At 39.7% G+C, this 123279-nt stretch overlaps 3 protein-coding genes across 4 annotated transcripts; all 3 read left to right on the top strand.

Annotated features, from left to right (window-relative positions):
- The first annotated feature begins 5203 nt into the window (after positions 1-5203).
- Positions 5204-86733, top strand: RAB27A (RAB27A, member RAS oncogene family). 2 transcript variants are annotated; one of them, XM_046010021.1, is made up of 8 exons: positions 5204-5377; positions 22732-22851; positions 40100-40213; positions 57268-57442; positions 66400-66485; positions 68896-68999; positions 72895-73018; positions 84576-86733. In XM_046010021.1, exons 4-8 carry the CDS (start codon positions 57290-57292, stop codon positions 84772-84774), a joined length of 666 nt encoding a protein of 221 aa, XP_045865977.1. In that variant the 5' UTR covers positions 5204-5377; positions 22732-22851; positions 40100-40213; positions 57268-57289; the 3' UTR covers positions 84775-86733. The 2 variants fall into 2 exon arrangements, with proteins under 2 accessions (XP_045865977.1, XP_045865976.1); XM_046010020.1 differs by lacking the exon at positions 40100-40213 and having other exon boundaries at positions 5221-5377.
- Positions 86734-88660: 1927 nt separating this feature from the next.
- Positions 88661-89516, top strand: LOC123944476 (ubiquitin-conjugating enzyme E2 L3-like). Its single transcript, XM_046009602.1, has one exon. The coding sequence runs from the start codon at positions 88723-88725 to the stop codon at positions 89230-89232; it is 510 nt and encodes a 169-aa protein (XP_045865558.1). The 5' UTR covers positions 88661-88722; the 3' UTR covers positions 89233-89516.
- Positions 89517-100417: 10901 nt separating this feature from the next.
- On the top strand, positions 100418-117886 carry RSL24D1 (ribosomal L24 domain containing 1). Its single transcript, XM_046010011.1, has 6 exons — positions 100418-100571; positions 104781-104894; positions 107295-107367; positions 111810-111873; positions 113772-113857; positions 116698-117886. Exons 1-6 carry the CDS (start codon positions 100491-100493, stop codon positions 116769-116771), a joined length of 492 nt encoding a protein of 163 aa, XP_045865967.1. The 5' UTR covers positions 100418-100490; the 3' UTR covers positions 116772-117886.
- The last annotated feature ends 5393 nt before the right edge of the window (positions 117887-123279 follow it).

Genomic DNA, 123279 nt, shown 5'->3' with positions numbered 1-123279 from the left:
AACTCTAAGATCAGGAGAGCAGATAATGGGAGTAAAAAAAGTGAGAGGGGAAGCCAAGAAAATGATAGATTTTTAAGTGGGCCACTAGACTTGATCCAATGGGACTTGCTAAAGTGACTTTCAAAAGTTTTTTTTTTTTTTAAACTACTGTGAAGTAATTGCATACTTGGAGAAAAGGTGCAAAAACAGTACAAAAGTTTTATGTAAAAGTCCACAAATGTTAACATTTTACTACATTTGCTTTAGTCTCTCTCCATGATGTATATTTACACATGAATATACCACATTATTGTTTTTCTAAACCCTCTGAGAGTAAGTTGCCCACATGATGCCCTTTTACTACTAAATATTTCAGTGTGTAATTCCTGAAAACTCCGTGTCTTTCATAATTACAATATAATGATCAAGATCAGGAAGTTAAAATTGATACAATTTTTTTTAAAAGATTTTATTTATTTATTTGAGAGAGAATGAGTGAGAGCATGAGAGGGGAGAAGGGCAGAGGGAGAAGCAGACTCCTCAAGGAGCTGGGAGCCCGATGCGGGACTCGATCCCGGAAGTCTGGGATCATGACCTGAGCCGAAGGCAGTTGCTCAGCCAACTGAGCCACCCAGGTGCCCAAAATTGATACAATATTATCTAATCTCAGATTTTATCCAAATTTTACTAAGTCTTACTGATGTCCTTTAGATCAATAGACAATTTTTTTTTTCTGGTCTGGGAACTAATCCAAGATCACACTGGACTTGCTGGATCATATGGTCATTCTGTTTAACATTTTGAAGAACCGCTAAACTGCTTTCCAAAGTGACTACGTCGTTTTACATTTCCACAGCAATGTATAGGGTTTCAATTTCTCCATATCCTCACATAACACTTGTAATTCTTCTTTTCTTTTTGAAAAAAGTTATGGCTAGCTTAATAGATGTGAAAGTAATTATGGTTTTGATTTGCATTTCCCCAATGACTGATGACATTGAACATCTTTTTGTGTGCTTATTGACCATTTTTATATTTTTTTTGGAGAAATATCTATTCGAGTCCTTTGCCCTCTTTTTAATCGAGTTGTCTTTTTTATTGTAAGAACTCTATTATATTCTGATACTATATTCTTATCAGATATATAATTTGCAAATATTTTCTCCCATTCTGTGGGATGTTGTGTTTTCACTCTCTTGTGTCCTTTGATAAAATACTAAAATTTTGATAAAGTCTAATTAATCTATTCATTTCTTTTACCTTTGGTATCCTCTGTAAGAAACCATTGCCAAATTCAAGGTAGTGAAGATTTGTGCCTGTTGTCTTCTATAGGTCTTACAGTTTTAGCTGTTGCAATTTAGGTCTTTGATCTATTTTTGGTAAATTTTTATATATGGTGTGAAATAAGGGTCCAGCTTTATTCTTTTGCATGTGAATAACCAGTTTTATTGAAGAGATTTTTCTTGCCTCATTGAATACTCTGGGCATTCTTGTTGAAAATCAATTGACCACAGATTTATGAGTTCTTTTCTGGACTCTCATGTCAATTCTTTGCAAATACATGCTTATTCTTATGTCAATACCACACTGTTTTGATTACTGCATCTTGTATTAACTTTTGAAATCAGAAAGTGTGTCCATCAATGTTCTGGGTTTTTTTTTTTTTTTTTCCCCCAAGATTGTTTTGGCTATTTCAGGTGCTTTGGAATTTCACATGAATTTTGGGATCAACTCTTCCAACCCTGCAAAAAATCTCGATAAAGTTAATTTTGATAAGGATTGTGTTGAATATGTAGATTGCATTGGGACATATTGCTATCTTTATAATATTAGGTAAAGATGAACATGGACTGTCTTTTCATTTATTAAGTCTTTCATTTCTTTTCGTTTCTTTCAGTAGTGTTTTGTAGTTTCTAGTGTATAAACCCTGCACCTCCTTGGTTAAATAGAGTCCTAAGTCATTCTTTTTGATGCTATTTCAAGTAGGGGTTTATCCTTAATTTCCTTTTCAGATTTTTACTGCCAATGTGTAGAAATACAACTGATCCTGTATCTTGATCTTTGCTTATTTATTAGCTCTAATAGTTTTTTTTTGTAGATATTTTAGATATAATCATGTGCCTGTTGCTTTTATTCTAGAAGGGTATTGAGAAATCAAATTCTGCATGCTAATGCATTCATAACTACTGTGATATAGTTGCTTTTAGGATCTCTTAGCAGACATTGCTGGAAATTACATGCTTATCAATATATAATTCTATTCCTATCTAGTTTACATTTAAAAAATCATGAGTTCTTACTTATATTTCCAATTTCCACCCTATTAAGTGATACTGGAGTAGGACTGTGAATGTTTCAAGCAACAGCCTGCAGTGTCAGAAAAGACCCAGATAGGAAGCAAGGTTATACTGTGACCAGTTCTGTGAATAGAGTAAGAAGTGGTGTAGAGAGGATTTTGAATTGGTATACAAGATATATTCAATACATTTAGTTTCTGTCATAACTTTTTCTCTTTGTTTTCTTCCTACTTCTCTGGGCACTCTTTTCTCAGACTTCATTAACTGAGTGATCCTCTGGGTTTGTACCAAGCCCCCCTCTTTGCCCTCTTAGTACATTTTCTAGGCTAGCTCATTGACTTTCATGTCTTTGAGTACTCCCTTGGGCAATAGTTTCTGTCCTTGTGTTCTGTGCTTAAGATCAGCCTGTTCAGTTGCATACTGAACAGTTTTACTTGTATGTTCTCCCAGTGCTGATATGTCAAAGTTAAAATGTCTAAACTTGTTCATTGTGGTCTATTTCACCGTGTTGCAACAGGACCCTCTTCCTTTTGCTCAAGGGTTTCCAGTTGCCCAAATCAGAAACAGGCATTTTCATGGATTTCTCCGTCTCCCTCACCACCTACAATCATGTCTTGATTTACTTTCCTAAATATCTCAAATCTGTTTATTCATCTTCATCCTCATGGTCGAGGTCTTAAACCAGATTATTGTTATTCCTTACTTGGATTTCAGCACACTAATTGGTCTCTGAAACCCATTCTTAACCTTAATAGCCATTTAGAAAATGAGTTCTAAGTTCTAGTCCTGGCTGTGCCACTTTCAGCTGTATGATCTTGGTCAGTTGCTTCATTGCTTTCAGGCTCAGTTTCCTTATCTGTAATACAAAGACAGGAATAGTACTTATTTCAGAGGGCACTTGTGAGAGGTATATGAGGGGATATAGCAAATTTCTTAGCATATTGGCTGATTCATAGTAAGTGGTCAATAAATTATAATCATTCCAGAATTCTTCAAAATCCAGCCTCTGCCTTTCCTCCAGTCTCTTCCCTGATTGCTTCCTTCTACTCAGTTTTTCAGCTTTTCTGAACTAACATAGGATAGTGTCTTTTAGCTCCAAGTCTCTTCTCTGCTCTCTTAGAATTCTCTTCTCCCTCATCTTCTACCTTGTTCGTCCTTCTTAGTTTATACATCACTTTCTCTGGGAAGTCTTGATTTGGTGTCGCTTATTTGTGTTCCAATAACATTCTTACTTCCCTTATTGATGATCTTATGTCACCACATTGAAATTAACTGCTTACTTGCTGGTCTGTCAAGCTCCTGAGGGTAGGGACCAATTTATCTTGTTCACTATTCCATCCCTAGTACCTAATTTGGACTCATTCAGTGAATGAAAGGGTAATGAATGGGCCACGTTACCCTTGTCTGTTTTTTGATCTGCTTGGTTAGCTTGTGGTTACAGTCCCCTTCAGGAGTGGGGAACATTGAGGGGGAAGTCTCTCGTATCATATCAGCCATTAACAGTTGCTGCATTGTTCGCCCCCCACTATTAGCTGATCAGTAAATCCCAGGACTGTTCCTTTACACATGAACCTGGGGCTACTTTTCCTGCCAGCCTCCACCAACAACAGTCTGATGGCTGGGGAACATCCTTGACACTATCACTGTGCTGAAATCTGTTATCTCTGAGATTACTCTGTTATATTTCCCTATAAATATTAGATTGGATGCCTGTTTAATATTTCACAATTTCATAACTTTATGCTATAGCGATTTTGTAAACTGGACACATATTTGAGAAGCTAATTGTATTGTAGCATAAACTGTGAGTAGCTGCAAACTCGAAGTATGATGGGTTTGGGGGCGTGGGCCTGGGACCGCTGGAAATTGTGGTGGAAGTAGACGGTAAGAGAAGCCAGATTAGGGTTTTCAATCATTTTTTGCTCTTCTTAGATGTAGAATTATTTGGTTCAGACGTGCTTTGGCTGGGAGCCCACAGAAGCAAGGCCAAAGGCCAATGTCCATACCTCGAGGTCACTGGAAGAGAAATTTGTCTGGCTCTGAGTGGTAACCTGGTGACCTGAACCGCCTTCACAGCTGCAGCTCCAAGCGGACGCATCCATACCTTTCAGCGCCGAGAGAAGGAAGCCGCTGGGGGGCAGCAAAGGCTCGCAGATGTCTCCTCACAGCTGCTTTTTTTTTTTTTTTTTTTAAATCTCGCTGCATTTTTGCCTTCTCTCTCTTTTTTAAACGAATTGCTGTCTTTTAGAAATTTGGAGTAATTCTCTAAACCGAACTACCCTGTATGAGCAGAGACCGCGTTTGTTATTTCCTCTCAGAAATACATTTTTCCTGCCAGGATTTTACTTTTCCTCCCTCCTGTCATTTCCAAGAATCCCAGACCTGGAAGGCCAGGCCCAGGCGCATCCGAGTGAGGAAGGAGCTGGCGAGGAGGGCTGGACAGTGGCAGAGCCGGACGTTGGGCGCGGATTCGGGCCCTAGGGAGCCGGACCAGGGAGGACCTGCAGCAGGAAGGAGCGTACTGGGCCCCAGGAGCCCTGGGTGGGGCCGGCTTTGCAGCTGCTCAGCACCCCTGGCTCCTACGGCGGAGGCAGTGATCTGACGCCCTGGAAAATACCTATAGAACATGGCCTTTGGGGGAGGAGATTTGGTCAGAGTCCCCAAACCACACCGGGCAGGTCACGGATCCTGGAGAAGTTTGGAAATGTTACGTTGTATCTCCACACGAAAACAACTCTCTAAGGTTTCACACTTTCCAGGAAAGGCCCATGGAGACCTGATAATAGGCCAAAGGAAGCGTGCGGGAGCCTTTTCGTGGCTCACGAGAGGACCCGCGGCAGGTGCGGCGGGACCCGGAGCTGCGAGCGAGGAGGCGTCCGCAAGGCGCCCTCGCGGAGTCGGGCGGGGTGCTCCCTGAGGTGACAGGAGGAAGCGGGAGGTGGAGGGTAGAGAGGAGGTCCCGCCCCCACCTCGCTCTCCTTTACGGGAAGTGATGTGGGGCCAGACGGAAAATACCCGCCAAGGACCCAAAAAGGGCCGGCAACCCGTGGACGCGGCGCGCGCGCAAGCACAGCGGCGCGGGGGCAGCGAGCTCCAGCCAGGTGAGCCCCGCGACTGCGGGGGGTGTGGGAGGGCGGCCGGAGCCCCGGCGGCCTGTGGGGTCCGCTCCAGCCCGGACAGCCCAGCACGGTAGCGGGCGACTGGCAGGGCTGGCCTTGGGGCGAGCAGGGGAGGCGGCGAGTCCTCGCCCAGCTTCTGCGCGTGTGAGCCCGCCCGAAAAGTTGCTCTGCCCCCCGAGGCCCTCAGCGCAGACCCACGGAGGACAACCGCCGGGGGTGGGGGGCGGCATGGACGGGGTGCCGGTTAGCAGTTCCAGGTTTGGGACTGGGCTGAGGTCCCCTCCGCCGGGCATCTAGGCACTTGGGTCCCCGTCGGGGAGGGCGGTGGGGGAAGGAAACTTAGCTGGCGGCAGAGGAGGAAGGTCCCAGACCTCCTGCACAGGCCCGTAGTTCTTTCCTCCCTCCTGTGGTTCTCAGTTTAATTACTTAACGTCTTTACATCCTTGTTGATAAGGGTCTGGACGGCAAACTGGCTGGGTGAGCGAGGGATCTCCCTTACCCTGTCAGGCAGGCAGGAAACCCAACCGGCAGCTGGCCCCTGATCTCCACTGGTGGTAGGGCTGATGTGGAGACAGGTTTGGTAACTATTGCCAAATCCTTGTTCTGTTTCAGTAGATCCCCAAGTAGGCCAAGTCAGGCCTCAGGAGAAGGATATCTTGTGAGCCCTTGATTTTATCTTCCCAGCTTTTGACTTCTGCTGGCCACCTAGGCCACATGGCCACAGGGTCCTCTTCCTTACCTCCGTGGGGTAACAGCTGTTTTTTCCTACTCCATGGATTTTCGCTTTATGGCTGGTTCTTCACTCAGATGTTGGGAGGGGAAGTAGTGTTAACGTCCTGAAAGTTTTCTGTAATTATTGCTTTTTAAATTTATTGGTGGTCCATTGTTCCTATCCCCCCCCCCTTTTTTTGCCTTTTAAAAAACTTGCTTTAGGGGCAAAATAATCTTGGAAAATAGGGTTCTACAGATGGTTAGAGATTAAGAAAGGTTCATTTGACTAAAGATAATTTTTTCTTGTATTTTATGTTGGTTTTCATTTCTGCTTTCTTCTTTCTTTCTTTTTAAATCATGAATTTATTTTATTTTCATGCCTGAAGCCAACTCATTTAGCTATCTCAGCCTTTCTTCTTTCTTTACTTCCTTCTCTCTCCCTTGCTCCCTCCCTCTCCCTTTCTTTCTTCCTCCCTCCCTCCCTCCCTCTTCCTCCTCCCTCTTCCTTTCTTCCCTTCTTACCCCTTTCTTTCCTTTTTCTTTCTCCCTCCCTCCTTCTTTCTTCCTCCCTTCTCTCCCCTCCCCTCCCCTCCCCTCCCTTCTTCCTTCCTTCGGTCCTCTTAATTCTACTTCATTGATCTATTTGTCTATCCTTATGCTAGTATCATACTGTCTTTATTATTGTAGTTATGTAGTACGTTTTGAGAGTGGGAAGTGTGAGTCCTCCCATTTTGCTCTTCTTTTTTTGAAATTGTTCTGGCTATTCTGGGTCTCTTGAATTTTCATATGAAATTTAAGATCAATTTCCTAATTTCTGTTGCTTTGGTTTTAGAACAGGTGTAAGGGTTTTGAAGTAAGCAATAATCTCTAGGAACAAGACTCTTGATTTCCCTCTTCCAAGTCTGCTCTTCACTTAGTCTTTTCCATCTCAGTTCATAACAATTTTACTCTTCTAGATGCTCAGACTAAACACTATGGAGTGACCCTTGATTCTTTTCTCTTATTCCCACATCTAATTCTTCAGTGAATCTCCTTGGTTCTACTTTGAAAATACATGTATAGGATAAAAACCATCTCTGACCATTTCCACTGCTTCTCCCAAGATCTTGTCATTTCCGTCACTGCAGAAATTACTGCAAAATCTCCCAGCAGGGCCATCGTGCCTCTACCCTCACTAGTCTACAGTGTGTTGTCAACATAGCAGCCAGAGGTCATTATGCAACTCACCCCTCTGTTCACAACTCTCCGATAGCTTTTTTTTTTTTTTTTAAGATTTTATTTATTTATATGACAGGCAGAGATCACAAGTAGACAGAGAGGCAGGCAGAGAGAGGAGGGGGAAGCAGGCTACCTGCTGGAGCAGAGAGCCCGATGTGAGGCTCGATCCCAGGACCCTGGGATCATGACCCGAGCTGAAGGCAGAGGCCTTAACACACTGAGCCACCCAGGCATCCTCCGATAGCTTTTTATCTTAGAAGAAAAACAAAGTCCTCATCGTGGCCAACAGGCCCCTTACATGGTCTGTGGCTTTGTCTTCCATCATTCTCCCCTTGCCTCCTCCACTTCACCCACTCCTTAGGACCTTTGCATTTGTTCCTTCCTCTGCCTGGAATGCTTTTCCTTCAAATGTCTGCATGGGTTTCTCACTCATTTCATCCAAGTCAAAAGTCATTTCTTTAGGGAGGCTTACTTGAACCATCCCATCTAAAACAGCATCCCTCACCCCACCCATAATTTTTTGCCCCCTAACTTTGCCTTATTTTTCTTCTGAGTGTCTATAGCAATAATTGTCATTACATACACACACACACACACACACACACACACTGTCTCTCTCTCTCTCACACATACATAGTCTCTCTCTCCCTCTCACACACATGCACAACTATTGTCTCCCACTGGTAGAATAGGCTTCATGAAGGTCAGGAATTTATCTTTATGTACACTGTGGTGTACATAGCACCTAGAATGGTTGCTGGCATGTAGTAAACTCTAAAAAATGTGTGTGGAAAGAATGAAAAGGGAACGAGAGACTGAGAAACGAGGATCACTCTATTGTTCCTTCCTCTGTTCCTTCACACTTCACCTAAGAGAAACAATGTCCATAGTTACACTAACATCTCCCATGTCTGTCCTGTTCTATCCTTTAGTCCCCCATGACAATGGTTTAAGCCTGCATGGAAAGGGAAAGGCTTTGGGTTCTTCCCACAGTGGCAGTGGGGAACCCTCCTCTCTGTAGCCTGGGCAGACTGTGTGGGGGCATTTGGCTCTTCCCTCCAGTGATACCCTTCTTGTGTGTCAGAAAGAAAATAGAAATTCATTTCTTGATGAATATTTTACACTACAGTGAATTAATCTTTCTCTGGCTTCTAACTGAAATTGCAACTCCTGACACACATTTTGGCATTTAATTACATAACTTCTTTAGACCGTCAACTGTTTATATATATGTTGTCTTATATGTCTTATGGCTGGATCGTAATATCCTGGAGGCAGAGTATGACTTTGGCTCACTTTTTAAGGCTTATACTGCAAGGTGTCTTGGATAAAAGGAATGTTCAATAAACTTTTGCTAAGTATACCAATAAGTTAATGAATTAACCTGGATTTATTTATATCATTGGAAACTTCTAGTCCATACATTTAATTTTTCTTAGCCAACAGCTATAAATATCTTGTTTTAGTCTACCTTATTCTGCTGCTTCTGACAGAGCAGTATTGACTACAGTTGAATAGGATTTCCTGCTGCCCTTTCTCAGCAAGAATTGAATTAATCAGCCTAGAGCATATGGTAATTAATCTTGCAAGTTATTTAAAAATTGAATATGCCTTCCATTATTATTTAAACTTATCTTGGGATGTGCTCTATTTGTATCTTCACTGAAAAATATGGAAAAGGATTATTTATACATATATAGGGGATATATACAAATATATATTTTCTCTAATGAATTATATGTTTAACCCTCCCTGAAAAAGAAAACAGAGCTTGCATATTTAAAGTCTGAGCCCCTAACTAACTAGATGGGGGAAATCCTTTTGCAATGTAAATGTTCATCAAATTATCATGAAGTATACTTTCAACACCTGCAGGGTTTTTTGTCAGTTTTACCTCAATAAAGCTAAAATTAAGAAAAAATAGTGTGAGCCCCAAGGAAGCAAGATTGTGTTGCCATTATCAAAACAAGATTGCCTTCCGAAGAGAGTAATTTTTCCCTTTCACGGCTTTTGCTTTTTTATGCCTTGTGCAGTTTTTACTAGAACCACATTTATTCCCCTGCTTCTTGGTCAGGAAGTTTAAGTTTACAATCTGGTTTCCCTTAAGCTGATTACTTGGGAGCAGACGTGAGCCCTGAGTTGGAGGAAGAGATAAAGGTTTTGTAATTAACTTTATGTCCAGAGGGTGAGATGCAGAGCAGGGAGCATTGAGCTCCACTTGCCTCCTGTCTGGTCCTGCCGCAAAGAAGGCACACCACATTCTCTGTTCTGTATGAGTGAGGTCTACTAACACTCACATTTTATTTACTGTTAACTCAAATTTGATGCCTCACTTAAGAGGAAAGTTGAGAGTTATTTTTCCATTGTTTATTTGTTTATGGCCTCTGTATATGTTACTCTTGAGAAGACCTTCCATTTAGTGCCCCAGCCCCTTTAGAACTACCCGCGTGTTTGGAATCAGAGTTTTGATTCTTAAAATCGAACTTTTAATTTGGGGTTGGAGGTAGGGTGCTAGATTTAGCAAGTGAAAAAAAATCTGCATTTTGGATAAACAATGAATAACTTCTTAGTATAAGTGTGTTCCATAAATACTTGTACTAAGGAACTCTTTGTTGTGTTTATGAAATGCAAATGTAACTGGTTATCTTGTATTTAATCTGTCAACTCTAGTCTGATAAACCGTTTATGAGTAGGAAATGAATTGATCATGATAATGTCCAAAGAGTGAGTGACCTATGGTTTATTTTGGTGACCATACATGTGTCTATCTTAAGGACAGAGAGGGGGGCACCTTGCTGGCTCAGTTGGTGGAGCATACGACCAGTGACCTGGGGTTATGGGTTTGAGCCCCACATTGGTTGCAGAGATTACTTTAAAAAAAAAATCTTTAAGGACAGAGAAGACTTATAAGCTCAAAGAGTATAAAAAAATGGAAGGAAGTGGAGGATTTAGTTTTATTTTAGTTATTTGTAGTTATTTGTAGTTAGGAAACTCATATCCACAGACTTTAAGTTATGTTGTAGGATCACAGAGTTAGTGGAAGAGCCAGGACTGGAACTCTAGGCACAGTGGTTGGTCTGTTGCATAATATCTTCCTATAAGATATATCTATATCTATATCTATATATCTTTTCATGTTGACCCTTAATCACTCTTTTTTTTTTAAATTCCAGTATAGTTAACATACAGTGTTATATTAGTTTCAGGTATAGGATATAGTGATTCAGCAATTCCCACCCTAAATCACTTCTGTTGTCGCCATCCTATGATCACTCCCTTATCACACAGTCCTTCCAGTCCCCAGATCCAGTAGCAGGCAAAGCCACTCTCATGAGACACCCTTGACTTTTCTTAGAGAGCCACATGACTGTCAAAACCACCATTTGGTTGTATTCCCGTGACGATGCCAGAAAGCCCGTTATTCAATGTGTTTTTATTTCTTTTGAGGTCTTGTTAACAATTTTGTCCCCTTTAAGTTTTGATGCTTTGATTATAGTTGACTTACTGAGAGTAATTTTACAACAACGAAGTATTATCTTATTGACAGCCTGCTTGCTTTGTGGCCTAGTCCTGTGAAACTCCTCACTGCGTTGCTTTGTGGTACATCAAATATGGAAGATCTATGGGAAGGATAAATAAATTACATAGATACAGGTGACTTGCCCTGTAGAGATGTGTTCTTATAAAACACTGAGTTATTTTATTATTATCTTAAAATTATTTATATTTATTTAAGAAAGCAACCTTGAGGGGCGCCTGGGTGGCTCAGTGGGTTGAGCCGCTGCCTTCGGCTCAGGTCGTGATCTCGGGGTCCTGGGATCGAGTCCCACATTAGGCTCTCTACTCGGCGGGGAGCCTGCTTCTCCCTCTCTCTCTGCCTGCCTCTTTTGTGATTTCTCTCTGTCAAATAAATAAATAAAATCTTTAAAAAAAAAAAAAAGAAAGCAACCTTGAAAATGAACATGCTTCCTCTGTCACTAGAATACTGTATTTCAGAGCCACTAATTTGTTTTCTCATAGATTCGTTGATTAATTCATGTAAAGCCTTACCAGCTGCCAGGTCAAAGCATAATAATAAAATTGGTTGCCAAGAGACTGAAAAATCTGTTCATTCTTATTAACCGCAGTTCATGTATCCTACCCTGATCCCACCACATGGGTGGCTGGTCAAGTCTGGTTACTTATCTCCTATGTGTTTGTACTGTTAAAAGCAAAGACAGAGTGTCAGTCAACTAACTAAAGTTTATGATAAGGTGCTTTTATTTTTGTTATACCAACCTTAAGATGGGGAGGAATAAGACATATAGAAATAGGTCATGAACTAAATGTTTGAGATACCTAAGAATTTTAAAATATAATCTATGGTGGTGGCCAGGATTTCTTTGTTTCTTACAAGGTGTGATTGATTTTCATAATGAATCTCACCACTACAAGGGCGTGACCCTAAGAATGAGTAAAAAGGTCTAGCAGTCCTTGAAAAGAGAAGGTATTATTCTTGTTTGATACTGGAGACCAGATGTGGCCAAAGAAGCTGCTTGGCTATTCCTGACTGGGCTTCCGTTGTCAGGGACAAGGTCAAGTGTCCATTGCCCTGTTCTGCTTCGGCACAGAAAGCCATGAAGTGGGTTGTGACGCTTCCTCAGGGTGTGACTCACCCCTAGAGCTCCTGCTTGAATGTGGGGGAGCCAATGTAGCTGGGACTTAGTAGGCTGGGTGTTAATCTCTAATACTGCTAATAATTAACTATGTGATATTGCACCAGTGGTTCTCAGGTAGGGCTGATTTTGACCCTCTCCTCCCATGGGGACATTTGGCAATATCTGGAGACAGTTTTGGTTGTCAAAACTGAAGAGTTACTACTAGCATTTAGTGGATAGAGACACAGGACGGCCCCTCATGACAAACGATTACCCTATCCAAAAGATGAATGGTGCCAAAGCTGAAAAACGCCACATTGGACAAATCAGTGAATCTCCCTGGCCTAACATTTTTCTCAGTTACCCATTCTCTCTGTCCTGTGAAGTTCCCTAAGACTGACTCTACCACTGTTGTCTTTTCCACCTCTCACTTACCCTGATTCTAAGTTATTAAATGTAGAATAGAGTCTGGGTGTCGACACTGATGGGCAGTAGGGACTGTGAACCCCTGCCCTCAGTAATCCCATGGAGGAGATCCTTGTAGGGGTGCCAGGGGGACCATCTGAGAGGAGTGGACGCTGTGATGACAGTGTCCACAGGAGGTATGCCATGTGATGCAGCATAACTGGAAGCTTGCCAGAAACCCAAAGAGAGCACTGTGACTGAAGGCTTGGTCTCCAAATTCCTCAGAGCCCTGTGCTCTCCACACCTATGCATGAGGAGCTTTCAGCTGACCAGGACTGTCAACTCCCCAGGTTTCCAGCCAGCTTCCATACCCTTGTGCCAGGGGTACCTTGGACATCAGAGTTCCCCAAGGAAATATTAAGATGGACAGTTTCTGGGGCACCTGGGTGGCTCAGAGGGTTAAGCCTCTGCCTTCAGCTCGGGTCATGATGCTGGGATGGAGCCCCGCATCGGGCTTTCTGCTCAGTGGGGAGCCTGCTTCCCCCTCTCTCTCTGCCTGCCTCTCTGCGTACTTGTGATTTCTCTCTCTCTCTGTCAAATAAATTAAAAAAATATTTTTTTAAAAAGATGGACAGTTTCCTCACGAACACCTGATTTTCTGTTTAACTAGAGCCTCTCTGAAAGATTTAAAAGTCAATAACAAAAACTCCCTACGCTAGGTCATCAGCCCGTTTTGCCACCCAGGGAAGGAAACCTCATTTGCTGTGCTTAGAGCGTCGTGTAATTCAAGTGATGGTAGGGCCTAGAAGCCAGGTGGCTTAGCCTTTGCTCTACCTCAGAGGTTCAGAGCTGTGCTCCAGATCACATGGTTAATTGATGACAGAGAAGGTTCTAGAAGACAGGTCTGTCTGCTGGTTCTCCACTGTGTTCTTTCCATGTCCCTATGCTCCTATTTCTTTTTTTTTTTTCAAGATTTTATTTATTTATTTGACAGGTAGAGATCGCAAGTAGGCAGAGAGGCAGGCAGAGAGAGAGGAGGAAGCAGGCTCCCTGCTGAGCAGAGAGCCCGATGTGGGGCTCGATCCCAGGACCCTGACTGAGATCATGACCCGAGCCGAAGGCAGAGGCTTTAACCCACTGAGCCACCCAGGCGCCCTTGCTCCTATTTCTTGATTGTAACCAGGTATAACACGGGCAGGACAAAATTGTGTTGTTTTGTTGTTTAACTTTCAGATGGAACTTTAACAAACCATATCTCTTCCTTGACCCTTCTGAAATATCACAGGAAGTGAAACAAGTATGTTATGATTTTAACCTAAATTAAAGCCATCCAGAAATAACTGGGCGCTTGCTTTGGTGACGTGCCAGGTGCCAGTGAAAGGCCACCATCATTTCTTCCCTATATCGCTGCTTTTCTCGTCCCATTCTTGCCCCCTCCCCTGGCCCCTGCTACAGCCCATTCCTCACACAAAACCAGTGATCTTCAAACAACGTAAATCAGATCACATCCTTCTTCTGCGTTAAATTCCTCTGCCATTTCCCACTGCAGTTGGGATAAGATTCAGATGTTCTGACCTTGCTCTGTAGGGGTCTCCGTGATCTGGGCTCTGCTGGCCTCTGTGACCTCAGCTCATCCCTGTGCCTCCATCTCCAGGCTCATCTCCTTTCTTTCTGTCTCTTTGAGGTGCCAAGCTCTTTCCTTCCTCAGAGCCTTTGCACTTGCCCTTGCTGGCCCCTTAGCATCATTCAGATTTAATTTCAAATATCACCTCTTCAAAGAGGCAGGTGATGACTTTCACCCTGATGACTATGTTAAAAGTAGGCTCTGGACATTCACTATCCTGTTATTGGGTTGTTGTCTTCACCTTACTTACTACTGTTAGAAATTATTTTATCCTTATGTTCACTTATTTATTGGTTCTCTCTTCCTGCTAAAATGTTCTCTCCACAGGGCAGGAACTTTCTCTGTTTTGTGAAGTGCTACGTGTTTAACCCCCAGAATCATACCTGGCACATGACAGATGATAATGAACGAATGACAGGAGCACCTGGGTGGCTTAGTGGGTTAAGCGTCTGCCTTCGGCTCAGGTCATGATTCCAGGGTCCTGGGATGGAGCCCCTGTCAGGCTCCCTGCTCAGCAGGGAGTCGGCTTTTCCCTCTGCCCCTCACCCTGCACCTGCTCTCTCTCATGCTTTCTCTCTCTCTCTCTTTAAAAAAATGAATGAATGAATGACAGAGTAAGTAAATGAGCAGTTGGTGATAGAGAAGATTGCTTCACAGATTCAGTGCTATGTAATTCCTGTTTTCTCTTACATGTTGGACCTTATTTTTTAAACTAAAACCAGAATGCTAGTTTACCGACCGATGAGAAGTGGAACTGTTAGCAGTTTTTCCTTTGAGGACTAATGTACTTGCTTCCTGCAGTAAAACTCCACAGGGAACACATATAAAAGAAGACAGCGACTTGGCAAGCACAGACTCAGGGCACAGGGACTTAGAAATCAAAAAGTCCGAGAGGGGCGCCTGGGTGGCTCAGTGGGTTAAAGCCTCTGCCTTCAGCTCAGGTCATGATCCCAGAGTCCTGGGATCGAGCCCCACATCGGGCTCTCTGCTCTGCAGGGAGCCTGCTTCCTCCTCTCTCTCTGCCTGCCTCTCTGCCTAGTTGTGATTTCTCTCTGTCAAATAAATAAAAAATATTAAAAAAAAAAAAAAAAAAAGTCCGAGAGCCGCAGTGCTGGAAGAGGCCCGGAAGATCACTGTGGTAATGCTTCCTCGCAACTGGCTGCCTGTGGAAATCACACGGGGAGACTTAGTGAAACACACCCACACTCGCTCCTTTGCAGATTCTAATTTGTTAGTTTGCAGCCACGCCTGGGGAATCCACGTTTTCTCTGAAATGCTGCCAAAACAACGGATGGTGCACAACCAGGTTTGGAAACCAGTGACTGAGCCCACCCGTGTTTCCAGATAAGTCAACTGAGGCTCAGAGATTAAGTGCCTCCCTCACTCAGGCTCTCACACAGGGTGAGCAGAGAGATGGCACTCAACTCTCCCAGCCCTCTCTCTGCACGGTTCACAGAACGTGACCACAAAGATTCTCAAGAGCAGAGGCAGCACTGCCTCGGAAATTGCTGGTTTATTACTTTTTTTTCTTTGTTTACATAAAACTAACCAGTCTCCTGTCAAACAGGAAATGCATACAGCCTAGTTTTTCTTTTTTATGACAAAGTGTCAGATCAATTAGATTTAGATTCTGGGGCTGCAGGATGACAATCAAGAGGGTGGTTCTGGGGCCAACACCATCAGCACCACCTGGAACTTGTTAGAAATGCAGATTCTTACCCAGAAGTACTGAATCTGAAACTCTGAAGGTAGGGCCCACAGTCTGTATTTTATTTTATTTTATAGATTTTATTTATTTACTTATTTGACAGAGAGGGAGAGAGAGCATGAGCGAGCACAGCAGGGGGAGCGGTTCAGGGAGAAGGAGAAGCAGGCTCCCTGAGCAAGGAGCCTGATGCGGGGCTTGATCCCAAGACCTTGGAATCATGACCTGAGCTGAAGGCAGATGCTTAACTGACTGTGCCACCTAGGCACCCCTACACAGTCTGTATTTTAAAGCCATCCAGAAGATTCTGATGCACACTCAAGTTTGAGAACCACTGTCCATGGGTACATTTTGCAATTCAACCATTGGTTAAAGCTGCTGGCCTCGGCCTTTTAGTCTGTGACTCATTAACATCAAGGCCTCAAGTTAAGCTGGGCATCTGCTTTCTTCGATGGCATTTATTCAAAACAGGGCCTCTAGTTATCTGTCTTCATTAGAATGCCATGCAAAGGGAAGGAGGGGGAGGGAATTAATACTTACTGAGCACCTGCTATGTGTGAGGAGCCCTATGTGAGGCTATTAGTTCTCTCATTTAATTCTCGCCACCATCCTGCTAGGTGGGTGTTAGTATCCGTATTTTACAGATTTGGGATAGGGAGGCTGGTAGAGGTTAAACATGGTTTTCTATACGGGTCCTTTGACATTTTGCTATCTGTTGTCTCCCTACAATAGCTGCTCTCAACCCTTCTTATGGATAACCGGGAATCCCCTGGGAAGCTTGTTATGCATGCGGATTCCCTAGCCTCTGTTCAGAGATCCTAATTCCGAAGCCTGGTTGGAACCCAGGACTCTGGATTCTGCTGCTAGTGGGCATCCGGCCATACTTTGAGAAATCCTATCCTAGCTCCACCCCCGGTGGTTAGAGCAGGTGCCCCTCAAGGTTTTGAGGAGGGCCTGTGGTTCTCCAGTGTTTCGTGTGTTCGTGGGCCTTGGGCACTGGGTGGGGATGTTGGTAGAACAAATATGAACCTAGGAGGAGGAAACTTGGGGGTGTGTATAAAGTAGTCTCATATTTCTGCTCTCTGCTGCCTCTTAGAGGGTTCCTAGGCCATGTTTTGGCTTTGAGTAACTTGATCCTTTCTGCTGTCTATCCCAAATTGTGCAACTTTTCTTAGAGCAACTTCACCCTTGTGTTGGTGGGATGCACAGTTGTGAGCACTTTCCTCCAGGCTGTAATTAATATCTATCGAATTCTGAGTTGCTTCGGCTTTTGAAGTCAGAAATGGGGTTTCATCTGTTTGATGATAACATACGTACTTATTTTTTAGGGATAGAATTGACATATTTTAATGAATGAGTTGTCAGTCCGTTAGGAGACTATATGATTTGGTTCCACTATGAAGGAAAAAAGTAAGATGCAAATTAAAAAAGAATGCTCTTATTCTGCCTGATGTCCTTCCATGTGAGGTGGCATGCTGATTGGTCCATAGGTTTGGAAGCAGCTACTGACATACGTACCTTAGGTCTCCCATCGTATAAAAAAGATGCATGTGTCAGAAGATGGCGAGAACCTCCCAGGCCTTTGCCCAGTGGAGGAGTCAGCAATGTGGAAATATTAAATAACATTAATATGTCTTAGTCCCTGAAATAAAATTGTGTAGGGCAAGGGCAGAAGGAAATCCACAAAAGCACATATTTCAGTCTCCTGAGATCCTCTGCATATAAGGCAAATTATTTTTGCCAGGAAGAAAATAACCAAGTTACAGCGTAAGTATCTAAGAGTAATTTCTGTAGCCACTGCTATTAGAGTTGACAATAACAGTGAGTAACCAGTATAATGGCTCGAGGTACAACCTGAGCGCTTACTGCGTCAGAAGTCTGCACCCGTTCTCTCATTTCATCCTCAATAGACTTTCAGCGGAGATACCATCCATCACTTCACAAATGATGAGAGAAGCTCAGGAGGATTAGGTGATTTTCTCAGGGCTGGGACTGAGGTTTCCAGGGATGCAAGACTGTCAGTGCTAGGGGTACCTGGGGGGCTCGGTTGGTTAGGCGTCTGCCTTGGGCTCAGGTGATGATCCCGGAGTCCCTGGACTGAGCTGCACTTCGGGCTTGCTGCTCAGTGGGGTCTGCTTCTCCCCCTACCCTCCCTCTCAGCTTGTGCTCCGTCTCTGTCTTTCTCTCTCTGAAATAAACACATAAAATATTAAAAAAAAAAAAAAAAGACTGCCAGTGCTAAAATTAGGACAGTCCTGCGTAAACTGGGGTGGTTATTTGCCCTGAGTTGGTCACCCAACCCACCAACCCACAGCTGATAGTTCGGAAGTAAGCCCAGAGGGTGCTGAGTAGTCAGATGGTTCATATATGGAAACTTGCTGATCTGCCTCAAAGAGACTTTCAGAATATTCCTTGACACCCCCTTTCCTCCATTTTACATGCAGTTCTTTTTTTTTTTTCAAGATTTTTATTTATTTATTTGACAGAGAGAAATCACAAGTAGGCAGAGCAGCAGGCAAGCAGGCAGAGAGAGAGGAGGAAGCAGGCTTCCTGCTGAGCAGAGAGCCCAAGGAGGGGGGGGGTCCGATCCCAGGACTGTGAGATCATGACCTGAGCCAAAGGCAGAGGCTTAACCCACTGAGCCACTCAGGCGCCCCTTACATGCAGTTCTAAAAAGCTTGGTTATTTGGTTTCCAGGTGCTTTGTCAATTAGAAACTGAACATTGGAAAGGGAAGTGGTTATTGTAGAAGGGCGCACTGATTACCATGGTTAGGAACATCTGGCTGAAGGTGGGAGCAAGGAGAATGAAGTATAAACGAGTAAAAAATGGAATGATTACAGTGGTCAGGAGACGTTTATCACAGTGGCAAATATACCTTAATAAAAATAGCTGTTACTGAACACTATGTGCTGGACAATATTTTAAGCACTTATAGAAATCACATAATTCAGTTCTTCTAAAATAATCCCATTATCCCTGTTTCCCAGGTGAGGAAACTGGTGGACAGAGAGGTTAACTAACTTGCTGAAGATCACACAGCCAGTGAGTAGTAAAGCTGAGATTCAAAGTTTCCAGAGCCCAGATCCTCAACATCTGATTCACTGTAGGTCCTGGATACTGATTAGGTAGCACAAGTTAGTGATGTTTATTTTAATGTCCCGAATCATCTAAGAAAAGAAAATTAAAGCATGGACATTATATTTTACAGTAGTTCCCCCTTATCCATGGGGAATATGTTCCAAAGTCCCCAGTGGATGCCTGAAACCGTGGTTGGTGCTCAATCCTATATCTACTATGTTTTTTCCTATACATACATACCTATGATAAAGTTTAATTTCTAAATTAGATACAGTAAGAGATTAACAATAACTAATAATAGAACAAATGTAACAATATACTAAATGAAGTTATGTGAATGTGGTGTCTCTCTCTCTCTCAAAATATCTTACTGTGCTGTCCTCATCCTTCTTCTTGTGATGATGTGAGATGATAAAATAACTATGTGATGAGTTGAAGAGGCATGATGACCTAGGCTTTGTGATGTAGCCTTAGGCAACTATTGGCCATCTGATGAATCGTCAGGGATCCTGCGCTTCTCGATGGCTACTGACCCCAGGTCTCTGAAGCCCCTGAAACCAAAACCATGGATGGGGTGGGGGATGTACTACTGTATTTTGTAGGAACTAATTTTTGAAAAAAAATTATCAAGTTATACATGGACATAGTGTGATAAAAAGCCATTAGTCCCCTCCCCCAGCTCATTTCCTGCTCTGCAGAGACTGCTTTCAAGTCTTGTAATTAGGTGATTCTTGCTGGTAGTTATATCTCTTGTCTCTAAACGACATACTGGATATTTCTATGGTCAATTTTCAGTTTGAAGCATTTAAATGCCTATGCCCAGACACTTTACCAAGGAAGAAGAGCATTTTAATTCATTTCCTCCACATCTGCCTCTACCACACGTGTGTGCCATTTCTGGCCCCTACTCTCAAGTTCTGTCATAGTTTTAGTTAGAGCAGTACGTCCTGGGCTTGTTTTTTCTTTGCGTCTTCCCTCCGGGGCTGGGCGGATTCTCCAGAGAGCATTTGAACCACCTGCCTGTGGAGAATGCCTGTGTTCTGGAGGTTCCAGAGTATGTGGGGGGGGGGGGGAGGGGTACGGAGGTATTTCAGTATTTAGAGGATTGAGATCTAAGCATACCTCCAGTATTTTTAGCCTTGACTTTACCCTCCCCTCACCTCCAGCAATGTTTGGGGCTCTGAATGCCCGAGGCTTTCTGTAGATTGTGTGATAAGTTGCTTTTTGGCTTTCCCTAGTGGCAGGTAAAGAGTCATCTTTCTCGGGTCTGCTCCTTACTTACCTCTTGTCCATTTACTTTCTAACTTCCACATTTTGTTGCTGTTGTTTTCACTCATTCTCTTTGTCCTTGTGAGTTCATTCTAAAAGAAAACAAACAAACAAACAACAAAACACCTCTTTTTACTGTTATGTTATAGTGAGGTTTGGGGAGGTAGCCGAGCTAAGGTGTGTGTTTGGTACGCCATCTTTATCCTAAAGTTGGAAAGACATTTTCGAAAACTTTCAGTGTGGCGAGGTCAAAAAAAGTTTGTGTTGCTAGGTGGCTCAGTGGGTTAAAGCCTCTGCCTTCAGCTGAGGTCATGATCTCAGGGTCCTGGGCTTGATCCCCGCATTGGGCTCTCTGCTCGGCAGGGAGCCTGTTTCCCCCTCTCTCTCTGCCTGCCTCTCTGCTTACTTGTGATCTCCCTCTCTGTAAAAAAAAAAAAAAAAAAAAAAAAAGTTTGTGTTGCTCTAATGGGAAGGTCACTAGCTCTATGAGAAATGGAAGTTTTACTTCTACGTGTTACACAAAATGTAGTTCTAGGACTAGGACCACCCATCCTACCTGGGCATCACCTGGGCCCCACCCAAACTGATTGAATCAGAATTAGCATTTTATCAAAATCCCTAGGAGCATTCTAAACATGCTGAAGATTGAGAAGTGCTAATATGAAGTACTTTACTCAACTTCTACTGTAATTAGGATAAGCTAATTTTAATGCATTTTAATCTGGGACTTAAAAATTTTGGTATATTCACTTACTAAATTCTCCAAATTCTAGAGGTTGCTGTGAATAATATAGAGGAGTATGTAAGTTTTCATGAATATGCATCCACTCTCCCTTTACAAACCATGCCTGTCCATCTGAGTCAACATCAGATGTGAACCCAAAATTCCATGTCATTTGCCATGAGAGATTTCAGACTGGTTCTATTCAGCTTTTTTTTTTTTTTCCAACGATTTTATTTATTTATTTGACAGAGAGAGATCACAAGTAGGCAGAGAGAGACAGAGAGGAGGAAGCAGGCTCCCTGCCGAGCAGAGACCCCCAGTGCGGGGCTCGATCCCAGGACCCGAGCCGAAGGCAGAGGCTTAACCCACTGAGCCATCCAGGTGCCCCTCTAGTCAGGCTTTTTAAGCTCCCCATAGTTCTTGAGGCTGGTGATAGGGTTTTATAGATTGGGTAGGTTGAGTTTTCAGTCACACATCAAGCTGCCAAAGTTAGAGGGTGTCTACCCCTAAAGGCAAAGGATAGATTAATTAGTTTAAGGCCAGCCTCTGTCCCAGTGACAGGTGTATGCTCAGTAAAGATATAATTCCTGTCTTCAAAATATTCACCAACCAGCATAACTTGGATGTCACCATGTAGGGTTGACCAGCTCTAGGGAAGGGTAAGCACAGAGAAGGGGCATCTAACTTAGCATTACTGGCAGAAGGAGCCAAAGGGCTACATGATTTGATGAGCCTAGCTTGGTGCATTTAGAGCAGCAGCTGTCTGTTTAGTGTTTATTAGAATCACTTGGTGGGCTTGTTAAACCAGAGTCCCTGTCGCCATCCTGACAATTCTGACTCAGTGCACGTGGGGTGGGCCCAAGAATGTGCATCTCTAACCACATCCCGGGTAATGCTGATGATACTGATTTCACATTTTGAAAACCACTGGTTTTAGAGAATTATAAAGAGTTCTTGTGGCTGGAGTCCAGGGGTAGGGAATGGTGGGTGATACTGAAGGCAGAAGTCTGAGGAGTAGGGATTTCATTAGGGAGCTTGTGGGAAGGTCAGGTTTTCCAGCGGAGAGTGGTGGACACCATTTGCAGTTTGGAAAGATCATTTTGGGTGTGGTGTGGAGGATGGATCAGTAGCAGGGCTAGGTTAGAGGCCAGGAAACTAAGTAAGTGGATGATCATAGACATCCAGATGAGAAATAATAAAAGCTTGGAGTACAGGTGGGAGAAGGAAAGATCCCTAGAACTTGGTGGCCAGTTGCAAGTGGGAGGGGAGAGGGGGAGGAGTCACAGTGGACCATCAGCTCTCTGGCTGGCTGGGTGTTGGGATTGTGTTACTCAAAACCAGGAAGAGAGGGGGTCTGAAGCAGGGTCTGGAAAGAAGAGCAAAGGAGGTAAGTCAAGGGCAGGACATGTTGAATTTGAAATGCCAGCAACAAATCTGGGTGGACCTCCCAGTGAAGAGTTTTCTTTCTGGGTCTGGAGGCCAGGAGAGGCCTGGTAAGTCATCAAGCGCCGTCCCTTCGGCCACTTTGATTTGATCTCTTGTATTGTTTGATTGAATCAGGCATTGCATTTGTGAAGAAACACTACTGGTATAACATTTCAGGACCTGAAGAATGCAATACTTTTAAAGATCCTTTCTCAAGAAAAAAATATTCTACTCTTTTGATTGGGGGAAAAGAAAGAGTTGGAGTACCAGTCTTCTAACATCAGAAGAGGTTAATACAGCTCCCTTTGGTCTGAAAGGCCAGTGGAATTGGGTTTTAGTAAGCTTGAAAGGAGCAAAATCACTTGACTGGTCTTCAGGCCATATGACGAACAGCTGAGACTAATTAGCTGGATTGTGGGTTTTTACAGAGATGCCTGATTTTGAAAGTTGTTGGAGTGACTGCTTTTCAAAAGACTCTTTTGAAAAACTTTTATAAGTAGGCAATTCTGACTTTAACATTTCTCTTTGTATTACATAGAAAAAAGTAACCTTCTTGAAGAGGACATGTGATTGGACGTTGTCTAATTATCGAAGTGTTGGGAGCAACGTTTCTAAAGTTTTAGAAAAACTACCACCGACTTATACTCCCTCCTTCAAGGTATGGTTTTGTGTTTAAAAATGTATACATACATGGTTTTTTGGAGAGGTTTCAAATTCTGCCATGCCAGTTTTCATGTACTTAGAATATGTGCAATTTACCATAAAATACCACTGCCTGTGTTAACTTCGTTTTTCTTTTTAAACCAAAGACTCTGAAACACCTGCTGCATTTCTGGGGGTATAGTTTGAAAATGGCGTTTTCAAATACCATCGAGTACATGTGAATACTGACTGCATTTTTCCTTTCTCTTCTTAACTGTAATAAACTAACATAGGTTTTTATTCTCAGATAATGTTTTCTTTTCTTAACTATAATAAACTAACATAGGTTTTTATTCTCAGATAATATGTTTTCTTTTTTTAGCTGTAATAAAGTAACATAGGTTTTTATTCTCAGATAATATGTTTTCTTATTTAAATGCAATTAGCCAGTTTACAGTACATCATTAGTTTCCGGTAATATGTTGAATAAGAGAGCTGATGAAGGAATGAAATTGCTCCAAGAGTCTTGTTCATCCTCTGAGGATTTCACAAGAATTCCAGCTTATTGGGATTTTGTTTTTAATATTGTTAACAGCTTTAATGGAGAAAAGCTTTATCTAAGTATGTGTTTTACCATAAGGTGTATTTCTTCTATGAATTAAATTTGCCCCCAAAGCATTGTTAATTTTGTTAGGTTTGGGCGTAGTATGGTGGTTATGTAAGGAAAGGTCAGTATATTTTATAGGTGCTTAGTGACAGGACGCAGGAGTGAAGGACCTGGGGGTGGGGTCTCATGAGGTCTCATGTTCATGACACAGTTCTCTCTCCTTCCGGATCTGTGCGGGCTTGCCAGGACAGCCCTGCAAAGTGCTACAAACTGGGCAGAAGGGTGTTGTCAGGATCGGTTCCTTCTGAGGACGGTGAGGAAGAATCCGTTCCAAGCCCCTCTCCTTGGCTTCCGGATGGCCGAGTCTCCCTGTATCTCATCTTCTCGTCTTCCCTCTCTGAGTGTCCTTATATGAAGAAGGAGTTTGGATGCAGACACGCAGGTTATACAGCTGATTAGTGTCAGCGTCCAGGCAAGTTCCGACTTCCGCTCCGGGGTGCTGACCAGTTTTTGGTTTTGTTTTCTTTGCTGTGAGTCCAGGCTTTTCTCCTAAGAGTGAATCCAGAGCCCTGATGATCAGAAATAACTATGGGAAAAAACCTTAATTAAAAGTCGACTTTGTCTGTCTAGATTCTTGAATTATAAATTAAAAAAAATTTTTTTTTAAAGAAAATGTGTTGTGGCAGGAGTGTTTATTCATGAGGGCATCGTATCCAGGTTGGAGTTCATACATTCCAAAGGAGTTTATCCCCATCTTGATTGCTTTCTGTGTCTCTTAAGACTTTCCCCTTGTCCTTTCCAGACTCAGTGTTCAGTGACCTAGCAGTCATTAGAAAACAACAACATGATTTTTTTCTTTTTAGTTGCTGCTGCTGCTGCCCACAAGACAGGAACTGTGGCAGCAAATGCTGATGAAACCTTGTGGCTGGGAGGATGGCACCATAGCAACTGAGACCTGCGCCTTTGAGCAGGTCCCGGAACCCAGGCTTCTCTTGCCGCTGTTCCAGTTTCCGCCCTCTCGAGACCCTCAGCTCCCGAGTGCTCAAAGAGGAAATGCCCACCACTTCCCTCTGTTTCTGTTTTCTCCTTTTAGGATTAAAGCTTCCTGAGACCCCTTTTCATCTTTTGCAGTCCTTCCTTTCTTCTGCCCTCTGCGCGTGGTGGATTTGTAGCTAGAGCTCAGGGCAGAGCACAGTCACGGCTGATGAGTCACGTAAAACCCATTAAAAACAAAGGCTGATTTTCACAGAAGCCGTAATTCATTTGCACTGTCTTTGCAAGAGGACGTCTTCCTGCTTGCTTCTGTGCTCCTGGGGTTACCGCAGTATGGCTGGGGCCCTGCCCTCTGGCCTGGGTATGTTCTGTGGGGGCTGGAGGGTAGAGAGGGAGGGAGTGATGAGTGAGATCAGCCCTGCTGCTCAGGAGAGGAGTTTGCATTGCTGATGATTCTCTGGAAGCCTGAGCCACCTTGCTCACACAAAGATACAGATCATCCTTCCAGGAACCCAGAACATCCGTTTGTTTGTTTGTTTTCTCCATTTCATACTCTGTTAGGTTTCTTTCCCCCTGATGTTGTCTGAGCAGGGAACCTTTAGCTACGAATGCTAGATTCATCACTCTGCAAATATTGAAAGGATCCCCTGTTTGCACAAGAAGGAGAAAGTCCAGATGTCTTTAAGCTGACACCTCTGTGCTTTGGTGACTGTGACTATTGTTTCAAAATTCTTCTAGTGTCCTTCTTGGGTCTCTCTTCATTGTCATTGGTCCTCTCAGCTCTCCCATGGCCTCAGGAAATCAATTATATTCGTAACTCTAAAATCCATATTCTTAACACTGATTCTTCTTTCGAACCCTAGTTCTGTGTTCCAAATGCGAGTTAAACGCAACTCCCTCGATGGCCAGCATGTCTAAGGGACATTTAATTGATCATATCTGGTACACTGTAGCATTGTAGTAGTGTGTCTGGATTTGAATGCTGGCTCTACAGTTGACTGGTTATGTGTCCCTGGAGAAGTTATTTAACCTTTCTGTGTATCAGTCTTATTATCTGAAAATTAGAGCCCTTATAGGGTGGTTATGAGGATTAAATAAGTTGGTATTTTATTTATTTCTAAAGATTTATGTATCTGAGAGAAGGAGAGAGAGAGAGAGAGAGAGCAAGAGCGAGAGCATAAGCAGGGGGGACAGAGTGAGAAAGAATTCCAAGCAGACTCCATGCTGAGTGTGGAGCTTGACTTCCATATCATGACCCTGAGATCATGACCTGAGTTGAAACCAAGAGTCAGATGTTTAATCGACTGTGCCACCCAGGCACCCCTAAAAAAGTTGGCATTTTAAAGGACTTAGAAAAGCATTCAGTAAGTGTCAGTTATAATAATCATCATCTCAAGTCATCTTTTCCTGTCTTTGTTAATAATAATAACGTTGATTCCGTTAATAAAGCAAAAGTTTTGGTTATCTTTAACTTGTATACCAGTCAGTTAAGAAGTTAGGGACGCCTGGGTGGCTCAGTTGGTTAAGCGGCTGCCTTCGGCTCAGGTCATGATCCCAGCGTCCTGGGATCGAGTCCCACATCGGGCTCCGTGCTTGGCAGGGAGCCTGCTTCTCTCTCTGTCTCTGCCTGCCACTCTGTCTGCCTGTGCTCACTCTCGCTCTCTCTCTGATAAATTAAAAAAAAAAAAAAAAAAAAATCTTAAAAAAAAAAAAGAAGTTATACTGATTTTTTTCTACTCACTAAAATATGTCTTGAATTACTCCTCTTCTTTCCCACTGTAACCAACCCGAGTCAAATCATCACCTCTCCCATCCCATGCTGACCCTCTGTTGTGTATTCCCAGTCTCCACGGGCTGCCAGAAAGATCTCTCTAAGCAGACACCTCGTGTCCCTCTCTTATAGAAGTCTGCAGTGGCTTTCCATTGCAGAGGATAACATGGACTTTTTTTTTTTAAATTTTTTTTTATTTGTTTATTTACAGCATAACAGTGTTCATTGTTTTGGCATCACACCCAGTGCTCCATGCAGTACGTGCCCTCCCTATTACCCACCACCTGGTTCCTCAACCTCCCCCCCGCCCCCCCCCCCCCGCCCCTTCAAAACCCTCTGGTTGTTTTTCAGAGTCCATAGTCTCTCATGGTTCATCTCCCCTTCCATTTTCCCTCAACTCCCTCTCCTCTCCATCTCCCCATGTCCTCCATGTTCTTTGTTATGCTCCACAAATAAGTGAGACCATATGATACTTGACTCTCTCTGCTTGACTTATTTCGCTCAGCATAATCTCTTCCAGTCCCATCTATGTTGCTACAAAAGTTGGGTATTCATCCTTTCTGATGGAGGCATAATACTCCATCGTGTATATGTACCACATCTTCCTTATCCATTCATCTGTTGAAGGGCATCTTGGTTCTTTCCACAGTTTGGCGACCGTAGCCATTGCTGCAATAAACATTGGGGTACAGATAGCCCTTCTTTTCACTACATCTGTATCTTTGGGGTAAATACCCAGCAGTGCAATTGCAGGGTCATAGGGAAGCTCTATTCTTAATTTCTTCAGGAATCTCCACACTGTTCTCCAAAGTGGCTATACCAACTTGCATTCCCACCAACAGTGGAAGAGGCTTCCCCTTTCTCCACATCCTCTCCAACACACGTTGTTTCCTGTCTTGCTAATTTTGGCCATTCTAACTGGTGTCAGGTGGAATCTCAATGTAGTTTTAATTTGAATCTCCCTGATGGCTAGTGATGATGAACATTTTTTCATGTGTCTGACAGCCATTTGTATGTCTTCGTTGGAGAAGTGTCTGTTCATATCTTCTGCCCCTTTTTTGATATGATTATCTGTTTTGTGTGTGTTGAGTTTGAGAAGTTCTTTATAGATCCTGGATATCAACCTTTTGTCTGTACTGTCATTTGCAATTATCTTCTCCCATTCCGTGGGTTGCCTTTTTGTTTTGTTGACTGTTTCCTTTGCTGTGCAGAAGCTTTTGATCTTGATGAAGTCCCAAAAGTTCATTTTTGCTTTTGTTTCCTTGGCCTTTGGAGACATATCTTGAAAGAAGTTGCTGTGGCTGATACCGAAGAGGTTGCTGCCTATGTTCTCCTCTAGGATTCTGATAGATTCCTGTCTCACGTTGAGGTCTTTTATCCATTTCGAGTTTATCTTTGTGTACGGTGTAAGAGAATGGTCGAGTTTCATTCTTCTACATATCGCTGTCCAGTTTTCCCAGCACCATTTATTGAAGAGACTGTCTTTTTTCCATTGAATATTTTTTCCTGTTTTGTCGAAGATTATTTCACCATAGAGTTGAGGGTCCATATCTGGGTTCTCCACTCTGTTTCACTGGTCTATGTGTCTGTCTTTATGCCAGTACCACGCTGTCTTGGTGATCACAGCTTTGTAGTAAAGCTTGAAATCGGGTAACGTGATGCCGCCAGTTTTGTTTTTGTTTTTCAACATTTCCTTAGCAATTCGGGGTCTCTTCTGACTCCATACAAATTTTAGGATTATTTGCTCCAGCTCTTTGAAAAATACCGGTGGAATTTTGATCGGAATGGCATTAAAAGTATAGATTGCTCTAGGCAGTATAGACATTTTAACAATGTTTATTCTTCCAATCCAAGAGCATGGAACAGTCTTCCATCTTTTTGTGTCTTCTTCAATTTCTTTCATGAGTGTTCTGTAGTTCCTTGAGTACAGGTCCTTTACCTCTTTGGTTACGTTTATTCCCAGGTATCTTATGGTTCTTGGTGCTATAGTCAATGGAATCGATTCTCTAATTTTCCTTTCTGTATTTTCATTGTTAGTGTATAAGAAAGCCACTGATTTCTGTATATTGACTTTGTATCCTGCCACGTTACTGAATTGCTATATGAGTTCTAGTAGTTTGGGAGTGGAGTCTTTGGGGTTTTCCATATAAAGAATCATGTCATCTGCGAAGAGAGAGAGTTTGACTTCTTCCTTGCCAATTTGGATACCTTTTATTTCTCTTTGTTGTCTGATTGCCGTTGCTAGGACTTCTAATACTATGTTGAACAAGAGTGGTGAGAGTGGGCATCCTTGTCGTGTTCCTGATCTCAACGGGAAGGCTGCAAGCTTTTTCCCATTGAGGATGATATTTGCTGTGGGTCTTTCATAGATAGATTTTATGAAGTTCAGGAATGTTCCCTCCATCCCTATACTTTGAAGCGTTTTCATCAGGAACGGATGCTGGATTTTGTCAAATGCTTTTTCTGCATCAGTCGAGAGGACCATGTGGTTCTTCTCTCTTCTTTTATTGATTTGTTCTATCACATTGATTGATTTGCGAATGTTGAACCAACCTTGCAACCCAGGGATGAATCCCACCTGGTCATGGTGGATAATCTTTTTAATGTGCTGCTGGATCCTGTTTGCTAGGATCTTGTTGAGAATCTTTGCATCCATATTCATCAGTGATATTGGTCTGAAATTCTCCTTTTTGGTAGGGTCTTTGCCTGGTTTGGGGATCAGGGTAATGCTGGCTTCATAAAAAGAGTCTGAAAGTTTTCCTTCTGCTTCAATTTTTTGGAACAGCTTCAGGAGAATTGGTGTTATTTCTTCTTCGAAAGTTTGGTAGAATTCCCCAGGGAATCCACCAGGTCCTGGGCTCTTGTTTTTTGGGAGGTTTTTGATCACTGCTTCAATCTCGTTACTAGATATCGGTCTATTCAGGTTGTCAATTTCTTCCTGGTTCAATTTTGGGAGTTTGTAGTTTTCCAGGAATGCATCCATTTCATCTAGGTTGCTTAGCTTATTGGCATATAACTGTTGGTAATAATTTCTAATGATTGTTTCTATTTCCTTGGTGTTCATTGTGATCTCTCCCTTTTCATTCATAATTTTATTAATTTGGGCTTTCTCTCTTTTCTTTTGGATTAGTGTGGCCAATGGTTTATCGATCTTATTGATTCTTTCAAAAAACCAGCTTCTAGTTTCATTGATACGTTCTACTGTATCTCTTGTTTCTACCTCATTGATCTCTGCAACATGGACTTTTTATATTACAGAGGAGTCCTTTCGGGCCTCGGTTGCAGAGTCTCTTCCACCTTTCTAGACCATCTGGACACATCCTCTCCAGGGCCATGCACCTGAGGCCCCCTACGGGCACCCAGACCCTTCTCCCGCTTACACCTCTGCAAGTGCCAACATCTTCACTCCCACCCTCCCAGGCTGTCACGCAGCACTTGCTCCTCTCTCAAGGCCGGAAGCCTCGTCTGGGTTCTGTACTTCGAATGCCAGACAGCCCTTGCCTAATGCCATCAACAGTTATTTGCACCTTTCAGATTAGCATCAAAGATCATGTCCTTGATAGCTTCTGTTGTCTTTAAAGGATGATGCTTATTTGGCATGTGAAGTTCTTTGTCACATCGCTTGGTGAGCTGGTGATTTTTGTCCATTCACATGTATCGCTTGTCCCTTGGTGTATGGTTTAGTCCTTGACCCAGATGCTACTCTGTGAAGTTTTCCTGGTTTCCCCTGCCAGGCATATCGGATGTCTCCCTTTCCTTCTAACCCACTCTGCCCCAGCCCTCCCACCCATCCAGCATTGTGTGCATGTTTGTTACGGTTCTTGTTTCACTGTTTGTTCCCACAGAGAGTGCTTCTCTTAGACTGTTGCTCTTCCAGAGCTACGTTCTCAGCATTTCACATAGTGATGAGTGCAAGGCATGTTCTGGATCCTGGTTTGTCAAATGCATGATGTTCTAACTCATGTACTTACGGGCTGGTGCCTGACTTTCATCATCAGAACCAGGCTCTCTTGGAGTGCCTGCGTGGCTCAGTCATTAAGTGTCTGCCTTTGGCTCAGGTCATGATCCCAGAGTCCTGGGATGGAGCCCTGCATCTCCCTCTGCCACTCCCTCTGCTTGTGCTGTCTCCCTGTCTCTCTCTCTAAAAAAAAAAAAAAAAAAAAGGAACCAGGCTTTCTCTCCGCAGTTCAAGCTCTGCTGGTATGTCTTTTGATCAGTGTCCTAGGCCAGTCTACTTACCAAACTCGATTTGAGATTATTAACACTTTTTGTGTTGGTTTTTGCATGTCATTTTGCATTGAGGGATATTTGGTGTAGGTTTCTTGAGAAGTACTTCCAAACCTGTCCCAGGCAGTACTATCCTTCCCAACATCGTCCTACCCTGTAGACTTGTCATTTTGCATTTGTCCATCGAGCCAAGTTTATTTTCCTCTAAAACAGTTTAAATATTCTGCTTAGACTAGCTCAAAAATCTATTTTTAAGTCTTTAATAGTTATTAAAAGTGTTTAAAAATGATTAAAGGTTTTTGGAAATCACAAAATGAAAATGTACTTTTTTTTTTTTTTTTAAGCTGCTGTAAAACTTACTGTAGGCAGAGGCTGTAGATCCTTTGGAGTCTTTTTCAGTCTAGCAATATGGTAGGATGCTCTCTTGTGATGCTGGGTAGCCAGAGGGAGCCTCAGGTCCCGGTTGACCACATGCTCACAAGAGTAAACAACCCGTACACTTAAAACCATTCCATACCCGGACAACCTCTCTTTTTCACTTTTAGTACAGTATTCAATCAATTACTTGAGAAATTCAATACTTTATTATAAAATAGGCTTTGTGTTAGGTCATTTTGTCCAACTGTAGGCTAATACAAGTATTCTGAACACTTTTAAGATGACCTAGGCTAAGCTTTGAAGTTCAGTAGATTAGGTGTATTAAGTACCTTTTTGACTTAAGATATTTTAATTTATGATGGGTTTATCAGGACATAACCCCATTGTAAGTTGAGCAAGACCTGTATAATGAAGTCATAGTAATTAGAGCCTTATGACATTGGCCCAGGGATAGTAAAAATGACCAGGAACAAAAGAGAGAGCCTTGAAACAGATCTGCCCATATATAGTGAATCACTAGGGAAAGGATAGTTTTTTTTTCAATGAATGTATTAGGACAATTAGATATCGTTCAGGGAAAAAAATAATGAAATTGGATCCCTACATACACCTTAAAAAATTTCCAGTGGATTAAAGACTTAAATGTGAAAGGCAATACTTTTAGGAAAATAATATAGAAGAGTATCTTATCACTTTCCGTAAAGAAGGATTTCTTTTGGTACTTGATGATTAAGAACCATTAAAAAAGTGAAAAGATGGGGCGCCTGGGTGGCTCAGGCGTTAAACATCTGCCTTAGGCTTAGGTCATGATTCCAAGGTCCTGGGATCCATGGATCTGGCTCCCTGCTCAGTGGGAAGCCTGCTTCTCCCTCTCCCACTCCCCCTGCTTGTGTTCCCTCTCTCACTGGTGTCTCTCTCTGTCAAATAAATAAATAAAATCTTAAAAAAAAAAAAAGAAAGAAAAGTGAAAAGGTGAACTACAAACAGGAAGCAGATATTTGCAACCTCTGTAACTGACAAAGGACTAGTATCCGGAATTTATTAAGAACTCCTGCATATCCATAAGAAAAAGATAACACGGTAGGAAAATAGGGAAAGGGTAGGCATATGTTTCTATAAGAAGAAATCGAATGGCCAACAAATTAAATATGCTCAACAACATTAACAATCAGAGGAATGCTAAGTTAGATCACTGATGTGTTACCATTTTGAGAAGTTGGACAACAAACACCAGATCTTGGTAAAAGTGTAGCTGGGGGTGTAAAACAACTGTATCAGTCAACTATTTGGCGTTATCTTGTATCACTGAGCAGGTACATACTTGTGCTCCAGGAATTTCACCCTTTGGTACCTATCCTAGTGCAGAGCTTCCTCTTCTGTATGCCGTGAGTTGGTTTAGAACTCCTCCTTCCGCCAGGGTGGGTGGGTAGGGTCTGGCATTGTTGGAGCCCCCAAATCTGTTGCTTTTGATCATGAGCATTTGCTCCAGGTTGTCATACAAATAGCAGGAAAAAGGTGAGGAGGCAATTTTCAAGAGACACTCTTGCTGGCAGACATCAGGAGACCTGCACATGCATATTTAGAGCAGTATAATTTTAAATGAGAACAAAAACATGGGGGGCACGTGCTTTAGTTCTGCTAATTCTCCTCTGAAAACCCACAGGCATTAAATAATTAGAGAAGGGTTTTGGCATGTCATTTCTTAATATCAGTGCTATAAGTGGTCATTCTTTCAAGTCAGAGAGGCAGAGAAAGAGGCTGAATGAAAATGGTATTACTCCTGGTCATTGTGTGTTTTCATCAACAACCCACTTACATGGGTGGTGTATGATGATGGGAAAGGGTCTGAGTTTTGAAACTGAGTGAATGGCTTAATGTCAGCTCCCCAAAGGAGAGAATGCTGTGGAGGCAAAGTGACATCCAGCTCTCTTCCTGACATTTCCCTTTTACTCATTGCCAGATAAACTACCTTACAACAGAGGAATGCAAACAAAATTTTGTCAGAACAGCAGGGACTCGGGCGCCTGGGTAGTTCAGTGGGTTAAAGCCTCTGCCTTCGGCTCAGGTTGTGATCCAGGGGTCCTGGGATCCAGCCCCACATCAGGTTCTCTGCTCGGTAGGGAGTCTGCTTGCCTGCTTCCTCCTCTCTGTCTCTGCCTGCCTCTCTGCCTACTTCTGATCTCTGTCAAATAAATAAATAAAATCTTAAAAAAAAAAAAAAAGAACGAACAGCAGGGACTGCCCACCATGTCCCACGTAATTTAGAGTTTGGCTGAGAATCCCTGCTGTGATCCTTGGTCTTGTGTGTTCCCTCTTCTGTGGTGGCTACAGTCACAGCCTTCTTTTTTGACCTTTCACCATTGGCCCTTCTGCATCTATCCCAAGGACAGAGATAAATGTGGGACCATAGGAATGTAGGTAGTTTCCAGGCATTTCTCTGTGTTGTGTCTTTGCCGATCACTTAACACGCCACCTGCCCTAATCTGATCTTATCATCTTTCCCCTCCAAAAACCTGATGCCCAACATGAAAACCTTATGTCCACTCCAAGTTTTTCCCTTCCCCCACTTCAATGGCCTATTGCTGTCTGCAATACCCCTTTGCTGTCTGGTCGCTCAGTTTCATTCTTTTTTAAGACTCTATTTATTTATGAGTGAGTGAATGAGTGAGGGTAGGAAGGAGAAAGGGAAAGGAAAAGCAGACTCCGAGCTGTTGCAGAGCCCAATGTGGGGCCTGATCTCAGGATCCTGAGATCATGACCTAAGCCGAAACCCAAAGTTGGATGCTTAATCAACTGAGCCACCCAGGTGCCCCACCCAGTTCCATTTTTTGGAGCTCTTTGTCTTTGCTGTTTTCTCTTCTACCCACTGTGGCACGGCATTCTATTATTTTTAAAATTAGCATCTGTTGGCTTGCTTCCACATCATTCCCACTACTGGTGCCCTTGTCTAGGCTCTCATCTTTAAGGAGTGAGAGGAGATACAAGGGATTGCTGCCACCATGACCCCAGTTAATTTTCACATGGTTAAACCCTGGACTCTGAACCTAGAATCAGAGAATAGAATATTTTCTAGGAAAGATACCATGCAGTGGAAACCTCCTTATTTCATATTTGAGGAAACAGGCCTGGAGAGGGATAGTGACCCATGGTGGGTTGCAGAGCCAGAACTAGAAACCCACACACTGATGGGTTAGTCGTCCAGCCGTCTTCAACTTGCCATGTTACCTTATAAGCATTCCTTTGAATTTATAGTTACTTGTCTTATGTCTCTCTGATGAAACTTTTAGTGGAAGAATTATTTCTTCATCATATTTGTAGCCTTTGAAATAGTTGACAGGGCTTCTCAGTCCTTGTTAGATTGAAATCAAAACATGCCTGTGCACCAAACATGCTTTTTCTCTCTTTCCTATTCCTGACCACCCTGCTAAATCCTTCTTGGGCTGGAGGGTACTCCACTCAGGCTCTGGCTCCTGCTTGAAAGCTTGGTCAGATAGTTCCCTCTTTTTGACCTCTCAGGGTCTATTTGTCTTGTTGAACCACCATCTTCCAGGTACCCAGCAGTTTGCTCACATAATGTATTCTTTAGTCCTTCCAGTAGCTTTGCTAGGTAGATATTTCCCTATTGAGGAAACAGCCTGGGAGAGGCTAGGTGACTTGTCATAGGTCACATAGCTGGGAAGCAAGTGACAGTGTTCAGGTCTTCTGACTTCTAGCCCTTTGCACTTTTGATGTCCTGGGCTGGGTGGTCTGCATGGCGTACTAGACATTTTGCTTCCTGATTATCTTATTTGTCCTTTGTTGAAAATTAGTTCCTTTTGTCTCCTCATCCCAGTTACCAGCTTACTGAGGGGAGCAGCCAGGTCACATATTTCTTTCATGCCCTTCATAGTTGCTAGCACAGTAATGGGCAACATATAAGTTGCTTATCCAAATGTGTTGAGTTGAACACAAATACAATTTAATTTACCAAAAAAGAGGAGCTATCAGTGGAGCCCCAAGATGCTCTTTTGGGTCACTCCTGAGTGCAATCAGCAAGGAACAGAGGGAACCAGAGGAAGGAAGAGGCTGTTAGAGAAAGCCAGATGGTAAACACAATTAGCAGTTGAATGACAGTCTGGTGTTGTGGAGTGGGGGACAGGCAAGAAGACAGTCTTCAGGAAATGTGCAAGTTTACCGGAGAGTTGAGACACTCTCGTGGGAAGGGTGAGGAGTACTTCAAAGCAGCATAATACTCCTGTAAGTTAAGAAAGATAAAGCACTCATACATAGTGAGAAAAGGCTGGTTGAAGGGATATCCAGAGTAGGATGTGGCTGATGAAGACAGGTTTCCAGGGCGGGAGTGGAGTAGGTAGAGGAACATTTGGCTTAATTTGTGGTTATTCCATTAACTACTGAGGCTGTGAGAGAGGGAACATAAATAGGTAAGGACGTTTCCTTTGAAACAACTTCCCTTCCTTTTTCCCTACTATGGTAATCAATAGTTCCTTACCCCGGAGCCCTGGTGTCAGAAGAGCAGGGAACCCAAATAATTATGCATGTCATCTGCGCATGGAGATATGTTGTGGCGACCAAATCTGTGGGTGTTTCTGGCACTGCCTTGTTGTGCGTATTCTTATGTATTTGCCCCATATAATAGTGAGATGCTTTAGAAATTTCAGTGCTTTGACATCTAAACCATACTTCCAAACTATATTTCCTTTTTCTGAAAGGATCACAAAAATCCACTGACTACAAGCCCCACGTTTGGCTTGGAAAATCACACTGCATCTCCTGAGTTCTTAAACATTTTGCATCTGGACAAAATGAAAAACCTCTTCTGCTAGAATGGACATGAAAAATGTCCAGTTTTCTAATAGTAAAAGCCTACATGTGTTCTTTTATGAGCTTCTGTCTTCTGCAGAGAACATAAGATTAAGTCCTTTTAGATTAGTAGTAATAGGGCTTTAATATCTGTTCCTTCCGGTGTCAAAATGTTCACAGTTTAAAATTATTTCGTAGCAGCTGAAGGAACATGTATCTCCACTACTTCGAGGCACTAGCAATTAAGGGAAATTATTTCAATTATTTAAAATAAGGGAAATTAGAGAAAAATAAGGGAAATTATTTTAATTATTTAAAAATTGTAATTTCTATGCAGTGGAATCTGAAATGTGAATATGTAAAACCTTTTCTGGAACATTCATATTGGAATTTTTAAGGTGATTTCTCCTTAAAAATTGATTAGTATCATTGGGGTCAGTTGTTAGAAGTTCTAGCTTATTTTTAATGCTTGATAGCTATTAACAATTGCATTTTCATGTGATATGCAAATATATATGAAAAAGTTCTAATATAAAAAAGATGCTGTTGATAACATTTGTTTTTTTGTTTTGTTTTCTTTTGCTTTTTTATGGAAAGGTAATTCCTGAGGTCAAAACATTCAACTTACAAACTTTTACAATGAAATTTGTTGGTATGTAGCAGTTAACTTTGTATTTTAGAAAGTGGCCTTATTAAAACATATTTGTTGAATTGTGGGATTGATTTTTCATGTGTAACTTATAAAACCTTTTTTTTACTACTTTACAGTCACCTCTCATATATAGAGTCTCATTCATGCTCAGTAAAACTCTTACTATTGTTTCTTTAATGTCCTTTAACCATTCAAACAAGATATCCGAAGTCATTGCTTATCAGTTTCTTATAAACTCGTGGATTCCTACATCCTCATGGTGGTGCTGTCATGTGCTTCATGCTCCTCTTGTCTGTAATTTTCTTTACCCTCTTAGCTTATTCTCTTGCTGTCAGAATTTTTATTTTCTGTTAGTAAATCTATATTGAGGTTTCTTTATCTACTCCTTTTAAAACAAGGCTTTCTAGATTCTTTCTGAGTGGCCATCGTGCCCAATCACTTTAGACCCTATATACTTAGACTCTTGCTTTAAAATATCATTCAGGAAATAGGAGCTTGGTTCTCATAGGTGCCCTCATCTCAGGCTTGACTAATGACAAGGGCATGTATGGTTTGGGGGAACCAAATGCTAACCTGGATGCTTGGCTTTCCATCTGCCCAGGGTAGGAGGAGGAAACTTAGTGAAGGAACCTGGTTGGAACAGTTAGGGAGACTCTATGATTGGATAGGCTAATGGGAGAGCAAGTGGTTGGAAAAAATTGCCCTGGCTTAGAAGGTAAGAGAATCTCTCTGGTTTTTGATAAAGCAACAACCACTAAGGGCCTTTTCTAGGTCTTGCTCCTTGCTGGCTGTAATGAGCTAAAATGTCTCTCCAGTCTGTATGACTAGATGTTCTCCTGAACTCCTGAAACACTCTCCCACCATCCATGAGCCACTTCTCCCCTTTTTGATCTGTTCCTTACCTTGTTGGTGTTTGACTTTGATGGGACTTTGACCCCCTGCCTGGGACCCTCCATTTGTATTTAACCTCTTGTGTCTGGAATTGGTTCTGTGTCACCTTCACATGAGGCTGTCTGCTCTGGTGGGGAACGCCTATTTTCCCTTGCCCCTTCCTGCTTCCCTGGAACTCCCTAATGGTTTTAAGTAGCAATGCTTTTGTATAAAAGCATTCCTCATGACATAGCCATTAGCTGGAACAAGGGGTTCTGTGGATAAAATTTAATACTAGCAATTTCTCCTAAATTCATAGAAAAAAAAATCAGGTTAGTGAAAGGAATTTTCAGTTTTTCTCCCATCAGATTACAGAAAAAAAAATTTGTGCCTCTTTATGCTATTCTGGTTATAATTTAGTATCTAGTGGCTTTGGACATAGTACAAAATAATACATTCTCAGTTGTTTTAAGTTTGCTATATCAGTGTTTCATTCTGTTTTCAAAGCATATCTTGACTTTTGAGGGTTCCACCCCAAGTATAGCTTCTTGAGTCTCTTGAGACTAATCTGGATATATTTTCTGATGGCCTCAATGTGTCCATTTAGACCCGTTAGGAAAGGATCACCAGTGTAGCTGGTATAAACATCCTTCTGCCGGGTTCCATTTTCAAGGACACTGGTTCCTGTCCCAAGGTGGGGTCGGGGGGCATTGCTACCTTTTGGTTTGATCTGGATTTTTCCAGGACTCTTTAGACTAGACCCAGAGCTCTTCCTTTCCTGTGAGTGACCCAATGAGTATTGTCTCCACGATTCTTTCTTATAGGCTTACCTTCCTCTCTCAAGCTTTAGGTAGCCCTTCTTGGAGTCCTCACCAGGGACACCCAATGCATTTCGGGTTTTCCCTGCAAGTGAGAGGAATCCTAAGATTGTGGTAAATGGGGCGGGGGGGGGGGGGGAGATCCAAGAGATAGCATCTTTTTTTTTTTAAGATTTTATTTATTTATTTGACAGAAATCACAAGTAGGCAGAGAGGCAGGCAGAGAGAGAGAGAGAGGGAAGCAGGCTCCCTGCTGAACAGAGAGCCCGATGCGGGGCTCAATCCCAGGACCCTGAGATCATGATCTGAGCTGAAGGCAGAGGCTTTAACCCACTGAGCCACCCAGGCGCCCGAGAGATGGCATCTTTAGGAGATGTTTGATAGAAAAACCTGGCAGGCTTTCCAAATGGGTTGTCAGTCTAAGGTGATTAGGCAGACAGGAAGTGTTTGGGTATAAAGGCAAATGAGATGATTCAGAGTAGGGTTGAAGGTAGAGCTTTCCTCATTGGCTTCCAAATGTGTGCAAAGGAGCTCTTGTTAGTCCTTATTCGGCCACAGGCCTTGGAGGTCAGGTCTCATCTTCCTCTTTTCACCAGAAGATTCTACTCTCATTGCTTTTATATGTTGGAGTGCCATGTAAGAGTTTATTTGAAGACATTTGCTGAAGAAATTTTGCTACTAGCTGGACCACCATTTTCTGAGGCAGTGAAAGGTTTGCTATAGTGACATTATGTAGGTTTTCTGAGACCCTGTGCAGGAATATCCAGCTGTCTGTGAAGATACTGATTTGCTATAGGCAAGAAGTAACCCAAACTTAGACTAGCTCTGTCGTATTTGTAGAAGTCAAACAAGAAGCTCCCCAAATATAAAATCATCTCTACAGTGGTCTATAAGTGAATGTTTATTTTATGTTATTCTATAGAACTGAATTTTACTGCACTTACATTCTGCTTTTTATTTTTATAGTTGAATATTTTGATGTAAAATATTGTGTTCATTTCTTCTTGCTCAACTGACCTAAGAGGATGAAAGCAAACATGCTGAACACATGTGCCCGAGCCTTGCTGTCATGTGTTGAGTATGGCTTGCATATGCTTCTTTAAATAATTTCACGAGAGTGGACACATGAATCCACTCTGAATTTTTAAAAAAAAGAGAAAGAAAAAGAAAAAAGCCGAGTGCAAACTACAACTTTCTAAATTAATGACACATTTATAGAAATTTCAAATAACGTAGGTGCTGTAAGGGCAGAAGTAAATAATAGCCAAGCAGCATACGTGAACCATTTGGAGGTCTCCAAATCTGGTATGTAAATCATTTGACTGTAAGAGTTTTTATTCCATTCAAATAAAAAACAGTAAAGGGAAAAGAGACAATTGAACAAAAGTTTAGATAACTCCTAAAGTACCCCCATGGGTCTCAGAATTCTACGGAACACAAAATGAAGACCACAGATTTAATACCTCTCTGAGTAGGGACTGCAATGCCTTGTTCTTTCATGATACTTCATATTTATCTCCTTTAGGACATTACCTTGCACTTACCTTTTAAAAGTAAATATGATCCAATTTCTTAATACACCTTTCTCAGAAAAGAACAGATAAAAGAGCAAAACATAAAGCTGTATCAGATTGAAAAAAAACAATTAACTAGCTAGACCTAGTATGTATATAATCCTTTGTATAATAGGGTATACGAATCTTTTTAAAAAATAAACGGATTTTTTTGTTTTAAATAAATATACAGAGCGCCTGGTTGGCTCAGTGGGTTAAAGCCTCTACCTTCGGCTCAGGTCATGATCCCAGGGTCCTGGGATCAAGTTCTGCATCAGGCTCTCTGCTCCACGGGGAGCTTGCTTCCTCCTCTCTCTCCCTGCCTGCCTCTCTGCCTACTTGTGATCGCTGTCTGTCAAATAAATAAATAAAATCTTAACAAAAATAATGGAACATTTATGAAACTTAACAAATCTGTTACTTGTTAATTTGCAGATCACATTTACTGACCAAAATGCAATAAAATTAGAAATCAACAGCAATAGCTGAACAGTCAACTATGATCAGACAGGTTGATTTAGAAATTAACTGAATGGTTGTAGTTCTCAGTCCTTTTGCATAACTAAATCCAAGGCACACCCCATTCTATAAACAGCTGCTGACACAAGTGCAAACAGTCCATTCCAAGAGTGCGTACTGAATAGGAGAAACAAGGAAAGACTTCCTGAGAATCAGTAAGAAGTACATCTCGTTAGACCTTATCCATTAGGTGAGTTTCTTTTCTTTCCTTTTGATTCAGCTATTAAGGATGATGATACCATTTAGGGAGCCATTCAACACATTATAAATACATTGCTGAGAGAGCAGACCTGAGGGTGACCAAAAAGACCTACAGCCAGCTGTCTGTACCTTACTGACACCTAATGGGCCGGGCTAAGAATCCTAGTGTCATTGTTTTAGTGGTTCTAAAGCATCAGGAAGTAGTTTGATATTCTGAGCCTATTACAATTTTTTTTTTAAATTCTTATATTTCTGGGATGCCTGGGTGGCTCTGTCAGTTAAGCATTTGCCTTAGGCTCAGGTCATGATCCCAGGGCTCTGGGATTGAGTCCCCCCATGGGCTCCTTGCTCAGTGGGGAGCCTGCTTCTCCCTCTGCCTGCTGCTCCCCAAGCTTGTTCATGCAGACTCTCTCTCTGAGAACTAAATAAATAAATACAAACTTAAAAAAAGTTATATTTTAAATTAAGGTCTGATACAATGTAATATGAACACAATGTATCAGTTTCAGGTCTACAGGGTGATTCGATATTTACATATATTGCAAAATGACCACTGCAGAAAGTCTTGTTAACATCTGTCACCACACATACAGAATTTTTTGTGTGATGAGAACTTTTAAAGATTTACTCTCTTAGCAAGTTTCAAATATGTAGTACAGTGTTATTAGGGGAAGTCACTATGCTACACATATATTACATCCCCATAACTTATTTATTTCATAACTAGAAGTTTATACCTTTTGACTCCATTCACCCATTTTACCTACCCCCTCTTCCCTGCTTTTGGCAATCATCAATCTGTATCCATGAACTTGTTTTTATTTTTTTTAATTCCACATATTAGTGAGATCATATGGTGTTTGTTTTTCCCTGTCTGACTTATTTCACTTAGCATAATATCTTCAAGATCCATTCATGTTGTCACAAATGGCAAGATTTCCTTTTTTTTTTTTTTTAAGATTTTATTTCTTTATTTGACAGACAGATCACAAGTAGAAGAGAGGCAGGCAGAGAGAGTGGGGGAAGCAGGCTCCCCACTGAGCAGAGAGTCTGATGTGGGGCTCGATCCCAGGACCCTGAGATCATGACCTGAGCCGAAGGCAGAGGCTTAACCCACTGAGCCATCCAGACACCCAAGATTTCCTTTTTTATGGATGTGTATGTGTATGTGTGTGTGCGTGTATGTATCCATCCCATTTTCTTTATCATTCATCTGTTGATGGATTTTTAGGTTGTTTCCTTATCTTAAATGTTGTAAATATGCTGCAATTCACGTGGGGTACACATATTTTTTTGCATTAGTTTTTCATTTTCTTTGACAAATACCAGAAGTGGAATTACTGGGTTATATGGTTGTTCTATTTTTAATTTTTTGAGGAAACTCGGTACTGTTTTACACAGTGATTGTACCAATTTACATTCCTACCAATAGTCTAGGAAGGCTGGCTTTTCTCCACATCTTCATCAAGTTATCTTTTGTCTTTTTGATAATAGCCATTCAGCAGGTATGAGGTGATACCTCATTGTGGTTCTGATTAGCCTTTCCTTGATGATAAGTGATGTTGGGTGTCTTTTCATGTGTCTGCTGGCTCTCTGTAAGTCTTCTTTGGAAAGATGTCTATTCAGGTCCTCTGCCCATTTTTAAATCAGGTTATTTGTTTTTCTTCAGTGTTGAGTTGTATGACTTCTTTATGTATTTTGGATATCAACCTCTATTAGGTATATGACTTACAAATAATTTCTCCCATTTAGTAGGTTGCTGTTTCATTTTGTTGATGGTCTCCTTTGCTGAGTAGAAATATTTCAGTGTTTTTGAAAGGATTACCTTGCGGGGTGCCTGGGTTGCTCAGTTGGTTAAGCAGCCCACTCTTGATTTTGCCTCAGGTCATGATCTCAGGGTCCTGGAGTTGAGCTCAGCAGTGAACCTGCTTGTCCCTTTCCCTCTGCTCCTCACCCTGCTCATGCATTCTTTCTCTCTCTGAAAGGTTTTTGTACGGTAGAAATATTTACTGATGTTTTTGCCTTTTTTTTTTTTTTTCCTGGAACTCATGAGCCTGAGATCAAGACCTAAGGTGAGATCAAGAGTCAGACTTAATTGACTGAGCCACCCAGGGGCCCCTACAGATGTTTTAAATTCAGGACCAACTCAGGACCAACTTGCACCAGTATGCTTCCTGTTCATTAACATGGGAAAACCAAAACTAACAGAGTATTGAGAAGCATTTATGTTCCTGAAATGGCTCTATTCCCAGGAATAGATGGAAGAAAGCTCTTTTCCTTATTGGGAAAGTAGTTCCTGAGGACACAGCAGCTCTTGAGCTTACTAAGGAGGGTCCAATACCTTGAAGTTAACATGGCAGCTCACTGTGTTATCAAAAAATGTGCATTCATTGCCCAGCATTATCGGTGTGAGGTCAGTTGCTGCACTCACAAACCGGAGTTTGGGAAAAGTATCTGGAAACGAGAGACAAGAAAGCCAGAAAGGGGAGACGGAGAGTAGAGAGGTCATGGCACAAGGGTAATTACTAGAAACAAGGCTGTTAGAGCCCAACATGGGGAGATTATAGGGTGGCTGTTAGACTGTGGAAAAGAAAGCCAGCTGTGAAGTGTTGGAATCGTGTGTGTGTTAGTAAGCCGCCATTTGGGAGCACCTTGGGAGCATATTCCTGGGAGCTGAGAATAGCCGTGCTGTGATGTGACCAAGCCAAGGTGAGGGTGTGGGGCAGGCAGGGCAAGGGAAAGTGGACCCATATCTGGTGCATTGTAGTAGCCATCATAGGCATCTGTGTACCAAACCAGCAGCTCAGTTTAGCCTTTGAGGTAGGGCATGTGGGATGGGAGCTCTCAAGGTCCACAGTTCCTGTAAGTGTGAGGATACGAGCATCTCTCATCGCAGAAAAGTTAAAGTATGGTTCCTATCCTTTGTTGAAGAAATCAGTGAAGTGATTACAATATACTATAAGAAAAACCCATACTTACAAAACATAGTGAAAATAATATCGTAGTGTGCAAATGTTTGGGTCTGGAAAGACAGGGCGGTGATATGTATTCTGGATACACTTTCTCTATAGGGTGAAGAAATACATAGTGCTTACATTCTCATTTTTTAAAATAGGGAGTGATAAGGGAACTCCTCTCTTCCCTAGTTATTTTCAACTCAGGGATATTTATCTAATTGTTTTTATTATTTGGACAGTGATCCTCAGTAGATCTTGCTTGTAATTTGCAAGTTCTTTTTCCATCTGAAGTTTTTTCTTGGAATGAAAGAAGCATCATCGCTACTTCACAAAGGGAAGTGGTTTGCTTCTTGATTTGGTCTGTTTCTCCCGACAAATTAACACCTTTCCTGTGCGGCAGCACACATACACAGAAAAACTTGAGCAGATGAGATGCAAGAGAGAGCCAGTCTGCGCTGGTCAAGGGTCTCACCACACATGGGCCATGCTCAGGGAGGATAAGGCTTGGCAGAACTCCTGACTCCATTTCTAAGTGAAAAATGAAAAGGGGTTGTGTGTGTTTTGCGATCTTGGAAATGCACATCCAGTATCAAGTCCTTTGTGTGCTGCTCGAATTGTCTCCCGTACAGCCCTGGCTGCAGTTGCAGCACTCTCACCTTTAGTATTTCTGCCTTTGAGTCCCAAGCCCCAGACTTCGGTGGCACTCGACATAGCCAGATGCCACCATTTGAGTTAAGAGCAGAATTCCTTCTGTCAACCAGCTGGGCTCACAGCTATCCCACCTTCCATGTAGCTTACGTCACTCCTCCATTTCCGTTTTCGGAAAATATTTTCACTACATTCTTTGAGAGTTTTGTGAAGTGTCGGTATCATTCTGAAGGTATTGGGAGAAAAGCACCAGGCTTAAAACCACAAGATCAGTGTTCAAGCTTTAATCTGTTGTAATCAGAAGAGCTGTGATATATCGATATCCATTGGGCATTTTGCTTCTCACTCTACCCAGGTAGGTGGTGGTATCCTGTTGTTTGAACACAGAAGACCTTGACTCCAATGTCTGTTAAACCATCTTCTGTGGATTTATAAAAAGCAACCACTGCATGGGAGTAGGTGTTACAGAATTTTGCACTTGTAACAAATTCTTGGAGATTTTCCAGGCTCATGGTATCATTAGGAAGCATATTGAGCCATGGGTTGGACATTGCAGTCACATATGGTTGTGCCCATTATGGGGCTGCTTTCACATTGTTTGACATCTTACTCAGCAAACCAAACAGCCTCTCCTATTGTCACAGTATAGCCCATATTTTTATAAATGACATATTCTATAGTGTGCCCTTCCCTATTACCTTGTATCTATAAAACAAGAGGTACTTATCACACACTGCGTAATTTAACAACCAATGTTTACTTTCCACAAATTGCTATAAATACTCATATTCTGATCCTAAAACAGGCTTGATCAACAAATAACATCTTTTAAGTAAGTGAATCAATCAATGGTCTCCATAAATTAAAAAACAACAACAAAACAACTGGTGTATCATTTGAGTCATTCCACAATGGTCTTAGAGAAGAACACTTTTCTATTTGCAAGAATAATTTGTGTCCCCTTCTTCCCTAATGTGTAGTTGCTTATATTATTTGTTTACTGGGTTATGTTGCTCACCTACTGAGGTTGATGGTAACATTGTAGAAATAATGGGTCAAGTCCTGGATTGAGACTGTTTAATTTTTCTTTACCCTCATCTTTTTCTTTAATACTCATAAAGGATTTGCAAATGTCTGGAGGAAGCTTTTACAAGTGAACATATGTTTGGATGTCCTGCTAGTATTTGGAAATGTATATTTAATGGTCGTTTTATTTTTTCTCTGAATAACTTGCTGTGTTGGAATATCATCATCTGCTACAAGATAGTCTTTTTACTTTGTTTAAATGGGGGTAAATGATGGGGGGAGTAGGGAGAGGGTGGTTGGGTTATGGACATTGGGGAGGGTATGTGCTATGGTGAATGCTTTAAAATGTATAAGCCAATGATTCACATACCTATAGCCCTGGGACAAATAATACATAATATGCTAATAAAAATAAAAAAAATAAATGGGGAGAATGAAATATTCCTATGTAGCAGGCACATTTGTAATTACTAAGCCAAATGATATGCAAATTTAGATCCTGTCAGTTTTTAGCCAAGAACATCTCTCCTCACTTTTAGGCCAGATCCATGGTATTTCTACAAACACTATACTGATAGAAATACATCTATGAATCATAGCTTATAGGTTAATATTTAATGCAGTTATGTAATCTCAATTTAGATAAAATCAAATTCTTCCTTGAATAAGGAGACAAGAAAGAGCTAGATACCAATTTCCTTCTATTTTTCAAAGCTGTTAGATTTCTATGTACTTCTCTCTACCCAGGATCCTTGCACAAACACGACAAGTTCTTTGTTTATAATTTTAGCTATTCCACTCAAGGATAGGATAAAAACCTATCTACTCTTACCTAGACCAGAAATTGAGAAGAAGTAGCTCACATGCACAGAGGGCAGAGGCAGTCACCTCTTATGGAAATTGGGAGCCCCACTGTTGGGCAGGACACATGTTGTTTTTGTAGTGAAAGTAGATGCGTTTGACTTTAGGGTATAGGAATTGCAATGATCTAAGACAATTGTAGCCAGGGCTTATTTGATAAACACAAGTCCCTGCTCCTGTCTTGGTACATTTTAAAATGCCTTTCCTGTACTGCCCCACTTTGTATGATTTCTCTTCCCCTTTTCTGCTGTTGCTATTAAATGTGTCCTTCAGAATGCCAGGAATGGGGGTCAACAATGGTGCCATAAACAAAACAAGAAAAGCCTACTGCTTTTTAACATTAAATTTAAAAAACACTGATAGACCTTATTCTGTGCCAGTCATTGGTATGTGAACATCTTTCTTGAAATGAATCCTTGAATAAGAGGACATTAATATGTATGACAGAACATGAGGCAATATAGTTCTCAAAAATGCTGATGTTCTGTGTTTTATCTGAAAAGTAATAGTTATATTCACATTTTCCTATTTCTACATAGAAAATCACTTTGGGCAAGGCAAGTGAAGTCCATAAGCTCTCTAGGCACACTGTAATATTTCATTAACCTTTCTAAGAAATTCAAAATACTGTCTGGCAAAAATGATTTACAATATACATCATGCTTCTCTATTAAAGCTTTCTGTTTCTTCTCTGTTGAGCTTTACATTTTTATTCCTTTTGCTTCTTTATATGCATGCCAGACGTATGACTTGAGCCCTTATCGGCAGGGAAAAAGCAATGTGGGGATGTGAATTTTGATGTCCTTTTGTGTTATGTTTACAGGGGAAGATTAAAATGTTCTTGAGGATTCTTGAAAATCCAAAGAAGTGGTTATAGTCATTAGGAGAACATAGATGGGGACGTGGCTAAAAGTGTAAGGTTTCCATGTTGAGTATTGGCTTCCCATTTTGCTCTAGCACCAAGCACAGAATAGGCATTAAAATAATACTTGATGAATGAAAGAGTGAGTGAATGAGCCCAAAGAATTATCCTTACAGAGAACTTCAGGTGGAACCACAGGAGATAATATTGATTTGAGAAGAAAGCACCAAGTTCAATACCAAACAAATCTGTAGGGAAATGAAAAACTTCATGATTTTTCTACTCTATCTCCATTCTGAAGCCACAAGAAAGACTTACATAAAGAGGATACAGGAGATGGCACAAGGATCAGCATACATAATTTCTTACATTTGCAGTGACCAACAAGAGGCAGACATGCCCTCAGTTTAAGATCTGTCTTCTGGGAGGAACCCTAGGAGCTTTGTGACTGAGAGGCAGAAGTACAGGCCCTTCATCTCCGCTTCCTGAGTGTAAGGCTTACTTATAAAGTAACTCATCTCTGTATCTGCGGGCACCACAGAAAACTTTGATTCCTGAATCAAAGCAACTATACCTGAGGTTCCTGGCTTTGAAGGAAGGAATACGGAGAGAACAAAAATCATGATACGTTAGAAGAAGATACAGGACTATAATTTAGGAGCCTAGGGATCTAGCCTAGCTCCACATCTAACCTGCTGATGGATTTTGTAATGTTCACTTGTCTTCTCTGGGCTTCATTCAGTTTCCTCTTCTGGTAATTAAAGTATTCAACTTACGAACATCCCAGCTCTGAAACTGCCAAAAATCACACAGATAAAACTCAGTGTTAGATTGGAATGCTAAGATAGTTTTTGTATCAGATGGTGACCTCGTAAGTGACTGCACCTAATTTGAATTTTTCCTATGAATTTTCTAGAGGTTGAGGTACTGGATTAACGTAAGAGTAGATCACAAAATGACATGCCTTGCTGAGAACTTGATGAGGTTACTAGTAATAGTATATCTAAAGACAAGTTTCAATTATTGAACATTTAACATACACCAAGCAATGCACTAAAAGCTTTCCAGGGCTAATGTCACTTAATAATCATTGTTATCTCCATTCTATAGTTGAAAGAATGGAGACTTAGTGTAAAGAACTCAGACCAGGTCATGCACAGAGTCAGAATTTCAACCCAGGCCTACTTCCCATCATATTAAGAAAACATCAGTTTTTATGTAGTACAAGGTTTGTACAGACCATTGAGTTTTCTTTAAGAATGATATACTGATAAAATAATATCATGCATGCCTAGTACTGTTTGTGGCACATGGTGGTGATTCAGTTAATATTATCCATCCCTCTTTTTTTTGCCCTCTGTACTAAATATGGGTGATGGGGGGAAAATTTAGCTTTCAGGAAATGCCTGAAGTTTCAGAATGATTCTGCCTCATGCTAGGGGATCCTAAGCTTGGAGTCTATGATTGACTTTCATAGGAAGCTTTATGGAGTATTTGGGCTAGGTGGTGTGTGTTGGGGCAGGGATGATGGAGAGAGGGAGGGAGGGAGGGAGAGAAATCTAATTCCTTTGCTCTTAACTAAAACCACTTTCTTCTACCTTATTCCCTGAAGAACGATTAAGATATGTTTTATTTTTTTAGATTTTATTTATTTACTTGGCAGAGAGAGATCACAAGTTGGCAGAGAGGCAGGCAGAGAGAGAGAGAGAGAGAGGGAAGCAGGCTCCCTGCTGAGCAGAGAGCCCGATGTGGGACTCGATCCCAGGACCCTGAGATCATGACCTGAGCCGAAGGCAGCGGCTTAACCCACTGAGCCACCCAGGCGCCCTGTTTTATTTTTTTAAATAAGGAAGAAGATCACTGACTTTCTCTCAGCAGGCAATTATCACCACTTGGTCTATGTTGAGGAAGTGGGTGTTCCTTGCTTTCTATTGTTAATCTGGTGAGAGTGAGGGTGGAGAGCACTTTGAAAAAATATTTGTGTAGGGAGGAGAGATTAAAATGAACTGAGTAAGAAAGTCTTTGCAGGTCCCAAATTAGGGTCATAATTGACTTTTTAGAAGACATTTCCTTGAGGTATCTCAAATGCCACTTCCTGAAGGAAATACAGAATATAAAGAAGTAAACTTTGGTTCAAGTGCTCTTCATAAATTGTTATTTTTACTTTCATTAATTTTTAGTTTAGGGGCGTAGTTCCTTCTTACAGTTCTAGGAAAGAAAGTAATGTTGCCTGCATATTGACTGTAGGAGGCTAGATTGCAAGATGATGGTGCTAATCGCAGTTAATAGTTACACAGGATTTACCGTGTGCCAAACTGTTCCAAACTCTTCATGTTTACATTAACTCAGTCCTTACAACAGCCTCTGAGAGAGGTTTACCGCTTCATCAGTTCTAAAATGTGTTGATGGTGGCTTTGTGATCTTGCTAGAGGACGCTAATGACAGATTTCTCACGTAACTATCTCCAGTGCTATCTCATTTAGTAACAGTTGAAAGATGTCATGAGTTGTACGACTGTGGAATGTAAGATGCACCCCAACTATAAAGAAGTTAAAGTAAGAAAGCATATGCATGCTAGAATTAATAAAATAAAAATTAATTTAAAAAATCATTCCCATTTTTATTTTTATTTATTTATTTTTAAAGATTTTATTTATTTGTTTGACAGATGGAGATCTCAAGTAGGGGGAGAGATAGGCAGAGAGAGAGAGAGGAGGAAGCAGGCTCTCCGCTGAGCAGAGAGCCCAATGCCGGACTCAATCCAAGGACCCTGGGGTCATGACCTCAGCTGAAGGCAGAGGCTTTAACCCACTGAGTCACCCGGGTGCCCCCATTCCCATTTTTAAAATGGGGAACCTGAGGCAAGAGGGATTACATTTTCTTTAAAAATTGTTTTTCTTTTATTTATTTTTACAAAACTTTTATTTATCTATTTATTTGGAAGACAGAACATGAAGAGGGAGGAACAGAGGGAGAGGGACAGGCAGACTCGGAGTTGAGTGCAGAGTTCCAGGCTGGGGCCGTCTCAGAACCCTGAGATCAAGACCTGAGCTGAAATCAAGAGTCAGTCGCTTAATGGACTGAGCCACCCAGGCACACTGAGGGATTGAATTTTCTAAAGTGAACTGACTGGGGGCACCTGGGCGGCTCAGTGGGTTAAAGCCTCTGCCTTCGGCTCAGGTCATGATCCCAGGGTCCTGGGATCAGGCCCTGCATGGGGCTCTCTGCTCGGCGGAGAGCCTGCTTCCCCCTCCTCTCTCTCTGCCTGCCTCTCTGCCTACTTGTGATCAAATAAATAAATAAAATCTTAAAAAAAAAAAAAAGTGAAATGACTGGATTCACATCCAGGTGATTTGGTTCTAGAGTCCATGTTCTTGACCTCCACTTTTTCTTGTCTCTCAACAATATGTTGGAAATGAGCCCCTGTTAGCATGTGAATAGACTGCCCAAGTCCCACTTACTTATCTTCTCATTGGGGCATTCATGATAGAATGGCACTGAGATCCTACTGAGAGAGGAAGTGTATCTGGTATGTGGCACCTTACTATAGGGCTATGGTAAGGATTGTGAAGTACTTGGTGTGTGGGCATCTGACCTTGGCTCCTGACCCATTTTTAACAAAAGGAATGCAATTGGGGAAAACCTTCATGAACTGGCTTCTTGAGCATCAATAGGCTGGAATGCTCACTGCAAATAGTATGCACAAAATGTTGTTTGGGTGTCCCAGATGTCAAATTCTGCGCTGTGTGTTTTCAGTGTTTAACTTTCTGCTCTACAATGCCAACATAAACATCATTTACGTTATTTCCATATTTGGGGATTGAAGTATTTTCTTTGTGGGAACTAGGCCCCTGAAATACCACTCAAGACTTGAATAACAAGAATAAGAAAGAAAAATAATTTTTTTAAAAAAAGATTTTATTTGTGTATTTGGCAGAGATCACAAGTAAGCAGAGAGGCAGGGAGAGAGAGAGGGGAAAACAGGCTCCCTGCTGAGTAGAAAGCCAGAAGCAGGGCTTGATCCCAGGACCCTGGGATCATGACCTGAGCTGAAGGCAGAGTCTTAACCCACGGAGCCACCCAGGCATGCTAAAACAAAAATACTTTTTTTTAAAGGTTTACCTATTTATTTGATAGAGATCACAAGTAGGCAGAGAGGCAGGCAGAGAGAGAGAGAGAGAGAGAGAGAGAAGAGGAAGCAGGCTCCCTGCTAAGCAGAGAGCCTGATGCCAGTCTCAATCCCAGGACACTGGGATCATGATCTGAGCCGAAGGCAGAGGCTTTAACCCACTGAGCCACCCAGGCGCCCCCCAAATAATTTTTAACATGAAGAAGATGGTTCTATATGAAGATCTACCAGCAGTTGAAATTTAACATTAAGTTTTCTTCATCTGGTGGTGATAAGCAGTGGTGAAACACATATATGGGACTGTAGGATGGGTTTGGGGTTATAGTTTGCTATGCACAAGAATTATATTCTGCAGAAAGATGAATGGTTCCACTAATTCTGGACTTTGACTAACTGGCTGCAAACTCCGATAAGAAGCTTGTCACCATCAATACCCTGCCCAAACCCTGAAAAATCTGTTACCAGTTTGAAGGCCTCCCTCCTTCCTGAGTCCTTTTATTTCCTTGCAGCTTCCTTACTTTTTAGAATTCTGGTCTCTGTTAACCCAGACTAGCCTCGTCATTGTGATTAATTTAGGAGACACTTTATATAGCTTCCAAATTTGCTACAGGTTTTCATTAACTCGAAATCTTTATTTTATTGTTGGATCATGGATTAATGTTTTGCTTCCAGGTCCCTGAGATAAAATGAATGGTGGAGTTGTCAACCAAGGAAGCTTCTGTCATTCATCACACCTTTTCCTAGTATTTTTCATATTCTTCTCGGGCAGTGTACCTGTACTCCTGTCTCCTGACCTGTTTACTGCTCCCTAACATATACAAACTGTTCAAGTGTAGAAAGAAACTATATTGTGGTAGAGATAAATTTGGGGGTCTAGACTATCTGCAGCTGAAGTAATCATAGGTAAAAATTTAAGTTTTTTTGGCTCACCATGTGTTTAAAGGACCAGACCATTGCTTTTTGTGCTTCTGTTTATCATTTTACATTTCTAGTCTTGAACGCTTTGAACATCTGATCAGTCAACTTGGACTGGTTTGAATCAGTTTTTAATCAGTCTAAGAGAGTAAAAACATTTTATAGATGGCATGAATTAGTTATAAGCAGTTAGATAAAATTAGAGGAAGTATGACCTAGTTGGGGAGATTTAACTGGTCAGCACTAACTTGACTCAGTAAAATATACCCTGAACCAATTGAACCTCATGTGAGCCAGTCAAAATATGCTTTCCAGGTCAGAACTAGCTCAAATAGAGCTAGGTAAAACTAGTTTGAAGTGGTTTGAGCTACTGAAATCAGACCCAAGTAATTTTCTTTTTATTTTAAAGATTTTATGTATCTATTTGACACAGAGAGAGATCCCAAGCAAGCAGAGAGGCAGGCAGAGAGAGAGGGGGGAAGCAGGCTCCCCGCTGAGCAGGGAGCCAGATGCGGGACTCTATCCCAGGACCCTGAGACCATGACCTGAGCTGAAGGCAGAGGTTTTAACCCACTGAGCCACCCAGGTGCCCCGACTCAAGTAATTTTCATTAGATATATTTAGTTTTAGTCAAAGTGATGTTAGATCAGCCAGAAATAGTTTTTTGGTATAACCTCTTTGAACTCGACTTTTTCATTCTGAACTAAAATGAACCATTCAGATTTTTTTTGAACTAGTATGAGTTTAGTAGAATGGACTGCAGTGTTTTATACAGATTTGAACCTGTTTTTCGGCTGGTCATAACTTCTTTTGCAATAGCCATGTCAATTTAAAATGAAAATGTTTTATTTTTATTTATTTTTTTGAAAGATTTTATTTACTTATTTGACAGAGGGAGAGATCACAAGCAGGCAGAGAGGCAGGCAGAGAGAGAAGGGGAAGCAGGCTCCCCGCTAAACAGAGAGCCCGATGCGGGGCTCGATCTCAGGACCCTGAGATCATGACCTGAGCCAAAGGCAGAGGCTTAACCCATTGAGCCACCCAGGCACCCCATGAAAATGTTTTAAATCAGCCAAAAAAGATCAGAATTACTTTGAAAGTAGTCTTTGTTGACTCAGCGAATGACTCTGAGCCAGTCAGAATTCCTTTGTGCTAGAAATATGTTTTGAGCTACTGAGAGACAATTTCAGAGATTGTGCTAGGTCTTCAGGGCCAGTCTGGGCTGTCCAGAATGGGGTAAAGAGGGTGAGCTAACATTTACTGAGTATCCAGCATATGTCAAGCACTGTGTTGGGTGCTTCCCAAAGTATCTTGTTTAATCTTTAGAACAATGGTGTGAAGGAGTGTATAGTATCTTCTTTTTCATAGGATGGGAACCTGAATCCAAGACTCAGAGACATCTGAGGTATGTGGGAGACATGGAATTTAGCCCAGCTCAGCTTGACTTTGGAGTCATGTGTTTCCTAGTAGGCTACCTTGTATGATATCATACCTGGTAACCTTTAAGCCCAACATGCATTTGTGGAAGCATGAGCACAGACAGTAAGCTTGCAGGTAGACAGGACATTGAACCTGGAGTTAAGGGATTTGTATTCTAGACTGTGCGAATGAATTAACCTCTATGGGTTCTATTTCATCCTTTAGAAAACTGAACCCAGAAAGTGAGAGGTCTGGACGTTTATTTTCAGATTAATGAGGTAGATTGCCTAGAGGTGTGATCTGAAGAGTGTAAACTATGATTAATATTGATGGTGATATTTATATACATTTAGTAGTTGTATTTGGTTTGTTATGTTTGTTTATGATGTCTTGATTTGGGAACAAACTGTTATGTATTGCTGTCGATAGGAATAAAAAAGCCCACAAAGAAAATTTTAAGATTTATATGTGTGATTCTTCTCCCATGATAACTAAACACAGCAGATTTTGGTGCAGCCAATATAGTTTGATCTGTCTTTGAATTCCATCCAGGTAGATTTAGAGAATTCTAGAAAAGTGATGCCATTGGTGACAGCGTTTTCTCCTACACCTTAAATGATATAAAAACATAGATGTAGGAATGAACACCCTTAGTTCAAATTAAAAAGTAAAGAGGAAGTAAGGTAACCCCACAGTGTTGTCTTGTATCATTCTCATTGCAGAATTTGGAGTTGCTTTCTGCTCTTCATTTATTTTTAGAGGAACCTCCAAAATGATTAAACATTATCTGGACCTGCTTTTCAATTCTTAACTCTAATTAATTAATAACTTGGAGCTAAATGAGATCCTATGATATGATGTACTAGAATATTTATTTGTACCCTCTTGGTCATCTTCTAGAGAGGAATTCTGTTATATACCATTAATCCTGGCAACTTAAACCTGTGAATACAGAAGCTATAATATAGGGAAGCTGTTATCTGTAAAGTGTCATTCTTTATAGTTTGCAAATAGAATTATGAATGTTTGTGGAGTCTCTGCCCTTATCAGTTGACTAGCCATATCTGAGTATTAGGTCCCGGATCTTTGCCGAGGCAGTATGAGGAAGTAAATTGCAGTGGCTCATGGGGGTCAGCGTTCAGGAATTTTGAGCATAAGGTGAGTCAACAAATTGAGGATGGGGTGGGGGGAGGAACCCTTGAAAATCAATAAATGTCTTTCCTTGAGCTTTTATTAATTTTGAGGATCTATAGAAATAATCCTATAGGAAGCATTGAGAATTGTAAAGTTTCTCAATGTGAGGCTGGGTGAAATTAGACATTGAGAGGAAAATCAGCAGTATCTAATGTAGAGCATCTAATGTGTGTGGGTGATGGGTGGGTGGATGAATATGCATGTTTGAATGACATGTGGAGTTGTCAGTGGTGGTGGGATAGCTGACTATTTCCCTGATTTTTCTGGAAGGTTTATTGATATTAGAAATGTAAGCATAAAAAGAAGTAAGCCTTCCCTGGAGACAGACTACATTTTCAGCTGGACTGATACATTTTTTTTTTTAATTCTTCCATTTTATTTATTTTTTCAGTGTAACAGTATTCATTCTTTTTGAACAACACCCAGTGCTCCATGCAAAACGTGCCCTCCCCATTACCCACCACCTGTTCCCCCAACCTCCCACCCCTGACCCTTCAAAACCCTCAGGTTGCCCCAACCTCCCACCCCTGACCCTTCAAAACCCTCAGGTTGTTTTTCAGAGTCCATAGTCTCTTATGGTTCGCCTCCCCTCCCCAATGTCCATAGCCCGCTCCCCCTCTCCCAATCCCACCTCCCCCCAGCAACCCCCAGTTTGTTTTGTGAGATTAAGAGTCATTTATGGTTTGTCTCCCTCCCAATCCCATCTTGTTTCATTTACTCTTCTCCTATCCCCCTAACCCCCCATGTTGCTTCTCCATGTCCTCATATCAGGGAGATCATATGATAGTTGTCTTTCTCCGATTGACTTATTTCACTAAGCATGATACGCTCTAGTTCCATCCACGTCGTCGCAAATGGCATGATTTCATTTCTTTTGATGGCTGCATAGTATTCCATTGTGTATATATACCACATCTTCTTTATCCATTCATCTGTTGATGGACATCTAGGTTCTTTCCATAGTCTGGCTATTGTAGACATTGCTGCTATAAACATTCGGGTACACGTGCCCCTTCGGATCACTATGTTTGTATCTTTAGGGTAAATACCCAGTAGTGCAATTGCTGGGGTCATAGGGTAGTTCTATTTTCAACATTTTGAGGAACCTCCATGCTGTTTTCCAGAGTGGTTGCACCAGCTTGCATTCCCACCAACAGTGGAGGAGGGTTCCCCTTTCTCCACATCCTCGCCAGCATCTGTCATTTCCTGACTTGTTAATTTTAGCCATTCTGACTGGTGTGAGGTGATATCTCATTGTGGTTTTGATTTGTATTTCCCTGATGCCGAGTGACGTGGAGCACTTTTTCATGTGTCTGTTGGCCATCTGGATGTCTTCTTTGCAGAAATGTCTGTTCATGTCCTCTGCCCATTTCTTGATTGGATTGTTTGTTCTTTGGGTGTTGAGTTTACTAAGTTCCTTAGAGATTTTGGATACTAGCCCTTTATCTGATATGTCGTTTGCAAATATCTTCTCCCATTCTGTCAGTTGTCTTTTGGTTTTGTTAACTGTTTCCTTTGCTGTGCAAAAGCTTTTGATCTTGATGAAATCCCAATAGTTCATTTTTGCCCTTGCTTCCCTTGCCTTTGCCGTTGTTCCTAGGAAGATGTTGCTACGGCTGAGGTCGAAGAGGTTGCTGCCTGCATTCTCCTCAAGGATTTTGATGGATTCCTTTCTCACATTGAGGTCCTTCATCCATTTGGAGTCTATTTTCGTGTGTGGTGTAAGGAAGTGGTCCAATTTCATTTTTCTGCATGTGGCTGTCCAATTTTCCCAGCACCATTTATTGAAGAGGCTGTCTTTTTTCCATTGGACATTCTTTCCTGCTTTGTCGAAGATTAGTTGACCATAGAGTTGAGGGTCGATTTCTGGGCTCTCTATTCTGTTCCACTGATCTATGTGTCTGTTTTTGTGCCAGTACCATGCTGACTGATACTTTGAGTAGTTGGAATCTATTTAGAGAATAAAAACAAGTCATGAAAAGTGCTCATTGGAAAAAGATAAAAAATTACCATGGTTATTAGGTCTTGTTGGTAAAAACAAGAATATATAATTATATATTTCATTTTAGTCAATATCTAAGACCTGAATTGTTAGCATTTCTTGTTTGAATACCAAAGCAAGTATAGAGAGATGAGAGCTTTGTAATGGAACTGTGATCTCTGTACAGTGACTGGCCAAATCTGGAACTTAGCTCCCAAGGGAGCAGTGATATTCTGAAAAGTCTGACTTAATATGCAGTATATAATCATCATCGTCATCATCATCATCATAAAAAATAAGGAAGTCACAGCCAAATTTTACTTGTGAATTTAGCATTGTCTATGAAGGAACTATAATGGCCTTTGAAAATGAATAGGATAAGTGAAATTGCCTAGATGTCCTAGTAAAAGAGAAAAACCAAGGGTCTAGCACTAGGAGACTTTGAAAAAGGGGAATTGGAAGCACTTGTACTCTAAGAATTACTATTATTCCTATAACATTCTCCTTCTTTCTTTTTTAAAGTTGTTATTCTGGGGGCGCCTGGGTGGCTCAGTGGGTTAAGCCACTGCCTTCAGCTCAGGTCATGATCTCAGGGTCCTGGGATCAAGTCCCACATCAGGCTCTCTGCTCAGCAGAGAGCCTGCTTCCCTTCCTCTCTCTCTGCCTGCCTCTCTTGTGATTTCTTTCTGTCAAATAAATAAATAAAAAAAAAAAATCTTAAAGTTGTTATTCTGTGTGATCTGCATGTAAGACTTAGTGCTGGTTATCTTCTTAATTTTTATTCTGACTTGGAATTTTTGTCTTAATGGTACTATAATATGCACATTAAATTTAAACAGTTATTTATTATTTTAGTAACATCTCATCTAGCAAATTATTAGGTCCTTGGGGGCAGTGAATACTATCTAATCCTCTTCACAGAACCCTTCGGCATAAAGGTGTCACACAGTAATTATTGAACTGGGTATTAATATAACTCACCTTATTCACGGAAGGTGCTAATATTTCTTAATGGCTTTTTAGTAAATATGCATTTGTTTATATTTTACAGGTGAACCACTGAGTTCTTCATTATGTCTGATGGCGACTATGATTACCTCATCAAGTTTTTGGCTTTGGGAGACTCTGGAGTAGGGAAGACCAGTGTACTTTACCAGTACACCGATGGTAAATTTAACTCCAAATTTATCACGACAGTGGGCATTGATTTCAGGGAAAAGAGAGTGGTAAGTTCTGTATAAAAAATGTGATCTCTGAATCAGCATTTGCCTGTCTGTCTAGTTTATTTTGTAGGAATTAGGAGGACAAAGTTTGGAATATAAAATTGAAGGGTACATATGAAAGTGTATTATGTTCAGTCTAGGAAATGTGATTTAAACGGTTGTGCCGAAAGACCTTTATTATAAAACCAATGAGACAAAAGTGAAGATTTCTTTTCATTTTCCCTTGATACCCTTTTGACATGCATGTTCCTTCAGAACACCTCAAAATTATTTGTCTACATTTGTTAATGAAGCCTATAAACTATCCTAGCATTCTGCTGTTTTGTGGACTCTTTCTTTTACCTTTGATGTCATTTTTAATAGCCTTTGTCTTAATTCAATCCCACATGGAACACTAAGTGGCAGACTCATCACTCCTGCCAGGAAGGTGAGGTTGGCATGGGAGTGAGAATGCAACTAGTGTATGTTGACCTGGGAAGTAACCAAGGGAACACGGAGGTTCTACTGGATGGTGAAGGAAGAGGCTCTTTTTTCTTTTCTTTAAGGGACCGGAGGGCAGGGGAGGAGGTCACTGTATCAGAGTTGCAGAGAGAAGATGGCCTTCATCATGAACTATATTTCTTGCGAAAAAACTGACTGTTACCATGAAGCAGGTCAACAAGTGGCCAAGAGACAAAGATCTTTCAATGGATCATATTCTACCTGGAAAAGATAAACGGTCTCTGGCTTCTAGGATAGAAGAATTCATTCCCTCTTACTCACTTGAGGTCTTTTCTTCCAGTGTCAGAGAATCTTACAAAGACTCAGACCCACTGAGTAAGAATAGGATTTCATTAAATTTTTAGTATTGACATATAATTGCTAGAATCAGTATATATGTATGTGATTATATTTATTCCCAATTTATAACCTTGTTTTAAAAAATCACTTTATTGATATATAATTCACATGACATAAAATTCACTCATTGAAAGTGTACAATTCAGTGGGTTTTAGTATATTCACAGTTGTGCTCTTTCGCCGTCATTCCCCATTTATCCTCCTGCTAGCCACTAATCTATTCTCCATGGATTTAACTTTTCTGGACATATCCCATAAATGGAATCATACAATATGTGGCCTTTTCTGTCTGGCTTCTTTTACTTAGCATACTGTTTTCAAGGTTCATCCATGTTGTAGCATGTATTCTTTTCTATGACCAAATAATATTCCATTGTATCGATATGCCACATTTTACCTATCCATCCATGGATAGACGTTTGGGTTGTTTTTCTTTTCGGCTCTAATGAATTATGCTTCCATTAATAGTCATATACATTTTTTGTGTAGACTTATGTTTTCAAATCTCTTGGGTATATACCTAGGCGTGGAATTGATTTGCCATATGATAACTCTCTATTTAACTTTGAGTAACTTCCAGATTTTTCTAAAGATGCTGCACCATTTTACGTTCTTACCAGCAACATAGGAGTTTTCCATTTTCATCATATCCTCACCAATTCTTGTTATTGTCTATTTGATTACAGCCATTCTGGTGAGTGTGAAGTGGTATCTAATTATAAGTTTGACATAAATTTCCCTGATGACAGATGTTTTTGAGCAATCATTTCTTTCATGTGCTTTATTAGCCATTTGTATATCATCTTTGGAGAAATGTCTGTTCTGATTATTTGCTGGTTTTGAAATGGGTTGTCTTTTTATTCCTTACTTTAAAAAACTTTAAAAAGTTTTAAAAATATATTCTGGATAAAAGTTCTATATATGAACAAATATATATTTATGGATATATATGAATAAATATATTCTGGATAAATTATATATATATATAATTATAGCCCTTATAGCCCTTATGTTTAGGTCTAGGATCCAATTTGGGTTAATTTTTATATATGGTATGAAGGGAGTCCAACTTTTTTTTTTTTTTTTGCATAGGGTATCCAGTTGTACCAGCAGCATTTATTGCAAAGACTATGCTTTACCCCATGAACAGTCTTGATGCTGTTGTTGAAAATCAGTTGACCATAAATATAAGTGTTTATTTTTGGACCCTCTGAATTCTGTTCCCCTCATCTAGATGTTTATCCTTAAGCCAGTACTTATCTTGATTGCTTCTGCTTTGTGCTGAGTTTTGAAATTGGGAAGCATGAGTCCTCCCTCCCACTTTGTTCTTCTTTTTCAAGATTGTTTTGGATTCCTAGCAATTCCATTTGAACTTTAGGTTCAGCTTATCAATTTCTACCAAGGAGCCAGCTGAGACTCTGATAGGGATTGCACTGAATCTGTAAATCAATTTGGGGAATATTAGCATCTTAACAATATTACATCTTCTGACCCATGAACATGAAATAGTTTGCCATTTATTTAGATCTTTAATTTCTTTCAACAATGTTTTATAGCTTTCAAAGTGTCAGTTTTATGATTTTTTTGTTCATTTTATTCTTAAGTATCTTATTTTTTATGCTACTGGAAATGGAATTGTTTTCTTAATTCACTTCGAATTGTTATTGCCAGTGTATAGACATATACAATTTATTTTGTAAATTCATCTTGTACACTGAAACCTTGATGAACTTATTTATTAGTTTTAATTGTGTGTGTATGTGTGTTGTGTGTGTGTGTTTATTCCTTATGGTTATATATATATATATATATATATATATATATATATATTCCTTACAGAATATAGATATTCCATGTATATCCATATACAAGATCATGTCATCTTCTGTTTTACTACTTCTTTTCCAATTGGGAGATTTTTTTTTCTTGCCTAATTACCCTGGCAAGAACCTCCAGTAAAAGTGGAATAGAACCGATGAAAGAGGACATCCTCATTTTGTTTGATTACAGGGAGAAAGCATTCAGACCTTCACCATTAAGTATAATGTAAGCTCTATGTTTTTCATAGATGCTGTTTTTCAAGTTGAGGACATTCTTTTAAGTATTTTTATCATGAGAGACATTAAATATTTTCAGAGGGGTTTTTTTTTCTGCATCTGTAGAGATGGTCATGTGGTTTTGTCCTTTGTTCTACCACAGTGTGTTGTATTGTCTTGATTTTTTTTTTTAAAGTCAACTCAATCTTGCTGTTCCTGCGATAAATTTCACTTTTTCATGGTATATAATCCTTTCCATATCTTGCTGGATTCTGTTTGCTAGTATTTTGGTGTCTATACTCAGAATGAATATTGGTCTGTAGTTTTTTTTCTGCCCCTCATATCTCTAGTTGTAGTATCAGGATAATATTGGCCTTATAAAATGAGTTGAGAAGTGTTTCCTTCTTTTCTGTATTTTGGAATATATTCTATATTTTCCTTATTTTCTATATATTTCTATATTTGGGAAGGATTGGTGTTGATTCTTCTCTAAACACTTGGTCCAATTCACTAGTGAAGACATTGGGCCTGGCCTTTTCTTTGTGAGAAGTTTTTGATTACTAATTCAGCCTCCTATTGGTTATATGTCTGTTTAGATGTTCGGTTTATTCTTGAGTTAGTTTCAATTGTTTGTGTCTAGGAATTTCTCAATTTATTTTAAATTATCTAATTTTTTGGCATACGATTTTTCATAGTATTCCTTTATAATCTTTTTATATAGTTAAGTTTGGTAGTGTTGTCCTTTTTAAAAGTTTTTTTTTTTTTAACTATTTTAATCTGGGTGCCTGGGTGGCACAGTTGGTTGAGCGTCTGACTCTTGTTTTGGCTCAGGTCATGATCTCAGGTTTGTGAGACTGAGAAGCACTGGGTGTGGTGCATAAACAATGAGTTCTGGAACACTGAAAAGAAATTAAAAAAAAAATAATTTTTAAAAAGTTTTATCAATTTTATTGACCTTTTCAAAGAAAAGATAATTTATTTCTACTCTATTATTTCTTTCCCTCTGTTTGAGTTTGGTTTAGTGTCTCTTATTTTCTAGTTTCTTAAGGTTGAAAGTTAAGTTATTGATTTGAGAGCTTTCTTTTTTTTTAATATAGGCTTTTTGGGGCTATAAATTTACCTGTGGGCACTGCTTTAGCTTCATTTGATCATTTTATTTTTTTCATAGTTGTGCTTTTATTTTTATCCATCTAAAAGTATTTTCTAGTTTCCCTGTGTTTCTTTTTTGACCCATGGTTTATTTAAGACTGTATTATTTAATTTCTACATATTTGTGAATTTTCCAAATTTCTTTTCTATTAATAATTGCTAATTTTACCCCATTGTGGTTGGAGACAAATTTTGTATTATTTCAGACTTTTAAGTTTATCAGTGCTTGTTTTATGGTCTAACATATGGCCTATCCTTGAGAATGTTTCATGCATACCTGAGAAGAATGTGTGTTCTTCAGTTGTTGACTGTTCTGTGGATATCTGTTGTCTTTGGTTTACTGTGTTGCATAAGTTCTCTGTGTCCTTGTTCATCTGCCTACTTGTTCTATCCATTATAGAAAGTGGAGTATTAAAGGCTCTCAATGTAATGGTCAACATGTTTATTTCTCCCTTTTCCTCCCTATATGTTCTTTTTTTTTTGTTTTTGCCTTTTCTTCCCTTATTGATCTTTTTTTTTTAAACTGTGTTATGTTAGTTACCATATAGTACATCATTAGTTTTTGATGTAGTGTTCCATGATTCATTGTTTGCATATAATACCCAGTGCTCCATGCAATCTGTGCCCTCCTTAATACTCATCACTGGGCTCACCCATCCCTCCCCCCTCTCTCTTCTAAAACCTTCCTTTTGTTCCCTGGAGTCCACAGTCTCTCATGGCTCATTTCCCACTCTGACCTCCCCCCACCCACCAATCATTTTTCCCTTCCTTCTCCTAATGTCCTCCATGCTATTCCTTATGTTCCACAAATAAGTGAAACCATATGATAAATTACTTTTTCTGCTTGACTTATTTCACTTAGCATAATCTCCTCCAGTTTCATCCATGTTGATGCAACTGTTGGGTATTCATCCTTTCTGATGACTGAGTAATATTCCATTGTGTACATGGACCACATCTTCTTTATCCATTTGTCTGCTGAAGGGCATCTCAGCTCTTTCTATAGTTTGGCTATTTGTGGACATTGCTGCTATGAACATTATGGGCATATGATCTTTCTTTTCACTACATTTGTATCTTTGGGGTAAATACCCAGTAGTGCAATTTCTGGGTCACAAGGGTTGCTCTATTTTTAACTTTTTGAGGAACTGCCACACTGTTTTCCATAGTGGCTGTACAAATTTGCATTCCCATCAACAGTGTAAGAGGGTTCCCATTTCTCTACAACTTCTCCAACATTTGTTGTTTCTTGCCTTGTCAATTTTTGTCATTCTAACTGGTGTAAGGTAGTATCTCAATGTGGTTTTGATTTGAATTTCCCTGATGGCTAATGATTATGAACACTTTTTCCTATATGTTCTTAATGGAGTGACCCTTTTATGATTACAAAATATCCTTCTTTGTCCCTATTAAGTTTTTGTCTTAAAGGTGTTTTTTTTTTTTTTTTTTTTTTTTCTTTTCTGGTGTTAGTGTAGCCTCTCCAGCTGTCTTTTAGTTACTGTTTTCATGGTATTTCACCCTCATCCTTTTATTTACAACCTCTATGTATCTTTGAATCTAAAGTATGTCTCTTGTAGACAGTACATAGTTGGGTCATATTTTTAAATCCATTTTGCCAATTTCTGCCTTTTATTTGGAGTATTTAATTCATTTATATTTATTTTTTAAGATTTTATTTATTTATTTGACAGAGAGAGATCACAAGTAGGCAGAGAGGCAGACAGAGAGAGGGGGAGAAGCAGGCTCCCCGCTGAGCAGAGAGTCTGATGGAGGGCTCGATTCCAGGACCCTGAGACCATGACCTGAGCCAAAGGCAGAGGCTTACCCCACTGAGTCACCCAGGTGCCTCAGTTCATTATATTTAATATAATTAGTGATAAAAAAGGATTTATGTTTGCCATTTTGTACTTGTTTTCTATGTATCTTATTTTTTGTTCCCCTGTTATTTCATGACTATTTTATGTTAAATACTTTCTATTATATCATTTTAATTCCCTTGTCATTATTTTTACTATATATTTGAGTTTTTTAAATCGTTCCCCTAAGGATTATAATTATCATTTTAATTTTTAACAATCTAGATTAGTACCAACTTAATTTCAGTACTATCATGAAACTGTGCTCACATATGGCTTCACTTCCTACCCCTTCCTTTGTACTTATTGTCATACAAATTATATCTTGATATGTTACGTGCCTATCAACAGATTTATAATTATTCATGCAGTTGTATTTTAATCAGATGGAAGAAAAGAATTAAAAAATACTTTAAAGTATTTAATTTAAAATTTAAAGAGTATTAAAAATACTTTAAATTGAGTCAAAAAATAAATTACACTTTCTTTTATATTTATGTAGTTATCTTTCTGGTGCTCTTCATTTTTTTGTGGATTTGACTTACTACACAGTGTCCTTTTATCTCAGCCTGAAGCACTGTTTTTATTATTCCTTATACAGCAAGTATGCTGGTGATGAATTTTTTGTTTTTGTTTATCTGGGAATGTCTTACTTTCTCTTTTGATTTTAAACAATAGTTTTGTTGGATATAGAATTCTTAGTTGATAGTCTTTTTTTCTTTCAGCACTTTGATTATGTCGTCCTACTGCCTTTTGGCTTTTATTGGTTTTAGTAACAAATCAGCTGTTAGTCTTATTAGATCCCTTGTGTGTGATGAATCATTTTTTATTTGCTGCTTTTAAGATTCTCATTTTGTCTTCAGATTTTGACAGCTTGATGAGGTGTCTAGTCAATCTCTATTAATTTATTGGAGCCCTCTTGAATATGCAGATGAATGTTTTTCATCAAATTTTGGAGGTTTTTGGCTATTATGTCTGCAAATTTTTTTCTGCCTCTGTCTGTCTTCTTTTTTAGGATTGCCAGTATGCATATGTTGGTATGTTTGATGGTTCCATAGGTTTCTGAGACTCTGTTCATTTTTCTTTACTCTTTTTCCATCTGTGCCATGGCCTGGATAACCTCAACTGACCTATCTTCAAATTCAGTGGTTATTTCTTCTGCCAGTTTAAGTCTGCTATTGAACCTCTCTAGTGAATATTACACTTCAGTTATTGTACTTTTAAACTCCAGAATTTCTATTTACTTTTTATATTATCTGTCTCTGATAATATTCTCTATTCAGTGAGGCATTATTCTTTAATTCTTTAAAAATTTTATTCACTTATTTTAGAGAGACAGAGAATAAGAAAGGACAGGCAGAGGGAGTAGCAAAGAGAGAGGGAGAAACAGGCTCTTCACTGAGCAGGGAGTCTGATGCAGGGCTTGATCCCAGGACCACTGGATGATGACCTGAACTGAAGGCAGATGCTTAACTGACTGAGCCACCCAGGAGCCCTTATACTTTAATTCTTTAGACATGATTTCCTTTAGTTCTCTGAACATTTTTATAATAGCTGATTTAAAATCTTTGTCTAGTGAGTTCAACATCTGGCCTTCCTTAAGGATGGTTTCTCTTGATTTCTTTTCCCCTGCTGTGTATGAGCCATACTTTCCTGTTTCTTTCTGTGTCTCATAAACTTCGTTGAAAACTGGACATTTTAAATAATATAATCTGGCAACTCTGGAATCAGATTTCTCCCCTTTCCCAAGGAGGGGAAAGGGCAGAGGGAGAGGAAGAGAGATAATCTCAAGCAGACTCTGTGTTGAGCCCAGAGCCTGACATGGGGCTCTATCTCACAACCGTAACATCATGACATGAGCTAAAATCAAGATTCAGACAATTAACTGACTGAGCCACCCAGGTGCCCCTGAGTAGACAGACTTCTTGAATCAGTAAGTCTTTCAGCTTTTTATGACGCACTGTGTATGTGTGTGTGTTCATTTTGGGACAGGTGCTAATGCTCCTATGGATAGTTCACAACTCTGCCTTAGCCTTCACTTCCTGCTTGAGAAGAGCCTCAAAGTTAACTAGAGATGTGATAATTGGGTCTTTTCAAGTCTTCCCCAGGCATATGTACATCACTGTGTATGAGACTGGCCTGGTACATTCTAAGGAACATTTTGGAGCTTTTCAAATCTCCCTACGGACATCTCATTTCCCTATTTTTGTCTTCAAGTTTTTTGGTTAGGATTTTATTAGCTCCGGCTGGTACTGCTGCCTTTAGTAGCTGTGGTGTTAAGTAATTGCTCCTGATTGTTTTCAGCAAATGCCCTAAGGGTAAGGTTACTATAGAGCAAGCTCTGAATTTAGCAAAGTCAAGTCAAGGCCTGGTAATGGAGCTTTATAGGCAACTTTCAGACAGTTCTCTGGAGATGAGACTTTGGGGAGCTTCAAACCTGTTTTGCCTCTATTCCTTTCAGTGATTACTATGCTGATTGTTTTCACAGCTACTGTAATAGTGCATTTCTTGGTTTTCAAAGCTACTGAGGAGCTGGGGAGAGTGGTTTGGGAATAGGATAAATTAAAACTGCACAAAGTTTACTGTTTTTACTGATATCCAGCCATTTTTCTTGATTAGATGCTTCTTGAAACATTGCGAGTCTTAATTTTCAGTGTTTGAAAAAGTGAATTTTGACATTTTTTGCCAGTGTTTCATTGCTTTTATGGAGGAAGAGATCTTCAGAGGTCCTTCCTATAAAATTGCTTTAGAGTACTTTTTAAAGATGGGCTAGGGAAAAATACTAATGACTTGAGGGAACTTTAAGGAAAAGTGAGCAGATTATTTTTTTATACAAATTATGTGTTATATCTATTTAATAATATATTTATAAAAATATATAATGTATATATTTATGTTTTAATACAAATTATTGTATTATCCAAAGAGAATTATTTGGACTAATATAAAAATAAGGTTGTGTTCCAGATGGGATTTTTTTAGAAGTCTAAATGTTTATGGGATCTTTACTGAATAGAAAAGTGAGAAGAATTAATTGTTCTCAAAAGTTTTCCTTTTCTCTTTCATTTTGCTATTTTAGGTGTACAGAGCCAACGGACCTGATGGAGCCATTGGCAGAGGCCAGAGAATCCATCTGCAATTATGGGACACAGCAGGGCAGGAGAGGTATGAGATCTTCAGTTATGTGTTCCTTACTGGAGGAAAGGGAAAACCAGCTGTGCCCTTCACACCATACCTGAGCAGGAAAAAGCCAGCTGATTAATTGACTTGGACCTAGATTAGACATGCTGCAAAATTAGCCAGAAATCTATCAGTCTGAAATGATAATGATGTCTGTTTCATACAAAGTCAAAGGAAAAATGAATCCTTTTCCAAATAGACTATCTTACTTATGCAGTTTCTACTTCTTCCGTCTTTCTCCTGTCTTCTCCTCCTTTCTCCTCCTCCTCTTTCCTCCTTCTCCTTCATTTTGCTTGTTCTTGTTCTTCTTGTTCTTCATGTTCTTGTTCTTTAAGATTTACACACTTTTCTCCATTTACCTTTGCTGTTTACACAGCCACAAAGACAACTTCAGAATTACATGCATTATTCTTACCTGGTTGTTGAAACCTCACAGAAAATCTGATTAGAATTAACTCATATGGTCAGAAGTTGCTTGATCAAAATAAATTGCATGAAATCTTGATATAAAATTTCTTTTAGTTATAGCTAAAGTTATAGCTATAGTTAAAATTAGCTATAACTTTTTGTTATAGCTAAGTTATAGCTGTTTTCTCTCACAGTTTCTTTGAAGTACTGTGTTTTTTATTTTTTTAAAAAAGATTTATTTATTTGAGAGAGAGAGTGTGCCAGGGTGGGGGAAGGGATGAGGGAGAGAGAAACTTCAGCAGACTCCACACTGAGTGTGGAGCCCCCCCTCCACACTCAGGGCTCAATCTCCGGATCCTAAGATCATGACCTGAGTCAAAACCAAGAGTCAGACACTTAACTGAGTGAGCCACCCAGGCACCCCTGAAGCATTCTGTTTTTTAACTTTTTCTTATGGAAATCTTCAAAAATATACTGCAGAGGATAGTATAATAAAATCATGTACATATTTCCCAGTTTCAGTAGTCATCAATTTGTGGCCTATCTTATTTCATGTATAATACCTCCATCCCTTCTTACCCAACCCACCAAATTATTTTGAAGCAAATTCCAAATATCAGATGTTTTCATTTATAACTACTTTGGTATGTATTCCTAAAAGATAAGGACTCTCTTTGTAAAAACATTGATTAGAAATATTAAGAGAAACTTAAAATGAGAAAACTTAAAATGAAAGATTAGATGACAATTTCATACTAGTATTTTCTTCTCTGGAATCTATGCCTGTCAGTTGCTGACTTTACATAAAAATAAAGTGGAAACTGACCTTTAGAGGGAGAGGAGAGATGGCAGGATAAAACCTCAGAAGAGAGAGTACCAAGAAAGGATATGGACTGAGTCAATACTACTCCCACCTTAAAGCCAAAGAAATGGTTATCAGAGTTATGAGACCTCTTTAGAGACTGAAATTAAAAGGTCATGGAACCCACTATAACATCAAGTCAAGCGGAACTTTCTCGGGATAAGGAAAACATACACAGCAATAACCATTGGTTTAGGCCTATTTAACTAAGTAAATTCTTTTTTTTTTTTTAAAGATTTTATTTATTTATTTGACAGAGAGAGACACTGCAAGAGAGGGAACATAAGCAGGGGAGAGGGAGAGGGAGAAACAGGCTTCCAGCTGAGCAGGGAGCCCAATGTGGGACTCCATGTGGGGCTAGATCCCAGGATGCTAGGATCATGACCTGAGCCAAAGGCGGCAGACACCCAATGACTGAGCTATCCAGGTGCCCCTTAACTAAGTAAAGTCTTGACTGAGACTATGAGATCATGAGCTAGTTCTTGTGATCCCTGTCTAGCAGTCTGATTTTTTAAATCACATGGTCCATTAACACATAAACTTATGTAAGCAATAAATGTCTTACATGCTTTTGGAATATCACCATCCAATTTATTTTTTTTTTAAATTTTTATAAATCTACAGAGACCATTTTTATTTTATTTATTTTTATTTAACTCCGGTATAATTAATGTACAGTGTTATATTCGTCTTGGATGTACAATAGAGTGACTTTGCATCTCCATACATTTCTCAGTGCTCATCATAAGTGTCCTCTTAATCCCCTTTATCTATTTCATCCTTTTCCCTTCCCCCTCCCCTCTGGTATCCATCAGTTTGTTCTCTATAAGACTGAATTCCAAATACAACTTTGGTAATTGTTGGTGTTTTATGAAGTCTCAGTATATTTTCAAGTATTCTTTCTGACTTTAGATATCTATTTGGTAGCATAATTTGCTAAATCTTGTGTAATAAAGAGATACAATTTGCATGTATAATGTGAAGTTATTAGAAACAATGGCACATTATTAAACACCTAATTTGTTATTGATAAATTATTGGAAGAGACTGAGGGCACCATTGGTAGTTTTATATTTCAGGAGTGGGGTCATGATTTAGCTGACCAATCTGCTTTTATGTTCCTAGGTTTCGTAGCTTGACAACAGCCTTCTTCAGAGATGCTATGGGGTTTCTTCTGCTTTTTGATCTGACAAATGAGCAGAGTTTCCTCAATGTCAGAAACTGGATAAGTAAGTGCTATTGTTTCCATCTCCCACTCCCCACTTCCCACAATACAGTGCTCTCTTAAATTCTACTTCTGTTTTAAGTTGTTTTGGAGGAGCTCCTAGTACTATTAAAAATGCTGTTTAAAGGAGCAAGGGTTTTACTTTGGGGGAAAGATTACTGAAATACTCTGCTTTTCCTAGTAATACTAACTGATTTGTTGAGTACTTCTTATCCTGGAGGGACATGGCAGCACTTTACATGTGGAAAACAGAGGATGCTCTTATCCCCATTTTATAGATAAGGAAACAAACCTATAAAAGTTAAATCTCTTGAGTATCTGCTTGCCTATTTTATGCTGTCAGAATTTATATCACCAGGGTGTAATACATCTATTACATAGACATAAATATCTTTTGAAGGCTTAGAAGATCATACCCCTGGCACCGTGTCTCTTCTTTACTCAGAGTTCCCTTTTCTCCTTTTAAAGCCAGGGAAGTTGCCAGAAGGGTCTCATCATGGAAGACTCTAAAATTACATTGGCAAAAGTAGTCCCCAGTACTATACCCACACACAGAAACGCACGTGCACACAGACACATATGTAAACACACACACTCTCATCTTGGCTCTTTGCAGAGATCCTGATCTCCCAAATGGTTGGCTAGCAGCCACTTGATCAAATAAATAACAGCTTGCAAACCTACATTTTTCTCCATTAGTTGTATTAGTATAAACCCAGAGAATCTGTTGGGGAAGGCCGTGGTGTTAAATTCTTAACATCCAAATCCTTAAAATGAAAATACTGACTTAAGAATACCTACTATTTTAAAAAATAACTTGGTATTTTGGTATTACAGTGAGGTCATTGGCTGTGGTTTTGATAGCCCTTTGGTTTGATAACCTTATTTTTAAGAATGAGTTTTTAAATAAGTAATTTACATGGTGCATCGTGATTTTCAAAGCATTTTCACATACTTTGTATCTGATCCTCACAAGCACTGTGGATGAAGATTCAGACAGGTGATGTGTCTTTATTTTAGGATGAGGACTGTCATCAACCCATCTGTTTTCACAGATAGAAATGGAAACTCTGAGACAGATAAATCTTGCCTATGTGGACTTTTTGGCTGATTAGATAAATAACAAAATTATATGAAATTATGTGTAATATATACATTTTATTTTGTTATCCTTATAGTGTTAGAGGATTCTTACTGCACAATTAGGTAGAGAAAACTTACACATTTTGAGGATTTCATATCTTCAAAGGAAAGTATTCTCCCCCAACCCACCTTTAAAAAAAAAAAAAAGTTAGTGTTGAGGATCAAAGATAATAATATCAAATCTTCATTAGGAATAATAATAATTTATTGTCTATACATTTTATTTCCCCCCTACCTGTTAGCATTTTGAATATTATAGGGATTATTTATTTCTTCCTTTTGGGGGGGTGCATGCTAGAACAAAGGCACTGTTGCCTTAAACAAGTAGCTGGCTCCTGGCCCTGAGTGGCCTGGGGAGAGGAGAGCAGGTCTGCACCCTTCCTTTGCAGGCTGCCTTGGCAGTCAGTTCTCCCTTGACTCCAAAGCTGTCCATGCCCCTTGGAAAGGGGATACATGCAAATCCAAAGGTGAGCCCTGCTGAACTCAGAAGACTGAACAGAGAGCTGAGTTCTCTCAGCCTGCTACATGGAAGGAATCGGGTAGTTGTATTCACTTACCTATCTTCCTAGAGCTCAGAGAATGAGCAAGTCATGCCCTTAGGTATTTCATTGAGTGGCAGCCTATTTTGTAAAGAAATTTTAAAGTAGTCTGAATTTCTAAACATTGTTTCTGTAACCTCACATGAATGGTATAAGAGCCCAACAGGTATATATTTTACATGTTTTTGCCTGTGTATTTTTATTCCCATTATTCTGCCTGTCTGAAAAGCGGTCCCCACATCCACTTCCTCCATAACCACCCCTTTTAAAAAACTGGTTGGAGTTTTGCTTATTCTTTAAAATGTGGCAAATTATGGGCTCCATGAAATTTTCTGTAACTGTAGTTGGATTAAATTTTTTCTTTCCTGTCAACTGCTATTATATTTTGTACTACCTACAGGATTTTTAGTGGCTTTTAACCACTATGAGTTGTAGTAGCTATTTATGTATGTCTTCTTCTTAGTGAGACTTTTTAAAGAATTGATTAATTTTCTTTTTATATAATTAATTCAGTCTTTGTAGAAAAATTAGGAAGGAAGAAATAAAAGGAAAAATCAGCAATAATTGCACTTCCTGGAGTCTCCAAAATAAACAAATGCTATTAAACATCATTATTGGTGATACTTCCCTAGCTTTCACATATTAATGTAGTGGTTCTCAAGTATGAGTGTACATCTAGATCACCCAGGGAGCTTGTTAAAACACAGATTCTGGGCTCCATATCCAGCATTCCTGATTCAGTAGGCCTGGGGTAGAACCTGAGAATTTACATTTCGAACAAGTTCCCTAGTGATGGGAAGGCCCATGGACCATACCTGGAGAATCACTGAATTAACTCACTTAATCCACACCTTAACCCTGCAAAGTCAGTACCATCATTATTACCATTTACAGATGGGGAAATGACTTCCTCAGGTTAGTAAACAGCAGAGCCAGAATTCAGCCTAGGATATAGTCAGTCCTGAGTTCATGCTCATAATCATGACACTGGACATGTGTGGGGTCAGTAGAGCACAGAGCCACTCTGGAGACCAGAAAGGTTTCACCATGGAGGTAACTGAGAGACAAGTCTTAAAAGAAGGGTGGAGATTCATGGAAGGAAGGTGGTGGTTGGGTATTCAAGCATGTTGGAACAGCATGTGTACCAACTTGGAGGAAAGAAAGCACATGGTCATTACTGGAAACATACACAGTTTGATTTTGCCTATGTAGGCCTTGTTCCCCAGCTGTCTCTTGAGGGCAAAGGTCAGGACCCTGAAATTCTGTACCAAGTATCTGGCCTATGTTAATGACCATTGAATTCTTGCTGACTAGATTTTCTCTTGATAAGATATAATGAACATGACTTTGTAATGAGGAACTAAAATGTCAACACTTTTCTGGTTAACCATGATAAATAAATTAGGCCATACCAACTTTGAGGTATGTCTTATTGTGAAAATTTGGGCTACTTTAATCTCATTATGAATAAGATGAATAAGGAATAAAGCTTTCTTTTACTTCTTTGGCGATTAAACTATTTAGCTTAATGAAACTTTTTGTTTAATTGCTTTTTAAAAGTATGCCTATTTACAGGCTTTCAGGTAAAAAGAAATAAAAGCTGTGGAATAAGAATTGTAGTCTTCTGCTTCCCCTTAGTTCTGGTGACAGAGTCATTTCCTGTTTATTCTAGAATGGTTTTCTCTCATTTAATCTTATATCTTTCTTATATTAATTGATTTGATTCTGCCTTAGGATAATAGAAAAATGTGAAAACATTTCAGATAGAAACAAGCTAGTTCATTCAAAAGAAGACAGTTCTTTTAAAAATATTGCTATGGGGAGACACCATATGAAAAATAGAGCTTTATGGTTAACAATAAGCACTAAAAATTCTCCAAGTTTTTCTCAAATGGCCTTCAGGAGAGAGATAGCCACAGGGGTGTGCACACATGGCCGCTCACACGCACACGTGCACTATTGGAGGGTTAGCCATTCCTCCCATTCCTCTTTGATTTAAATAAGATATGGGGTATGTGTTTAAGGATAAGTTCTACATCTCTGCCCTGTCCATTCCGTTCTGCAGATTAGGTTATTGATGCTTGGAAAGCATTATATCATTTCCTTATGTCCATATATCCACTTAAAGTTGGATATATCCAAAAGTTTTCAGAGCACTTTTGCATATATTCTTCGCTGATCACGCATATTTTTTACCTATGGTAATTTTTCATACAGGCCAGCTACAAATGCATGCATATTGTGAAAACCCAGATATAGTGTTATGTGGAAATAAGAGTGATCTGGAAGACCAGAGAGTAGTAAAAGAGGAGGAAGCAAGAGGACTTGCAGAGAAATATGGGTGAGTATTTTTGTGGAGAAATCTAGAGAAAGCATTCCCAAATCAAACCGTAGCACACGAATGGATAAAGGGAGATGCAGAAGCAAACAATTGAAACAGCACACTTAGATGTAGGCTTTTTAGATGGGGAGTATAATACCTACTTTACATATTAATATTATGTGATAATGGGAACCCCCCCAAAAAAACACAGGGTGAGGGCCATGCTTCAATACCATTTTCTCAATCTCTTGGTGTTCAAAGACATCTTTGAGGGCAAATGTCCTAATTATGTAAGGTTACTTTCCCAAGATGCAAGTAGGAGATGCGTGGAGTAAGTAAATTCTCTCTATTCAGCAAGAAAATTTCGAAGCCAATTCATGTGCTGCTGTAGAGAGTCCCAGCACACAAGAAGGCCTATCAGCTTTGAAATTTCTGTGCTAGGAGAGGAGCATGAACATGAAGATTCCCTTGGTTTAGGTTGTGTTTTTGTGGTAGAGAATCATCTAAATACTGTCTTCTTCCTTGAATTCTGGGAATAGGATCACAGTAGCATTAATTGGACATGAAAGAAGGGGTTAGCCACTGTTTATTAAAATGTCAAGGGCATCTCTACAAAGGAATTTGTGCTTTGCTTTCTTTCTATCTCTAATACAATGAGAACCCAAGGGTGTATGTATTAATTACCCTTAATATAAATGGGAGGCAGCAAGTGGAGCTGAGAAGGAGGGGGAAGTAGAGAGAGAGATAGGGGCTGTTACCCAGCTCCTGGCCCTGGTTTTTAGGCAGAATCCAAGGAAGCCAGAGGAGGACCTTTCTCTTTTTATTGTGTGACAACTGCTTTGTTCTTCCTTGGGCTGATGGAGGACCAAAGAACACTCGAGGATAGCTTTCACATTGGGAAGGGAGTAGAAGGATTAGGTTGGCCAGGTGGGAAGAAGTCAGAGTCTGGAGAGTTTAGAATACCAGGTAAGGAGAGTTGCTGAAATCCTGGGGAGCAGGGAGTTGCTGAAATCCTTTGAACATGGAGGGATGTGGTAAGTACTTCTCTAGATCAGTCTGGGAGAGGTGGGTGGGCTAATGTGAAGGGAGGAAATACTAGAGATAGGAAGATTGTGGTGATCTGTTAGATGGGTAGGAGCTGTATTTGTGGAAAAGAAAAAGGAATAAATCGGAGAAAATAGGCAGGATGGGGGCAGAACAGGATTTTAGATCTTTTTCAATTCTAGGGGTGGGCAAGACAGCCTGGGGTGGTGGAGTGTATCTATTCCCATCAATTATACTGGCTCGCTCTGGCATATATTTGCAATAGGATATGAAGGTTTTCACTCTAGCGTAGATGGTGCTTAACCATGTTAGAAGCCTGAGCAGCTTTTAACAAATGCTTGTATCCAGGCTTCACCTCTGAGCTTCTGAGGTCATTGGTCTGGAGTGGTTTTTCAGGTAAGATTCAGTGGAAAAAACATACTTACATATGAAGGCATTTGTTACAGGTATTTGACCTTATGCACTTGTGGCAGTTGGTTAGGCCATCTCTGAGGTGCTGACACTGAAACTTGAAGTCCACAGGTCAGGCAGGAAGGGAAGGCGGGTTGAAGGTGGGGAGAGCAAATACCAGCCAACACCAACTAAAGACCCATAATGACAGACTGAGACCTGCCTCAGGGTTTGTTGCCTCTGACCGGGACAGTCTGGGTATCCCAGAGAAGCCAGGGACCTTTGTCACAGGACTAAGCACATGCACTTAGCTGAGGAGTTGGAGAAACTGAAGGAGGGTCTTGGGGAAGGTGGAACAGGTACAGGTCCGGGTGCTGGTTTCTGCAACCAGACAAGCCAGCAGCTAAGCAATGATGTATGAGAGCTACCGAATGGCTGCTGCATCACCTCCACTCCCTCAGCTCCCCCAGATCTCTCCTGTGATCCACCCTAACTGGAAAAGAAGTTCTGGGAAATGTTCAACCAAACCGAGTTGACACGTTATAAAACCCCTGCAGATGGGGCCTGGGCATTGGTGTCTCATAGAAGCTCTCCGCGTGATTATCACGTTAGAAGTGCCCAGGAGCTTTCAGCAAATACCTCCTGAGCTTCTGACACAATTGCCCTGAAGTATCGATTCTGAGGTAGAGGCTGGCAAAGTCCCACAGGCCATTCTGATACGCTCTTCTACCCTTGAGAGGCACTCGGGTAATGCAGTAGGAAGGAAAGAGGGAGGGCCAGATACCACGGAGAGTACTGAAGTGTCGAAACTGGGAGCTATGTTGCAAGAGGGCGAGGAGGAAGTAAGTGATGAAGCAACGGAAACTGTGGACGCAGACCAGGCTTTTGAGAAGTGTGTTAGTGAGGCCAAAAGAAATAGGGCATCTAGGGGAGTTAGCTAGATCCAACAACTGTGTTCCCAAGTACCAGAGAGGAGCCAGGATGGACTGCTCTCCTCATCCAGTTTCTTCAGCCTTTTGTTTGTTTCTTCTCTTCTGGTTCTCAGAATTCCACTTCCTACTTCGTATCAAAGAGCCCAACTTTGCCTTCTGTCTGTAGGTGGAGTCTGGGGGGGCCAGGGAATGTTTTTCATCTGTTCCCAGCTCACAAGGTCTGGGGAATACTTCATAAGAGAGGTTCAATCTCAGGTTTCTGAATTCAGTTAAAATGAGAGAAGGGATTTCTATTGGCAAAGAAAGGAAAGAGAAACAGAATTTCCTTAGGAACTAGGAAGCATAGGGTGACTGTGTGATTCAGTCAATAAGCAACTGCCTTTGGCTCAGGTCATGATCCCAGGGTTCTGAGATTGAGCCCCACATCGGGCTCCCTGCTCAACGGGAAGCCTGCTTCTCCCTCTTCTACCCTCCCTGCTTGTATTCACTCTCTTGCTGTGTCTCTCTCCGTTAAATAAATAAATAAAGCCTTTAAAAAAAAAGATTTTCTTTATTTATTTGACAGAGAGAGATCACAAGTAGGCAGAGAGGCAGGCAGAGAGAGAGGGGGAAGCAGGCTCCCTGCCAAGCAGAGAGCCCGATGTGGGACTCGATCTCAGGACCCTGGGATCATGACCTCAGCTGAAGGCACAGGCTTAACCCACTGAGCCACTCAGGTGCCCCAATAAATAAAATCTTAAAAAACAAAAACAGGGAATATAATAAAATATTGTTCTGGGGGCACTTGGGTGGTTCAGTTGGTTAAGTGTTCTACTCTAGGTTTCAGCTTAGGTCATGATCTCAGTGTCGTGAAATCAAGCCCCGTGTTAGGCTCCTTGCTGGGCATGGAGTCTGCTTAAGATTCTCTCTCTCCCTCTACCTCCCCCACCACATACAGGCTCCTGCATGCCCTCTCTCTCTCTCAAATAAATCTTTAAAAAATATTATAGGCTGTTTGATCATTTCAGAAGCAAAAAGAAACTATTTAGTGCGTATGCATTTCACAAACCTGACATGTAAGTTTAATGATTATTTTCACAGGTATTTTTTCATTTTTAATCAAAATATTTTCATTGATTGCACATGTACTAAAGGGCTGTGTTGGTCAGTTCATCACCATGCTAGTAGTGGTAAAATAGTATGGTTTATGGCACCTCTTTGTATTATTTGTATGTTTGATAAATTTGCATTTTGTTACTATTGTGCACCCTTTCCTCTCCAGTACCTAAAAATGAATCATTGGTTCATAAGTGCTTCTCTTAAATATACATGCACTTGGAGAATGAAAGACAATGTCTCAGAAAAACTTCGTAAACCTAATAAAGAACATGTTATAGTACAAATATGGAAAATATTTCTGTGAGAACAAGTAAATCTGAGAATAAGACTTTCATGCAGCAGCCAGAAATGGAAAGGGTGAATTGCATGTATGATGAAGAGTATCAGAAATTGTGTTTAGTAGACTAAGAATCCATTTATGTCTAATTCCCTTTAATTTTCAGGTTTTTCTAGAACAAGGGCAAAATAATGCTTTCTAGTATGTTATATTGAGTAATACTGTCAATGAAGTCAGAGAAAGGAGCAAAACAATAATTTGCCCAAACTTGTCCTCCTGCCAGTCAAAATGAGGATGGTCTACAGTGTTGCCAAAACACTTTTAAAAATAGCTACAAAGTAGTTGGAAGGGCAGACAGAACCAGCATTGGCAACATTCCTCTTTGAGGTGATACTATTGGATCTCAAACCTTAGTGTGTTTCAAAATTTCCTGAACTCTGGCTCCTAAGGAATTTCTGATTAGTAGCTCTGGGGTAGAACCCAGAAATTCGTTTCTAACTGAGTCCCTCCTGCAGGTGGTTGAAGGTAGTGCTTTGAGAAGCAATGGCGTGCATGTCAAGTTACTACAGGTGTGCATGCTGGCAGATACTTTTGTTGACGGTATAATTGGATAAATCATTAGAGAATATGAAGCAACTGTCTAATGTGCCTTGCATGGGTGAGGGAAATGTGCTTAATGACTCATCACTGGAAAATCCATGTTTGAGGAAGGAGGCTACTTTTTCTCTCGGTTGATTAAATCAGCTGTAATATAGACTGGAACTGGACATTGGGATTGGTACTGAGGGTATGCCAGCCATAAGGGAGCAGGCAGGCAAGGACTTGGTGAGTTAAAAATGGCTGCATCTAAATGCCCTCTCAGTCTTCTTTTCTCACACAGGATAGTTGGTGGTCATTACAAGCCTTTCCATTTTTGATTCTGAGTTGAAGGACATACAGAAAATTGTGAATACGATGAAACCATGATAATTGAATGTGTACATGTTTCATGTGCTATACAAAGGAATGAGTAGAACATTTTTCAAAATTGCGAAATAATTGATATATAACATTGTATTAATTTTAGGCATACAGTGATGATTGGATATATGTATAGATTGCCACCACAATAAGCTTGGTCAGTATCCATTAGCATTCATTCCCCACTGAAGCAGGGTGGCTATTGATGAGGAAGGTGCTCAAGAGTTTATGGATTAAAGAACGTGTTAAAAACATTTATTTATAACATTAATAATATGAGCACAGACCGTTTCTGGGTTTCAAGTGGCTTAGCTCAGCAGAATGCTGTGTCCTAGCTAGACTGAAATGTGGCATGAATAACGATCTCAAATAATTTGATTCTTTGCATACTTCATGACATCCTTCCTTCATTCAAGAAATAATGATGTATCATTGGGCAGGCATGTTTTAAAACCACACACCTAAACTAAAACTAAACATACAAGACTGATTTTCAGAGCCCCCCCACAACTCAGGGGAGGACCTAGATTTCATTTGGCACGATCTTGTGAGTTGAAGCGGTCCATACACCCGTCCTTCCTTGTACGTGCTTGTTCATTTAGCATTCAACAGACTGTGAAAAGTACTGAGACTCATTTCTTAATTTAGTGAAAAAAATTTTTCCATGATATCTGGATCCACGTGTAAGCCAAATAATCCAGAACCATTCAACAGTAGCATCAAATACACTTGCTTTCATTCCTGGCAACCTGTAACTATAATCTAGGATCTTCTACTTTTGGGGAAATAAATAATAGAAATCAGCTTGGTGTGGATCCTGACCAATATATTGCATAAGCAGGATCTAGATATCCCGGTGAAAGGCTGTAAGTGATAATAATACCCCCCTCATTGATTTGAAGTCGTTTGCCATTTTGTTCATTTTATATTTATTTAAAAATCTGCGACCAACCTATTTCTTTTTTAAAAATGTATCATAACTGGCGTTCTGCATGCATTCCAAACAGCTGTTGAGTGGTCATTTTTGAATTGAAAATTACAAATAGCTACACAGACAGGATTTTTTCAAAGGTTTGGCATATACTGGCCCTAGTAATGCTCCGTTAGCACCACCATGTGGAGAGAAGGGGCCACATCACTCTATGGTTAAAAAGGGCGATGATTGATCCTCTTGAATGTCAGCTAATTTTACTAAATTTTTGCCTAGTAAGTTTTAGGAAAAACAGAATATTATTTTTAGAGAAGGGAAAAACCCATTAGAGTCAGATTTATTGAGCACTTGCTGGACGCTATGCTTATGCTAGGTCCTTAACATGTATTATCTCATTTTCTCCTTGCCATGACTCCATGAACCACGGTTACCCTCTTTACAGGTATGGAGAAGTGGTTGGATGATGTAGCCCAGATGCCTTTGAAAAGTGAATAACAAGAAGATGTGGACATAAAAATAGTACTAACTCTATCCTCTAGACTCCTTTGTCCTTAGCACAAGCTGGACAGTCCAGTTTTCAAATGTGAACACAAAGGCACATGTCTGTCTCTGGAGCATGATTTTGTTGTGGAAAGAAAGTCTTATTTCAGGTTCTTCTCTGTGGATCTCATTTGCTTCTCCTCTGATGGCTTAAAGAGTAGAGAGCAGAGCAGAGTGAACTCAAGCATTCACTAATTCCTGTAGAAACAAAGACCACATTGCCCCAGTTTTTCAGAAGACTCTGAATGATTAGTCTAAATATTAAGATTGTTGGGGCTCCTGAGTGTCTCAGTCAGTTAAGCATCTGTCTTCAGTTCAGGTCCCATGATCCCAAGTTCCCATCACTGAGCCCCACATTGGGCTCCCTGTTGAGTGGGGAGTCTGTTTCTCCCTCTGACTCTCACTCTTGCTTGTGCTCTCTCTCTCTTTCTCAAATAAATAAATAAATAAATAAATAAGTAAAATCTTTAAAAAAAGATTGTTAATCAGACTCTAGGTCACATGACCTGGAAATTCACAAATTGCAGGACAATATCCTCGAAGGAGAGAAGATTGTTCCTTGAATTTGGAGTCAAATTGTTAAGGGGCACCTGGGTGACTCAGCCATTAAGTGTCTGCCTTTGGCTCGGGTCATGATCCCCAGGGTCCTGGGATTAAGCTCTGCATCAGGCTCCCTGCTCAGTGGGAAGCCTGCTTCTCTCTCTCTCCCACTCCCCCTGCTGTGTTCCCTCTCGCTGTGTCTCTATCAAATAAATAAATAAAATCTTTTTAAAAAAACTACATGTTAAGTGAAATAAGTCAAGCTGAGAAAGACAATTGTCATATGGTTTCACTCATATGTGGAACATAAACAATGGCTCGGAGGACAATAGGAAAGGGAGGGAAAACTATATGGGAAGAAATCAGAGAGGGAGATGAACCATGAGAGACTATAGACCGGGGAAACAATCTGAGGGTTTCAGAGGGGAGGGAGGTGGGGGCAGGGGTAACAGGATGGTGGGTATTGAGGAGGATACATGTTGTGATGAGCACTGGGTGTTATACTAAACTAACGAATTACTGAACACTACATCAAAAACTAATTATGAAAAAAAAACTAATTATGTACTATAGAGTGGCTAATTGAACATAATAAAAAAAACTTCATCTTTTTTTTTTTTAAGATTTTATTTATTTGACAGAGAGAGACAGCAAGAAATGGATCACAAGCAGGGGGAGTGGGAGAGGGAGAGGCTTCCTGCTGAGCAGGGAGCCCTGATGCCATGCAGAGCTGGATCCCAGGATGCTGGGACCATGACCGAGCCAAAGGCAGATGCTTAATGACTGAGCCACCCAGGTGCCCCAATAAACTACATCTTATTAAAAGATGTACAATATTTCTATGAGTGACTTAAAAATTTATAACTTACCTCCTATACCCTGAAGTTCTACCAATTAAATACTTGCTTAGGGCACCTGGGTCGCTCAGTTGATTAAACAACCGCCTTCGGCTCTGGTCATGATCCCGGAGTCCCAGGATCGAGGCTCGCAGCTCCACAGGGAGTCTGCTTCTCCCTCTGACCTTCTCCTCTCTTATGCTCTCTCTCACTGTCTTTCTCTCAAATAAATAAAATCTTAAAAAAATAAATAAATACTTGCTTAAGCTAGTAAATATATTAAATAACTTATAGGTCTGCTAGAGGTACCAGTCATTTATACCTTAGTATTAATCAGTAAATCAGATCCCTTTCTCTCTCCATTTGGTGAAGGTCACTTGGGGCAATGAGGGATACCTATCATGGTAGGCAGATGCTTTGGAGCATGAAGCACTTTAGCAAGGACAGGTCTGAGTGAGCCAACCCTGACAGAGGGAAGGAAGCATGGTCCCAGGTACTAGAATTTAGGACAGTACTATAGATCAGCTACCTTACGGATTAAATCAATAGTTTGTAAGGTAGTTTGGGAATTTAATGTTTATTTTTTTAAAGATTTTTTATTTATTTATTTGACAGAGAGAGATCACAAGTAGGCAGAGAGGCAGGCAGAGAGAGAGGAGGAAGCAGGCTCCCTGTGGAGCAGAGAGCCCGATGTGAGGCTCGATCCCAGGACCCCGAGATCATGACCTGAGCCGAAGGCAGCGGCTTAATCCACTGAGCCACCCAGGCGCCCCGGGAATTTAATGTTTGTAATGTTGCTCAGGTCTCTTGGAGCTATGACTGTCCATGACTCAGTGACACTGTTGCTATGGGATGATGTGTTCTGAGCGTTAAGCAACAAAATTACAAGGAAACTTTTGTACCTAACCTATTTTGTGTTGGAAATAAGAAACATTTATTAGTAACACAAGTGTCAAAAATGACACATTTCCTATGTGTCAGTTTGGATATAAACACTTTAAATGTTAACTTATTTAATCCTTATAAGAAGGCACTGATATTTAGTTTTACAGGTGAAGCAACTGAGGCACAGAGTTTAATGGCTTGCCAGGGTAATGTCGTTGGTAAGAAGTCGTTCTTGGATTTGAATCCAGGTAGCCTTACTTCAGAGATTATGGCTCTTAACCTTTGTCCAAGATGTTTCTAACTTCTATGCATAGATTTCTATAGATTTCTATGCATTGATTTTTATGGATTTCTTCTATGCATAGATTTTTATGGATTTTAGAAGTATTTTCAACCTGCAGTTTCTCATTTATGCCTCAAAAATAACTGAGGCAATTTTCAGGCGCTGAGAGGGAAAAACAATGGAAAGTTGAAATAGCTTAATGGAGATTCAGTTGAGGAAATCAATGAGGCTCAGGACTTGAATTCAAGCTATTTTTATAATGGACTTTAAGGGGATTTCAAAAAATCAGATGTGCATTACTATGATAAAGTTCTTCTCACTTTTCTTTCTTCCTTTCTTCTTTTCCTTTCTTTTCTCTTTCTTCTTCCTTTCCTTTCTTTCCTCCTTCACTCCCACCTTCCCTCCTCCTCCTCTTCCTCCCCCTCCTCCTTTTCTTTCTCTCTCTCTTTTTGCCTTTCCAATTTCAGCTTATTATTCTTGGGGAGAGGGATGAGTTTTACCATTGCTTTTCCATGAAACAATTTATTTCTGAATGGTGATAGAATGATTAAGCCTTCTTTTTAAGTATGAGAAATGTTCTGTAGACTTTATTTTTTTTATATTTTTTTATTTTTTCTCATTTTATTTATTTTTTCAGCGTAACAGTATTCATTCTTTTTGCACAACACCCAGTGCTCCATGCAAAACGTGCCCTCCCCATTACCTACCACCTGTTCCCCCAACCTCCCACCCCTGACCCTTCAAAACCCTCAGGTTGCCCCAACCTCCCACCCCTGACCCTTCAAAACCCTCAGGTTGTTTTTCAGAGTCCATAGTCTCTTATGGTTCGCCTCCCCTCCCCAATGTCCATAGCCCGCTCCCCCTCTCCCAATCCCACCTCCCCCCAGCAACCCCCAGTTTGTTTTGTGAGATTAAGAGTCATTTATGGTTTGTCTCCCTCCCAATCCCATCTTGTTTCATGAAGAATAAGATCTTCATGGTGTAGTCGAGAAAGCATAGGATGAAGAAAATATAAGTATTAAAATTTTGAGAATTCTCAATCTCAAAGTATTCCTGTAACAATGGTAGCATAAAGCACCATTCCAATGATTTAGCTCAAAAGCATCATAAGTGCTTGATAAATAAATGTTGAATCCCCACAAAGGATGCCCTCTTAATACTTGGTAATCTCCCCGCCAATCAGAGAGCCCGATGTGGGGCTCCATCCCAGGACCTTGAGATCATGGCCTGAGCCAAAGGCAGAGGCTTAACCTACTGAGCCACCCAGGCGCCCCTCCTCATCCAGTTTTTAAGAGCTATCCTAAAGCAGGAGAGAATTGAAGAGGTCCAGTTACAAGGCCTGTCAGCTCTTACATGAAGTGTGCAGATAATAAGAGAGCATCACAAAGAATCATAAAGGAGAAAGAGCCTTCCATTCCTACACATGTACCCCCTAATGTGCTTAGTGACATGAGAAGCAAAGCAGCTGTGGAAAGAGCTGTAAAAGCAGTAGGAAGTTTAAAAAAGAAATCTATAAATAAAGCTCTTTTTTATATATATTATATATAATATTACATATTATATATTATATATATTACATATTATATATAATATATAATATTACATATTATATATTTTATATATAAAGCTCTCATTGTAGAAGCTGCTCCTAGCCAAGAAATAATAGAAAGAGTAATTGTAATCAGAGTCACTGATGTAGTGTTAATATTCTAGGAGAACACGAGAAAACAAAAGTGTTCTCCAAGAAAATTAATACTGGTGGAGGATTTTAAAGTCCCCGTAAATGTAAGGAACACTTTACTGAATTCGATTGCAGGACGCCCTGAGGTTCTCAAACAACTTTATTTAGCAGTTTTTATATCTCAGAGCATTTTGGTGAGATTTCTTACTAAATGGTAGACATGAACTCAATAGTTTGAGAAAATAAAGTTTTATCACTGTTTTCATGGCTTCATTAAGAAGCAGGAAGAATGTGGAAGTTGATTAATCCACTAAGACTAACCCACTGCGAGAAGATTGATTTCTCAAAATTATGTGAGAAGCAGCCTTATGGTTTTGAAATTATATTTTGTGAGTTATTAAAAGTTTAAACAAATTTACCAAGGTTCTTGGATAATAAAACACTGAGATGTTGTAGATTTTAGAATGTCTTCAAGTTTATGGCCCAGGAATACAGCCTCGAGTTGACAAGTGGCAAAACCTTTGACAAATATAGCCAGTGAGCTTGCATTCCTCTCTGATGTCAGTCCCTCTCTCCCCAAGTGCAGCAAACAAAAGAGATTTGTTTTGGAAATCCTCATACGAAGTAGATTAGTTTGGAACCAGTAGAATTTATGGTTAAGTTGGTTACACTGGAATCAAGCCACTGTGGATTCAAATCCGAGTCCTGCTACTTTCTATCTTTATGAAATTGGGCAAATCACTTCATCTTTCTGAGTCTCAGTTTAATCATCTGTGAAATGGGAATGAAAATGAAAATTTCCAGAGGTTTTTCCTCTATTAGGAGTTAAGTGTCAATTATTTTTGAGTCTTTTTTACTTTACTTTACTGTTGTGGTAGTTTTGTTTTTTTTTTAAAGATGTTATTTATTCATGAGAAAGAGAGAACAAGCAGGAGGAGGGGCAAAGGGAGGAGGGAAACAGACTTCTTGGCAAGTTGGGAGTCCGATGCAGGGCTCAATCCCAGGACTCTGGGATAACTACCCGAGCTGAAGGCAGATGAGCTGCCCAGGGGCCCCTGTGGTAAAGTATTTTTATTACCTTATATATTTATACTCATTATTGAAGTTGAATTATCAAGGGCAAAGGTCACTGTCTTTTCCCTCCATATGTTGTTACCTGAGTTGTCTCTGTCTTGCAGAATTCCCTACTTTGAAACTAGTGCTGCCAATGGGACAAACGTAAGTGAAGCAATCGAGATGCTCCTGGACCTGATAATGAAGCGAATGGAACGGTGTGTAGACAAATCCTGGATTCCTGAAGGAGTGGTCCGGTCCAATGGTCACACCTCTAGAGATCACTTGAACGAAGAAAAGGAGAAGGGGATCTGTGGCTGTTGAAGAGTCCAGTGAGCTACAGTCATTCAAGTGGCCCGTGTTTGTGATCTTTTCTATGGGCGATACATGGCACAGAGAGAGATGAACAGGCATTGTGTACAAACTGCTTCTACCGTTTCACTTAGACCTCTCTGGTTTTAAAATTTATTTGCTGCAGCTCTGTAAATACTTAACATTCAGCCCCAGAGTTATGAGAAATATTTCACAGAGCCACAAGTGCCTTATAAAACCTTAGTGCATGGCAGTAGATGATTCAGAATTGAGGAATTTGTAGCCACAGCAGAGTGCATTTATTATGTAGAAAGACTAAAGATACCACCATCTGCCTTGACATACATCAGTCCAGAGTCTAACACTCAAAATCTTAGATACAATGATAAAACTATCAATCTTTAATCCCAATTAAAAAACCCTACTACTCGTATAGTGGGTGACCTTATAAAATGCCATCTAAACCACTTGATTGTTAAATAAGAATATACACAAACATCAGCTCAATGTCCTTGAATATTAATTTATATGAACAATGTCTTTAAAATGAATATAGCATAGATGATGCTTATATCTATAGACTGGATAAAGTGGATTGACCAATCGTGTATTCACTATGACTCTTGATAGGAAGCGGGTTGAGGGTGAGGTTAGGGGTATCTTAATGTAGTATGAGCAACGGAAGTGGGGCTTCTAGCTTCCTGCTATATTCCTACTGCTCTGAAGGGTTGAATGAAGGATCAGGGAATTACATTTTTATGACTTTATTTCACTGTGATCTGTGTGTTTATACTCGGCCTACCCGCTGGCCACATTTGAACATAGCTGGTGCTTATGCCAAAGTTATTTGTGATAAGTAAGCATTTAGCTTCTTTTTCTTCATATTTATAATGTTGGTCTGGCATCCTCAGACTGCAGTTTTAATTAGCTTGTAAACTACTAATTTTTTTGTCTTCGCCGTCATGCTTTGTATTACTGATATTTGCAACTTGTTTTATTTTTACATTGGTGGAATTGAAGGAATTAGATTATAATTACATAAAATGTTTGCTATTTGGTAGAAGAAGGATGTTTGTATTTAAGCAGTTACATTTATACTATAGCTCAATATAAGAAAAATGAAGCCTTAAATAGCCTATATTTTTTATTGAGATCACAGGCATTTATTGTACTTGCTGGGTCTTGCCAATATCATGAATTCCTCTGCATTGCCTAAGTGTCTTTGTATCAGATTAAAGTTAGTTTTAAAATATGCTTCGTGGCAGGTGTTTATAAAGGTCATAGGGGAAATTCTTATTTATTAAAGTGGTTTAAGTAAATTAGATTAAAATTTCCAAAGAGCTTAATGGCTATTTGAAAGAATTACCATTCATTATAATCTAAACAAGGAATAATAGTAAATGCACCTTGTGGTGGCAAATGATGGGAAGAACTGTAGTTAGGAGCATATAGCTATGATGAAAGTACTTTTACATGGTTATTTTCAAATAGCTTTTTATTGAGTATCTATCCTATTTCTTTGCCACTTCCTTCTTACTACTCCCTTAAAAAACTTAGCTGCGATTAGTGAGATCTTATATGTTTCTATCCTTGAAGTGAAGACTTCTTTTAAATACTAAGGAAGTCATTGAGTCCTATGCATTTGGATTGTGTATTCCAGTAAGGAAAAGATCCAGACATTACAAGGTAGTGCCCTAATCACAAGCAGAACCTTCTAAAGTTGCCGTAGACTTCAGTGGAGCAAATCCTAATTTTACAGTTATGTATCAGGCGTCATTTTATATGGTCTGTTATGTAGTTCAAAAGAAGACAATATTTGTATGTTTCACTTTTTTTCAAGAACCAAACAGCAATTAGCTAATTTCCCATTGGCTTTAAGCATAAGACACAATTAAACATATGCATGATACAGTGCACATGCAAGAACTATCTTTAATTATTGAAATAAATAACCTGTATTCTCTTTGGAAATCCTTTGTTTGAATTTGGTGTTAAAGTATCATTTTGGGGCATCAGTGCATTTTTCTATTTATAAGACTGTGTAAAAGTGAAGTGTATTCTCAGTGAACTTTGTGCCAATTAAGCTTATAATTAAAAAGTGTTCTAGTCTGCCAAGTTTGTGTGTGAATATAACTTCATTATACTTCTCCTTCTGAGGTATTCTAGGGTATTCTGGGGATTCTGCTCAGGATGGATTCTGCTTGAGATTCTACCTCTCCCTCTGCCCCTCCCACTCATGCTGTTTCTCTCTCTGTCCCTCAGATAAATAAATGAATAAATCTTAAAAAAAGAAAAGATATAAACTCCATGACAAATGGGACCTAGGCAGCTTTCTTCAGAATTGTGTTGCCATTACACAGTAGGTTATTGGTGAACTGCACAGAGGACTTCAGTGGCAGCAGAGTCAACTGAATGAGTTTTCAAAGAGGAGTCACTGTTAATGTTCAAAGAGGAGTAGAATTTGAAAATAAAAACAGCTTCTAAAATGTTTAGACAGGCTCGCATGTGTTTATGGTCTATGTGAGAAATTGGAAAATCTGAAATGTACATTCTGTATCTTAAAGTTGATGTCAAGATTGCTAACAATCTAAGAAATGTTCAAAGGGAATGCTTTGATTGACATTTTTATAAACTGGAAATTTCTGTATGGTATTTCCAGGACTTCTATTTTTGGCAGTATTGGTGACTATATAACTGGAAAATTCTTCCACTATAAAACATTTAGATAATGCTGAGTAGAATATAATAAATGTGTTTTTTTAAAATTTTATTTATTTATTTGACAGAGATCACAGTAGGCAGAGAGGCAGGCAGGGGAGGGGGGAAGCAGGCTCCCCGCTGAGCAGAGAGCCCGATGCGGGGCTCAATCTCAAGACCCTGAGATCATGACCTGAGCCGGTCCCAGGACCCTGGGATCATGACCAGAGCCAAAGGCAGAGACTTAACCCACTGAGTCACCCAGGTGCCCCATAATGAATGTATTCCTTTTTAAATATTTATTTATTTGACAGAGAGGGAGAGAGATCACAAGTAGACAGAGAGGCAGAGGGAGAGAGGGAAGCAAGGTCCCCACTGAGCAGAGAGCCCGACATGGGGCTCGATCCCAGGCGCCCTGAAATCACAACCCAAGCCGAAGGCAGAGGCTTAACCCACTGAGCCACCCAGGCGCCATTTTTTAAATGTAGTATTGATCTCTCAATAAAGGAAGGGAAATATTCTGCGACCACCCCTTTCCTCCTGCAAAATAGACAATAACAGGGCAACAGCAATGGCAGCAACAGAAAGAAATTTCAACAACTCGATACTAAGTGTGGTTTGCTTTTGGTTTCATTTTGCCAGTATTAGTAACCAACGTGCTTGGATTTAGTGACTACATGCCATTAGGGGAGAAAGTCTTAGATATGGTGGAGGAAGGGCACTGGAATGAAGAAGCCCCCACCCACAAACAGACAAAAATCCAGGGCCCACTCTATGTCTCAGTCTCTCCTGAGAAACGTAGAACCTTTTTGTTGTTGTTGTTGTTGTTGTTTTGTTTGTTTGTTTTTTAAAGATTTTATTTATTTATTTGACAGACAGAGATCATAAGTAGGCAGAGAGGCAGGCAGAGAGAGGAGGAAGCAGGATCCCTGCTGAGCAGAGAGCCCGATGCGGGGCTCGATCTCAGGACCCTGAGATCATGACCTGAGTCGAAGGCAGAGGCTTAACCCACTGAGCCACCCAGGCCCCCCGAAACGTAGAACCTTTTACACCTGTTCAGGTTCAAATTTATAGTACCCACTTTTTTTTTTTTTTTTTTTTTTTTTTTTGTCTGAGAATGGCTAAGCCAAGAAGTTAACATAAAAAAGTGATTTATGGCTGGTAATACTTCTGGACTCCTTAGTAGAAGCAAAGCAAGATCTTTTCAGAGGGAACATCTCCACCCACACTTTACAGGACTCTTCCAGAAAACGCTCTACAAGGATGAACTCGCAATTAAAAATGACAGACCAGAGCACCAGATCCAAGATGGCGGCCAGCAGGAGGCTGAGGAAGGAGCTTGAAGAAATCCGCAAATGTGGAATGAAAAACTTCCGTAACATCCAGGTTGATGAAGCTAATTTATTGACTTGGCAAGGACTTATTGTTCCTGACAACCCTCCATATGATAAGGGGGACTTGAGAATCGAAATCAACTTTCCAGCAGAGTACCCATTCAAACCACCGAAGATCACATTTAAAACAAAGATCTATCACCCGAACATCGATGAAAAGGGGCAGGTCTGTCTGCCAGTAATTAGTGCTGAAAACTGGAAGCCAGCAACCAAAACCGACCACGTAATCCAGTCCCTCATAGCACTGGTGAACGACCCCCAGCCCGAGCACCCACTTCGGGCTGACCTAGCTGAAGAATACTCTAAGGACCGTAAAAAATTCTGTAAGAACGCTGAAGAGTTCACAAAGAAATACGGGGAGAACCGACCTGTGGACTAAACTCTGCCGCGACTGGTTCCAGCGAGTGTGAGCGGAGACCCTGAGCTGCACAGACACCCCGCAAAGCAGGACTCTGAGGAAAATTGACCCGTGCCGCCGCCTGGCGTTTGCTTGTGGCAGTTACTAACTTTCTACAGTTTTCTTAATCAAAAGTGGTCTAGGTAACCTGTAAAGAAAGGATTAAAAATTTAAGATGTTCTAAAAAAAAAAAAAAAAAAAAAGACAAACCATTCCTTCATTGCTCTCTGAGCCTCAATCATGAGCAAGGGTCAGTAAACCCAAAGCAGCAGTATTTTACACTTAAGGCTTCAAATAATATATTTATCAGATGGGGATCATAAAGTAAAAATGATTAAGAAAATTACAAACATAAAAGGAATTGAAACATCTGGAAAAAGAAGGTATTATTAAAGATACAAAATTGGATTGAATGAAAAGAAAAGACCATGTATGAGAAATATTGCCATCGATATTCAAAACTTAATGGTCAAAAGTTGAATGGCGAGTTTGACACATTTGGAGAGAATTAGTGAACTAGAAGCTAGTTTGGAGGAGATTATACAGACTTCAGCAGAGAGAAAGAGCAACTAAGGAAAGAGATACAGAGGAAAGATAAAAGCTCCAATTTATATCCATTAGGAATTCTAGAAGAAGAAATTAGAGAAAATAAAAGAAGCAATATAAGAAAAGAGCTGAAGATTTTTTAGTAATGATAAAACACATACTTTGAGATTCAGGAATCATGTCTCAAGCAGGATGAATGAAAAGAAATAGTATTTCCAAGATTTTAGCTCAATTTATTGGATGTGGTCTACACGTCTTTTTCTCTTTTCGCATGTATTCTGTTGTAATAATTGGAAAGAAAAAAAGCTTTGAAAACAGGCTACTCATCCATTCAATCTAAAGTACTGAATATTCATATAGGCTGAAAGGAACAAAGCCTCCAAGGAAACCAAGGGCACGGGATTAAGAGCACTGATAAGGGATGTGGCCTCTGATATTGAAGGTAAGAGGGGTGATCATGTAAGTGAGAAGGGTAGGAGATTTCATTTTTCAGTAGCAGGATGAAACAGTTGTGAGGGAATTGTGTAAATAGCTTGGGAGGACTGGTGAGACTCTTCTATAATTGTGGATGGGAATAAGAGAGGGAGAGGACTAAACAAGGATAAAATAATTTTCAGTCCCTTGGTTGACAATGAATTTTGGGCAAATATTTATTACTAACATTTTGGTGTGTGCCTTTGTTGCTAACATTGTTCTGGAATTACTAGTCAAATGATTAGAGAAGAAAAGTAAATATAATTACCAGATGAAAGGAAAAATTATATGTATCTATCGATTCTAATTAGACAGAGTCTAAAGTTAAACTGAAAAAATAAACTTTAAAGAATAGTCAGAGAAGCAATGAAAAAGAGGTCAAGAAAGTGAGAGGAGTGCTGCAGGTAAACCTAGTTATTTAAAAAATTACAATTTAAACATTTCAGAACTGGCACATAAAGAGACATTTTCAATTAGTGGAAGGAAATGATGCCTTACTCAACATATGTTATTAGAAAAAAACAAGACAAAACTGGAATCCTATGTCGTTTATACTTAAGTAAATTCCACATTAGTTAAAAATTCAAATGAGAAAAATACTGTAAAAATAATGGAGAAAAATTGTTGAAAAAAAAAAACTTTGCAGAGGGAAATGCCTTCTAAGCAAAACAGCAAATACAAAACAAACAAAAGTATAAGTTTGGATATATACAAAGAAAACTTTTCTGGATGGAAAAATACTATAGGCAAAGTTTAAAATATCAATAAATTGGGAAATAATATCTAAATGTCAGCAAAGCACTAACTTTCCTAATACATACAGTGCTGTTAAGAATCACTGTGGTAGAAAACTGTAAAGGACGTAAATAGGCAATTTACAGAACAAAGTAGATTTTGAACATTTGGAAAAATTCTTAACCTCATTCATAAATAAATGCAAGTGAAAATAATAATGAAATAAACTTTAACCTCAGACTGGTAAAGATTATTTTTTTGACAAGGATGTGGTGAAATCAGGATCTCAGTGGTTGTTGTTGAGTGTTAATTGGTAAAAGCTTTTAGACAGCATTCAATATTATCTTCCAAATTTTAAAAGAATACCTATCATGGGGGAGGAGTCAAGATGGCGGAGAAGTAGCAGGCTGAGACTACATCAGGTAACAGGAGATCAGCTCGATAGCTTATCTAAACATAGCAAACACCTACAAATCCAACGGGAGAGCGAAGAGAAGAAGAACAGCAACTCTAGAAACAGAAAATCAACCACTTTCTGAAAGGTAGGACTGGCGGAGAAGTGAATCTAAAACGACGGGAAGATAGACCGCGGGGGGAGGGGCCGGCTCCCGGCAAGCGGCGGAGGAACGGAGCACAAAATCAGGACTTTTAAAAGTCTGTTCCACTGAGGGACATTGCTCCAGGGGCTAAACCGGGGTGAAGCCCACGCGGGGCCAGCGTGGCCCCAGGCCCCGCAGGGTCACAGAAGGATCGGGGGTGTCGGAGTGTCGGAGAGCTCGCAGCTATTAGAACGGAGAAGCCGGCTGCCAAGACAGAGCCGAGGACTGAACTCTCAGCTCGGGGTTACCTTGAACTGGTCGCGGGCTGGGTGAGCTCGGAGCGCGGCTAGAGGCTGGGGATACGGGAGTGATTGGGTGCTGTCCTCTGGGGGCGCACTGAGGAGTGGGGCCCCAGGCTCTCGGCTCCTCCGGGCCGGAGACTGGGAGGCCGCCATTTTCATTCCCGTCCTCCGGAACTCTACGGAAAGCGTTCAGGGAACAGAAGCTCCCAAAAGCGAACCCGAGCCGATTACTTAGTCCGGCCGCCGGTAAGGGCGGTGCAATCCCGCCTCGGGCAAAGACACTTGAGAGTCACTACAACAGGCCCCTCCCCCAGAAGATCAACAAAATATCCAGCCAGGACGAAGTTCATCTATCAAGGAGAAAGCAGATTCAATTCCTAAGACAGCAGAGCAATTCCAGAGGAGGAGAAAGCAAAGCATGGAACTCATGGCTTTCTCCCCATGATTCTTTAGTCTTGCGGCTACTTCAATTTTTTTTTCTTTTTTCAATTTTTTTTTTTTTCTTTTTTCAATTTTTTTTTCTTTTTTCTTTTTTCTTCTTCTGCTAAATTTTTTTAAAAACTTTTACCCTTTTCTTTTTTAACGTTTTTTGACTAGTTCATCTAAATAAATATATTTTTTCTTTCTTTTTTATATTTTTTTATTTGTTTTATTTTTTAAATTTTTTTCTTTTTTTTTTTTTTCTTTTTTTTTTCAGAACCTGTTTTTTATCCCCTTCCCCCACCCCCCAATTTGGGGTCTCTTCTGATTTGGTTACAGCGCATTTTTCTGGGGTCTTTGCCACCCTATTAGTAGTTTATTTGCTCCTTCATATCCTCTTATCTGGACAAAATGACAAGGCGGAAAAAATCACCACAAACAAAAGAACAAGAGACAGTACCGAAGGCTAGGGACCTAATCAACACAGACATTGGTACTATGTCAGATCAAGAGTTCAGAATGACGATTCTGAACATTCTAGCCGGGCTCGAAAAAGGCATGGAAGATATTAGAGAAACCCTCTCTGGAGATATTAAAGCCCTTTCTGGAGAAATTAAAGAACTAAAGTCTAACCAAGTTGAAATCAAAAAAGCTATTAATGAGGTGCAATCAAAAATGGAGGCTCTCACTGCTAGGATAAATGAGGCAGAAGAAAGAATTAGTGATATAGAAGACCAAATGACAGAGAATAAGGAAGCCGAGCAAAAGAGGGACAAACAGCTACTGGACCATGAGGGGAGAATTCGAGAGATAAGTGACACCATAAGACGAAACAACATTAGAATAATTGGGATTCCAGAAGAAGAAGAAACAGAGAGGGGAGCAGAGGGTCTATTGGAGAGAATCATTGGAGAGAATTTCCCTAATATGGCAAAGGGAACAAGCATTAAAATCCAGGAGATGCAGAGAACCCCCCTCAAAGTCAACAAGAATAGGTCCACACCCCGTCACCTAATAGTAAAATTTACAAGTCTTAGTGACAAAGAGAAAATCCTGAAAGCAGCCCGAGAAAAGAAATCAGTAACATACAATGGTAAAAATATTAGATTGGCGGCAGACTTATCCACAGAGACCTGGCAGGCCAGGAAGAGCTGGCATGATATATTCAGAGCACTCAACGAGAAAAACATGCAGCCAAGAATACTCTATCCAGCTAGGCTATCATTGAAAATAGAAGGAGAGATCAAAATCTTCCAGGACAAACAAAAACTGAAAGAATTTGCAAACACCAAACCAGGTCTCCAGGAAATATTGAAAGGGGTCCTCTAAGCAAAGAGAGAGCCTAAAAGTAGTAGATCAGAAAGGTACAGAGACAATATACAGTAACAGTCACCTTACAGGCTACTAATGGCACTAAATTCATATCTCTCAATAGTTACCCTGAATGTTAATGGGCTAAATGCCCCAATCAAAAGACACAGGGTATCAGAATGGATAAAAAAACAAAACCCATCAGTATGTTGCCTACAAGAAACTCATTTTAGACGCGAAGACACCTCCAGATTTAAAGTGAGGGGGTGGAAAACAATTTACCATGCTAATGGGCATCAGAAGAAAGCTGGGGTGGCAATCCTTATATCAGATCAATTAGATTTTAAGCCAAAGACTATAATAAGAGATGAGGAAGGACACTATATCCTACTCAAAGGGTCTGTCCAACAAGAAGATCTAACAATTTTAAATATCTATGCCCCTAACGTGGGAGCAGCCAACTATATCAACCAATTAATAACAAAATCAAAGAAACACATCAATAATAATACAATAATAGTAGGGGACTTGAACACTCCCCTCACTGAAATGGACAGATCATCCAAGCAAAAGATCAACAAGGAAATAAAGGCCTTAAATGACACACTGGACCAGATGGACATCACAGATATATTCAGAACATTTCATCCCAAAGCAACAGAATACACATTCTTCTCTAGTGCACATGGAACCTTCTCCAGAATAGATCACATCCTGGGTCACAAATCAGGTCTCAACCGGTATCAAAAGATTAGGATTATTCCCTGCATATTTTCAGACCACAATGCTCTGAAGCTAGAACTCAATCACAAGACGAAAGCTGGAAAGAACCCAAATACATGGAGACTAAACAGCATCCTTCTAAAGAATGAATGGGTCAACCAGGAAATTAAAGAAGAATTGAAAAATTCATGGAAACAAATGATAATGAAAACACAACAGTTCAAAATCTGTGGGACACAGCAAAGGCAGTCCTGAGAGGAAAATATATAGCGGTACAAGCCTTTCTCAAGAAACAAGAAAGGTCTCAAGTACACAACCTAACCCTACGCGTAAAGGAGCTGGAGAAAGAACAAGAAAGAAACCCTAAACCCAGCAGGAGAAGAGAAATCATAAAGATCAGAGCAGAAATCAATGAAATAGAAACCAAAAAAACAATAGAAAAAATCAATGAAACTAGGAGCTGGTTCTTTGAAAGAATCAATAGGATTGATAAACCCCTGGCCAGACTCATCAAAAAGAAAAGAGAAAGGACCCAAATCAATAAAATCATGAATGAAAGAGGAGAGATCACAACTAACACCAAAGAAATACAGACAATTATAAGAACATACTATGAGCAACTCTACGCCAACAAATTGGCCAATCTGGAAGAAATGGATGCATTCCTAGAGACATATAAACTACCACAACTGAACCAGGAAGAAATAGAAAACCTGAACAGGCCCATAACCAGTAAGGAGATTGAAACAGTCATCAAAAACCTCCAAACAAACAAAAGCCCAGGGCCAGATGGCTTCCCAGGGGAATTCTACCAAACATTTAAAGAAGAACTCATTCCTATTCTCCTGAAACTGTTCCAAAAAATAGAAATGGAAGGAAAACTTCCAAACTCATTCTATGAGGCCAGCATCACCTTGATCCCAAAACCAGACAAGGATCCCACCAAAAAAGAGAACTACAGACCAATATCCTTGATGAACACAGACGCAAAAATCCTCGCCAAAATACTAGCCAATAGGATTCAACAGTACATTAAAAGGATTATTCACCACGATCAAGTGGGATTTATTCCAGGGCTGCAGGGTTGGTTCAACATCCGCAAATCAATCAATGTGATAGAACACATTAATAAAAGAAAGAACAAGAACCATATGATACTCTCAATAGATGCTGAAAAAGCATTTGACAAAGTACAGCATCCCTTCCTGATCAAAACTCTTCAAAGTGTAGGGATAGAGGGCACATACCTCAATATTATCAAAGCCATCTATGAAAAACCCACTGCAAATATCATTCTCAATGGAGAAAAACTGAAAGCTTTTCCATTAAGGTCAGGAACACGGCAGGGATGTCCATTATCACCACTGCTATTCAACATAGTATTAGAAGTCCTAACCTCAGCAATCAGACAACAAAAAGAAATTAAAGGCATCCAAATTGGTAAAGAAGAAGTCAAACTATCACTCTTCGCAGATGATATGATACTATATGTGGAAAACCCAAAAGACTCCACTCCAAAACTGCTAGAACTTGTACAGGAATTCAGTAAAGTGTCAGGATATAAAATCAATGCACAGAAATCAGTTGCATTTCTGTACACCAACAACAAGACTGAAGAAAGAGAAATTAAGGAGTCAATCCCATTCACAATTGTACCCAAAACTATAAGATACCTAGGAATAAACCTAACCAAAGAGACTAAGAATCTATACACAGAAAATTATAAAGTACTCATGAAAGAAATTGAGGAAGACACAAAAAAATGGAAAAATGTTCCATGCTCCTGGATTGGAAGAATAAATATTGTGAAAATGTCTATGCTACCTAAAGCAATCTACACATTTAATGCAATCCCTATCAAAATACCATCCATTTTTTTCAAAGAAATGGAACAAATAATCCTCAAATTTATATGGAACCAGAAAAGACCTCGAATAGCCAAAGGAATATTGAAGAACAAAGCCAAAGTTGGTGGCATCACAATTCCGGACTTCAAGCTCTATTACAAAGCTGTCATCATCAAGACAGCATGGTACTGGCACAAAAACAGACACATAGACCAGTGGAACAGAATAGAGAGCCCAGAAATCGACCCTCAACTCTATGGTCAACTAATCTTCGACAAAGCAGGAAAGAATGTCCAATGGAAAAAAGACAGCCTCTTCAATAAATGGTGCTGGGAAAATTGGACAGCCACATGCAGAAAAATGAAATTGGACCACTTCCTTACACCACACACGAAAATAGACTCCAAATGGATGAAGGACCTCAATGTGAGAAAGGAATCCATCAAAATCCTTGAGGAGAACGCAGGCAGCAACCTCTTCGACCTCAGCCGCAGCAACATCTTCCTAGGAACAACGGCAAAGGCAAGGGAAGCAAGGGCAAAAATGAACTATTGGGATTTCATCAAGATCAAAAGCTTTTGCACAGCAAAGGAAACAGTTAACAAAACCAAAAGACAGCTGACAGAATGGGAGAAGATATTTGCAAACGACATATCAGATAAAGGGCTAGTATCCAAAATCTATAAGGAACTTAGCAAACTCAACATCCAAAGAACAAACAATCCAATCAAGAAATGGGCAGAGGACATGAACAGACATTTCTGCAAAGAAGACATCCAGATGGCCAACAGACACATGAAAAAGTGCTCCACGTCACTCGGCATCAGGGAAATACAAATCAAAACCACAATGAGATATCACCTCACACCAGTCAGAATGGCTAAAATTAACAAGTCAGGAAATGACAGATGCTGGAGAGGATGTGGAGAAAGGGGAACCCTCCTCCACTGTTGGTGGGAATGCAAGCTGGTCCAACCACTCTGGAAAACAGCATGGAGGTTCCTCAAAATGTTGAAAATAGAACTACCCTATGACCCAGCAATTGCACTACTGGGTATTTACCCTAAAGATACAAACATAGTGATCCGAAGGGGCACGTGTACCCGAATGTTTATAGCAGCAATGTCTACAATAGCCAGACTATGGAAAGAACCTAGATGTCCATCAACAGATGAATGGATCAAGAAGATGTGGTATATATACACAATGGAATACTATGCAGCCATCAAAAGAAATGAAATCTTGCCATTTGCGACGACGTGGATGGAACTAGAGCGTATCATGCTTAGTGAAATAAGTCAATCGGAGAAAGACAACTATCATATGATCTCCCTGATATGAGGACATGGAGAAGCAACATGGGGGGGGAGGGGGATAGGAGAAGAATAAATGAAACAAGATGGGATTGGGAGGGAGACAAACCATAAATGACTCTTAATCTCACAAAACAAACTGGGGGTTGCTGGGGGGAGGTGGGATTGGGAGAGGGGGAGCGGGCTATGGACATTGGGGAGGGGAGGCGAACCATAAGAGACTATGGACTCTGAAAAACAACCTGAGGGTTTTGAAGGGTCAGGGGTGGGAGGTTGGGGGAACAGGTGGTGGGTGATGGGGAGGGCACGTTTTGCATGGAGCACTGGGTGTTGTGCAAAAAGAATGAATACTGTTACGCTGAAAAAATTAATAAAAGGGGGAAAAAAAAAAAAAAAAAAAAAAAAAAAAGAATACCTATCATATCCTCTGACCTAGGCTTTCTCTGTAAACTGTCTTTTGGAAAATAAATAAATAAATAAAAGTTTATCAGTAAGTGCTAGAGTAGGCATTTAGTTAGAAATGAGCTGGAGGCAAGGAAGGTGATAAACACATTGGAAGCCTGGGGGCGCAACATCCTGACTTTGTGGCTTCTAAGTCCCTGGGGCTAACAGGCCAAGAACCACAGGTGCAGAATTGGCTCCTCTCTTCCACCTCTGCCCCAGGGTAACACCTAAACTCATTATAACACATTTGCCTTGCGCTTCTAAGCCCCACTCAGTGGGCAAAGGCTGCCTTGACAGTTTTGGTTCAAACCTTGTAGGGTCAAAAACTCTCCTTCCCCAAACTGTGGGAGGAGTCCCCCAAATAATTGGAAGCAGCCTCCATTAGAGACCATGCCTCTTTGAAGAAGACCCCCACTCCTATAAAAAGAATAGTCCTCTAGTCCTAGAGCAGTCACCACCTCTGGGCCAGCCCACTCTCTCACCTTGAGAGTATATTGTCCTTAATAAACTGCTTTCTGCTTTCTATTCCCTTCTATCTTTACTGGAGTGCAGATCCTCAGGTAATTCTTTCATGGGGAATCCAAGAGATGACACCTCCACTCACACAAGGTAGACTGTCTTGCCAGGAATATAAGGATGTTTGTTATACCAAAAAATAGGAAACAATGTCCATCCATAGGCGACCAATTAAAATGACACCTTCAGGGGTGCCCGGGTGGCTCAATGGGTTAAAGCCTCTGCCTTCGGCTCAGGTCCTGATCCCAGGGTCCTGGGATGGAGCCCAGCATAGGGCTCTCTGCTCATCGGGGAGCCACGTTCCCTTCCTCTCTCTCGCCTGCCTCTCTGCCTACTTGTGATCTCTGTCAAATAAATACATAAAATCTTTTATCTGTCTGTCAAATAGATAAATAAAATCTTTTAAAAAAGATTTTATGTATTTATTTGACAGAGATCACAAGTAGGCAGAGAGGCAGGCAGAGAGAGAGGAGGAGGAAGCAGGCTCCCTGCGGAGCAGAGAGCCTGATGCGGCGCTCCATCCCAGAACCCTGGGATCATGACCTGAGCGGAAGGCAGAGGCTTTAACCCACTGAGCCACCCAGGCGCCCCTAGATAAATAAAATCTTAAAAAAAAAAATGACACTTTTATACATTCACATATACATACAAACTATGAAAAAGAATGTTAGGGGCCCCTGTGTGGCTCATTCGGTTAAGCCACCCACTCTTGATTTGGCTCAGGTCCTGATCTTAGGGTCCTGGGATTGAGCCTGGTGAGGGGCTCCACACCCAGCAGGTGTCTGCTGGAGGACTTCCCCCACCTCTCACCCCTCACAGGTGCACGCGCTCTCTCGAATAAATACATCTTAAAAAAAAAAAAGAATGTTAAATATTCACTGATAATAAAATATATATTTATGTGCCAAGAACTATTCTAGATATTGGAGCTGTAGCTCTGAACAAAAAGACGAAAACCCTATCCTCTTGGAGCTCTTATTCCAATAACAGGGGACAGATCACAGTGAAATGCAGAAAAGAGTGAATAGGATGCTCATTAGTGTTAAAAAGAAGGGGCGCCTGGGTGGCTCAGTGGGTTAAGCCTCTGCCTTTGGCTCAGGTCATGATCTCAGGGTCCTGGGATCAAGCCCCACATCAGGCTCTCTGCTCAATGGGGAGCCTGTTTCTCCCTCTCTCTCTGCCTGCCTCTCTGCTTACTTGTGACCTCTTTCTCTCTGTCAAATAAATAAATAAAATAAAATAAAATAAAACGAGAGAGCCCCACTGGATTGTAGGGTTAAGCAGAAGGAGCTGGTTTCTTTTATTAAAAAAAAAAAAAAAAAAAGAAGAAGAAGAAGAGGGAGGCACAGGCACACAGACATAAACATGCTTGTCTATGTCTACGCACAGAAAATCTTTTCACAGGTAATAAAAGGAGCCCATTGCCACCGGGAATGAGATCTCGATCTGACGAGGGAACGAAACTTTGTTTCCTACAAAAATGTCTTTTTTTCCCTTTTACCACATGTATATTAATTAAAAGGGGGAGAAAATTTTCTGAGCCTCAGAAAATTCTACGCTTAGGTCTTAACGTCCGAAGTAGGTTCTCAGTGCGGCTGGCTCCCCGGCTACGCTGGGAACTTCAATCAGGGGCGGGTAAAAGGGCAGGCAGCCGAGAAAGGAGTTCTTAGAGGCGTCCCAGTGGGTGGAGTCAGCCGGGGATAAAGCACAAACCATATAAAATATGAGTAAATGCTGATGTTAGGGTATGACATTACAGGGTACGTTATAGGTAAAGTAGGCGCTGTGGAAGCGAGTTCAGAAAGGAGAACAGCTGCACGTTTGACTACCGAAAAGCGAGGGTCTTGAGGTCAATTTTGCAGCTCTGCGCCTGTGCCAAACGGCAGCGCTATTGCTTACCCGGGCGCTGGGTGGCGCCATCACATTCGAACAGCATCCCAGGGCCCTCAGGGAAGAAGGACGCTCGCTTTTTCCGGGTCGGGTATTGAAGAGAATCACTTCCTGTGACCCAGCTGCGTCACTTCCACTTAAGATCGGCGTCTGGGCAGGGGGTCCTCACGCGGTTTCAACATGCGTATTGAGAAGTGTTATTTCTGTTCAGGTCCTATTTACCCCGGCCACGGCATGATGTTTGTCCGCAACGATTGCAAGGTGAGACGCCCAAGACGAGCGCGCGCTCTGCGACGCTCCCGCGTGTGTGAGGCTGGTCCGGCTCGGCGCCGGGTCCTCCTGCTCCTGGAGCGTTTGGTTCGGGTTTTCTGCGCTGCCCTCACAAGAGGGTGATTTTACAAGGAGCTCTGTCCTCGTCCTTGACCTGAGGGCATTTCTCCTTGTGGGTGCCCCGAACCGAGCCCTTACAGCAGCCCAGCTTTGGACATGGCTGGCGGCGGCGAGGTTCCGCAGTTACTTGACCCAGCGCCGAATGGAATCCGGGGGTGTGTTTGGGCTGTTTGTTCTCTCGTATGTGAGTGAAGTTCTTGAATTCAGCAAACTTTGTTGAATATATGCCCAGTCAAGCATCATTACTAAGGCCTGTGTCCACAGAGACGAATAAAACTTGAGAATGTCCGTGACGTGTAGAAGTTGATTGAACTGTTACCTATAGCTTAGTAGTGGTTCTGTATTACGAAGGTGCAGGTGACTTGGGGAGGGTCGTATATGAAGAGGCTCAGAAAGGAGATGTCATTTATCCTGGGTCTTGAATGTTGCGTAAAATGAGGAGAGTACATTCTAAGTGGAAGTAAAGTGAACAGTTGAGTAGAGGCGCAGCGAAGCAGTCTCTGGGGAAGTGAGTGGATTGTGTATCGTGATAGAGGCCTGGGGTAAGGCTGTAAATACACATATAAGTCTGTATACAAAAAGGTACGTACATAAACATAAAATATAGACGTAATTACGAGGCCTGGTTGTGAAAGGCTTTGTGAATGGTACATGAATTTGTCATATCAGAATGAATCTCATTCTATGCTTATTTAATACATGTTTCTCAAAATTCGACCTCTCATATTTGCTTCTGAGTCACTGGGCACTTGCGAAAAAAAAAAAAAAAGATTCTTCATTTCCACTTGCTCTATTAAATTGGTGTCTTTGTGGGGCGGAGAAGAGGATCTAGGATTCCAAACAGGTGACTTTGATATGCTAAGGAAATACAGATCCTATGTCATCACCATATATCTCTTACAGATGGAAGATATTGACGTCATTTATTAGGAGCAAGGGATTTCTGCGGAAAGTGTGGGACCAAAACTAGGTTTGGGAATTGGAAAGAACATGCAGAAGATTTTTGAATATCTGTTGTCAGGAACATGATAAAAAGTTTATAGAAACGAACTAAATAGTTGTTAGGTTGGCATTTAATTCACAGTGGGCACGATGACTTTGTAGATGATCTGGTTATCATAATTTTATGATTTTTGTCGAGCACTGCTTCTCAGATGGGTATAGGAATTAAAACAGCAGATCCTGGGAGCTATCTAGAGTTGGGTGTTGATCTGGCAGACACAGTGGAAATTCATATTGATGAGGAAGTCTGTATTGCTAGCAAGGACAGGTTAGAATTGGCTGGGAGCCATCTTACTTTAGGGAAGACCTGTGGATCCCAAACAGAGTTACCTGGGGATATAAGAAGTAGAGGCCCTGAAGCACTAAGGAAGATAGGTATTTCTTTTTTTTTCTGTGTTAATGATTCTCAAATCTGTCTCTTTTAGCTCTAGTCTGAATTTTCCACTGGAGTGGAGATTCTGTCTGTAACCAGCAGTGAGCCTATTGAAAGAATTCCTAATTACCTCAGATCTTTTTTGCTTTCTGAATTAATACCACTGTCCTATATCTAGACAGTTTTGCTAGAAATGTGAATCATCTTTGCACCTTTCATTTAGTTATGAGGTCATCGATCTGCCTGTGCAAAGTATAGTGGTCTTTGCTTTCTTTCTGCCGTCCCACTCTGGTTCCAGATTAGGCACTGGTCATTTTTTTTTAAGTTTTTTTTATTTTTTTTAAAAGATTTTATTTATTTATTTGACAGAGAGAGATCACAAGTAGGCAGAGAGGCAGACAGAGAGAGAGGGAGAAGCAGGCTCCCCGCTGAGCAGAGAGCCCGATGTGGGGCTCAATCCCAGGACCCTGGGATCATGACCTGAGCAGAGGCTTAACCCACTGAGCCACCCAGGCACCCCAGGCACTGGTCATTTTTATAGCCACTCTTTTCTGCCTTTTTTCTCTTAGCCTTTGAGACTGTTTCTCATAGAAACCGCCCCTCTTAGGCTTCTTGGGTAGCTTCTTAATGGTAGAATTAGTGTTAATTTTCCATATTTTCATGTACTTTGCAAACATAGAAAATACATGTGCCCCTAACGAGGCCTTAATAAGTGTTCAATCAGTGGAATTTAAGGAAGAGTTGAAGAACTTTGAAGCTGAAATATTAGATCATTTGTTGAAAACTGAGGATGATGATAGAGGACTATGAAGTTTTGCCTCACAATCCATCCATCACCTACCCCACCATAGATTAAAGCACTCCCTTATTTTGTATTTCCATGTTACTTAAACATGATCATTGTATTGTATGTATTGTGTATGCCCTATCCTGATCTCAATGTCTCCTTTGTAAATCGAGACTATTAACAATGCTAGCCTAAGCTTCTCATGGTAGAGTATCATATTTTAATTATTCTTGTATCTCTAGCACCTGATAATATCAGGTACATAGTAGATCCTTATTTGTGGATTGAATTCCCTTCACATCTCCAGTGATTCCATTCTCTTCAGGTACTTCCTTGTTCTTTTTAGTTATTAGATATAGAGTTCAGGTAGACTTCTCTGTAACTCTCCTTTGGCTCTGGAATTGAGGAGACCCAGGAGTTCAGTTCAGGCATCTCATTAGGTATATCTCAGAAATGGGGACTTGTCTAGGAGTTATCTAGAAGGTATTAAATGTAGGAGGCTTTACTTAAAAAGTTAATCGTCCTTTGGACTGAAAATACTAAAAAAAATTTACTGATAGTGAATTCATAGTGGGATATTCTAGGAGATCCACTTGTATGCATATATTTCCATTTGCCTTGAAACTAATTCAACAATATAGACATGTTTTGACTCCTGTCCTCTCTAGGAGGTACTGACCTGGGTCAGATTAAACTAGTATACTGTTCTAAGAAAACTCTGTCCTAGTGTGTATAGGGACCTGTTTAATTCCCCCATAGAACAAAGTGTACATAAAATGAAAAGTATTTTGGCTTGTGATCTATACACACAGGTTTGTGATCTGTACACACAATTTGAAATGTTTATACCTCATTTTGACTTTTTTTTATGGGCCACATCTTCTGGTAGGATAATTTAATTTAAGATTCTTTGTCAAGATCCAGTACTCCAAAGTAGTACTTTTTCTTTTCAGATTTCCTCTACATGTACAAATTGCAGTGTGTTCTAAGACATTAGAAAGTAATAAAATAATGTATTTTAGACTTCCAATGAGTCCCAGTAAGCCATTTCAGGGGCACATTGAAGCATCATTAAGTCATAAGTTAGCACTGATAAAGGGTCATATCTTCTGGTATAAAGGTAGAGAATTATAATACTGAAGAATTTTCCTAGTAGACCTATGAGTAAATACTTTAGAACACAAATCTATACCTAATGTTAGTTGCTTTTTTTAAATTATTTTGTGCTGTTAACAAGATGGATGGAAGGAACCAAATGAGATTTTGGAATAGGTGTTTGAAACTTTCACCCCCATTGAGGTATATAGCAAGTGAAATTTGAGAATTATTATTAAGTAGGAAGGGATTTAAATAAATGACTTTCCTTGAAAACATTGTTATTATTCATGATGATTTTAAGGTTTTATTGTTAATCTATAAAAATGGTGATTTTTAACCATATATTTGGGGCTCCTGAGCCATAGTTGTGATGATATTTGATAGTCAAATAATAGTAAAAAAAATAGTTCAGTGTACATTTAATCTTATATGTCTCACATATTTTTAAATGGTTTGTAAGTAGAAGGAATTGTTAGAACCATTGTCATTTCTCAGACTTTACACTATATTTTTATGGCATGTGTAACATCCTAGGATAGAAACATTCTTTTTTTTTTTTTTAAAGATTTTATTTATTTATTTGACAGACAGAGATCACAAGTAGGCAGAGAGGCAGGCAGAGAGAGAGAGAGAGAGAGAGAGAGAGAGGAGAGGAGGAAGCAGGCTCCCTGCAGAGCAGAGAGCCCGATGTGGGGCTCTATCCCAGGACCCCGGGATCATGACCTGAGCCGAAGGCAGAGGCTTTAACCCACTGAGCCACCCAGGCGCCCTGGATAGAAACATTCTTAATGTTGACTCTAGTATTTAACTTTTTTTGTAGGTGTTCAGATTCTGTAAATCCAAGTGTCATAAAAACTTTAAAAAGAAGCGGAATCCTCGCAAGGTCAGATGGACTAAAGCATTCCGTAAAGCAGCTGGTAAAGAGCTTACAGTGGTGAGTATAATTAGCTATCAGTATAATTACTAACTTTGGTGTGGGAAGGTTATTATTAGGTATTAAATGTAATTTGCCTATAACAAGATTTTCTATGACAAGATTGATGAGTGATTTATTTGTATTTGGTGATTGTAATAATATTGCAACATCCTAAAAACCATAAATCCGCAGAATTCTGTAAAGGAAAAAATTCCCAGTTCAGTTTATGGAAGTAATTTTCCTTATTCTCAAAAAACCATTTTTTAGTTCCTGCACACAAAAGGGAAAATAATTTAAATGGATTGGGGTGAAGTTGGGAATTACTACTCAAGGATTTTAAGAGGAAGCTAACAGATTAAAGGATTCCTTAATACCATTGAGGGCTCTGATAAGATTTGTTGTAGACAAATTTGTTAGTTTCTGGATTTCCTTATAGGACTTTGAGAGCAGGGAAGTGTGTGTTGAAGGAGGAATAATGGGAAGTCATGGGTGAGGGAATTTCACGCATGAGCGTCCATCATCAGGTTGTTACTGAGTTGTTACAAGGGCCTGGTGAAGCTTGTCCACATTTGACCACTATAAAAGGAGGAGGTGAAAGCTGCTGCACAAGCTGCCTTTGAAGGAGGAAGATCTTTAAACTGTTCCTTCCCTCCATGACTTCTTCTTTCCCACCTCTCTACTCCTTTAAGGGCAGTTTCTCTTTCTTTCTTTCCTTTCTTTCTTTTTTATTATATTAGTCACCATACAGTACATCATTAGTTTTTGATGTGGTGTTTCATGATTCATTGTTTGTTTATAACACCCAGTGCTCCATGCAGTCTGTGTCCTCCTTAATACCCATTATCGGGCTCACCCATTCCCCCAGCCACTTCTCCTTTGAAACCCTCAGTTTGTTTCCCATGGTCTATCGTCTCATGGTTTGTCTCTCCCTCTAATTTCCATCCCCCTTCATTTTTCCCTTCCTTCTCCTAATGTCTTCCATGCTATTCCTTAATTTCCAAATAAAAGTGAAACCATGTAATTGCCTTTCTCTGCTTGACTTACTCACTTAGCATAATCTCCTCCTGTTCCATTCATGTTGTTGTGAATGGTGGGTATTCATCCTATCGATTGAGTAATATTCTATTGTATATATGGACCACATCTTCTTTATCCATTTGTCTGTTGAAGGGCATCTCGACTCCTTCCACAGTTTGGCGATTGTGGACATTCTGTGAACATTGGGGTGCATGTGGCCCTTCTTTTCACTACATCTGTATCTTTGGGGTAAATACCCAGTAGTACAATTGCTGGATGATAGGGTAGCTCTATTTTTAACTTTTTGAAGAATCTCCATGCTGTTTTCTAAAGTGGCTGCACCAACTTGCATTCTCACCAACAGTGTGTGAGGGTTCCAAGGGCAATCTCTATGCAGTTGCTGTAAAGACCCTTCCTGGCTTCATTTTCAGTGAATGGGAAGAATATTTTTTGACAAGGTGCAAAGCCAATTCACAATTATTGTCACAAAATAATTTCCAGTATGGATGAGAATAAACAGCACTTCAAATGCAAGTGACAACTTCATGAGAGAAGAAAGGATGCCAGTCACAGTCATTTGCTGATGACCAGTTGTTTGCCTTGTCCTTGCTGAGGTTATTGTGATTGAACAGGTCATGTATGTGTAAATGAAATAGGTAAATACGGAATTAGTGCTGTTCCATTTGCCAATCTCAGATAGATTTGAAAACTAAGAAATAGACCTGTAGTTTTTCTAAGAAATTTGTAGTGTTTCTAAAATTGTTTCACATGTTTTGAGGTAAGTAGGGTTTATTAACTGTCAAAATACCAACTACATTTAGAGAGGACTTGAAAAATTTCTGGGAGAAAATTTTGTCATGCAGAGAAGCACCACATTTATTTGAAGATGTGTAGTTTTACACTTTGATGTTATAATAAAGCTATATCAATACTGAAATGTATAAACATGATAGGTGTATAGGTTCAACAATATGAAGTTCTCCAAGTTTGACTCTCTTTGATCTATGAAAAGTGGTAATTCATATGGTTCAGCCTAAAAGAAAGTTTTCTGCCTGTGAGTCTGTCTTATCTTGGAATGGGAAATTAGGGAAGCCTCTTCAGTTTGTTTGAAATCTTCATGATTGTTATATGACCCTCTGAAGGATGGGGCTGATACCCTCCTTCTCTTGTCTTCTTAAAAATCACTTGTATATTGATTGATGTTTTCAGTAGGGCTGTCTTGTACATCTGGTGTGTAAAGGAGAAGTAGTATGAAAACTTGGCATTTGCTAGGGTCACCCTAGGGAAATCTTAATATGTGTCTGTGATTTGAAACACAGTTCTTGTGATGAAGAGGAGAAGTTTTTAAGAAATGTTTCCTTTTGTATCTCTCTTAGAACCATATTTTTCCTTTTCTTACAGGATAATTCATTTGAATTTGAAAAACGTAGAAATGAACCTGTCAAATACCAGCGAGAGTTATGGAATAAAACTAGTAAGTCACAAAGAATTACCAGGAATTTTGAGGAGAGACTGTTTTGGGATAGTGCTTTGAATTTAATGTTTAATATTTAAATATTAATTTTCTTTTCATTGGTTGGCTTTTATTCTTTTCCTCATTTTAATGGTTCTGTTGTACTTGCATCTTTTATGAAAGCTGCCCCAAATTCTTTTCAGAATTGGCTGATGTGTCCATTATAAAAACAGTGTAAGGGCTCCTGGGTGATTCAGTCATTTAAGTGTCTGACTCTTGGTTCCAACTCAGGTCATGATCTCAGGGTCGTAGGATGGAGCCTTGTGTTGGGCTCTGCATTCAGAGTGCAGTCTGCTAGAGATTCTTTCCCTCTGCTCCTCCCTCTACTCACTCCTCTCTAAAGTAAATAAAATATTTAAAAAATGTAATTATTAGATTTTATATTATTTGGAGTGTCTATACAGAGATATAAAAAGATTTACAAATCTGAGAATAGAGGTGGAGAATACTTTTTTTGGGGTGAGTGTGGCATAGGTAAAATATACACAAAACCTAAGATACTTTACAAGTTTAAATAATTTGGTTTAAGGGTTATAAACATTACATTCTGGATACCTTATAAAATGTAATACTTCTGTAAAATTGAAAAGTATAGTACTGAAGGTGGTAATTATATTTCCTAAGAGAACTTCTAAGTGCATGACTTAGGTACAGTCAACCTATAGACTACTGAAGTTAAAAGCAAGGATAACTAGTGCTTGTCTTTTTCATTTTTCTGAAGTAGGCAGAGACTAATGAAAAAAATCGCATATATAGTAAAACCAAATCCCTTAAGCTAGCTTGTAGATGCCCCTATGTGTATGTTTGAGGCCCTTGACTTTGACTTTTCTTCTCCCTACAGCTGTCTTATGCAATCTTTAGCCATTTCTAGTCTTGGGTGTAGAGGTGATATAGTTGGTTTTGTTAATTTGAAGTTCCCAGGGCTCAGAGTCCTGTGGACTTTACCAATTTTTTTTGTAAGATTTTATTTATTTATTTGACAGAGAGAGAGAGAGCCAGAGAGCACAATGTCGGGGAGGGGGTGGGAGAGGGTGAAGCAGGCTCCTTACTGAGCAGGGATTTCCACCTTCCCACCCCCCTTCTCCAGTACAGGACTTGATCTCAGAGCCCTGGGATCATGACTTGAGCTGAAGGCATACAGTTAACCAACTGAGCCATTGCCCCGACTTTATCAGATTTGAATGGTTCATAGGCAGGGCTTTTTATCACCTTTTGCCCAGTCATAGCACTTTGGAGGAGGAATTGAAAAAGTAGGGGCTTTGTGGTAGTACTTCACCACCCTCTAAAAGATTTTTATCTTCCTGGACCATGTGGAGATACCAGAGTCCAGTTTTGGAATTGGCCTTTTCCACATGGCCTTAATTTTGCTCCTTATTTTGCTTCTTGGTGTTTTGTTTTTTTTTAAATAAAGTCATTCCTTCTGTTTTGTAATTAGAGGAAGAGTTAATTTCTGAAAAGCAGTGGATTTTACTAGGTTTATTTGCTAAAAAAAATAACACGATTCAAACTCAAGGATTTCAGAAGAGATAAATAGGATTCTTTTATTTTAATTGAGATATAATTGACATATAACATTCATTTCAGGTGTACAATGTAATGATTTGATATTTGCATATATTGTGAAATGATCACAGTAAATCTAATTAACATCTATCACCACACATTGAATTCTTACAATGTTTCTAAAAGGCAAACTTGTCAAGGACATTTTTAGAAGGTCCTAAAGCATTTCTATATCCCATTGAATTTTATTTTGGCCTTTGTTTTCTTTTTAGTTACTATTTCAAGCTAGCCTCCTCAGATTTGATTTCCCACAACCCCTATTTCAATATCATAGGTCTGTAAGCTAATCTGTTGGCAATAATTTTATATTCATTGCTTACATTTTTAAATTGTGTCAAGATAGGAGCTGAGTAGCCTTTGTTAAGATGCTGATGTCAACAGTAGGAGACCTTCCAAGACAAGAATACTAGTAAGAATAGGGACGCCTGGGTGGCTCAGTTGGTTAAGCAGCTGCCTTCGGCTCAGGTCATGATCCCAGCGTTCTGGGATCGAGTCCCACATCAGAGCTCCTTGCTCAGCGCGTTTCTCCCTCTGCCTCTTCTGTCACTCTGTCTACCTATGCTCACTCTCTCTGACAAATAAATAAAATCTTTAAAAAAAAAAAAAAAGAAAACTAGTAGGAATAGTTTGTATTTTATCCCTTATGTCTCTGTATTTCAGATCAAGTTTTTAGTATCAGGTGCTTCTTACATTTAAAATTTTTCAGTCTTATGGAATATTTGGAAATGTAGTGTCTTACTGTTTGGAAAGGATTTACCTGCACTTCTGTATTTTTATTTCCCTTCTGAGTAACTCTAAAGTATAGAAATACTTTTGAGTACTAGAACTTAGCCTTATCAATTTCTGTTGAAAGGCAAAGAAAGAAAAAGTTGTATATCTGGCATATTTAGCATGTGCAGATGTAGAGTTGACTTTGTCTTAGGCTATTCATAGAAGCATCATCTTAATACCAGCGCCCCCAAGGGGAGTCTTATTAAAATGCAGATTGTGATACAGCATATCTGGGTGGAGCCTAAGATTCTGCATTTCTAACAAGCTTTCAGATAGTGCCAATGTTGCTGGACTCCAGATTACACTTAAATGTGTATTAAGTAATACACTTAAAAGTGTATTACACTTAAATGTGTATTTGTTTTTGTTTAAAGATTTTATTAGAGAGCAAGGTAGCACAAATCGGGGGTGAGGAGGGGCAGAGGGAGAGGGAGAAGCAGGTTCCCTGTTGAGGAGGGAGCCTGTTGTGGGGCTTGATCTCAGAACCCCAAGATCATGACATGAGCCAAAGGCAGATGCTTAACTGACTGAGCTACCCAGGCATCCTACATTTAAATGTTTTTATTTTGAGTTAATTTTAGACAACAGAAAAGTTGAAGAATTCCTTTGTCCAGATTCTTCAAATAACGTTTTAACTAAATTTACCTATTCTCTCTCTCCCTTTCTTTCCTTCTAATAATTTTCTGAACTTAAATTATATGCATAAGGGGTATCTGACAATACATAATGTTTTTATCCCTAAGTGGTTTAATAGAACTATAAAAATACAGTATTTCCTAAAAAATAGAACATTCTCATATAGAACCATAGTCATTAAAATCAATAAATTAGCATTGATATAGTATTATTTAATTTCAGACCTGTGTAAGAATAGTACATGCATTATTTTTCTCGTCAAAATTTTAATATTTTGTGAGTTTTGATATTTCTTGACATTGATAGTTTTGAAGAGTATGAGTCACGCATTTGGTATAAAATCCTTTAATTGGCATTTGTTTGATACTGCCTCAAAGTTAGATTTGGGTAATGTACGTTTGGTAAGAATACCATTGATGTGATGCTGAGTTCTTATCATTGTGTCCTGCCATAGGGAAGCATATGCTATCCATTGGGGTCCTATTTCTGGCCATGTTAACTTTGATCATTGGTTAAGGTGGCCCCTGGTATGTTTCTTCACTGTAAAGTTAGTATTTTATCCTTTGTAATTAATAAGTATATTTTGGGGAGATTTTTTAAGATGATGTAAATATCCTGCTCCTCTTCAGATCCATAGAATATAGATTGGGAGTGTGTTGCCCAATATGGCAGCCACAGGGGCTGCTGAGCACTTAAAATGTGGTTAGTCTGAATCCAGATTTGCTGTAAATGTAAAATACATAGTTTTTGAAGACTTCAGATGAAAACAAGCATAAAATAACCTCAGTAATTTTTATACTATGTTGAAATGACAGTATTTTGGATATGTTGGTTAAACAAAAATCTATTATTAGATTTTGACCTCTTCCTTTTTTATTTTATAATGTGGCTGCCAGAAAATTTAAAATTATACGTGTGGTTTCTCTTAGTGCTGGTATAGATTCTAGAGCATATTTGGATTCAGCTCCTCTACACACTTCCCAGAACAGTTGGATTTTAGTGGTTGGGAACATGGTAAAAGGATTGGTTTATTCTGTCAATATTCGTCCTGTGCAGATCATATCCCAGCACTTAGAGAAATAGTATTTATGCCCAGAATGATGCTTTTATTAATGGAGAGGATAAGCTAAGAGGGGATTAGTCGCCATTAATCCATTCTCTGTAAAGTTTGAGAAGCATTGGGCTGGTTTAAAGTAGAAGGAAAACTGAGTAGCAGTAAAGGCTTTTGTAAAATAAAAATAGAGATTTGTGAAAGATAGTTAACAGTGATGTCAGCCAAGAGTACTTACCTTCTTCAGCTATTTTAGTAGGGATTGTTTTTACAATGAGTTTTTCATTTAATACATTTCGAAATGGGAACAAAGGGGAGTGATCATTAAAGCTTTTGCTTGGATATGCAAAAATTTGCTAACTCTTACGAATTTTTTTTGTAGTTGATGCAATGAAGAGAGTTGAAGAGATCAAACAGAAGCGCCAAGCTAAATTTATAATGAACAGGTATGAATATATGTATCAAGTAACTCTTGGAAAAATAATTACTACTAGAAATCTAGAGATTTTTTTTCCACTTTTTGTTTCCATGTAACCTCAGAAAATTAAAAATACTATAAAGAACTTTTGTATATTCTTGACTGTGTCCTTGTCTCTATAGTAAGTTGAAGACATGATGCGCTTCTCCTGAGTATATTTCAGTGTATATATTCTAAACATAAGAACTTGTTCTTCTATAACTGTAGTATAGTTACCAAAATCAGGAAATTAATATTCAACAATACTATTATATAACCTACAGACTTTATTTAGATTTGAGTAGTTCTAGTCATGTTCTTTATAGCAACAGAAAGTCCTGGATCTTTCATTGCATTTAGTGGTAATATCTCCTCAAGCTTCTTTTATCTGGACACTTTCTCATCTTTGTCTTAAATGACATTGACATTTGAAGAGTACAGGTCAGTTATTTTAATAGACTGTTCCTCTGTTTATGGTTGTCTAATGTTTGCTTCATGATTAGATTCAGGTTAGGTACTTTTGGCTAGAATATCATAGGAATGATGCTTAAGAAAGATATGTATTAGGAGGCACATGTTGTCCCATCTGACTGATCACTTGGTTAAGGGTTATCTGCCAGTTTTCTCCAAGGGGAAGTTTTTTCCCTCCTTTTTTAATCAGTACGTATCTTAGGGGAAATACTTTGACACTCTACAAAGAGTCCCTTCTCAAACTGGTGCCTAGTGGTGTTAGCATCCAGTGGAGCCTTGTCTGAATCTGTTATTATAGTGATTGTTGCTAAATGGTGATTTTTCCAATTCAGTAATTTCTTCTACACTTAATTAGTTGGCTTTCCCATATAAAGGTACTTCTCCCTTTTACAATTTCAAAATGTATTCCTTTATTGTTTATTCATAGATCTGTGTGTATTCATTCATTCTTACGGTATTCAGTGGGTTATAATTATTTGTCATTATTTATTTTGATGTTCCAAGTGCTCCAGATTGGCCAGTGGGAATTCCTTCAGGCAGGCTTCCATGTCATCTTGACAATTCCTCATCTTTTTTTGGGTGCTTTCTTTATGGCTAACAAGGTGTGGCCTCATCTTATACTTCCCTGGCCCCAGTCTAGAATTGGTCTTTCTTTTAAAGTAGATTTACTTATTTTTTTTATCTCATCACTGTTTAAATCTGTCATAGAAAACTATGTGCAAATGGCTTTCTGGCTTTAAACAAATGAATTGTTGGGGCACCTGGGTGGCTCAGTGGGTTAAGCTGCTGCCTTCGGCTCAGGTCATGATCTCAGGGTCCTGGGATTGAGCCCCACATCCGCCTCTCCGCTCAGCAGGGAGCCTGCTTCCCCCTCTCTCTCTGCCTGCCTCTCTGCCTACTTGTGATCTCTCTCTCTGTCAAATAATAAAATCTTAAAAAAAAAAAAAATAAATGAATGAATTGTTACAAAAATGTTAAAAAAATGTTTGAGAAAGACTATTAGCATGTTTGTCTAAAATGAATGTTTTACATGTTTTGTGTTCTTATAATTACTGACTTAAAAAAATTAGGTAACAGTGTATTCTCAGTTTGAGGAGAAAAGATCTAGGCATTTTATTTGTATGATAGACATTGATGTCTGAGATTTAATTCTTTCTTTCAATCATATTTCTTCATTCACTCAGCAATATATATATTAATCTCCACTTTATCCCCAATTAAGTACTAGGGATATAATCAATGAGCAAGTTGGTAGTGTAGAAATCCTGATTTGTTACGCTTATTAGGAACTAGAAAATAATTTTGATTTCTCATTGCTTATCTGTGTGGCTAATAAAATTTATTTTTATAAATTATTAATATCTTTTAAAGATGTTAAAGTAACTGAAGTTTTGGCTTTGATATGTTTTATCCTAGATTAAAGAAAAATAAGGAATTACAGAAAGTTCAGGACATCAAAGAAGTCAAGCAAAACATCCATCTTATTCGGGCCCCTCTTGCAGGTAAAGTACTACATTACATAGGAGTTCTCTTTCAGTAGAGAGATGAAAAATCTATATTGTTGCAGTCTGTGTTAATGAGTATCAGCTTTTAATTTTTTTTATGTAAATACCTGATTTATGATACAACTTGGTTTTTAAAAATATGATTTATACATTATATTTCCCAGTTCCAATTTTAACACATATGGTGTTTCTTTCCCTCTTCATAGAATCATATTTCATAAGCTAGTCCAAAGATTCAAGTAACAATTTCATAGATTTTGCTTCATATTTGTTTTTATTAAGAACACTGTTTTATAGGAGTGGTTTTCCAACTTTGGTTGGAGTGGGAATTAATTGGGGGAATTTATAAATATGGAGGCCCAGGCCTTTTGAGTCTGAGCTTCTTTTCCTTTGTAGCTCTCTGGGTTCTGACACTGATTTTGATACTCAAGTTTGAGAACTGCTGTTTTGTGTTAAAACCTTTTTTGTGTGTTTATGTAACTTGCCTGTGGTCATCCACCTGGGCAGTTGTTTGTGTGCATAGATTCTTTTGTGAGGTGTTGGAAAACCAGTTTTTACTGAGCAGGCACCAGAAACCATCTGTTATATAATTTACTTATGCAGATTACCTGAAGGGAGAGAAATTTTGGTGAGCTTTAGTTGAAGAGTTGATTCCTGAATGATTCCCTTCCTAAACTTTAGTAAAGGTCAAATTCTGAAACTGCATGTTGAATAGGTTAAATAGATTAATTTTTTTACCAAATTTTATTAAAACAAAATAGACAAAATCCTGGAGCATTATTTCATGTATAGGCGATATGAACTGACCCCCAGACAACAGGAATGTATCGTTATTTAACTTTTTTTTTTAAAGATTTTATTTATTTATTTGACAGAGAGAGACCACAAGTAGACACAGAGGCAGGCAGAGAGGGAGAGGGAAGCAGGCTCCCCACTGAGCAGAGAGCCCGATGCGGGACTCGATCCCAAGACCCTGAGATCATGACCTGAGCCGAAGACAGCGGCTTAACCCACTGAGCCACCCAGACGCCCCTCGTTATTTAACATTTAGGTAATGCTCTGAGGGTAGATAAGTACAGTGTTAAAAGCAGGGACTTTGGATCCAGAGGGCCAGGATTCCAATCCTAGCTCTTTGAGTTAATGGTGTTACTTAGTGATTTGGTACAATTTCATCGGTCTCTGGGTCTCTGTTCCCTCATATTTAAAATGCAGGTTAGGAGGGTGTATGGAATACTTACTTAATGCATGGTAGATTGTAAGACCTGTGTAAGTTTAGTTACTATTCTTTTTTTTGGGGGGGGGTGTTATTTTTGTTTTTTGTTGTTGTTGTTTATTTGTTTATTTACAGCATAACAGTGTTCATTGTTTTGGCATCACACCCAGTGCTCCATGCAGTACCTGCCCTCCCTATTACCCACCACCTGGTTTCTCAACCTCCCACACCCCCGCCCCTTCAAAACCCTCTGGTTGTTTTTCAGAGTCCATAGTCTCTCATGGTTCATCTCCCGTTCCAGTTTCCCTCAACTCCCTCTCCTCTCCATCTCCCCATGTCCTCCATGTTCTTTGTTATGCTCCACAAATAAGTGAGACCATATATACCTGACTCTTTCTGATTGACTTATTTTGCTCAGCATAATTTCTTCCAGTCCCGTCCATGTTGCTACAAAAGTTGGGTATTCATCCTTTCTGATGGAGGCATAATACTCCATTGTGTATATGTACCACATCTTCCTTATCCATTCATCCGTTGAAGGGCATCTTGGTTCTTTCCACAGTTTGGCGACCGTAGCCATTGCTACAATAAACATTGGGGTACAGATGGCCCTTCTTTTCACTACATCTGTATCTTTGGGGTAAATACCCAGCAGTGCAATTGCAGGGTCATAGGGAAGCTCTATTCTTAATTTCTTCAGGAATCTCCACACTGTTCTCCAAAGTGGCTATACCAACTTGCATTCCCATCAACAGTGTATGTAAGAGGGTTCCCCTTTCTCCACATCCTCTCCAACACACGTTGTTTCCTGTCTTGCTAATTTTGGCCATTCTAACTGGTGTCAGGTGGTATCTCAATGTGGTTTTAATTTGAATCTCCCTGATGGCTAGTGATGATGAACATTTTTTCATGTGTCTGATAGCCATTTGTATGTCTTCGTTGGAGAAGTGTCTGTTCATATCTTCTGCCCATTTTTTGATATGATTATCTGTTTTGTGTGTGTTGAGTTTGAGAAGTTCTTTATAGATCCTGGATATCAATCTTTTGTCTGTACTGTCATTTGCAAATAACTTCTCCCATTCCGTGGGTTGCCTTTTTGTTTTGTTGACTGTTTCCTTTGCTGTGCAGAAGCTTTTGATCTTGATGAAGTCCCAAAAGTTCATATTTGCTTTTGTTTCCTTGGCCTTTGGAGACATATCTTGAAAGAAGTTGCTGTGGCTGATACTGAAGAGGTTACTGCCTATGTTCTCCTCTAGGATTCTGATAGATTCCTATCTCACGTTGAGGTCTTTTATCCATTTCGAGTTTATCTTTGTGTACAGTGTAAGAGAATGGTCGAGTTTCATTCTTCTACATATCGCTGTCCAGTTTTCCCAGCACCATTTATTGAAGAGACTGTCTTTTTTTCCACTGAATATTTTTTCCTGTTTTGTCGAAGATTATTTGACCATAGAGTTGAGGGTCCATATCTGGGCTCTCCACTCTGTTCCACTGGTCTATGTGTCTGTTTTTATGTGTAAGTTTAGTTACTATTCTTAAATTTCTTAACATTTAAGATCCTTTATTAAGTATTGATATAAGTTTGGCAAGGTCATATTGAATTAATTTTTTTTTTTTTTTAAAGGCAAAGGAAAGCAGCTGGAAGAAAAAATGGTGCAGAAATTACAACAGGATGTGGACATGGAGGATGTTTCTTAAAAATCTCACTGTTTCTATAAGTGTTTTTGAAAATCTCCTTAAGAGATCAGGAACTTCTAAGTTATCAATTTATATTTTAAATAAGGTCACTCAAATGAAAGGTAATTAAAAATACATCTCTCCTACATTGCTGTCATTATGACTGTTAGATTGCATCTCCATTGTTAAACCTACTGAGAGTTACATTTATGTAAGTCATGCATATTCTCTTTGAAAATACAAAATGTGGACATAAAATGGTCCTGCTGTTTGGATAGTGGTACTAGGCAGATTTATGTGAACTAACAACAAAATTCATGGCTAGCAATATGTAAAATAAATTTTCTTTGCAGTAAATTATTCCCTTTATTAATATTATAGAAAGGAGGCTTACAACAAAGAACTAAACCTGTATGATGATGAGCTGCAAGTAATCTTTTATTTTGATTTCAGTATTTGTTTTGGTTTCTTAGCATCTTAGAAGAACATATTGGTCTCACATATTGAAACCCAATTATGTTGGACTGTTTTGACCTGCTTTAACTGTTTTGATAGGCAGCTCTTAATGCTGGGGGTGAGAGCTGAATAGTGTGCTCCTGAAGTGGCACTTTGGAGAATACTTAATTCTGAGATTACTGATAGAACCAAATATGTTTTTCCAGCAATTATTTAAAAGCAGAGGAATTGCAGTGTCTTTTAAGATATGTTATGTGGCTTTCTTTTATAAAGCTCCTAATTGTTCTTAGAAAATAGAATTTATGGTTTTAACATCACAAATTATTTGCACAAAAGATCCTTTTTCTAATGTAACTACAAGTTTTTTGTTTAGAAGAAAGCGAAAGAAAGTATTAGTGGGAAGAAAATAATTCCGCCCCTCCCACATACTACTTAAATAGATACATTTTTAATTAAATATATTCTGAATATGTAATGTTTTTATATTTCTACATATTTGCAACTTTAAAGATATTAAGTAACTCAGTTGTATTATTTTTTTTGAGGACAGAACTTAGAATATAATAAATTATAATTTTAGGGTTATATAGGGGAAATGATGTAAGAAACCAAAGACTTGTTATTTTAAGTTTTCACTCCATAGATGTATGTTTGCTTTAATATAGACATATTTAAGATTATCTCTTGTTAGATTTCTTACCTTGTTAGTTAGTAAGCTGTTGCCTTAAGTCCATCAATATGGGAAATTGAGCTAAAAGGAAGAACTAACATGGCATCTCAAGTTTAACATCCAGACTGTTCTCTTAACTATCAGGAATTCATAGTATTTTGAGACCCCAGGTATCATTATAAACTATGGATGCAGGTGCCACAGTGTTACCCCTGCAACTCTCTAAACTTGGTTGGGTCACTGAGTTGTCCCTTTAAAATGTTGCCTGAGAAGGGGCCTGGTACAGTACTGTTGTTTCTGTTTGTCTTATTGAGACCTCTGCTGGGCAGTTAGTGTAATAGAAAAGCATAAAATTTTCCAGGCACTTGATACATAGAACTTTAATGTTCTCTAATTGCTTTAGGATAATAAAACACTGGAAGTCATTGGAAAGAATTTCCTTACACATTTGCCTTACAAAACCCTGTAGGGCAGCAAAAAGAAACATTAAGGGGCACTTGGCTGGTTCAGTCAATAGAGCATGCAACTCATGATGTCAGGGTTGTGAGTTCAGCCCCACGTTGGGTGTACAGTATACTTTAAGGAAACTTATTAAATCTCATTTCTTAAAATAGAAAACCTTAAACATCTTTCAAGGTTTTCTGTTTTTTTTAATCTGGTAGAAAGAAGTTCGTAAGGACTGACCTATTTCCTAACACCCTGTGAAGTAGCACTCTATTTTTATAGATGCCAACATTTTTAGGTAATTTGCCTCTTTATCACACAGAAGATGGAGGAGGTAGCAATTTGTATTCATCCAAGTGCCAGTGTCTAAAAAGGATTTATCCAGAGCCTCAGATCCAGTCTTTACAAGTCCCGCCGATGGCTGTGAGAGAGGACTGTAAGTTACTTGAGTGATGCTCAACTTGAATTTCTTGATTGGAAAAATGGAAATGATAATATGACTAACCTGAGGATTTTTTTATGAGGATCCAATTAGGTAATACTGTAAAATAGTTTTATCAAGGCCACTACCATAGTGGCTAGTGTTAAAATGTTAGCTATTAGGATTGTCTATGTGACCACACAAAACTCACAGAAGTGGGCTTTGCCTCCGGACAAAGGTGGAGGATATTAGTGTTTGAGGGTAAATGTAGCTAAATTGAATTTTTGGACTAATTATACTGCAGACAGTGTTGCATAGAGTTTAATTTTTTTTTTTTTTAACATTTTTTATTTATTTGACAGAGAGAAATCACAACTAGGCAGAGAGGCAGACAGAGAGAGAGAGGAGGAAGCAGGCTCTCAGCGGAGCAGAGAGCCCGATGTGGGGCCCGATCCCAGGACCCTGGGATCATGACCTGAGCCGAAGGCAGAGGCTTTAACCCACTGAGCCACCCAGGCGCCCCTGCATAGAGTTTAAAACATTAGTTTTAGCTTTTAATGTCACTTAGAAAATTCACTTATTAAGAGCATCTTACTCCCCATTCTCTGTTACAAAGATGGGGGGAGGGCTCTACATTTCTTTGTCAGCTTGTAGTTTAAAAAGTTAATTGTCAGGGCGCCTTGGTGGCTCAGTGGGTTAAAGCCTCTGCCTTTGGCTCAGGTCATGATCCCAGGGTACTGGGATGGAGCCCCAAACTGGGCTCTCTGCTCAGCGGGGAGCCTGCTTCCCCTCTCTCTCTGCCTGCCTCTCTGCCTACTTGTGATCTCTGTCAAATAAATAAAAATTGTCACCCACTATATTAAGGGCTAATTTATATAAAGGAACTTATTTGTCCCTTAGCTTACAATTTTAAATGGAGATTGAAAAAAGACATCAGACTTTTTGCAAATATTTATAATGTAGATTCTAATATTGAATGAAGACTACCTTGTAAAAATTAAGACTGTAGCCTGCTGTATTAAGTGTTGATAAGGGGAGAATTGGTATCAAGAAAGAACACAATTTCAGTCTCTGGGAAGAATTTTCCAAAAATCAATATTCCTTTATTGAAATGTAACAAAATTGAAAAGGCAACTCATAAATTTTGCCCTGCATGTCTTTATATTCAGTATCATTAGCCTCATGTTGATATGAATTAATTGTGTCTATTGATGAATTTCTTTTTAAGGAAGTGACCTTTTTCTTAAGAATGTATTCTTATGTTCTGAATGTAAAAATCTGTACATTCTGGTGCCACTACTTGAGCCTTGGGTTTAAGCTATTCTGCTCCAAAATATTCCCTGGGTTTTATATCTTAATTGAAGCCATCATGTGGGGACTGAAGACGGTATTTCTACCATATAACCTTCCCTGTGGTACCAGTTACTGGTTATCATTCTGTAATCTTTCATTCTGTGGCAGCCTTATGCTTGCCAGTAGATTCCTTTTTCAACGTTTGTGATAAAAAATCTTGACTAATACATATCTCCATCCTGCAGCAAACCCAGGCAGTCCACTACTATCATGATCTCCAAGGGTACAGGGATGGTTATCTTAATTGCAGGCACATATTAGGTCCCTGGTGCATGGAAGATAAACGGTAAGTGTGACTAAATGGAAAACCATTGTGTAGCCATGTGCTAGCTTTACTGGAGTTTATTTTTTAAATAACTAGTAACTTGAAAGATAAAAAGAATAAATTACCAGCAGTGAACTACATTAAGAAAGGAAGCATTTTTTGACAGTATTAGTCAGATCTGCATTGTTTGGAGACTTGGGGAGGAACAATATTTGCCTTAGGTTGCCTACCAGATTTTGCTTATGTCTACTTGTTTAGTAGCAATAGATCAACCTGCATTTCTGGGTTTGGCTGGTGCATTTATACGTCAAGAAAGCTCAGGAAGGATTGAGCATAAGCTGCTATGGCAAGGTTCTTAAAGAAGTTTGCCTGTACCTTTTTTTGCTGATGGAAGAAATACTTCAGGAGCCACAAAGTATAAAAACAGAAATAATGACAATGAATTGGGAAGAATTGGTTAATACCTAAAGAATGTTAACCAACCAAAAAAAAAAAAGGGACAAGTTCTTGAGTATTTTTGAGGAACTCAGTTTTCAGTTCTTTTAAATGCTTGCTTTAATCCATTACAATAAAGTGATAGATTATTACTTTGCTTCCAAGCCATGAGACGCCTAGAAACACCAGTGAAGTATGCCTTTCTAGTCTAGTTACTCTACACAATTTTCTAGTGTAAATCTAATGAGACTTAGGTATTTCCTTTTTTTTTTTTTTTTTTTTTTTTTTAAGTTTTAGAGAGTACACCCAAATAGGATAAGGGGGAGGAAGAGAGACAGAATCCTTAAGCAGACTCCCTGCTGAGTGTGAAGTCTGATCTGGGGCTGAGGACTCCACAGGACCCTGAGATCATGACCTGAGCCAAAATCAAGAATCAGACAATTAACCAACTGAGCCAGCTGGGTACCCCCGTATTTCCTCTTTTGAAAGCAAGGAATGGAGTGTAGGGAGTGAGCAAATATAAAAGGCCACCTGATTAAAAGGATTTGCCATTTAAAAGGATAATACAACATACTTTGTTAAACTATAGGTGTGTATCTTGTATTGTTGAGAGTTCTCTTCAGTGCTCTGATTCTTCATACTGCCAAACATCAGGACTACTAGCTTTTGACTTTGTAGTAGTACAGTTTCCCCCATTTTTAAGAACATACAGAAGAACAACTAGAAACTACACTAGAATAATATGCAATGGAAATAAAAATTGTGCAGGAGAAAACATCTCAAAAGAGAAATATGCAGGTCACAACCTCTTAGTACCATTGCTCACACATTTGCAAACATGTAGTACCGCCTACTTCCAGAGTTGTAAGAATCTAATGCCAGTTACTATAGCCACGTATATTGCATATAGTATTTTAGAATATTCACAACCCTTTAGGTCAGTCCTGATTTTGCAGATATGGAACATGAGGTTAAAAAGAAATGAATAGCTTGCTCCATGTCACAACTAGCAGAGCTTAGAATTTAGCTCAGTCTGTCTGACTCAGTCACTAGCTAATACCCTAAACAGCATCTAGTATGTTGCCTGGACACAGTTGGTGCTCAATATGTTTATTTATTCAAGGAAAAAAAAAAAATCTAACAGTAAAAGAAGGTGTTCTGGAGAATTGGATAGATTGTTATGAAGTAGTTTTTTATTTTGTGACTGGAATGGATCCTTTTTCTTACCAGTTCTTCCAGGACTGACAGGTGATCATCTGTCCCAGTTTTTGTATAGTTAAGACAGCAGATCTAATGAAATGTTTTTGAAACTTACAGTCTTAAAAAAATTAGTATAGCAATGCCAGTAGTTACAATTTAATTTAATTTACAGTTTAATTTACAGTTGTTGGAGGAAATATTCTTCTGGCCCTGAAATATATGCTAATCCTGTTATCCAAAGAAAAACTTAAAATTTTACCAACACTTGCTTTTATTTATGAGCAGTTTCATTCCTTAGGTTTTAAAATGTTCGTGTCTGCTGGCTGTGAGGCATTTGTTTGCCTCATTTAGCAATAAAATACTTAGTTCATGGTATATTTGAGAAGCTTGAATCACTGGGAATTGTATTCATCTAGTTATAGTTTATAGGACTTTTATTTTTTTAAATATTTTATTTATTTATTTATTTGACAGAGAGATCACAAGTAGGCAGAGAGAGGAGGAAGCAGGCTCCCTGCAGAGTAGAGAGCCCAATGTGGGGCTCTATCCCAGGACCCTGGGATCATGACCTGAGCTGAAGGCAGAGGCTTAACCCACTGAGCACCCAGGCGCCCCAGTTTATAGGACTTTTAAAACTTATTGGTATTTATCATTCTTGTGCCAATTCTTAAAATTCTCCAGGATTGTTGAGATTACTGCCCACAAGAATTCTTTGTCCCAGGGGCTGAAATTCTGATATTGACAAGCTTCGGGGTTGATCTGAGAGGTGGCTTTTGAAGATGCCCAGTCTGCTATTTGAGTTGTCTAACAACTGATAGGGAAAAGAAACTTAAGATCATGTCCTCAAAATGCATAGCATACCTGGTAACATTTCATTCCCACTGTTAAGTGGAATCTCAGGAATAGCATGGATTCTACTAGTGATTTTACTTCCTTTGGTTTGATGGGAAGTCCCCACTAGAGATAGGCATTCAGGAGGGTTTGAGTCAAAACAGTGGAGGATGAGCTAGAGTAGCATTCAGAGAGTAGGTCTTAAACCTTTGGCACATTAGAATCATATGGGGCAACCGGGCCTAAATGAGAATCTCTTGGTTTGAGGCGCAGGGATTGGTATTTTTAACAAGCTACCAGGTGATGGCTGACCAAGATGGCAACATAGGAACCTCTTGAACTTTCTTCCTTTCATGGTCACACAGGGTACAGTTAGATACAAAGCAATTATTGCTGAAAAAAATCCAAAAGCTAGCTGAGTGACTTACACATTGGCTGAATGGGTAGCAATACT

The sequence above is a fragment of the Meles meles genome, chromosome 6 (genome assembly GCF_922984935.1).
Source record: "Meles meles chromosome 6, mMelMel3.1 paternal haplotype, whole genome shotgun sequence".
Taxonomy (NCBI): domain Eukaryota; kingdom Metazoa; phylum Chordata; class Mammalia; order Carnivora; family Mustelidae; genus Meles; species Meles meles.
Note: the sequence above shows the minus strand (reverse complement) of the source record. Positions and strands in the feature narration are given on the sequence as shown.

Coding starts and splice junctions, on each gene's coding strand:
- RAB27A (XM_046010021.1), top strand. CDS start 57,290: ATGTCTGATGGCGACTATGATTACCTCATCAAGTTTTTGGCTTTGGGA. Junction 66,486..68,895: donor GACACAGCAGGGCAGGAGAG/GTATGAGATCTT, acceptor TTATGTTCCTAG/GTTTCGTAGCTTGACAACAG. Junction 73,019..84,575: donor GGACTTGCAGAGAAATATGG/GTGAGTATTTTT, acceptor TCTGTCTTGCAG/AATTCCCTACTTTGAAACTA.
- LOC123944476 (XM_046009602.1), top strand. CDS start 88,723: ATGAACTCGCAATTAAAAATGACAGACCAGAGCACCAGATCCAAGATG.
- RSL24D1 (XM_046010011.1), top strand. CDS start 100,491: ATGCGTATTGAGAAGTGTTATTTCTGTTCAGGTCCTATTTACCCCGGC. Junction 104,895..107,294: donor CTGGTAAAGAGCTTACAGTG/GTGAGTATAATT, acceptor CTTTTCTTACAG/GATAATTCATTTGAATTTGA. Junction 111,874..113,771: donor GCTAAATTTATAATGAACAG/GTATGAATATAT, acceptor GTTTTATCCTAG/ATTAAAGAAAAATAAGGAAT.